Source organism: Caretta caretta, chromosome 10 (assembly GCF_965140235.1).
Source record: "Caretta caretta isolate rCarCar2 chromosome 10, rCarCar1.hap1, whole genome shotgun sequence".
Lineage (NCBI taxonomy): Eukaryota > Metazoa > Chordata > Testudines > Cheloniidae > Caretta > Caretta caretta.
In genome coordinates, this window is record NC_134215.1 from 37,234,507 (window position 1) to 37,378,141 (window position 143,635).

At 49.9% G+C, this 143,635-nt stretch overlaps 1 protein-coding gene across 1 annotated transcript; it reads left to right on the forward strand.

The window, feature by feature from the left end:
- The first annotated feature begins 24,155 nt into the window (after nucleotides 1-24,155).
- NTN3 (netrin 3) lies at nucleotides 24,156-114,000 on the forward strand. Its single transcript, XM_048868402.2, has 7 exons — nucleotides 24,156-24,719; nucleotides 46,351-47,362; nucleotides 66,399-66,587; nucleotides 78,704-78,853; nucleotides 80,171-80,224; nucleotides 104,475-104,549; nucleotides 107,633-114,000. Exons 2-7 carry the CDS (start codon nucleotides 46,396-46,398, stop codon nucleotides 107,959-107,961), a joined length of 1,764 nt encoding a protein of 587 aa, XP_048724359.2. The 5' UTR covers nucleotides 24,156-24,719; nucleotides 46,351-46,395; the 3' UTR covers nucleotides 107,962-114,000.
- The last annotated feature ends 29,635 nt before the right edge of the window (nucleotides 114,001-143,635 follow it).

A 143,635-nucleotide genomic window follows, 5' to 3' on the forward strand; every position in this document is an offset into this window, starting at 1 on the left:
GGGCTGCATTATTGAGAGCATTGCCAGAAGATCGAGGGAAGTGATTATGCCCCTCTATTCGGCATTGGTGAGGCCACACCTGGAGTATTGCATCCAGTTTTGGCCCCCCCACTGCAGAAAGGATGTGGGCAAATTGGAGAGAATCCAGCAGAGGGCAACGAAAATGATTAGGGGGCCTGAACACATGACGTATGAGGAGAGGTTGAGGGAACTGGGCTTATTTAGTCTGCAGAAGAGAAGAGTGAGGAGGGATTTGACAGCAGCCTTCAATTACCTGAAGGGGGGTTCCAAAGAGGATGGAGCTTGGCTATTCTCATTGGTGGCAGATGACAGAACAAAGTTGCAGTGGGGGAGGTTTAGGTTGGATATTAGGAAAAAAACTATTTCATTAGGAGGGTGGTGAAGCACTGGAATGGGTTACCTAGGGAGGTGGTGGAATCTCCATCCTTAGAGGTTTTTAAGACCCAGCTTGACAAAGTCCTGGCTGGGATGATTTAGTTGGGGTTGGTCCTACTTTGAGCAGAGGGTTGGACTAGATGACCTTCTGAGGTCTCTTCCAACTGTGATGGGGCAAGGCCATATGGCTATAGAAAAGTAGTGGGAGATAGATATATTAGCTCCAGGCTAAACAAATCCCTGGTACCAGGATAAGTTAAATGGCAGCTGCTCCAGGTCAGTTAAGACACCTGGGGCCAATTAAGAACTTTCCAGAAGGCAGGGAGAATGCTAAGTTGATTGGGACACCTGAAGCCAATCAGGGACTGGCTGAAACTAGTTAAAAGCTTCCCAGTTGGTCAGGTGGGTGTGGATGTCAGGAGCTGTGGGAGGAAGTTGTGCTGTTGGAGAGACTGAGCAGTACACACCATATCAGGCACAAGGAAGGAGGCCCTGAGGTAAGGGTGAAGTGGAGCCTGAGGAAGTGGGGGCTGCTGTGGGGAAGTAGCCCAGGGAATTGTATGTGTCCTGTTTCTAAAAGTTCAGCTACCATAGATGATACTATTAGGGTCCCTGGGCTGGAGCCCAGAGTAGAGGGCAGGCCTGGGCTCCCCCCTTGCCCCCTTCCTGATTAATCACTGGGACTGGGAGACAACAGAGACTGTGCAAGGGAGGATAGCTTCTCCTCACCTCCCTCACTGGCTTATGATGAAAATAGCTCAGTAGACTGTGACCCTTGTCTCTAGAGAGAGAAGGGTTACGTGGAGGGTCACAGTGAGCCTCTGAGGCTAGCGAAATCTGCCAGGAAACACGGGACCCACGGAGACAAGGACAGAGCTTTGTCACACAACCCTAATCTTCTATGATTCTATGGAGCACAGACTGAATAAACTCACAACAAGATGTTCCTCATACCAAGCAGGCCACAGCATTCTATGCTAGCCTCAACTTCTGGATGATTTGAAGAGCTAGCTCCATGAACAGAGCATTGCAGTGACAAAAGTCCTGATGGCAGTAGCTAGATCCACATCTGAAAGGAATGGTCACAACTAGCCAGGTGGTTGGAGGGGGACGGGGTTTTCCATTTTGTGGGAAATTCTGTCTTCTAAATTTTTTTCCACTCTGAAGTGGAACAAAACCAAAAAAAATGTGAAATTTCCCAGGAAATGAAATTAAGAAAAAAACCTAATTCAAACATTTCCTTTTCAATAGCATCAAACAACTTTTGTTCCAAATTTGATTTTTATAAATGTTATATTATCTCATATTTCAAAAAAAACAGAAACAAAAGTCGTTTCTAAAGGGGAAATCAAAATATTCCATTCCAAGAAAGTCGAAAGGAGATATTTCATTCTCACTGGAATGCTCTGTTCTGATTTTTTTCAAAATGAAGTTTCCCCAAAGTCAGCATATTTCTGTTAAATGTTTTGACTTTAACAAAACAGTGCTTTCCAACACCACACAAAACACATGGCCTCCTGGCCAGACATAAATAAGGAAAAAGCTGACCTGTCTGTTGCTGCTACCATAGGAGCTGGGAATCCAACCACTTCCCTAGACCAACAAGTGACAAGCACACATCCTCAGTTCAAGGGGCTGTGTGATGGTGTGTGTACAAGGGAAAGGACATTAAAGGGTTAAAAAGGGAGCAATCACCTCCCCAGCTGCAGCCTATGGATAGGCTAACAACAGCCGGGATACAAGGCCTCAGACCAAGGAGCACATGGCAGCTGCCAGAGAAACAGAGAGCCTTGGTGAAGGGGCACCAAAGGGTCAAACTGGAGAAGTTGCCTAGAGAAACCAGTGCTGTGCCAGAAGAAATAAAAGAAGATTGCCAGACAGGAGGTGAGGTACCTGCACCAAGGTAGGAGGCAGCCCAGGGAAGCAGTAGGAGATTTAAACAAGTCTCTGACTGCATCACCCAGGGTCCCTTGGCAGGGACCCAAAGAAGAGGGCAGGCCTGGGTCTCCTGTCACTCCCTGAGCAGGGCTGGCAACAATGACAGGTCTATTGGACGTCACCTTTGTGTTCCTGCTTTAACTTACTTTATTTCTGCCCTGTTGAAGGAAAAAGGAAGAAACCTGTCAAGGGGGCAGCACTGGAAAAGGGGCTTGGAGTGGCCTGGAGACGAAAGCTCAAACTCCTGGGACTATTGAGCAAAGGGCCACTAAAGGGGTGGGTAGAACTCTTTTTTTGGTATGTGGGGTGACTCCTTTCAGTCCTGAAATGGGAGAGACGCAAGTAACCTAGCTAGGGGTCTGGAGTTACACACAGAGATTGATGGATAGAAGTTCCATCCCTGAACCAGCTAAAGGAAACTGAGGCAGGCACAACAACAGGTCCATTGCAGACTGCCAGGAGATGTTACAGGGCTGAGGTGGCTCAGTTACAGACTGATATTAATCTGTCTTCTCCAGCTGCTTCCCCTACCCAGCCAACCTCTTGTCTGGCTTAAGCCTCAGCCAGCTGGCTCCCATCTGTGCTCCAGTCTCACCCAGACATTGAGTAAGCCAATAGCCAGGGCCCATTTTGGCCCAGTCAGAAGAAATGGAAGCATAAAGTTTCGTGAAGGCAGTGCAGCCCATGACTTTTCACTGACCCTCCCACAAGCTCTGTACACACACTGAACACAAGGGGGTTGGAGGAGCAGTTTACCATCACAACCCTGTAAGAATGGTCCCCCTGGAAGGAACAGAGCCTCCCAAGAACAGCCCCATCCACTCTTGTTATGATCTGCAGGCACGTCAACAGCACCTGATGATCAATGGCATGCAAAGCACTGACAGATCTAATAATACCAGCATAGACACCTGACCTTCCTCCATTCCTGAAGGAGGCTAACTGATGCTATCTCTGTCCCGTGCATGGGTCAGTACCCAGACTGAAAAGGATCAGGAAGATCTGAGACAACTGGGCCCTGTGAACTGTCTTGCCATAACCTTTTCAGTTAGCTTAACCAAGGATGGAAGATGAGACGCACGACAGCAGCTGACCAGATTGCTGACAGCAAGCAATAGTTTCCTGAGTATACTGACACCTCTGTCTCTATCAAAAAAGGACCCAATACTCCCTATTGGTCTTCACCAACCAGGAAGGATATGGGTGCTGGGCATAGGTGGTTGCATGAAATGTTCCCAACACTTCCAATATCTCAGCGAGTGACACTGGTGTCTCTGGTGTTTGTCTATGCTAGAACTTCTCCTTCACACATGGAGGCAGACAGGGCTGGGTACGTTTGACTACTTTTAGCTCACGAAAGCTTATGCTGAAATAAATTTGTTAGTCTCTAAGGTGCCACAAGTACTCCTTTTCTTTTTGTTGACTACTTTTATCTGCAAAGTAAGAAGAAAGTTCTTTCCAACAGTAGATACTCAACTCAGCAGCAGCTCTCATTTATTCCCACTCCCCATAGCACTGTACATGTACCTAGTGCAGGATCTAAAATGGCTTGAACCTGTTAGTTTGGTGTCAGTGGTTCAAGAGAGAATTCCTCAGATCCGCACAAGTGGCTCCCAGGACAAGAGACATTCTTGCTTCCATAGACATGCAAGATACTTACCTATATGTATCTCTTGTCCCAACTCATTATAGGTTCCTGTATTTTGCAGTAGGACCACACCATTCCCAGTACATATCTGCCCTTAGGCTTTGTGGCTGCCCCAAGGACTTTCACAAAGACCATGGCAGTCATAGCAGTGTGCCAGAAGGGGGATGGAATATGTGTAACTCCAAGTCTCCTATGACTGGCTAACTGGGGCACACTGATTTCAGAAGCCCAGTCTCCACTGGGAAAGTGCAGGAGACTGTTCCTTGCTCTGGGTCTGGTGATCAATGAGGAACAGAGCTCCCTTGTCCCTTCACTAGAACTCTGGCACCGATGGATATCTGCGGTTACTCCTAAGGGGCTTGACTTCCTGCCATGGAACTAGTGGCAAAGCTGGAGATACTTGGTCAAGTTTTGCTGTCAGATATACCAGTGTATGTGAAGAGTGTATCCACTGATTTCATCCAGATTTATATTGGTAGGATGTGGCCAATGGATTCTGTTTGTGCACAACCAGGAAATTATCTGATGAATGTGCTGGGTCTCATGATTTTATGCCCAGATCTGATCCCATCACCCAGCTATATGTGGGGGTTCTTCAATAATTCAGTCTCCCTCCTGCCCCCAAGGATCCAATTCAGCTTGGATGGGAAAATGCGCACCTATATATTGGTGAAGAAATCTCTGGACTGGTGGCTGTGTGGGAAAAATACTCTTAAGAACCTTCCTAGCATTCAGTTGATTAGAGACGCCAGCCTCCTAGGATGGAGAATGTGATGGGGTGATGCTCCTGTAGATCCAGTAGTAAGAAAAAGAGAGTTGATTGGCTGGATGGAATGTCAATCACCCAGAGAGACAGGGGAGGCATTTCCCTTCCCTGTAAAGGGTTCTGGGTAGGGAAGCGCTCTTATAAAATGGTCTGGCTTCTCGCTGGGAGTCAGAGTTGTGGGAGGAAGAGTCACCTGCGGGTGTTTGGAGTGATGGTATACAGGATATTCCTTGTTTTTAATTCAAAGTAAATCTTGGTATTTTTTAGTCCCCTTTCAGCTGGGTCTTGCTGTTTCATTGGACAACTTTGCTGCTGCACTCTGGCACAGGGAGGACACTTAGGGCTCAGAACAGCTCAAAATGTCTTGTCAAAAGCAGTAAGGAAACTGCAAATTGACTTGCTGGCCCCAAGAGCTTTGAAGTTAGTTCTCTGGGTCTCCAGGAACAAGCTATGTGGTCAGTTTGGAAAAGGAAATTCTACAGGCCAGCTTAACCACTGGGGACTGGGCCCTCACAGAGGGTCTTTTCCAATTGTGAGTATCTCAGCTCTCCTCAGGTTTGTTTGTCATAAGAAAGTGGTAAAATTCTGCAGCAGGTGTCTTCTTGGTTGCATGGTACTTCAGTTTAGCACGTGTCTCACCTCCTACCACTGCTGTGCAAAGCCCTAAGGAAGATAAAGGAAGACCAAGGCACAGTTGGCCTAAGTAGCTGTAGCCTGCAGTGCATGCATACATAGAGCCTGAACCAGAGCCCCTGGGAGACTCCCACTGACTTCACTGGGCTTTGGATCAAGCCCTTTTGGAGAACCTGCAGGCTCATTCCTGCTCCACAACACAAGTACCTGTTACTAGTGGTCTGACTCATGAAAGGAGCAATGAGAAGCTCTGAGGAATGTCAGGAAGACCTTGCTTTCCTACTGGAGCTTCCTCTATGGAGATGTACCAGCTGTGTAAGGCTTAGGGGTGAAGTATAGGAAAAATCACTTGAATGTGGAGCATTCCCATCCCTTAGAGTACCCCCTTTGGTTGGAAGGAAATAGGATTTGGTAGCAGGGTGGCTGGCCCTGGGGGCTGGAGCTAAGCCAGTCTGATTATGAAGTGAGGCCAATCTGGCAATTCCCTGTAGAGAGCAGAAGCAAAGGCCGGGAGCCAGGCATAAGTGGTGAGAAAGCCCAGGGGAAAGGGCTAGAGGGAGGGCTGGGCAGGAAGCTCCGAGGCTAAGGGACACTCTGCAGGCAGGAAGGCATGGGGCAGACCTTGCCTGAGCAGGAAAGAGCTGGAGAGACCCAGAGGAGAATTTGAGAGGCTGGGTAGAATTTGAGAGGCTGGGTAGGAAGTGGACCAGGGAAAACTTCAGCACAGGTTAAGGTTAACTAGCATTCAGCATCTTTCTTTGGGTTGAAAACCCAGTGACAGGAGTCCCCAGACTAGAGTCTTCCCCACCCTGCTGCTGATACAACCCTGCAATCCTCTAGTCTGAGATCAAGTATGAATTAGCTGGTGGTTGTAAAGTGCTTCAAAGCTGAAAAATGCTATGTATGGGCCATATAAGAAAATCAAATAAAAATGAGTGTTGTTAATAGATACCAGCGGATGTTCTAAAACCTCTAATTGTAAAACTAGGCTTTTACCCTCTGTTATTTTGCTGTCATGCTGACTTATCTTGGAATTCTTACCCATTGACCACAAGAAATACCATGGGCTCTGTGGGTTCTCAGTTTCTGTTGTTTTAAAGCTTTATCATGCAATGGTTTCCCTCTGCATTACTTGCTTCCCGTATTGCAATGCTGTGGGCGTGTATCCTAGCCCACACCCTTTCCCTTTGGCCCCCAGATAACTATGACAACCAGACGAGCCATCCCAATCAGTGTTTCCTCAAGAATGTGCTCTCTCTCTCTCTTTTTTTTAAACCCTGATTTTTCTAAAGTGAATTTAGTTCTGGTGAAGGATCCTGATGAGTGAGGTTCTCTATTTATCCTCAGACTAGATCCAGCAGTGGCAGGGCAAGCTTCATTGACAGCTATTGTCTCAACCCTTCTTAGTGTATGCACCACGTCTGTCAGGTGGCACGTGACCAGGATTCATCACCCAATTGACCTGGAGCAACTTGGTCTTGGGGTAGGAGGATAATTCAGACTTTGTGACAAGTCAGTCCCTAGTGTTTCTTATGAGGCTGCCAACAAAGGCGCTGTGTGAGAGGTGTGACAGGTTGGGTCACAGAAACCCCCTTGGGACTGCCAACTGATGTGTTAAGACTACCTCTAAGTCCATTTTCCCTGGCAGCTTGGGACTTCAGTACCCTGCCTAGTTGTGCCAGACACGCTAGCCTGCTACAAATACAGACCCAGGTCTGAACCACATCCCCCAAAAGCTGCAGGCTTAACTGAAAACAGCTTAAGAAGTGCTCCTGTCTCCAATACCCAGTTCCCAGGGAAACGGGCTTAGAGGTAGTCCTAGCACATCAGGTGGCAGTCCCAAGGGGGTTTCTGTGACCCAACCCATCACAGGAGGCTCAGTCTCTCCAGTCCCAGACTCAGGGACTAAGTTTCCCTCTGACTCTCCAATGGATGTGCATGCACCCACGTTTCATGTAACTTTCCCCCTTGGGGTTAGTTTAACACATGATGAGAAAGAAAACAGTTCCCTCTTCTCTCCTAGGCGTAAGCAGTTCCTTCCTTCCTTCCTTCTGCACATGGTCCTTTCTACACTGAGCTTCTACCCTGCCTCCAGGGGGTGCTGCTGAGGAGGAGAGCACAGATTCACTCTGCTCCTGCCCCAGGCCCCGGCAGGGGAGTGACTATCCACTGTGGCCTGCAGCTCCTCTTTGCTCTCCATTCCAGGGCTACTTCCGACCAGCCCTGTCAGATGCACAAGTTCCATGCCCATTGCTGCCACCAATTGACTCTCCTCAAGCTCAGCATGGCTCTCTTGGCTCTCCCTAGCTGGGCCTTCGTCTGTGCTCCCCATCCCCCGCTGCTCACAGAGCCTCATCGCATGCCTGCTGCTGCTCCTTCCCAAGTAGCTGTTCTGCAAGCTGGGGTGTGCTACCCACCCGAGATGTTCCCAATCCCTGGTCTCTCTCCTGCAGTGAGCAAGGCAATGCTTCCTATGTAGGAGCCTTTTATGGATGGCTGTCACATGACTCTTAGCCACCTGATTCAGACCCAGCCCTCGGTTGCAGTGGTGGGTGTTGCAAGGTGGACATCAGATGTGGGGGCGGGGACCATTGACAATATTTTCAGTCTTGCTGACTATGATTGGTGAAAACTTTACACAAAGCTGTCAGCCTCCTGGTGGTTTCACAGACTATTTTTGTTTCATTATTCCTGATTGCACGGTGTATCTTTTGATTGGTTACTTGGTGTCACATGGCAGTGCTATGGCTGACCCAAACTGAAATTCATTTAGTTCTGAAACAAATTGTGAAAGGAGTTTCAGGTTGTTCAGATTCTTTGCTTTGCTCATGCAAGGGTCTGTTGCTTGGCTGTTCTTGTAATGCCTGCTTGGAGTGGCTGGTCCCCCAAAGAGGCTAATGAGTCTGTTACAGCCCCAGTTTGGGAGCTTAGTGCTGTGAATAGGTTCATTTCTGCCTTTTAGATGACATCCTGGAAACAAAAACCTAAAAAAAATTGCCTAAAAGTTTTGGTTTCCAGTTCAGCTTTTGTTTTAAACCAACAAATATTTTTCAAATTGATAATTTCTAAGTGCCCTTGTTTTCACAAGAAATTTTTTAAAAATTGGCAACAAGTAATTGGTATTTTTTCACCAGCTGTGATCATCAACTCCAGTGATATATTTTCAGACAAAGTATTGAATATGTTCATGAATGCTTCCAAACAACCTTCTGTGTGAAACCCACCAAATAGCTGCTTGCATGTTCAGGCAGTGACAACAGAAGTTGGGATGAGAGTGAATGTGAGAAATGTGCCCACTCTCTCCCAGTGCAATAGCATTACTCCAGGTTTTCTCTGGTGTAACTGATCAGAATCTAGCCCACTGAGGACAGTGGCTTACTGGACTTACAGTCATTGGGACAGACCTTTCCTGGGCCCAGCCAGAGGAGTGCTCTGGGGGTATAGGTCTGGGGACACTCCAGCACAAGACAAAGGAGATCCTGGGGGTTATAGAGTCATGCTAGACCCTGTCATTTTGGGATATTTGTGAAATTTTGTTGGTTGCATCTCCCAAGATGAATCCGAATTCTACATAGTTACCTCCCCTTGCCCTTAGCATGCCTCTAACCAGCAATATTCCTCTGAACTGAAGAAGCAAAACATCCAGGGTGGCCTTTTCTTATCTGTTTATATCTTTGATTCTTGTCCTTATCAGAGAGAGAGAGTGACTGTGTGTGTGTGTGTGTGTGTTGAGTTTGTGTGTGTGTGTGTGTGAGAGAGACAAAGAGAGTGACTCAGAGTGTGTGTGTGTGTACACAGACATTTCTGGAGACCTTGGGCAGCACAGGAGACCATTCTCCAGGGCTCTCTGCGTGGTACAAAGCAGTCTACCTAACAACTGAGGGCATATTTTCCACACAAATAATCCATCTCGTGGTCCCCTCTTCATTTGTAACACAAGGGAAAATCTGACCCAGCCAACATGTGAATCATTGTCCCAAACAACATATAATGAACTAATAAAATCAAAGGCAGGGTTTGTTTCAAACCGTGCTGCCAGGGCTCCTTAGACATTGTCTGGAATGAATTTAAGTTTGTTACAAAACTCTTCCTCTTTCATGCTCTTCTTTTTGCTCACTTCCTCCTTCACTCTCCTGTTTCCTGTCCTCTCCTTTTTTTCACTGTCACCTCTCTTCTTCCTCTCCTTTGTTCATTCTCCCCTTTTCACGCTCACTTTTTTCTTTTTCTCGTCCTCTTTTCTCTTCTTCTCCCATTTCCCGCTTTTCCTTTAATCTTTGTTCCCTGCATTCTCCTTATGCGCTTTCTGTTTGCCCCTCCCCTCCCCCAGCTCTCCCATTTGTTTGAGACTGAGATTGTCCCTACGCAGAGGCTCCTCTCCAATTGGGCTCATTTCCAGGTCATATGTGAATGAACACATTTGATCTAGTTTCTGAGAGGCCTCAACTGAGGATGTACTTGGTGCCACCCTCTCTGCTGCTGCTGGGCAGTGAAATGGGCCACACCTGAAGGAGGCCAATGTGATCAAGAAGTGTTAGCTGCTAGATGGCTCTCATTCTGGTTGGAGTTAAAGCCTAGGATTTACCAGAGGACGTTAGAAGCCAAACCAAGCAACCGCCTCCATCAGCATTGGTTTGGTTTTGGAAGAGTTTGTGGTATGGACATATTGTGAGACTGGAAGACTGATGAATTCCAAATCAGGGAATGCTGTTACATGGCTGGCAAGTACATGGGTATCAAAACCGTTGGTGGCATGACAAGATTGGATATCAGCTGAATATGCAACTAGACCAATGAATGCACCTTGCTAGGGATCAGTGTAGGTGGTGTCCTTTGGGATTTGCCAGGATGTTGATGATTTACCAGAGGAGACCAAATTCAGGGGTAAGCTGCCATATTCAGTACTTTCTGTACTTTTTAGCACTGTGGGAGAGCAGTGAGAGGACCAGCTGACCCAGGGGAGCTGCACTTCCCAGTTGTGCTGCATCGCGGTGCTGTAAAATGACCTGGTGGTGGTGAGATTTTCCTTGAACAAGTGCCGGAGCAATTATGTGAGAAACATTTACATGGATACAAATGCTCTGGGATGTGGACATAAGCTTGGGCCTTGTGTTGATTTGACTTTGAGGTAACTCTGCTATCTTCAGTGGAGCTATTCCTGAGTCTCCCTGATGTAAGTGAAAGGAGGTTACAGCCTGAAGTGTCTTATCAATGTGCAGGTACTTGCAACAGCACTGATCAGCTTGGTCACGCACCCAGATTTACTTTGCCCTTTCCCAAGGATAGAGGGAGAACTTCCCCAGGTCTGCCCTGTGTTGTCCTAGTGATCTAGTTGTGCCATGTGTTCCCACTTCAAGAAAGGTGTCTAAGGGAGTTAGGCACCACAACCCATTCAAATTCAAGCAGACTGGGGCAAGTGCCTGAGGCCTCTTTGAGAACCCCTGTTGAAGTCTGTAAATATGACAGGCTGACTTGGTGTGGATCAAACAAGAGCCAAGCCAAGTCCCCACGCAGAATTTGGACCAGACCAGAACTTTGACTGGGATTTTCAAAGGAGTCTCAGGGACTCATGCAATCCACTTTGTCTGGCTGAAGCCAGTTTCCCTGCCATGCTGCCTATGGTGCATTATGCAGGCAACAACCTAATTAATCTCTCTCTTTCCAGGCAATACATGAGCCAGCAGGCTACAGGTTACTGATCCAGATCCCTCATGTGCCAGCACAGTGACACCAGTGGTGGGGGACACATAATTGAGCACTGGTTTTAGGCAACTGGGACCAGATTTTAAAGGTGTTTAGGCACCTGTCTGCATCCCCAGCCACCTGACCTCCTTTAAAAACCTGGCCTTCAGTCACATCAGCCAAATCCTTCTCAGAGCGTGCGCCCAGCTCCTCTCCCCACAAGGCTGAGCATATGTGAACCCACCTCCTCCCCTGGCCTTATGCAGTGGAGCCCCTAGCCTGACAGAACACACAAAGCATTATCCAAAAGAGGGTTTCACACTCAGGTACATGTAGCCTTGTCTGGGTCAGCAGCAATGTTCGAACTGAGGAGTCTGCAGCACAAACCTCTGTCACTTGAGCTAAAGGTGCATGCCATTGGCTGACAGCAGTACTAGGTTTTTATCCTGTAATGGATCAGCCACTAGAAGGGGTTGTGACTCACATTTTTCAGAATGTCTGCTCCAGTGGGGGGAGGGGGGGATGGAGGAGGAGGGTGTGTGTGTGAGAGAGAGAGAGAGACTGCATAGTACACTTCCTTTTACTAATTTATACAGCAGCTTCTTTGGCAGAAGTGCAAGTGTCACTTGGGGACAGTCCCCGTTACAAGTTTTCATGAATTAATAATATCAAGTGAACTGTTCCCAGAGTGAAGGAGCCCTTCCAGGCCTTGCCAGAGTTGTGAAAAGACTCCCATATCCTGCTGACTGGAGAAACCACATGTCTCAGGCTGCAATATCCAGCTGTGGAAAGATGTAGCAGAGAGATTGACAGACTACAGGGCAGCATCCCTTTTCCTTCTCTAGTGGGCTATAAGCTAGCTGGCTGTGGAGAAATAGGGCCACCTAGTGGCCATGAGTCATTTTCCAGCTCAGTAAGGGGCTGTTCCAAGGAAGATTCCCATTGATTTCAACAGGTATTGAAACAGACCCTGAGTGAGACATTGCCCATGACTTCACAATGTCTGGATAAGATACCTGGATCTCCAAACTGGGTCCTGGTACCACTATGCCACTAATGAAGACCTGGTAGGTAGTGTCCCCTTAGCGGAAGAATGACCCCAAATGTGAATGCAGAGAGCTCAGGCAAACACGTGAATGCTGCCTGGTGCAGCACCCTCTGTCAACATCCTGTACTCCCAAGAGACTGCTGGAGATACGTGATAACTCAAGATCTTGGCTGCAGTTTTGGTGTGGCAAGCTAGGGTCATGACCATACTACTGCCACTTTGAATGGGCTTTCTGCACTCCAGTATGAGTCTGCTGGGCCAGCCAGAGTTTGGGGAAGCTAGGTGAGGGGACAGAGCAGGGAAAGCACTGGAGACAAGGCCCATGGCAGATGGTTCTGTTTTTCCTTCTCAGGATGATTCTAGAGGGCACTAGGTGACTTCTCTGCCCATGGTGCTTTCATGTATGGGTTCTACTCTCTCCCCCAGCCTGTAAAATGTGCATGCAAGACCAGTATGGGCAATAGAGAAGTGGCTGGAACTGCAGTGCTCTCCATAGATTGACACTGTTGTGCATCTCCATGCTTTTTGCTAAACACAGACAATTCAGCCCCTGCTTTGTCAGGCCCTAGAGGTGGCTGGGGCTTTGGGTGACTTGATCCAAACCTGAGGGAAGTGCTGCTGGGCAGGGAGAAGCAGCTGGAAAGGTTGCCAGGAGCAGTGGTGTATGGGGTTTGTAGTGGGGTTTGTAGCCTGAGCCAAAGCTGGGTATATATAATTGTAACTTGAGGATTAACAGGTTCTTGTCCCAAGATAAGGCCCAGTAACATTATTGTAACATGATCATATAATTTGGGAACCCCGATGTGCACAGGTGCAACACTCACACAATAGGAACTTTTAATATATATTTACAAATATATGATTCATTAATAATTTAACAAAGCTATACACACACTTATACTTATAAGGCAGATAGAGATAATACAGAAAGTACATTTGGATGTCCATACTTACAACCTTTTCTTTTTTAACCTACTTAACCATTATTTTACATACTTAACCTTTATCTTTCATACTTAACCATTATTTTTCTTATCACCATCATCATCCTAATCTTCCCCAGTGGCCATCATTCTGGCCCTTCCCAAGGTCTACATCTTTTCAACCCTCTGCTGTCCCTGGGATGTTACTTTTATAGTCGGTTACGCTGACGCTGCCATGTCCAATGCATATTTAATAAAGGTCCTTATTTGTATTTCTTCCCCTTAAGGTGTTAGTTTTTTATAGGTTAGTGTATATATAATGTTACCCTATTAGCATACATGTCAATGGCACCTTTGCGGTCAGACGTTTTGTCCAGAACCTTCTGGATGCTGGTGTCAGCTATGTTCTGTGGGTGGCTAATGTCGGTATTCTAAACAAAATTCCCCCTCTTGTATGCTATTTTCAGTTTCCTATAACTTATTAGTTACTTAAATTTGTTTATGCCAAAGGTTATAGGCCTTAAGCCTTACGCCATCTGCTAAAGCCAAATCTTACAGGATAAAAGCCTGTAGGTTCCTTGCATTACTACTAAATATAATAAAGCAAAATAATAAAGCAATAAATATAATACAGGTAAACTGGCCCACTGGGCTACAGGTTCACGAACTGTGGGTGTTTCTGGGTTGTCAGCTGCTCTTAGAGTTCCCAGAGGCATCAGAGGTGAGCTGTCCCTTTGCCCATTGAACCCATTTCCCTCCGCAGTGGACTTTCCTGCAGTCACCCAGACCATGGTCACCTCCGTCTGCCCAGCGCTGTGCATGATGCCACACACGCGCTTCTCCTTGAGCAAAATGGGGCTGCCCATTAGTGGGGTTACCATAGGGCACCTTAACACCCTGGCTCCCATGAGCTTATTGGATAAGCACAAAAATCCCCGGGGTGCCCAGCAGAGGGCGAGCTAAGCTCATATAAACACCTCCTCTTCGCTGAGTCTAAGAGGAAGGATGAAGTCCTATATCTAGGTCTGTGTGCATGTTGCAGTATCCCCTCCTTCCCTGTGCCATTGCTCCATGGGCCATCTCAGCACTTAAGAACACCATCTTCTCTCCTGCTTTTCCCCAGCATCTTTCCCCTTTCACTGACCTGATTCCTTGGGATTTTTATGTCTGGGTCTCATCCCTCTTCCCGACTCTTGTAGTAGCCCTCTTCCTTCCTTTTCTTTGCTCAACTCCTCTGTCTCCTCCCTCTCCTCTAAAGCCACAGGAACCTTGTTCCAGGTTATCCCTATCTTTCCCCTCTCTGAGCTCCACCTGACTTAGGACAGGACACTGAGATGCCCGTGCAGAGGTCATTGCACCCCCTTCACAGAGGAGACCTTGCCCTGGCTTCCCTGATTCCTCTGGCCTGTTGTTGGCCCAAGCAGCTGCTCAAACCCTGCTCTGTTGGATTCCCAGGGGTAGAAGGCTGAACGTGGTGCTGGCTGAGGGAGCAATGAGAGCAGCACAGTCCAGGGTCCTCCCTCTGCAGGTCCAACTCAGCACTCCAGCAAGCTCAGCTGCCAGAAGCCCTGCCTCTCTCCCCTGACCCAGACTCGAGATGGAGCCTGCAGGGCATGTTCAAGGGCCGGGTTCTTCAAGTGGCTCCCCAAGTTGGTCAAGATCCCCAAGCCAGGTAAGTGTAGACTAACCAAGGGAAAGCTGCATGGCAGTCAGCGGAGTGTCTGCACTCACAGTAGCTAGTCCACTGACCCCCGTTTTCTGTATTGAGGGGCATGCCTATGGCACTCCTTGCCATAGCATCTGGGCACCTCAGAAATCGTACTCTGCTGCCAGCATTCCGAGCATGGGAGAGACAGGCAGTGCTTCCTGTGGCATGGCTGCAGGGCAGAAGGGAGGGGCTCAGTGGGAAAGATGACGAGAAAAGCTTGTTTCTAAACTGGGCTGTGGCTGGTTTTCCCTAACAAACAATCCCCCCACCCTTGTGCAAGCTGCATGTTGTGACAGACATGCAGCTGGGGATGTTACAGCTCATGAGCTGCCTGGCACGAGGCCCATCTGGTATTCGATATTGACTGGCAGTAGAGGTCTAAGGGCCCAGGCTTGTTACGGAGAGAATCAGACAAGTTTGTCCCTGACAGGCTCAGTGCGTGGGCCTGAACTCTCTGCTTTCCTCCATTGCTCAGCCAGACTGAGCCCAAGGCTTGCCCTGAGCCGTCCAGCATGCTCTGGTGAAGGAGAGACTTGCCTGCCCTGAGCAGTCTTGCCCTCTGTTGCCAGTTGGACTGCTCATTGTGCTGGCACTGGAGAGCAAGGTTAGAAACCAAGGGACCATAGAGCTGCTAGGCAGTGGATCTAGTTGCCAGTGTGTGGATGCCTGAAGCCAGAGGGTGCTCTCTGTCCCAACTATGGTGCTGCCTGTGGTACCACTGGCGTTAGTGTGAGGTGGGGACCGAGTGATAAGTTGGTCATGCCGTAGGAGTGCAGAGCTCTGAGGGACTCAGTGTTCCAGGAGTCGATTCCTGCAGGGTCTCCATGCTGAATCTCTGGGTCTTTATTAATGACCCTCAGGCACAGGGGTGCTGGAACAATGTGTATAGTGGGGGTGCTGAGAATCAGGGTTGGAAGGGACCTGAGGAGCTCATCTATTCCAACCCCCTGCTCAAAGCAGGACCAATCCCCAACTAAATCATCCCAGCCAGGGCTTTGTCAAGCCTGACCTTAAAAACTTCAAAGGAAGGAGATTCCACCACCTCCCTAGGTAACCCATTCCAGTGTTTCACCACCCTCCTAGTGAAAAAGGTTTTCCTAATATACAACCTAAATCTCCCCCTCTGCAACTTGAGACCATTACTCCTTGTTCTGTCATCTGCTACCACTGAGAACAACTTAGCTCCATCCTCTTTAGAACCCCCTTTCAGGTAGTTGAAAGCAGCTATCAAATCCCCCCCTCATTCTTCTTTTCTGCAGACTAAATAATCCCAGTTTCCTCAGCCTCTCCTCATAAATCATGTGCTTCAGCCCCCTAATCATGGTTGCCCTCCACGGGACTCTCCAATTTTTCCACATCCTTCTTGTAGTGTGGGGCCCAAAACTGGACACAGTACTCCAGATGAGGCCTCACCAATGCCGAATAGAGGGGAATGATCATGTCCCTCGATCTGCTGGCAATGCCCCTACTTATACAGCCCAAAATGAGAGCCATTGACCTGAACTGTAAGCCCTTTCTGTGATGGCCACCCCCTCCAGCCAGGGGGTGCGGCTGTACCCCTAGTTTCAGCACCTATGCTCAGGCCTGACAGCCCAGCTGCACCATCCAGCAGATTCCCTGAGCGTGCTGAAAACTTGCCCACGCTTGCCTGCATACTGTTCCTCTGGCGCTCACTGCCCTGCCCTGCTAATGACACGGGCAGGAAGGATGCCACCATGGTGGATCTTTGGGGCATTCTAGCCTGTCTCTCCTCAGGAGGCTGGGTAAAGGAATGGGGCTGGGAAGCGGCTAGTAACTTTCACCTAATGGCTACAACTGACCTATCTCCTGCAGTAATCTATGCTGAAGCTTTGTCTTGTTTGGTCCCCCAGTTTGTCCTCACTCGCTTTTTGTCCTTAGTCCAGAGGGGCCAGCATGACATCCAGTTCTGCTCACTCAGGTCCGAGTGCACTGTGCTGACCCAGCACCTGCACTTGCTGCTCTTAGTCCTGAGTGTAGCCGTGCCCCGTGGGCCCAGCATTCTCCCTGCTGACCCTGACACCTGAGCGCAGCCATGCCCCACAGGCCTCACATTCTCCCTGCTGACCCTGACACCTGAGCTCACTCCTGCCCCATGGGCCCAGCATTCTCCCTGCTGACTCTGACACTTGACCATGGCCATGCCCCATGTTTCGTTCCCATGTTCTCCCTGCTGACCCTGGCACCTGAGCTCACTCCTGCCCCGTGGGCCCCTTGTTCACCCTGCTGTGATGAACCTGACACCTAAGTGTAGTCATGCTCCGTGGGCCCCACGTTCTTCCTGCTGACCCTACACCTGAGTGTAGCCATGCCCCATGGACCCCATGTTTTCCATGCTAACTCTGACACCTTAGCAGAGCCTTGCGCCGTGAGCCCCACCTTCCCCTGCTGACCCTGACTCCTGAGCACAGCCGTGCCCCATGGGCCCCACATTGTTGCTGATGACCCTAACACCTGAGCGCAGGTAGGGTCTGTGGGCCCCTCGTTCTCCCTGCTGACCCTGACTGCTGACCACAGCCACGCCCCTGTGAGCCACAGGTTTTCCCTGTTGACCCTGAGACCTGAGTGGAGCCGCGGCCCGTGGGTGCCACATTCTCCCTGCCAAGCCTGACACCTGGGTGCAGCCATGCCCTGTAGGCCCCACGTTACCCCTGCTCTGCTGAGCCTGACTGCTGAGCGCAGCCGTACCCTGTGGGCCCCACATTTGCCCTGCTGTCTCTGACACCTGAACGCAGCCATTCCTTTTGGATCCCACATTGTCATACTGAGCCTGATATCTGAGTGCAGCCATGCCCCATGGACCCCACATTCTCCCTGCCAGTCCTGACACCTGAGTAACACCGTGCAGCGTGGGCCCAGTGTTCTTCCTTCTGAGCCTGACACCTCAGCACGGTCGTGCACCAAGGTCCCCACGTTCTCCCTGTTGACCCTGACTGCTGAGGAAAGCCGTGCCCCGTGGGCCCCATTTTCTCCCTGCTGACTCTGACACTTGAGCACAGCCGTGCCCGGTGGGCCCCACATTCTCTCTGCTGACCCTGCAACTGAGTGTGGCTGTTCCCTGTGGGCCCCATGTTCTCCCTGCTGACCCTGACACCTGAGCACGGCCATGACCCGTGGGCCCCACGTTCTCCTTGCTGACCCTGATACTTGAGGACAGCCATGGCCCTTGGGCTCCATGTTCTCCCTGCTGATCCTGCAACTGAGCATAATCATGCCCTTTGGGTCCCACCTTCTCCCTGCTGACTGTGACACCTGAGCACACCCATGCCCATGGGCCCCACTTTCTTGCTGCTAACCCTGACTACTGAGCACAACCAACTCCCCAAGGGCCACACGTTTTCCCTGCTGACCCTGACATCTGAGCGCAGCCGTGCCCAGTGGGCCCCACGTTCTCCCTGCTGACCCTGACACCTGAGCGCAGCCGTGCCCAATGGGCCCCACGTTCTCCCTGCTGACCCTGACTGCTGAGCACAGCCACGTCCCATGGGCCCTACTTTCTCCATGCTGACTCTACACCTGAGCGCAGCCATGCCCTGTAGGCCTCTCATTCTCCCTGCTCTGCTGACCCTGACACCTGAACGCAGCCATACCCCAGGGGTCCCACATTATCCCTGCTGACCCTGACACCTGAGTGCAGCCGTCCCCGGTGGGCTCCACGTTCTGCCTGCTGACCCTGATACTTGAGGACAGCCATGGCCCGTGGGCTCCATGTTCTCCCTGCTGACCCTGACAGCTGAGTAAAGCCTGGCCCAGTGGGCCCAATGTTTTCCTTCTGACTGTGACACCTGAGCGCAGCCGTGCCCTGTGGGCCTCTCGTTCTCCCTGCTTACCCTGACACCTGAGTGTAGCACTGCCCCATGGGCCCCACATTCCCCCTGCTGTGCTGACCCTGACACCTGAGGGCAGAAGTGCCCCGTGGGCCCCACGTTTGCCCTGCTGACTCTCACATCTGAGCGCAGCCATGCCTTGTGGACCCCACATTCTCGTGCTTAGGTTGACATCTGAGCGCAGCCATGCCCCATGGACCCCACATTCTCCTTGCTGACCCTGACACCTGATCACAGCCATGCCCTGTGAGCATCACGTTCTCCCTGATGATCCTGATACCTGAGTAAAGCCATGCCCCATTGGCCCAACTTTTTCCTCCTGACCCTGAGAGCTGAGCGCAGCCATGCCGTATGGGCCCTACGTTCTCCATGATACTCCACATCTGAGCACAGCCATGCCCCGTGGGCCCCAGTTCTCCCTGGTGACCCTGACATCTGAGCTCAGACATGCCCTATGGGCCTCACATTCTTTCTGCTCACCCTGACACCTGGACACAGCCGTGCCCTGTGGATCACACTTTCCCTATGCTGACCCTGACACATGTGTGCAGCCATACCCTGTGGGCCTCACATTCTCTCTACTGACCCTGATACCCAAATGTACCTGTGCCCTGTAGATCCCATGTTTCACTGCTGACACTGGCAGCTGAGCACAGCCATGCCCCTTGGGCCCCACGTTCTCCCTGCTGACCCTGACACTTGAGCGCAGCCATGCCCCATGGGCCCCACGATCTTCCGGCTGACTCTGAAAGCTGAGCACAACAATGCCCTGTAGGCCCCACATTCTCCCTGCTGACCCTGACACCTCAGTAAAGTTGTGCCCAGTGGGAGCAACGTTTTCCTTCTGACCATGACACCTGAGCGCAGCTGTGCCTTGTGGGACGCACATTGTCCCTGCTGACCCTGGCTCTTGAGCACAGACACGCCCTGTAGGCCCCACGTTCTCCATGCTGACTCCACATCTGAGCACAGCTGTGCCCCGTGGGCCCCATGTTCTCCCTCCTGACCCTGACACCTGAGTGGAGAAATGTCCCATGGGCCCTATGTTTTCCCTGCTGAACCTGATACCTGGGCGCAGACCTGCCCCGTGGGCCCACATTTCCCCTGCTGACTCTTATAACTGAGCGCAGCCGTGCCTTGTGTACCCCACATTGTCATGTTGAGCCTGGCATCTGAGCGCAGCCGTGCCCCGTGTGCCCCATATTCTCCCTGCCAATCCTGACTACTGAGTGCAGCCATGCCCCTGCTGACCCTGACATCTGAGTGTAGCTGTTCCGTATGGAGCCCACGTTCTCCCTGCTGTGCTCATGCTGACACCTGAGTGCACCTGTGCCCCCTTGGCCCAAGTCCTCCTTGCTGATCCTGACACCTGACCACAGCCGTGACCTAGGGGCCCCACATTCTTGCTGCTGACCATGAGACCTGAGTGCAGCTGTGCTCCCTGTGCCCCACTTTCTCTCTGTTGACTCTGACATCTGAGTGGAGAAATGTCCCATGGGCCCCACGTTCTCCCGGCTGCCCCTGACTCCTGAGTGCAGCCGTGCCCCATAGGCGCCACATTCTCTCTGCCGAGCCTGTCACCTGGGTGCAGCTGTGCCCTGTGGGCCCCACATTCTTCCTGCTGACCCTGACACCTAGTATAGCTTTGCCCCATGGGCCCCATATTCCCCCTGCTGTGCTGACCCTGACACCTGAGCACAACCGTGCCCCGTGGGCCCCACATTCTACCTGCTGACCCTGACACCTCAGCTCAGCCATGCCCTGTGGGCCGCACGTTGTCAAGCTGACCCTGACTGCTCAGTGTAGCTGTGCCCCAGGGGCTCTATGTTCTCCCTGCTGACCCTGACACATGAGCGCAGCCATGCCCTGTGGTGTCCACATTTTCCCTTCTGACCCTGACATCTGAGCGCAGCCATATCCAGTGGGTCCCACGTTCTCCCTGGTGACCCTGACACCTGAGCACAGCCATGTCCCATGGGCCCCATGTTCTCCCTGCTGACCCTGTCACCTGAGTGTAGTCATGTCCTGTTGGTCCCAGGTTTTCCCTGCTGACCCTGACACGTAAGAGTAGCTGTGGCCCTTGAGCCACATATTCTCCCTGCTGACCCTGACACCTGAGCGCAGTCGTACCCTGTGGGGCCCACTTTCTCCCTGCTGACCCTGTCTGCTGTGCAGAGCCACGCCCTGTTGGCCCTACATTCTCTGTGGTGACTCTACACCTGAGCAGTGCTGCGCCCCTTGGGCCCCACGTTCTCCCTTCTGACTCTGACACCTGAGTGCAGCTGTGCCCTGTGGACCCCACTTTGTCCCTGCTAAGCCGGACATCTGAGTGCAGTCCTGCCCCATGAGCCCCATGTTCTCTCTGCTGACCCTGAGACTTGTGCACAGCCATGACCCGTGGGCCCCACTTTCTCCCTGCTGATCCTGATACTTGAGCGCAGGTGTGCCCTGTGAGCCCCACGTTCTCCCTGCTGATCCTGACACCTGAGTGTAGCTGTGCCCCGGGGGTACTACATTCTCCCTGCTGCGCTTACCCTAAGCTGTGCTCCGTGGGCACCATGTTCTTCCTGCTGACCCTGCAACTGAGGGCAGCCATGCCTTGTGAGCCCCACGTTCCCCTTCTGTGCTGACTCTGACACCTGATTGCAGTCATGCCCCATGGGCCCCAAGTTCTTCCTGCTGACTCTGACACTTGAGCACCTTGCTACAACCCTAGTCCTGGGGGGAGAATTGCCTCCAGCTGGCCCCTGAGAATGCTCCCCATGTGGCTCTGCTTTCTCAGTGGGATCTCTGCCCCATTGTGACTACCCGTATGTCTTTGAGACTCCACTGGGGTTCCAGCCCTACCAAAAGCATTCCCACCCCCGCCCCTCGGTACACCCACACCTCTGTTGGGATCTCGGCCCCCAAGCGAGTACTGTCCTCTATCTCTGCACCTTTGTCAAGGTTGTGACTGCAAGGCAAACAGTGCCCTGTGTGTCTCTGTGATGGTCTCCACCCTTAGCTCCTGCATTTGGAGCATACTGAGCGCTTTGGCTTCACTGCCTGTATTTCACTGCATGGCTGAGATGCCTGTTCCTGCTTAGCTGGATGAAAGGCTGAGCTAGACAGGCTGCTGAGCACACACTAATTTTTAGGGGCTTATTCCCAATGCTGGTGAAAGGCTCCCTGACTTCCACCTCTTGGAACCATGGATAGACCTGGCTGGCCTGAAACAGACCAGCAAAGCTCCCAACATCCAGGGCTTTGAACCACATTTTCCCAGCTCTCAGGACTCCTCTGCCCCCTTCCACTCAGAGTTCTGCCTGTGCGTGTGTGTGACCCCACTGGGGGGATGGATGAAATGTGCCTACGGATGCAGCCCTCCAATAGCCTGTTAAATTTCCAAGCATTTCCCTGGCTGAGAAGTTCTGTCTCAGCAGAGCTGTGGGATCTATCCTCAGTCAGTACCACTGTGGCTCGATCACTGTGGATTCACTGGATGTCTGCTCCTGAAAATATCTCTTACCATGTTGGGAGGGGTGGGTTTGGAACTGCTGTGAGGTGGGTAAGCAACAGGTGATGACTGGCGCCATGAGAAGAATGGGATCTTGGAGGCTTCTGGTCATTAGAGCAGAGTATTTGTGCCCTTTGTCCCCCAGCTGGCCTCGAAGCAGGTGACTAGCAGAGCACTGGCACCTGGCATTCCCCACCTCCCACCCAGGCTTTCCAGATATGTTTCAGAGTAGCAGCCATATTAGTCTGTATCTGCACAAAAGAACAGGAGTGCTTGTGGCACCTTAGAGACTAACAAATTTATTTGAGCATGAGCTTTTGTGGGCTTATACTGGCTCATCACACAGGCCTGCATGCTGATTCCAGGGATGCAACCATTCCCTAGAATAAGAGCGGAGAAGCAGGGACTGGCAGTGGGACTTGCGATAGCTGTGAGTTCTCCCACTGAAATTAATACTAGCACCAAAAGGTTCAGTGAATGAATGATCCAGATCCAGCTTTTCCATTTGTCTCTATTTCCTCACTTACACAAATGATGATTAAATTAGTTTCATCTTTTCCTACACCGGAATTTTGGATTCATTTCACAGGTGACCTAGGGGCTGGCTGAAGGATAGGGAGATCAGGGTAAAACCTGGATGTGGATCAGCTGGAGAGACCATTTGATTTGTGAATTTTATTCCTAGACTTGAAATCCTGGAAACTCCAGTCAAACAGAATGGGAAAAATCCATCCCAGGCATAACCACACTGGCTATGTGTAGCCCAAGTCACCTGATGAAGCTTCAGGTTCTGGGAATTGGAAGTGCTCAGGGAGAGATCTGGCTTCAGGAGATAATCCTGGATCTTTTCACGTCTGGGATGTGGGCAGGATGCTAGGCATAGTTCTGCTCCCCCTTCTGCATGACATCAGCCTTTGATATACAGCCTCCTGGGCTGTTGGCTCACCAGTGCACTCCTTGCTCTGCAGAGTGGCTCAGGTGGCTTTCCCTATCAGGGTGGGTGGCTGGTCCCAGTGGGAGGCCAGGCACAGATTGGTGTAGTCCTGGCAGCTTCTCGGCCAGGCAAAACAGGGGTTACAATACTTCCAGACTGCATCTGATTGAAAAAGAAAAATCCCCTCTGCAGTTTCTGCAGGTCAGACTAGCTGATCCTGGTGGTCCCTTCTGGCCTTGGAATCTATGAACCTAGTGTCTAATGGTGGCTTTTCCTCTCCCCTTGTGTCAAAGCTCTGCACCAGTCAGGTGCATGAAGATAAAGGAGGTCATTTAGCTAGGCAGCTTATTTGCATATGCAGATGAGATCAGCCAATCTCTAGCTAAGGCTACAGTTTGCTTCTGGTGTCTGTGGATGCACCTTTGTTGATGCTGGCCTAGGCCAGCAGTGTACATCACCCAGGTCTCTGAGGCCATTTCACTGCCCCTGAAACAGCCTTAATGACTGCAGTGCCCAGGGACTGCAACCAGACTTGGGGACTCCTAGAACCTGCCAGGGCTTTCCCTGTGAGTGTCACCAGTGTAAAGTGAAAAGGCCACAGCAGCATCCTCTGGCACCATGATAGTTATGTAACAGCATTCTTCTTCCCGCCCCCGCCCCCCCCGCTCCTTTGGGAAAAGCACCCCACACAGGAGAGCTAAGAGTCCTGGACGTTGCTGACACTTTCCCCTCCAGCCCCAGTGTTTAGCTTGAGCCCAGCCTCCCCCAGGCCCGCCCCTCCTTTTTCAATTTCCTAGAACCTCCAAGAACCCAAGTGCCTGTGAAGCAGAAAGTTTCCTGTTCTCACCCTTTGCAAAGGAGCTGGAGGTGAGGCACTCTCCCACTCCCATACACCCTCCTAGCCCCTGCTCTGTTTGCTATACCCTCCCTCTTCTCAGCTGAGCTTTCCTGCTAGCATCCCCCCTCTCCTAGAGCATTCTGGCCCACTCTCCTCTGTTTCCCCTCTGCCATCCTCCTCCCCTTTCAGCTCTCTGGCCTGGCTTGGTTCCCTTCCTCTCCAAATACATTTGACATTGTTTTCCTCCTGTATTTCCTTTACATTTCCTCTCTTCCCCTCTGTCTTTTCTTGCAATGGGGATGGCTTAGGCAGCCCCTGCTCTCAATAGAGCAGAAGAGGGAGAGCAGAGGGAGGGCTGGAGAAGGAGGGAGGAGGCAAGCCACATCACACACACACACCTCCCTGCATGTGATTAAATGTCTTGAAATCTGCTTCTGATTTCCTCGGGGAGTTGACTTTTCCCTTCTTTTCAACCCCTGGATTTATTGAAACCTTTTTACTCTGCTTCAAGGCAGCAGCTGGGGCTCAGTTTTTTCCCTCTTGCCTATGTTTTCCCCTCTCTTCCCTTTTGCTCTCGTCCCTCCCAGCAGCAGTTCAGTGAGATCCAGGAGAGAGGAGGAGTGCAGCGAGCTGGGAGAACCCCGAGAAGCGGCCAAGGGATTCGAGGACCAAGCGAGGGGCTGCTGCAGACCACACCGTGCGGGGGCTGGGCTTTGCTTTACTCCCCCCTCCCCACGAGATAAATAAGCACAAATCTTACACTCGCGTCTGTGTAAAAGGGCTTTGGCGTCTGGAATTACACCCCTTCGGCTGCATCACTGCTGGGAACCGCGCGTTACCAGGAACCGTCTACCTGCCGGGCTCCCAGTAAGTTGCTTCCAGCCCTACGAGTCTATGACAGTGTTTCTCATTCTAAGGAGAGGGGAGAGATCTTGTCCCTGGGGCTGGGGGGAGGTTGTGTCCTGTCTCCCGTCCTTTCCCAATGCCTGGACGCTTGTTTGGGGGAGGGGGCCCTTTTCTTTCGCTTACTAGCGATCTGGGACGCGCACCCCCTGCTAATTCCGCCCTTTCCAAGTTAAACCCCGCTCAATGCGCTTTTCCTTTGCCCTAGATGCTTTTTCTGCTCCCTTGTTCTCCTGGGCTCCCCCCGGGTTTCCTGTGGGATCTGTTCGCGGCCCCGTCCCGCAAGCGCAGCAGAGACGGAACTTTTCACCAGTCTCCCCCCGCCCCGCTCCTTTGCTAACGCGCCGGGGCTCTGGCAGCCGGCGGTCTCCCAGGCGCTGCTTCCCCGGAGCTGGGGATCGTGTGACAGGCTCCGCTTTCCGCCCAGTTTGTGAAAGAGAGAGTCGGGGGGGCGGGGGGCAGCGAGCTCCGGGATTCGGTCCGGAGAACTGGGCCGCAGCCGGAGGCGGTGCCCGGTTCTGCCGGATGCAGACCCGCTGGAGAGCCGCCAGGGGCTGGACACGGGGCACCCCGGGCTGTGCGCGGGAGGACACGGGCTGGCCCCTGCCAGCTGGGCTGGTCTAGAGCCCCGCATTCCGGGATGGGGCGGGGGGGATGCGGGACCCCGGGCAGAGCCTGCCTGGCGAGGGACCGGCCCCGTCCTCCTACACAGCTCCTGGCTGGCGGGTCCTGCTCCGTGCGAGCAGCAGCCGCGCCGTGCTGGGACTTCCAGCGGCCCGCTGCCCCGGGGGTGAGGGCGGGGAGCACCGACTCCAGGAGCCCCTGGCAGCTCCCGGGCTGCGGTATTCGAGCTGGCTCTAAGCCGGGATGGGGAAGGGCCCGGGGCGCTGGCCTCGCTGCCTCTCCCCCGGCCCCAGCTTCGCCTTGAGCCGGGCCCGCTCCGTGGCGAGCCGCAGCCTCCCCAGCGCTCGGCCGCTTGTTCTCTTCTCGCTTCCTTTGCAAGTGCAGGGCCCGGCGGCGGGGTCCTAGCAGCGGGAGGCAGGTGCTGGGAGAGGCCCCTCGGCCTCTGACCTGAGGGCTCTTCCCCTCCCATCCTGCTGCTGCTCTCTGCGCCTTCCCCCTCCGCTACGGGCAGGCGAGGGAAAGGCCTTCGGGACAGGTGGCGTCTCCGATGGAGCCCGCTGCAGCTGGGCCGGGGGGCGGGCAAGGCAGAGATCTGGGCATTTCAGTTGTCAGAGTAAAGAAGGAAGGTGTATGTGAGAGAGAGACTGAAAGTCAGCTGATCAGGGGATGGGATGTAAATTGGGAGGAAACGTTTGGTGGGGGGCCGTTGAAGCGCTTGGTTTCTTTATATGTTTGCCTGATCCCATATCTGCTCCCTCCCCCAAGTCCCCATGGCTGGCACCCAGGGGAGATGGGACAGAAGCATCTTTCTTCTTGGGCAATAGCTTGCAGAGTGGGGTGGCCAGAGCCAGTTCCAGTGCAGCCTGCAGCTCCTGGCCCATCTGGCCCTGTGGCAGTGGCGGGTGGAATGGGTTGAGGGAGGAAGACCCAGTGCCAGACACAGGGTGGCTGCTCACCAATGAAGTATGCCAAGTAAAGTTAGATGCAAAGGAAGCCCTCTCCTCCCAGGGCAGGTTTTGTCTAGCCCCAGAACTTGCACTGCGAAGTTAAATCAGAGTAGTTAAGCTAGCGCAACTTCCATGTGCAACTCTCTTATAGCCATTTAAAACTCATTATTCCAGGCCTGGGCTACACTTAAAAGTTAGGTGGACATAGCTCACTCAGGGGTGAGAAAATCCACAGCGTTGTAGCTCTGCCGACACGATCCGGGTGGAGACGCCGCTCGCTCAGCAGAAGAACGGTATTGCCAACGCAGCTGCCATCACTCAGGAAGGCAGAGTTCCCACAAGTGACAGAAAAGCTCCTTCTGTGGTGCCCTAGCCATGCTATTGTAGTGTAGACGTGGCCTCAGGTTATCTTGTGCCTTCAAGGCCTGGCTTAAGCTTGTACCAGCATCACTATGTTGTTTGTGGGAAAGGGGGGGTGTCACTTTTATTTTACCAACATAGCTGTGCTGGTATCAACTCTAGTGTGGACGCACTTCTAACAGCGCAGGAAGAGCTTTGGCAGGAGTCACTGTCTGTTGGGGCACTCCTCTAAGCTGTCCCGGTAGAAGTGCTTGTATGCCAGTCTGAACTGCTTGAAGGGTTTGTTGTGATCTACCTGTGCGGATACAGCTATGACAGCAATACTTTTCTAGTGTGGACAAGGGCTCTGTCTCTCTTCCAGAGCCTATGGCCGCATAGCCCCCTCGTGTAGGTGCTGCCTACACCGACGGGAAGGAACACCACCTCCCTGAAGGACATTAGCTCTGCCAACAGAAGCACTCTTCTGCTGGCACAGCTGCAACTACGCTTTTTGGGGTAGCTGTGTCGCTCCGGGGGGTGGGTGTTTTCACACCTCTAAGTGATCAGTAGCTATGCCAGCATCAGTGGCCAAGCCCTGAATTTAGCAGTGCAAACTAAACTGCTTTAAGCCAGGTTTAAACTGGCCTAAGAGTGTCCACGCACAAAGCTGTACCAGTCCAACGACATCATTCCAAAATCACAACCTTTAGTTTGTCCGACTTTGGGGGGACCAGGCCTGTGTACCTGCGATGGCTGGAGGCCGACTCTGGGTTGTTGCTTTAGCTCCACTCCCTCACACACAACCTGCATGTCTGTTTGCATTCTGTGAGGGATAGGCAAGAGGGGCCTGGGATGCAGGGACAGGGGCTCCACGTAAGTGTTGAATGCAAGCGCAAAGGTAACTTTAGGGACTGCCTTTTTTCTGCAATATTCCCTTTATAAAACAGAGGGAGCTGACGTGCTTTTTTGCTTATGTTGAACAGCCCAGCTCTGTGTGGAGGTCCCAGAGACCAAGGTTTGGGCGAGGGTTGGAGCAGGGTACTATGGTCTGAGGGGAATACAGATCCCCAAGCACAACTTAAGGGGCGAGGGGGAGGTTTCTGAGCATGGGCCCAAGGGAGGGTGGGGTCCGGAATGTGAGCCCCACATACTGAGAGGAGTCCAGGTCTAGTGCTGGGCACAGGGCTGGGTTTTACAAGGCATGAAGTAGATCCAGGGCCTAAGAGATGTGTGAGTCCCAGAGCCAGGCTTGAGATGACAGAGGCCTTGGTGCAGGGAATACTGGGGTCTCAGGGGGATGCAGGTTTCACAGCTTATGGCGATACAGGCTTCCAGGCAGGGATTCTGGGACCTGAGGGGACACAGGTCTCAGAGCAGGGGGCTCAGTTTCTGGGAAGGGGTCAGGGCAGGGGTTCACAGTCATTAGAGGGTCCAGTCTTTGGGTGAGTACGGCTCTTGGAGCATTGGTGCCAGGGCCTGAGAGCAGTACAGCTGTTGGAGCGGGGCCTGTGTTCTGCATCCTAGGAGAGCTTAATATTACTACATTAGCAAGCAGCTGGTAGTACTCAGGGTTCATTCAGCACCTCATTCTCCTCTCACCTCTCCCCAAGTTCTGCACAGGGCGTTAGAGCATTTTCCATATTCCGTCTTGCCCACCATGGTAAAAATGTGAGTCCATCTATTAAATCTATTCCAAGTCTCACAGACTTGGCCTGCACTCAAGCACAATACATAGCCATGTGACACAAGGAGAGTTAAATGTCTTACCAGTAACCAAGGAGAAACATTAGATCAACCCCATGTCAGAGTGAAATGGATTTCTGGACCCGTTGTCATATGCCGCCCCATACCATACGTGAGCTATCTTTCAAAGCCAGCCAAGAGCTGTCGTCTATTAATAACATATTAAATATTCATCCAGTCTATTTTAAACATCTGTGCCCGGCATGTTATGAAAAGGCAACAAGGAACGTTATGGAAACCAGATCACTTTGTTCCCGGATGGGGGCAAAAACAATAGGAGTTCTGCAGCAGAACTGTGAGAATCCCACAGCCCCAGCAGTTGGGATTGGATCAGCAGTAATAAAGCCCTTTGCATACCAAGTGATAGTCCTGAGGGCATGTGACAGAGTGGAACAATGCGGCAGGAATGTGTGAAGGGGTTTAGGATGGCTGGGCCAGGATTAAGGTCATGTAAAGCAACAAGTTGGGCACCATTAGACGTTACTAAATGGTTTAGTGTCGGGACAGCCGCACTATCCCGGCTTTCCGTTCCTGGAAGAACAGTGGCTCCAGGTGTCTTCTTGAGCTACTGTTGGTCTTGAGTGTCGTTAGTGGGAGAAATCACATAAGTAAGCATTGGAGTGATGAGCTAGTCAGTGAATGCAACAGACTAGGTCACTCCTTAAAATAGAATCAGTTTTTCAGTGTGCGCATCTAAATCATCTCAAGCTGCCCTTCCGTGTGGTTTTTACCCTGGGGGTCCAGTGAGCAAAGCTCGAGTTGGCAGAATCTCAGGGTTAAAAGCAAGATGGCCATTGTCACCTCGCTAGTTTCCGTTCTTTTCTCTCCCTGTGGTACTAAAAACTCTGCAAAACAGCTTCCTAATGATAATGGGAATGCTTTTAAGCAACCATTCATTGGCAGCTCTCCCTGCATATTTGACAGTCTTTGTTCAGGTTTGGGCCTCTATGGATTTCTCTCCATTGTTTTTGATAACATAGGAAATCTGGTCTCTTTAGGGAAGACTTTCTCCCCTCCTCCCACCCCCATGTCAAGACTGAAATTTATGTAAGCCAAGTTCTGAGAAATTAGGCCAGATTCTGAAAAACAAATGTAAATTGGGAGTAATTCTACTCATTTGCATGCAGTTGGTTATGTCTTATTCTGGTGTAACTGAGATCAGGATCTGGCCTATGTAGTTTAAACCATAAAGTTCTGTTTGGTGTTACCTGTACTTAGTAGGGCCACTGTGGTTTCACACAGCTTGCGTAATACTGTCTCGTTAGTCTGCAACAATGCACTGTAGTGGCCAGTGCTGTGAATGCCTGTTCCAGGGAAGGCTCTCTTGGATGTTCTCCCTGCATTATAGTGAGTGCGTCCATACATGTATGCTTTGTGGAGTGAACAGCAGATGCCTCCAGACCCACTCTACTCTGAGAATCAGCAGAATGATCAGCAGACCAAATCCAAGAGCAAAAAAATTGGTGTGTCTATATATAAATATTTTGTATTGATTTCTGATATTTAAATTTAAAATGGGCCAGAGGGACAGAGCACATAAGGAAACACCAGTAGCCTCATTAGCACCATTGACATACAGCACATCATGCTATGCATGTGCCATCAGCAGCCTCCCCTGTGTACACTGATCATTCCATTAACCCTCTCCCATGGGTGTGCTGGAAATGCCATTCGCTCTGTCTCTTTCTGGTCCTCCTCAGCATATTGTTGGAGCACCTCACCAGCTTTTCTTCTAGCCACACTGTCGGTGGTGTCCCAGGCATACAGCTCCTTGGCCAGCGCCTGCTAGTTTGGTTTAACTGTTATATGCGTTGCCACCTTATGTCAAACCAGACATTGGTCCCACCACTGGCTGTGTGGAGTTTTTCCTTTCATTTTACATTTTTCTCAGTTGTGTTTTTATCCCGGCGACACATGGAATGATTTATCCGTGGCCGGAGTTGAGTTTGGTCTTGGCACATTCCGCTCGTAGATTGGGGACAGAAACATTCCACAGCTGACGCTGGGCTAAACATGCACGGGAAGCAGCACCAAAAAGGGGTTGGGAGGGCAGAGGGGCCGGTTCTGCAGTGAAGTGCACTCATGGGTGAAATAGGCTGGACCCCCATATTAGAGGGATCACCACTTAAGGGGAGCCCCGATACAATGAAGAGTTCAGAATCTGCAGATTTCTCACCAAGGGTTTCAGTGGAGCAAAGTGGGAGCAAGAGAGAAAGGACTCCCTCATTATATGGACTAGTTCCTGCATGTTCTGGTATCAGACATACCCTATTAATGGGGCATACTCCAGTAGCTGACACCCATCTATGGTCTCCAATCTAAACCAAGCAGAAGGAGCATAAGTTCAGCAGTCTTCATATGAAGGCTTGGATGGTTTATATGTCGTTCCTTATTTTTTAATTATCTTTCTGATGCTGCTGCCCTTCCATCCAGGCTCTCACATCTAAATCATTTCCACACAAGGACACCTCCTATCCCTCGCATTACAGACCCCAATCTCCCTCCTCCACCCCTCACCTGCTGCTAGCCTGCTCCCCAGGGTATCCCTTCCCTCTCCCTTCAACATCAGAACCAACTTCCCACCTGCTTCACCTGTTATTTTCTTCTTTTTAAAAACCTTCAGTCATCCAATCAGTGTGCAGAATCAATATCATGAGGCCTAGGTGACCAATCATCTCTTCTAAATAGTGGATAATTAATCCTGAATGGTCAAAGTGAACAAGCTGGCAAACAACACAGAGGTTGAAAGTCAGTTGTTGAAAATGCTTGTGAATAATATAGACAGCCCCTAGAGTTGGGATCCCTTTGGCAGGGCTCTGTAACTGCAATCAGAGTTGAAATAATAATCAATATTATTTTAAATGAATAGTTTAACCAGATCTAGTGGTGTCTATAGAGAGCTGCTTTTCTAATTGGTTGCTGGGGTCAGGTGCCGCATGGCCCATGACTGGGTGCTGGGGTGAGAGGCTGCGTGGCACAGAGGTCTGTGACTGGGTGCCAGGGAAGGGGGATGCCTGGCACTAGGGTTTGCTGGTGACAGGATGGTGCCCACACCTGTCCAGTACAGTTGGACTTTGGGAGATGGGCTCTTTCTGAATCTATTTGTTAATCTGCAATTTCTTGTTTAATCTGAATTCCCCCCCCCCCCCCCGATTCCGACATTTTTGTGACTGAGGTTTCTAGAAAGGGTCCCCTGCTCCTCGCCAATGCCACTGGACGTGTTCTTGCTGATTGTCATTGAGCATCTCCATGTTGGAGGGCATTGGGCCTGGCTGCACTGTAACAGAGCACGTACGTGCTCCTTCCTCTCCAGACAATTGTAGCTCTCCGCTGGAGCAAAGGGCAGCTTGCAAACGAGCTCATCCCTCACTGATCCTTGGAACTAATCCCCGGGGGTGTGCCAGGCAAGCAAAGGAGTACTACAGGAGGGGAGACCAGAGTTTCCATTTCCAAACTAATTCCAAATAAGGAAAAGTGTTTCCCCGGAGAGCTGCTGGAAAAGGGGGCCTGTGAAAATCCCCTGGAATGAAGCTTTATTTTCCCATTTCCCCAAGAGAAAAAAGATCCATTTTATCTGCACTGTACTCTCATTCTTGTCACTATATAAAAACGGTAGAAACTGCCCTTTGGGGAACAATCCTGGTGCGTAGAATGGCTGGTGATCTGACAGTTCTTTTCCATCTCGGAATTCTGAGACTCTGGGCTGATTTCACTAATTCAATTAGTCTTGATTAACAATCGCCCATTACCTATAAAGTAACTCTGATATGGCCACATTTTCCAAGGATGGCCCCAAACCTGCCATGTAACAGACTGGCCTGTTGTATGTCATGCCCCGCTCTAGTGGTGGGCCCACCTAGAGGATAACCATCTAGTGCTGCTGTCTGCTAATTTAGTTGCACTTTTTGCTTAACTAGGATGGTGCTGTAGGTCCTGGGCTCAAATTCTTCTGCTGACCCACAATAGGGGTTATGTACAAAGGATCTCTTTTGCACTAACCTGTTGGGTGCCCTCATAAGGTCCTTTGCAGGTCCCAATGTGGCTTGGCTTCTTTTGCTTTTTTGCTGGCTCATCCATTGCACCTGTCTTTGAAAATCTGACCCACAGGGAAAGAGCTTTAAAAACAAGTTGCTTGTCTGCGCCTGCAGTCTGTGGGCACCGTGCTGTCCGGTCAGACAATTAAGCACCATGTTGCATCCCAGTTGATTGAGCTGGTGTGCTAAAAATAGCAGTGTAGCTGGGGTAGCATGGGCAGTGGCTCGGGCTAGCTGCCTGAGTATCAGCTTGCTTGGACCCCCTGGGTACATACTCAGTTGGCTAGCCTGAGCTGCCACCTGGGTTCCCCTCGGCTACTCTGTTATTTTTAGCACACTGGCTTCCAGCTGCAGTGTAGACAAACACATAGAGCATAGCTACGGCACCACGAGCAGCAGGATGGGGCTAGCTGCCCCGAGCACAGTTCTATCCGAGATCAGAGGTACTCAGGGCAACTAGCCACTTGGGCCACTCACACCTCTACAGCTACACTTTTATTTTTAGCATGCTAGCTTGGACTAAGCTAGCGCAGAGATGTCTCCTTAAGTGGGAATTTTGCACCAGCCAGCTCTAGTGTGGACATATGGTTAGACATCTAAATGACACACATTGATCTTGCAGTTATTTATACCCCCATAACTGTGGTTGTAAAACAGAAATTCCATTTAAGGCCAGGCTGAAAATCTGGCCCCATAAATTCTCTCCCTTAAGACATGCAGGATAAGGATATCCACGTTAGTGTTTATAAAATGTTTTAAGAGGCGACGTGTTTAGGTGTTAATGGAACAGTTACTTAATTATTAAAATCACACTGATTTCTAATGTAAAAATGTAATACCTCCTTTTAAACCTTAAACCCTATCAAGGCTCCAAAAAATAAATTAGCAGGGGAAATCACTTCACTTATCACTAAAATGCAGCCACCTCAAGGGTGGATCGTGGCACCTGTTTAACAGTGTGCAGCAACACTACACGGCAGTTTAGGACAGCAAGTCAAGGAAAATATCCAGCTGGACCTGTAGTGGGAATTCAGGCCTTCAAAGGGCACTTTCGAGACATCCACTGGTGGCTTGCTCCTGGTAAAGGGTTAATGATGTGGTCTCACAGCCCTCAGAGGCTCTGACTCAGGTCTCACTCAGGCCGGCTGCAGAGCCTGTCTGCTAGCGGAGTAAAAGTGCTTGCTGGAACTGGTGGTGTTACTCACAGTGTATATTGGTATAAGTGAGATCACATTCAGGTCCTTTCTACTGTGTGTAACCTCCAGAGTCTCCATTGGACATGTTAACTGCGGGAGGGGCTGCCCTAAACTTTCTCCCCACCAAGGGCCTCCCTGGTAACTTGCCAGTAGTCTGTGGGTCATGCTGAATAGGCATCAAATGGAGCAGATTGCAGCTGCCGTGATATGCAATAGGCAGGTGAGGCCCGCAGATACCACAGTCCCCAGATCTCTTTCAGTGGTGTCCTGGGGTGAGTTCTGGGTGGTGTGTGTGTGGTCTCTGTCTATGGGATGGTGATAATGATTTCCATTCATGTGGGGGCCTCTGCAACATTGATACATTAGTCTGCAAGTGTTGGCTCATTGCTTGACACAAGTGAGAGGCAGAAGCAGCAACCAAAACTGAAGCAAATGGTTTGGCACCAAGCCTTCCAGCCCCAGTCCTGCCTCTCTCCCCCCAGCCCTTCCACTGGGTGAGTCTCAGAAGCATCTGATCCTCTGTAGGGGAGAGAAAATATTTACTCAGCATGACTCAGAAAGCCAATAAAATGAGAGAGTCGGGCAAGAAACGTTTATCTCCTGGAGAGCCATTCTGCTGCCTAAGGTCCAAGGTCAGGCCCTGGCCACAGCTCACTGCTGCTAACGGGAGCCCTGGCACAGTGCGCTTGTAGCTGGCTGCTGGGCTGAGGACAGAATGGGGGGGTGGCTCGTTGTGACCCCCCTTACATGCCAGTGTAAGGATCAGCCACAGTCTGGGCTTTTATGTTTCTGTCACTAATAGTGAGAGCTCAGGCCAGATCCTCAGCTGGGGTAGATGGGCACAGCTCCATTGAAATCAGTGGGGCTGTGTCGCACCCGCTGGGGCCCATTATTAATCGTTGTTGGTTCCTAGTGCTTATGTTTATTCTTTCAGCTCTCACTAGCGGATCCGTTTTTTTAAGTTGGGCTCTTTGACGTGCCTCTTTAGTTTGGAGTGCTGTGGAAACTGAGCCTTGGGAATGGAATCTCCCAGAGTTACTGCCAAAAGGGCTTGTCATAATACGAGTGGCGTGTCTGCCTATTGCTCCGGGAATGACTGAAAATGGCCCAGACGCTCCAGGATGGTGTGCTTCAGATGGAGAAACATTGGTGGGAGCTAATTCCATCCCAAAGGCTGCCAAAACCCATTACAAGCCAGGGACCTGATCCTGGTCTCACTCCTGTCTGACAGCAGGGTGACTTCAGTACAGCAGAGGTTGATTTACGCTGGTGTGACTGTGAGCAGAACTGGGGGATATGTTTTTATCATTGACACGGGGTTTAACAGGCTTCTGATTTTACTCTCCATAGGCTGAGGTTAGCCTGGTGTAAGTGGGGTCAGTTCCCATCAGAGTCAATGGGAGATGAGGGTGCTCAGCTCTTCCCAGATGCAGCATCATCTCAGCAGCAGATCAAGGTTTTGACTGTTCACTATGGATTCCTCCTTCTTGCCTCTCTTTCTCCTTGGCAGAGATTTTTCCAAATGGGTCACGCCCCTGGATTATATCACCACGTTAGGTTGCTTTGTGAACATGTGGACCCCATCTTCGTTGCGATGCAGAGCCATAGATATGTGGCTCAGGGATTATGCTGTTTGCACCTATGGGCTGGAGAGCAGAGGTCTGGTTTTGCACTAGTACTATAATATTTTTCCTTTCAAAAATAAACCTGATTAAAATTAAATCTGAATTTAATACAAAATATGTTAAGGCCTAAACATTTTAAAATCCCTTAAAACATTAAAATAAATATGCTGAATCCATGAACCGCTATCAAAAACTTTGCGTTAAAGGCTGCTTTTCATTATAAAGAGAGATTTTCCCTCCTGATTCTAACTTTTGAGGTCAAGCTTTATAAACAGCACAATAGATCAATTAAGGGCTTGTTTTGTTTAACCCAACTACATTTGATATGCTGTTTAAATTACTATCCTAATGCAGTCTGATACTAATCATGAGCAAAAAATTAACTGGCTGGTAAATAAGCAATATATCATTTACCATTTTCTAACACACTAACAAGGTACAATTAATAAGAATCTGAAAATATTACGCTATATACTTGCTTAAATAAATGCATATAGTTATCGTGTACCCTCATAGGTTGCCACAAGATGTACAAAATCTCATGTAAAGGCTCTATTTAGCTGTAAATCAACATAGTTTAATGGTTATATCAACCAATGAGAAAGTACCTTTCTTTAGAAAATTATCTGAAACACAAATGGAAAAGTTGATTAATGACTTAAATGGAGGCTTTCCACTTGGTGATTTAAATGGCTGACTTAAATTGCCTTGATTTTAAATCAATCCACTCTGCCAGCAGGTGATGCAGTTGTGGAATCATGAAGGTGTCTTTGCAGTAGAATGCACACTGATGTGTTTGCTGGTGGGTACTGGTTTGCAAATATTAGCAAGTTTGGGTTTTTTAAAATTATTATTATGGTAGCTCCTCACTGAGATTGGGGCCTCATTGTGCTAGGTACTGTGCAAACAAAGAGCAAGAGATGGCCCTGTCCCAAAAAGCTTACAATCTAAAGAGATGCGAGACAGCTCCTGCTGGGAGAAAGAAATGACTCTCACCTCTGTTTTACAGAACGGGAGCTGAAGTACTGAGAGGCTAAGTAACTTGCTCAAAGTCACTCAGGGATTTGAACCCACAGCTCTTGAGTTGCTAGCCAGTGCCTTAAGCACAAAACTGTTCTACCTCTCTGGTCGCTCACTGGTTTAAAGCAGTCTCCTCCTGGCTGCTCATGTTCATGTTTGCTCATGCAAGATACGTTGAGGAGCGTTAAATTTAAATTTTGATAAACTCATCTGGGAACAAATGAATTCTGCACAGGAATTTGCTATTAGAAGCTATTCCGAATGTAATAAATAACTGAAGGATAATAGGGTGAGATGTAGGAGGGCTCTCCAGGGCCTTGTAGGGTGACCTCTCTGCATTGGGGTCTTTTGGTGATGTACTGGTGGAATGCTTGTGTGTCATAAACAGACGAGGCATGTGTGGTAGTCTCTCTCCACTGAGAAAACGGGGGAGCTGGGTGTGTTGTTTGGACTCTCTGCACATAGGATAACAGTGCTAAGTGTGCTAAGTCTCTGGGTTGGGCTCTCTGCCCATGGCATAATGGGGGAGCTGTGTGTGTTAGGGTCTCTCTGCCCAGGAGAACAGGATGGGCTAAATGTATATATGCTGGAGTCTCTAGCACTGTTCCCAGATCTTACTGCACACACAGATCTTAAACCCCGCGCACATGGTGAAGCACCGTGCGCACTCTGGCTTTGGCGGCAGCTTTTATTTATTTATTTTTTTGCTTCGGCGGCGGCACGGAAGAAATTTTTTGTGTACACGGCCTGTTAAAAATTAGAGGGAACATTGGTCTCCACAGTATAACAGGGTGGGTTCTCTATCTTTGGGATAACTAGGTGTGCTGGAAAGGGAGTCTCTCCATGAGACAGGGCAAGGCACATTTGGAAAGCTCCAGCTTCTTTGGTGCTTTGTTATTTTTTAAGTAGGTTCCCCTTAGTCTGGGAATAGGTTGAACTGAACCTGGAATCGGGGCCAGGGAATGTCCAAAATCAGAGCAGGGCAGGGCATAAGAGCTCAGAGGCAATGAAAAGTATAGAAGAAACAGGAGCTTCCTTCCAGTGCTGTATCTCCTCTCCCCATAATGTTGCCCTGTCCCCAAAACAGCTGGTGTGGTGTAACTCACCCTGCAGGCAGACCAGATGCAATGGCATCCGCACACAGAGGAGCAACATGTGCAATGGCAGCAGCCTTGTTAGTTTGTAGGAAGGAAAGAAATGAATGACAAGCCCATTGCACCGAGAGCAAGGAGTCTGTAAACGCCAAGCACCCTCTTTGCACTGAGTTACCACTGGGGTTCTCTGCTGCTGGGTAGGAGGTGGAGTGAGCTGGGTTGTCCTCCGTGTATTGTCCTCTGCCAAGAGGATCTAGCTCTCCGAGCAGCTTGGAGGGAGAGGAAGAGCAGGTGGTGGTGCTTTCCAGTGTCCTCAGATCAGGATTCAGCACTGATCTCATGTGCTCTTTTGCTGGACAGTTCCCAGTGCACACTGGACAGAAGAGGAGCAGCTGCAGCATCCTGCCCCTCCTGGCAGAGCTTGGGATGGGAGATCAGCAGGGCTTCTCTCTCTCTCTCTCCCTGCAGCTTTCCTCTCCTCATTCTGTCTGGGCCTGAGCTGAGCTCTGAAATAGTGGATGCTGGCATTGGACTGGGGAGTACTGAGTCTGGGCTGCTGCTGGATTAGCCCCAAGGGGATTGAAGTCCCTGGCCAAGGTGCCAGACGATCCAGGGTGTGCTGGCCCCAACACTCAGCAGGGTGTTTAAGACTTATTAAGTGGGGGCGATTAAAGGGAGTTTGTAGGCTGGGGAAATGAGTGCTTGGCCTCAGGTGGGGGAGACTGATTGTATTGATTAGAGGTGTTGGGGGGGGGGGATGCTGAGCAGGTGTGGATTGCACACACTCACAATAATGCATCTCTCGCTCAGATCAGCCATTGCCCCTTGGGAGGCATTTGGACGAAGCAGCCGCCCTGCTATAAATCAAGGGTTCAGTCACAGATCAGCTAGCTGCTTTACTCAGAACAGCTAGCTGCTTTGCTGCGTCTGCTGGCCCTGCCAGGAGTATTTCCTACAGCCAGCATTATCCTGTTCTTTCTCTTCCAGTGTGTTTTTGCTGTATGATCCCAGCAGCGCTGCAAGTCCGGACTGTGCCCGTAAAGGGAAGGAAGCCACCAGACAGGCTAAACTGATGCTCTTGACAGAGAAACCAGTGACCATCTGCACATTTCAGTTAGGGCAGCAGCACCAGGGAGAACCTGACAAAGGGCCCAGTGAATTAGGAGAGGAGTTAGGGAGGGTGGGGGCTTGTCTGCATTAGGAAAATTTGCAATGGTGTTATAACTACATCAGCCTTATTACACTGAAACAACCACCTAATCTACCACTAGTAAGCACTTTACCAGGGAAAATCTCACTGCTGCAAACCTTGTTTTGTATTGGTGGAGCAGTTGTCTGCATTAGGGGTTTGCACCAGGGTCGTTATACTAGTGCATTGTGCGGGCAGGACACAGTGAGATAGGCATCTTGGTTCATGGTACCTGACACTAGGAGATTTAGCAGGCTGGTAATGTTTGGGAGTTTTGGGGTGTTACCCCTCCCTGCCTCCAATTATCCACAGCATTTTGCTCCATGTTAAAGGTCTCCAGCATTGCATTGGGGTGGTAACAAAGCAATGCATTTGCAGAGGAAAGAATGTCATACATTCAAACAAAAACATAATTTAGAAAGAGTTAAGGTTGGAAATGTTTTCCAGGGGAGTCCAGCTGTCACTGTCCCCAAAATGACACTTGCTCTACAAAAACGTTACAGATAAAAAAAAAACAAAATAACCAAAGGGCAAACGTTAAAAAATCTGGCAATGAATAGACAAGGGCTTGGGTTGTCTCCCCCATTATCCATCCATCATTGCTGCCTGGCTTACGCCCAAATGTCGTGTCCTTGCCTTCTTTTGATCTGTAATGGAGATGTGCTGTTGGGTGGACGCTGTGGAGTTATGGATTGTTTGTTAATGATACAGGAAAGATTTCCAAAGGAATTTGGTCTCAGGGCCCATTAGCTTAGTCAGAGTTTGATCAGTTTTCTCACAATGCCATGTCGAGCTGGAGTCAACAAATCTCTGTTCTGCAGGAGGTCAGACTAGATGACCATAAATGGTCCCTCTGGCCTTCACATCCACAGGTCTTTCCATGCCTAGTGGTGTAATGACTGGTCTGCTCTGTGTTGTGAAATGGGTTGGTTATATCATCTGCAGAAGCCTATCACAGTCTCCCTGATGTGTGAAGTTGGAGGAGGGGGAATGACACTAGACAGAAACTTCCTGGTTTGTTAGCCTCCCTGCACCCACATCCCTGCCTCCAAATCAAAGCAATGATGAAAAGATGCACCTGCCTTTTCTGCCATCAGACTGGGGATGGGATTTGTGGCACATACCCACGAGCCCCTCTCTGCCCTCCCCAAGATGGGTTATGCTGAGAAGGATGGTTCAGTGGCTAGGGCGCTAGCCTCGGGCATAAGAGACCTGGGTTCAATTTCCTGCTCTGCTACAGGCTGCCTGTATGACCCTGGGCAAGTCCCTTACCTGCTTTGTGCCTCACATTCCCAATGGGGATAATAGCTGTGTCCTACCTGCCATAGGATAAATACGCTACAGGTTGTGCGGTGCTCTGATACTAGGGGGGCATCTGAGTACTCTAGCTAGGTAGAGCAGAAGCTTGTTCTCTCTCCCATGATGGGATATCAGGGGAGGAAATTTTCCCTTCCAAGCCTGGGATATGGAGGCAGGTCTCTCCGTCCCTCTGTGACTGGACATTATGGAGACAGATTCCCTCTCATTCCGCCAGGGGGTTATTGAAGGAGGACAGTTGTGGTAAAGGAACAGGTTGGGAGTCAGAAGATCTGGCCTTTAGCTCGGGCCCTGCTCCAGATATTGTGGGTAACCTCAGGCACGTCGATAATAGCGTAATAGCACGTCGGTCATTGTTTTAAAACAGTCTCCAGTTTTGAATGCATAGATTCAAGCAGTTAGGCATCCATCTGTCCTACGCACACCGGCACTGGTACCCTCGGTTAGTTTGGGTGCAGAGTTGCATACCAAGAGGAGGCTGATCAGATTCTTGATCACTCAGTGCCTCAGTTTCCACACTTGTAGATCAGGGGTAACAACACTTAGCTGCATTCAGTAATGTTTTAAGTGCTTTGATATCCTCACAGGGATGGTCCCATAGAAGTGCCAAGTCTTATTGTATGGGAAGGCCCCAGTGTTCACACAGCAAATTGCCCCTTCTCTTCTGACATGGATTGCTGCTGAAAATAGATACCAAATAGGGGCAAGTCCAAGGATCAGTCTGTGTGGATCCCCAGTGACATGCTGGAACCACCTTTCCCTGCCACCTCTCCTCCTGTTGGCTGGAGTTGTGAGGAGTCTGGTGCCAGCTTTGCTGTTCCAAAGTAGTCAGATGCATGGCTGTGCCTGGCTGGGAGAGGAGGAGCTTCCCAACCCATTAGTGGTTTTGGCATTAGGAAAAGAGCGAGCTTCCTTCCAAAGGACTGGCTCTGTTCTTTAAAGGAAAACCTCCCAGATCATGTTAACCTGATCCTCAGCCTCTCTCCCTTCCTCAGCGGGAGCGAGTGGCTGTACAGTCAGGAGTGGTGTCCAGGAGACGGTGAAAGGTGGCGAAGTCTGAGCTTTAGCAATGTAGGGTTTGCCATATTGGATCAGAGTTTGAGCATCCAGTATGATGCCTCCAATACTTGATTCTTCAGAAGGTAGTGCAGTGGTTTACACAGGGGTGGGGGAAGGATATGGGGAAATTTCTTTTGCATCACTAATAAAATGAGAATATTTAAAAACTACAAAAAACACAAAATATGGGGAAGAAAGTGATTTAGCTTCCCCTACATGCCTGCTCCAGGACTGGTGAGTGGTAAGTGCCTGCTGCGAAGACTGTCCTGTGCTTGGTGTATCTGCAGAAAGAGAAATCCTGCAAAGTGGCAGTTTCTGCTGTTCTGAATAAATACTTTGACCTGGCTTGTGGGGTGGGGGCAGCACTGAACACTGTTGGTGTCAAGGCTGATTCCCCACTCTGGCACTTTGAGTGCAGAAGGTGGGGGCCCGCAAGGATTTTAAAAATTAACATTGGCCACTCCAGGCTTGTATTAAACTCCCAAGGTTACAGTTTCTCTCTGAGCTTGGATGGGTACATGCTGCCACCACCCAAATGCAAAAAAACCCTTTGAAACCAGAAAGGCGCACTTGGGAATTCCTTCCTGTGGGGTACCCTCTAGCCATTTCACCCGCCCCTCCCCCCAGGGGAAGAGCTGAGAAAGGAAAACAAAGGAAATTAGCTGTTGCCACCAGCTAATTTAACAACATATGCACAAACCTCTTAGGACACCAAAAACCCAATCCTGTTAAAAAAGGTAAATTTTATTAAAAACAAAAAGAAAGAAAATATATCTGGAACTTAGGCTTTTGCTAGATTTAAAAAAACGACTTACAAAATTTAAACATCAAGAATAACCTTCTCGAGGTCCAGCTTAAAAGTTACAAGCAAAACAAAAAGCATCTGGGGTTAGCACAGAGGAGTCCACTAGCCATAAGAAATAAACAGAAATAAACTAATCACGTCTTTCCAAACATTCCTGATCTACTTATACATTTGGGGTTTCCAAATAAGTAGTTCTAGGTATGATCTGATGATTTATCATCATACCTGGCTTAAAGCTTCTCATAGCATAACTGCTCCCTGTTCCCCTCTTTCCCAGAGAACCACAACAGAGACAAAGGAGAAGTTTTTTCCCATTTTGAAAAGTTCCAGCCTTTCCATTGGCTCTTTTGGTCAGGTGCCCACTCCCTTTCCTTTACCTGGGGGACTCTGTTAACCCTTTACAGGTAAAGCGAGCAGAGAACAACCACCAAGAGGGATTCCATAGCCAACTGGCTGGCTGGGTGTCCACAAAAGGAAGCTATCCCCCCTCTCATTTATCACAGCTGGTATCTCTGTTTTCCTAAAACTCCTTTTAAGAGGAAAGTGCCCAAGTTTGGCAGGAGCAAACACCAGCTCCCCGAGGCAGCACTGTCTTTCCAGAGCTGGGGATGTGACATGGTTGCTTGTCCTGCTATTTCAAAAGACAGTCCCAGTTTTGGCAGGGCCATTGAAAGTTTAAATGCCTCTTGCTGCATCTTCAAAGCCAATAGCACATCAGCACATCTTCAAGCCGTAACAGGGGGATGTTGCAATGTCATAGTGGAGTGATACAAAGTCAAGATGTCTTGTTACATGGTTATTCTAGGATGCGGGGTGGAAGAATCCATCTCCGAGGATTGAGATTTCTCTCTCTCTCATTTCATTTCTACTTAGACCAGATGCTGATCTCAGCTGTCTGGATGTAAATCCAGAATAACTCCATTAAACTAGTGGAGTTACTGTAGATCTGCACTGGTATAATCAAGAGTAGAATTTGGCCTGTTAATCATACTCTTCTTTTAGAAGAAGGAACGTTTGATTCCAGTTGATTTTTTGTCCTTTTCAATTTGGCAAACACTTTTGTTGGCTTTTTTTCATCCACTCTCCCCTCCCAGCTTCATCTGCCACCTCTGACCCTGCCCAGGAACCTCAGGGTAACAGAAAATGTTCTGTTGGTTCTGGACAGCAGCCACAGGGACTTTGAAGTAACAGGGAATGCAGCGGGGGCCTTAGGCAGACGCAGCAGCAGGAATGGCAGGGCATTGGTTAGTATGCACTGGGCATAACGTCTATGAAGTATCACTGCACCACAGCCCTGTTTGTCATGCCCTGTTGCACTGTTTTGTCAGGTCACTGTTAGCACTATTATATATTGCTTATATTGAGGTAGCTTCCAAAAGCCTTCATCAGGCTCAGCGTCCCATAGCGCTAGGTGCTGCATGTTTGTACACAGACAGACGTGGCTCTTGCATGGAAGAAATTAAACCTAGAGTGAAACAAGATGAACATGCTAAACAAAAGATGGGAAGTGGGGAAGGAGATTGAGGATGAAGAAGGTAAGATCCAGTGGTTACATAGATTAGCTACATGCACTACTCCATGGTTCCTGGTTAATCCAACTTATCTGAAATGTAAAATAAACCAAATCACCTGTCCTGAACTGCTGGCCAATCTAGCCATCAATGGTTTCCTGTAGAAGTAGATCTTAGAGTGGGCAAGCTCACCCTTTAGATGCATTGAACGTTTCTCTTTCATGGGCCTCCTGTACAATAGAAAATTTCTGCTTAAATCTCTCAGCATTGCTTCCCCTGGTTCAGCTTGCCCACTGATGGCAAAGGTGAGAGCTAGACGGGCATGCGTGTCATTTCTGTGACATCACATAAAACATTTTCACTATCCTGCTCACCCAAGCATGGGATTTAATTTTCTACATGCTCATGGGCAGACTTACACACAATGATATTGCCGGTTGTTACATGTCAAGCACATTCATGAATGTCACAATTTGCATGACTCTTCTGTCCCGCACCCTGCCATGTTCACTGATATTTTCCTCCCCTTCATGCTTTCTCAAAGCCAGAATATCTGCACAGCTATTTTTAACCCCACAGCCTGAGCCCGCAAGCCCAAGTCAATTGATCCAGGCTCTGAGACTCAGTGCTGGGCATTTTTCTTTGCAGTGTAGGTATATCCATAGGACTTAAAACACAGACAGAGGCTAGCAGCCCTGTCTACACTAGGGCTCCCACCATTGCTAACATGGGACTGCCCCAGGGTTAGCACCGGTGGGAGAATGTTTCCAAGCCTAGAGTCAACCCGCCACACTAAAAACAAGCCCAGCGCGTGGCTGAACACAGCTTGACTGTGACAGAGAAAGGCACCCTGGCATTAGTGTCACATGGTGTGAGGGGTCAGTGCATCAGAAGCTGGGCTGCCCCTGCTGTAGTGGGTTCTCCCCACTCTGTGCTCCTCACAGTCACTGCTTCACTAAGGCCTCGTGTATAGTCCCTACCTCACCGCGTGGCTGTTGAGGAGAAATACAGTATGATGCTGAGGCACTCAGCTCACTGCAGTGATGGGGCCAGATAGATAGATATGGAGGGCACCGAAGAGCCAAAGGCAAATAGAAAAGGTTTGCCAGGGTAGCTATACCAGCAAACCCTCCTAATGGAGGCGTAGCTTCTACGGGCACAACTGAGCTTTTGCCAGCACAGCTTCTACTAGGTCCCCAGTGAGATAAGCTAGCCCAGCAAACACACTCTCTTCTGGACTAACTGCATGGAGGTCTTGTAGAAAAGGCTTTTACTAGTATAAAAATGCCCCACCCTGTCACCCCCTCATCGACGTTCCATTATATTCACACAGGGTTCTCCTGGAGATCCAGCCTGAGGATGGGTGACTATCAGGAGAGCCAAAGGCAGGGTGAGGGAAGAGGGAAGGAAATGGCTTGATTAACTTCCCACTCAGAGAATAAACTCTGGCCCTGGCTTTGCAGTGGGTGGGATATGCCCTGTTCTCTCAGAGAATGGCTGCCCAGCAGGCTCTGCTCAGTTCTGGTGTGTTCACACCTCCCCCTCTGACTTTGATGTGGGACACAGAGTTTGGAAGCTGGCTGGCTCCCCTCCTGGGGGCATTAGGAGCTAATTAAATCCCTGCATTCTCACCCTGCCTGAGGCAGGAGCACATTGTCCGGGGCCAGGGGGAGAGAAGGACATCAGAAGTTCTGGAGTAATTGAAAGATTGACACTGGTGCTGGAGGGAAAGGGAGCAGAGCAGTGTGAATGGACAGTGAGAAAATGCTAGGGGAGCATTGAATTGGGGTCAGGAAAGCAACCTAGGCTGATGCAGCCCACCGGAATCTAGATACTGCAGTGTAGCATCAGCTGCTTCCTCACTGGGAATTCTTAGTGCAATTCAAACTGGTTTTGTTGGCTGGCTGAACAAGTGTGGCGAAAACACAGAATGACAGAATCTCTGTGTGTTGTCAGAGGCGCTTAGTGTACTTTGCAGGTGCTCAGACACGACAGTGGTGAAGGTAACAACAGAGTGATTAATAATAATCAGGCTTAGCTCTTATGAACTGCTTTTCACACATAGCTCTCAAAATGCCTTAAAGGAAGGCAGTATCCTTACCCCAATTTTACAGATGGAGAAGCTGAGGCCAGGAGCGGGGTAAATGGTTGGCCAAGGTCTGACAGCAGGTCAGTGGCAGAATTGGGAATAGAATCCAGGTTGCCAGGTGCCAGTCCCCAGTTAGTGAGAGCCCCTTCCTACAGCACTATGGCCAAGCGTCTCAAAAGTGTTTAAGCACCTAACTCCCATTGAGCTAGGCACCAAATCCCTTTGAGGACCTGGGCCTGTGCTCCTACCTTTAGCAGCTCTGAATGTGTGATTATCTTCAGTGTTAATGACTTTACCGGTATGACGCAGTGTACATGTGTCGCCAAAGTTAACATATCGAGTAGCGCTGGCAGTTACTCACTGTCTTCTTCTCTTAATGATACTTTGCAATTTTTTTGCACCTTCTAGAGGAGGCTATCAAAGTGCCTTAGAAACACCAGTCTCCCTGTGCCACCAGGAAGGAGGGGAATATTCTGACTTCCATTTTACCAGTGGGAGCCTAGGCATGGAAAGGTTATGTGACTTGGCCGAGGAGACAGAGCTAGTTTCTAACAGAGCCAGGAAAATAACCAGAGTGGTCTGACTCCCAGCCCATTGTCTGCACCATAAGGCCACCCTTCCTCCCTTAACCCACAGACCCGTATGCTATCTATCCAGCTGTCTGTGAAGCTATTTTATGGAGCAGGGAGATAATCATAAATGACGTGTTACTGAGAACCCTGCCCCCCCCCAATCTAAATGAGATCTGGCTGCTTTCCGTGGTTACAATCTGGGTGAAAGGCACCCAAAGGAGAGATGTCATCAGACTCAGACCTCTGCATGCTCGCCAGCACTGACAATAGCCAATCAATCAGCTCTGGCTATTCTCTGCCATCTGACACCAGCATAACCCCCAGCCAGCCTCCAAACACTGGTTTGGCCTCTGCGCTTCTACCTGCTGAAAGGGAGCTCAGACCTTGGGGGTTGGAATGTGTGATTCACTGCTCCTTTGCTTTATGTTTAGGGAGGATTTGGCTTGTGTGTCTTGGAGAGAGCTTATCCGGCGAGGATGGATCTCTTGCACCTCTTACGGCTGCTGCTTAGTGCCTGTGTGTTCGGCCTGTCCCAGACAATCAACCCCTTTGTGGTGCAGCAAACTGCATCTGACCCTTGCTACGATGAGAACAGCGCCCCCCGGCGCTGCATCCCCGAGTTTGTCAATGCCGCCTTTGGGAAGGAAGTGCAGGCCTCCAGCACGTGTGGGAAGCCTCCCACTCGCCACTGCGATGCCTCAGACCCCCGCAAAGCCCACCCGGCATCTTACCTCACCGACCTCAACACTGCCGCCAACATGACGTGCTGGCGCTCCGAGAGCCTGCACCTTTCCCCTCAAAACGTCACGCTCACCCTCTCCCTGGCCAAGAAGTTTGAGGTGATTTACGTCAGCCTGCAGTTCTGCTCGCCCCGGCCTGAGTCAGCGGCCATTTTAAAATCTATGGATTATGGTAAGACCTGGGTGCCTTACCAGTACTACTCCTCCCAGTGCCGGAAGATCTACGGCAAGCCCAACAAAGCCACCGTCACCAAGCAAAATGAGCAGGAGGCGCTCTGCACTGATGGCCACACAGATCTGTACCCACTCACTGGGGGCCTCATTGCCTTCAGCACGCTGGACGGACGGCCCTCCGCCCAAGATTTTGATAACAGCCCAGTGCTCCAGGACTGGGTGACAGCTACGGACATCCGGGTCATTTTCAGCCGCCCCCATTTGTTCCGAGAGCTGGGGGGCCGGGACAATGAGGAGGAGGATGGCGGGACCGGCTTGTCTTCATACTACTATGCCGTGGGTGAGTTCCAGGTCGGGGGGCGGTGCAAGTGCAATGGGCACGCCTCCCGCTGCGTGAAGGACAAGGAGGGCAAGCTGGTGTGCGACTGCAAGCACAACACTGAGGGCCCCGAGTGTGACCGCTGCAAACCCTTCCATTATGACCGCCCGTGGCAGAGGGCCAACGCCAGGGAGGCCAACGAGTGTCTAGGTAAGAGATTGATCCTCTTCCTCGCCCACCACAATCAGATCTGGGAGCATGTGCAGAGAAGCAGGGGCAGATTCACTCAGACAGCATTCTGTTTATATCGCACTCGTCGACATGGTATCTCCAGAATGATCAACGGAGCAATGCCAGGGATGAGTGCTCAGTATTTTCTATCTGTCTGTGGGTATGTCTACACTGTAGCACATACAGACAGACCTGAGCTAGCATTGATCTAGCTAGCGTGGGTACTAACGGTAGGGAAGCTGAGGCAGCAAGGGCTGCACAAGGCCGGCTGGGACTTTGGGTATGTACTCAAGCGGCCGCTTTATTGCCCAGGGCTTCACTGCTATTGTTATTCGAGCCAGCTAGATCAAAGCCAGCTCAGGTATGTTTGCATGTGCTGCAGTCACACATCTGATTGCAGTGTAGCTATCCCCTGTCTCACATTCAGTAACAGTGCCTCTCCAGAGTGGTCAGTGGAGTTACACCAGGAACAACTTTGGCCCAGTGTTCTGCTTCTCAGAGCAATTACTCCCTCACTGAGCACAGCACTTGGGTTCTCCTAAAGAGCAGCTGCTTTGGGCTGGATAGATTAAAAATTCCCTCTGCCATCACATCTATTAGAGCCGCACCTAAAATTCATAACAAACCTCAACCTTTTTAGAGGTTTGGAAAAGCTCAAGTAACTCATTCCCCCCTCTTGTATTATGCTTCATTCTCATAGGTGTCTTTGCATCTTCCATGAATCAGCCAGATGCAAAAGCACCAAAGTACCCTGGGAAGTTATTGTTACGATTTATTACTTGAATGATGCCATAAATGTCAAACACAGCACTTTACAACACAATTAAAAATTGATCAGGGCCTGATGCTGCTCTCGCTTACACTGGGTGTAAATGACGAGTTACTCAGTGTAACAAATTGGATTACTTCAGTGTAACTCTGGTGTAAGTGAAATCAGAATTGAAACCTGAGTCTCATAGGGGAACCAGAGAGAAAGGAGGAAGGAGAAAACCATATGATTATGCAGCCACTTGAGAGGCTAATGAATGTGTCTAGAGGACACTGGAGAAGCTTGTTAGGTTCTTTTATATTTAATGTATTGTTTATATGCGCTAGAACCCAACTTCCTGTTCAAAACAATCTTGCAAGAGTACTTTTATAATGGCTTGTGGGTCAGTGTCTAAAGCTGGGCTCCCAAGAACAGAGTTAGTTGCTGTTTTGAAAATGTATAGGCCAGTGTGTTCCCCCCAACCCCTCAGTCTCAAAACTGGTTGAATCAGTTTTGCTCAAACAAGCAAGCAGACCCCAAAAGAAGCCAAATCTGGTAAATTCTGGACCGAACAGTGAAACTTTAGGAAAATCATGAACTGAAAAGAGAATACTAAATGGGAATAACTGGGCAAGCTTAAGAATAGCTTCTGCTAGTCGCCCTGGCTGTAGCAATCCATTCTATCTAGTATATGTCCAGACTAACTCCACTGGAGTCAGTATAAAGTGGATTGATAAGCTAGAGGAGACTCGGGGGCTGAGGGATTCAGACCAGGGCCTGGGTTTTGAGGATGTTTTCCAAACCCAACCTCTGAACCTCATGAGGTTCACCTCCCACCCCACCTCACCCCACCCCCCACCCCCACCTCTGGGTTCTGATTGCATCACTGAACTGCGTGGCTGGTCCTTGACCATCCATGTCCATGCTTGAGACAGCAGAGTATCCTCTGACCTCCCCAGGAGAGAGGAGGCTGAAAAAGTCCCTCACAGGCAGGTAATGTTCGCCATCCCTTCCAGAAATATACAAGGAGATTGCTCCTTCTTTCCCACCCCCACCACCATTGGGGTCAGTCCTTTGGCAGATGGAACTGAAAAGATAGAGAAAAGAAAATCTGGGAGGAGGAGGGAGAGAAGCGCTGGCCCTTTAAGATGTCCATGACAAGCCCACCACACACACAAAGGCGGCTTAGCAGAGCTGCCGTGTGAAAGTTTTTCCTGTGGTCTCCATCTCCTCTGCATCCCTTTCCCCTCTCAGGCTTTGTGCCCTCTGTGAAGGACCCTGAAAGAACTCCTCCATCACACGCCTCCGAAGGGTTTAGCGGCTGAAAGCCGGATTAGCTCCTCAAGTCTTCCCCTCTGTGCCTTTCAACAATGACATCTTGCTAGCCAGCCCGAACAGATGCAGCAATTAGCACCAATTAAAGGGAGAGGGCCTGCCTGGCCATTCGCTTCACACAGTCTTGGCATTTCCTCACTGCCACCCCTGCGAATCCCCCTGCAGCCCCCGTTCTAGGGGCCCTGCACCTCTGGAGCTGGCTCCACCTTGGCGTGGGGCTCGGCTGGGCCTGAGCCTCGGTAGCTGGGCAAAGGCAGCCTAAACAGAAGGTGCTGTCATGATGGAAGGTTGGATGAAGCCAACGTGGAGGGCGTGAGTCTTGGTAGCTGGACTCCGGCCCTGATCCAGGCAGGCAGGACCAGGGGTGATCTGCAGAGTGCCTTATTCCAGGACCTGCTCCGGATGACAAACCAGTGGAGTTTACAAATACATTTTTCTTAATGTTCCCATTGGGGCTGTCACCGCTTGTCTCAGCTTGCTGTCATTGCCAAAGGGAAAGATCCAGCCCTGAGGTAGCTCAGAATCTGCCCCTGGTGGGAGACTGGAATGCCCATGATGTTCTCCTTGGCTGACACCACATGGGAGAAAGATAACATGAAATGATTTGTAATGGGGACAATTACACATTTCTGACTAAGTGAAGCCAGGCACAAGTGGGGCTCAGAAACCGTCTTTGTGGCTGCCTGGATAGGTTCTTTCCTCCTTCTGTAGCGTCACTTGCATGGCAGCAATACTGTAGCCGTGTCTCCTGTGGCCTCCACACTCAAGTCCTGAGATTCTGGAGGCAATCCTGAGAGCTGGACACCCCCTGCCCCCCCTCAGGCGTGCATTTCGGGCTGTGATTTCATGGGAGGTGCCGGAGTGAAACTAAGAGTTCATTTGGCCCACAGTGAAGAAGCAGAAAATGGGGAAAGCACTGAGGGATTCTTTGGGCTCCACTGACTTTGCTGAAGTTCTGTGAGTTGAGTCCTGGCAAAGAGAACTCCCATTAGATTCACAGAACAACCTGGTCTCAGCTCACAGCCAGATATTTGTTATGATGATTTGGGTGTTTCCAGTCGCAGCTGAATCATAGAAATGCAGCGGTGGAAACAAACCCACAAAGAAACGTGAATTGAATGTTGTTTTTGCGGACCTCAAAAAAGACATGGGTTTGAGTTTCAGGAGGAAGCCTGGGTCGGTTCTTCTTTTGGAACTGCCTGTTGCTGTCTGTTTCAAAGCGCTGGTGTAAGGTGCCCACTTAGCAATGTTAGCTCCTGGAACCAAAGAGTCACCTGATGCCGTGTGTTGCTGGGTTGTATCATGGCAAGGTACCAGTGCAATGCTGCAGGGCAAATGCAGTTTCATAGAATCATAGAAGATTAGGATTGGAAGAGACCTCAGGAGGTCATCTAGTCCAACCCTCTGCTCAAAGCAGACCAACACAAACTAAATCATCGCAGCCAGGGCTTTGTCAAGCCGGGCCTTAGAAACCTCTAAGGATGGAGATTCCAGCATCTCCCTAAGTAACCCATTCCAGTGCTTCACCACCCTCCTAGTGAAATAGTGTTTCCCAATATCCAGCCTAGACTGCCCCCACTGCAACTTGAGACCATTACTCCTTGTTCTGTCATCTCCCACCACTGAGAACAGCCGAGCTCCATCCTCTTTGGACTCCCCCCTTCAGGTAATTGAAGGCTGCTATCAAATCCCGCCTCACTCTTCTCTTCTGCAGACTAAACAAGCCAAGTTCCCTCAGCCTCTCCTTGTAAGTCATGTGCCCCAGCCCCTCATCATTTTTGTTGCCCTACGCTGGACTCTCTCCAATTTGTCCACATCCCTTCTGTAGTGTGGGGACCAAAACTGGATGCAGTACTCCAGGTGTGGCCTCACCAATGACGAATAGAGGGGAATAATCACTTCCCTCGATCTGCTGACGCTGCTCCTAGTAATACAGCCCAGTGTGCCGTTAGCCTTCTTGGCATCTAGGGCACGCTGCTCACTCATATCCAGCTTCTCATCCACTGTAATCTCCAGGTCCTTTTCTGCAGAATTGCTGCCTAGCCAGTGCAATATGGTGACAAGGCACGTACTGGCAGAGTCATTAAGTCCTTTGCAGCTGTGTAGGCCTCCCGGGTCAATAACACCGCGAGCTGGTCTGCCCGTTGTTGGAGAGGGGGTTTCACATTGCCCCTCAGAGTCTGCAGTGTGGTGCTGCCGCTGGGCTGCCGGGAAGGGAGAGTGGCCCAGCACAGGTAATGTAAACCATGGCGTAAAGACGGGGAACTCGTGGTGTCATGTCATGCCACTGGGGCACAAATGGCCCCAGTATACAACACAGCCCCCTGGCGGGACATGAAAGGTCATGGGATGCTGCAGCATTAGCCCCGGGGATAGCTCCAGATGGTTTTGATGTGCTGCAAGGCCTGGCTGGCAGAAAGGGAGAGCACGCTGTCACATTCAGGCCTTCCCTTGGCACTCACCATTTTGCCTCTCTCCTAACTGGAAGGAAGTTGAGAGGGTATTTCACTCTCCAAGGCTCCTTGGCTTCTGTTGGGAGGAGCCAGAGGGGAACGGGCCATGGTGCCGCAGTGCTTGCTTTTGAGCTGGGGATATTGAAGTGGGAGCCGCCAGCTTCTTTCATGCCACTGAACAGCCAACTGCTGGTAACAAGTTTTGCCCATATTGGCCTGAGTCAGATGGGAAGGCTCCGGATCTGACTGCCAATGTCCTGAGCAGCGGGTCCCTTGCGGGACAAACATTCATGGCCGTACCTTGCCCCCAAAGAGGGGGTGCTTATGTCAAAATGATCAACAGGAAAATAGTGAACAATATTGATATTTAGCTTGCCTTCATTAGGCTTCCGAATCAAGCCCCACTTGAGATGAATGGGGGTAGATCACACCCCCTTTCAGCACTGCTGTTTCACGCTGTCTGCAGACTCTGGCAGGCAGGTCACATTCAGAGGGTTTTCTTAATTTGCAGTGAGCTGGGCTAGATAATTGATTTTGAAAATATAAAAGCAAAAGCTTAACTTCTGCCAAAGCCTAAGGAAACTGCAGAGAACCACTCCCACCGGGCCGCAGGTCAGTCTACTCCCACCCGAGCCACCCTGTTCATCTCTGCCACCCCTCCATGCCAGCTCAATCCATCCCCTGCCACCCAACACCCTGCCGTCTTTCCAGCACATGCAGCCCAGCCCAGCCTTTGTGCAGATGTAACCCACACACTTCCTGGGTGCCGTGCTCTGCCCCGAGATGGACCACTTAGAGGGAGATTGAGTCTGCTCTATAGCCTTAGCTAACAGCCATATGGCTTTTAGCTCATGCAGTAGCGGCTCATATACTAAGCTCCAGAGACCCCAGGTTTGATCCTGCCCCCTAACGACAGGCATCTGTCAGAGTTACACAGTCACTGCCCCTCTTTCCTGCAAGTGTGGACCTTGCTCAGCAGTAAGGTTTGTTAATTTCTTGTAAGAATTGGGAAGAGAAGCTGTGAGATGGGGGCTGTGCCCAAGACTCTGCTTTGGCATGATTCAAAGAAATCTCTTGCAGATTAAAACTGTCTGCTGCGGGGCGGAGGGGGGGAGATCCCTCCTTCCCTCCCTCCCACTTCCTGATGGGCATCGCCTGCCAGCCACCCACCTGGGTGGATCCCAGATGGGGGAGAATTGCCAAGAGAGAAGGAAGCCCCTCTGATAACCCTGGAGGCTGAAAAATTGCAGTCAGGTCTCTAGGCTCAAGAGACTCCCATGGTGATCCGTTGGCTTCATTTTCATAGGCTTGGGGCTTTTGTTTTCTTTTTAACAGCCCACGAGGGGGGGAGTCAAAGGGGTGTGAATGTGTGCACAGGCTCCTCCTAGTGATTGTGTTATAATAAGTGCGAATTATTCTTGCTGGGCTTTCCCTGCCCACCCCACATTTAATTGTTAGCGTGCATAAGAGATGCAGCATTCCTCGGGCTCCTGCTCTTGGAATTAGACCTGTCATTAGGGCTTCTGCGGACACCAAGGGCTGCGTGGGGGGGGATTAGCAGGATGCAGCCACTGGAAGTAATTGATCCACTCTCTGGTAATTCTTGAGCTCTTGTTCCCATTGTCGCCACCACGGCTGGAGCACTTTTCTGAATGGAGTACAGAAGGGAAACCTTGCTCCGGTGATTGGAATCCGTTCCGTTTGTAGAGGAGCAAGAGGGAAATAATAGCTGAGGGAAGCTTTGATCCCAGCACTCGCCAGGGAAATGGTAAATTCTCCTGGAAGAGCCAAGCTGGCTGGGCTGAGCTGGGAAGCCGAAGGCCTAATGAATTTGTAACACCAGTGTCTGTGAACAATTCCTGGCGTCACAACCCTTTGCCTTAGCCATCTCCTCTCTCAGCTCCATCCTGTGCCCATTTCTCTCTCTGTCCTCTCAGGGCACCTGTCTATAGGTGGGAAACTATCTCAGAAATTCAAACTGGTTTTAAAACTGGTTGGAGTCATAAAGTAAACCTGGTTCCAGGTGGCCTGGAGCCTTTACAGTGGCTTTGTCCCCCTTCAGAAAAAACAGGCCAAGCTGCCTGGAGCCTGCTCTATGTTGTCTGCAGCAACTTGGAACAGAAGAACTGGGTTTAAAGCCGGTTAGAATTTTTGAAGCAATTTTCCCAACGCGGAGGCTCACAGCTGCCTCCATCACCGCAGCAGCGAAGCTGTTGGAGACCCTCCACGAGAGAGCAGCATTAAGCCAGGCACATCAGCAGACAGGCATTATGAGAGCTGGGTCGGCAGCTTATCCAAATAGAAGGCAAGCCTGGTGTGAGCAGGCTTTCTTTCCTAGCTCTGGCTGAGCCAGCTGAGGAACTGCCTTTCCTGCAGCGTTCTTTCCTGCAGGGCTGTAACGATGTTTTGGGCCAGCCCCAGTCACATGCCTCCAGCATGCTCAGTACCTAATCCTGCTAGGGATGAGAGAGATGCTCACCTGGACTCCAGGAATGCAGGGCAATGGAACGACACTGGTGAGCAAGGGCTCGGGTCAGTTCCTCTCTGACTGGGAGCGTCTCTCTCTTCTCTAGCAGGATTAGGTACTGAGCGTGCTGGAGGCATGAGGGGCTCTGGCCTGTGACTGGGGCTGGCCCAAAACATCCTTACAGCCTCAGAAGGTTAATGAGCCTCTCAGTCACTCCTTCGGCCCCTTTGCAAGCCTCGTTTCAGAGGATGCAAGATGGTTGCCCCGGGTGGGGCAAGGAAACACAATCAGCATAGCGAGGATTTGCCTCTAGTCTGGTGCGCCAAAAGAAGCTTTGTGTCTGGGGCTCCTTCAGTCAGGTCAGACTTCCCCGGAGCTGGGGAAAACCCTCAGTCTCATTCTCTGGTTCCTCCACATCTTCACAGAATAAGTTATTGCAGGACTGAGAGCATGAGAACTGCCCTCCCCCCAAATTCTTGATGGATCCCTGTCTGTGCACCCTTCCTCAGGTCTGGTTAGGATGCTGCACTGGGTGTCAGTTGGACCTGGCTTCCCTTCCAACCTCTGCTACTGACTTTGGGCAAAGTCACAGTACCTCTCTCTGTGCCTCAGTTTACTTATCTCTACAGTGGGGATTGTGACACTGCCGTCCTTTATAAAGTGCTTGGAGCTCTGTGGCACAAATTCCCTAGAAAAGTGTTATTGGGGGTTTTATTTCACAGGCCTGCGCTTGTTGCAATTGCTAGACGGCCTGAGGTCATGGCTCCAGCCCCAGGCCGCGCTGAATGTTGCTGGCTATGTCTGGGAGGTAGCACAACAAGGCCTGGCTCGTAGCCTGAAGCCCCTGCCTCCTCTCCCCTGCCCTGGAAGATAAATCCGACCTGGCCAGAGGAGGGAGCACAGCCAGACAATGGCAGGGGATCCAAGTCGGGGGGCCGCCTGTATTGTATGCAGCTCTCCAGCCAGGCTGGACTCCATCATCACCTGAGCGAGGGATCCCTCTACCCATCCCGGAGGATTAGTAGTAGCAAGAGGTCTCAGAAAATCTGAGAGAAGGCAGAGGCGGCTGCTGCCCACTCCATCTCCAGAGCTACTGTAGCACAGAGAACAAGCTCCCTGGAGGCTGGGGTGAAGAGTGGGATGAGGGAGAAATGCCAAGAGCGTCTAGCTCTAATGTTCGGTCTTATATGTTAGTCGCCATGTCTCTCTCTGCTCTCTGGCCTGGGTCATAACTGCTGCTGACGGCTGCGAGGGGATGCTCTGGGAAAGGCTCAGGTCAGTTAAAAGAGCCCCCTTTGAGGTCTGTGCTGGGCCTGTCCATGTGACTGGAGATGACTGGGATCCAGGTGGTGGCTGAATGCAAGGGGAGGCTGAGTTTACCTGTGGAGCAGGGGCGGCCCCACCCCTTCTGACAGGAAGGAGGAGCCATGCTGTTTTGGAATGGACAGTCGCCACCGGCATAGGCCAAATGCAAATGACTGTGGTGCAGCATGTAGCACCACCAAGAGCTGCTCAGGTGGAGCTCAGCAGAGGGAGACGGTTACTAGCCAGCGGGGCACTGGCTAATGATGGCTGAACCTCAGACTGTTGGCACTGAGCCTCCACATGCTCAGCTGCTTTTCCAACCTCTTGCTCCTGCCAAACAGGGTTGAAAAATCTCCGAGAAGCAGCTTTCCTTGGGGGATTCTGACAGCGGGTTTGGTCCCCGTTGTTCCCAAAGTCACACAAAATTGGAAGAGCAGGGAAAAATGAGCCGGGCTTTGCCGAACCTCAGGGAGTCTGTGTGAATTTAGAGAGGTTTGTGGCAGTTCTTCTGGCGTGCTTGTATACAAACCTGCAGGGGACTGCAAGAATAGCTGGCGTGCTCGCATGAGACCAATGTAAGCTGCATAGTGCTCTCAGCCATGGCGGTAGACTTTTCTTCATAAGGCACAATGTATTTCTTTAGGGTGGGAGGTGAAGGGGGTGTTTGGGTCTAGATTCCCCCTCCCACAGGCTAGCAGTAGCAACCGTGCCTTGCAAGCATCCCGGCTGGGCAATCCTCCAGCAAAAGCAGGGGCGTAGTTCGAATCCATTGTGGGTTTGGCAGGACTGGCCATTCTAGGGTTTCGCTGAGACTGTTCCGTTAAATAATTATTCCCAGTGAATTCCCAGACTCAGGGAGCTCTCTCTCCTCTGCTCGCCAGCCTGGACTCCATCATCACCTGAGCGAGGGATCCCTCTACCCATCCCTCGCCAGCCTGAGCTCCATCATCCCCTGAGTGAGGGATCCCTCTACTCATCCCTCACCAGCCTGGGTTCCATCATGCCCCGAGCGAGGGATCCCTCTACCCATTCCTCGCCAGCCTGGGCTCTATCATCCCCTGTGCGAGGGATCACTTTACCCATCCCTCGCCAGCCTAGGCTCCATCATCCCCTGAATGAGGTATCCCTCTACCCATCTCACACAAGCCTGGGCTGCATTGTCCTCTGAGTGAGGGATCCCTCTACCCATTTCTCGCCAGCCTGGGCTCCATCATCCCCTGAACGAGGGATCATAAGAACTTAAGAATGGCCATATTGGGTCAGACCAAAGGTTCATCCAGCCCAGTATCCTGTCTACCGACAGTGGCCAATACCAGGTGCCCCAGAGGGAGTGAACCTAACAGGTAGTGATCTAGTGATCTCTCTCCTGCCATCCATCTCCACCCTCTGACAAACAGAGGCTAGGGACACCATTCCTTACCATCCTGGCTAATAGCCATTAATGGACTTAACCTCCATGAATTTATCTAGTTCTCTTTTAAACCCTGTTATAGTCCTAGCCTTCACAACCTCCTCAGGCAAGGAGTTCCACAGGTTGACTGTGTGCTGTGTGAAGAAGAACTTCCTTTTATTTGTTTTAAACCTGCTGCCCATTAATTTCATTTGGTGGCCCCTAGTTCTTATATTATGGGAACAAGTAAATAACTTTTTCTTATTCACTTTCTCCACACCACTCATGATTTTATATACCTCTATCATATCCCCCCTTAGTCTTCTCTTTTCCAAGCCGAAAAGTCCTAGTCTCTTTAATCTCTCCTCAGATGGGACCTGTTCCAAACCCCTAATCATTTTAGTTGCCCTTCTCTGAACCTTTTCTAGTGTCAGTATATCTTTTTTGAGATAAGGAGACCACATCTGTATGCAGTCTTCAAGCTGTGGGCGTACCATGGATTTATATAAGGGCAATAAGATATTCTCTGTCTTCTTCTCTGTCCCTTTTTTAATGATTCCTAACATCCTGTTTGCTTTTTTGACGGGTGCTGCACACTGCGTGGATGTCTTCAGAGAACTATCCACAATGACTCTAAGATCTCTTTCATGATTAGTTGTAGCTAAATTAGCCCCATCATATTGTGTGTATAGTTGGGGTTATTTATTCCAATGTGCATTACTTTACATTTATCCACATTAAATTTCATTTGCCATTTTGTTGCCCAACCATTTAGTTTTGTGGGATCTTTTTGAAGTTCTTCACAGTCTGCTTTGGTCTTAACTATCTTGAGCAGTTTAGTATCATCTGCAAACTTTGCCACCTTACTGTTTACCCCTTTCTCCAGATCATTTATGAATAGGTTGAATAGGATTGGTCCTAGGTCTGACTGTTGGGGAACACCACTAGTTACCCCTCTCCATTCTGAACTTTTACCATTTATTCCTACCCATTGTTCCCTGCCTTTTAACCAGTTCTCAGTCCATGAAAGGATCTTCCCTCTTATCCCATGACAACTTAATTTATGTAAGAGCCTTTGGTGAGGGACCTTGTCAAAGGCTTTCTGGAAATCTAAGTATACTATGTCCACTGGATCCTCCTTGTCCACATGTTTGTTGACCCCTTCAAAGAACTCTAATAGATTAGTAAGACATGATCTCCCTTTACAGAAACCATGTTGACTTTTGCACAACAATTTATGTTCTTCTATGTGTCTGACAATTTTATTCTTTACTATTGTTTCAACTAATTTGCCCAGTACTGATATTAAATCCCTCTACCCATCTCTCGCCAGCCTGGACTCCATCATCCTATGAATCAGGGATCCCTGTACCCATTCCTCACCAGCCAGGGCTCCATCATCCCCTGAGTGAGGGATCCCTCAACCCATCCCTCGCCAGCCCGGGCTCCATCATCCTCTGGGTGAGGGATCCCTCTACGAATCCCTCATCAGCGTGGGCACCATCATCCCCTGAGTGAGGGATCCCTCTACCCATCTCTCGCCAGCCTGGACTCCATCATCCTATGAATCAGGGATCCCTGTACCCATTCCTCACCAGCCAGGGCTCTATCATCCCCTGAGTGAGGGATCCCTCAACCCATCCCTCGCCAGCCCGGGCTCCATCATCCTCTGGGTGAGGGATCCCTCTACGAATCCCTCATCAGCGTGGGCACCATCATCCCCTGAGCGAGGGATCCCTCTACCCATCCCTCGCCAGCCTAGGCTCCATCATCCCCTGAGCGAGGGATCCCTCTACCCATCCCTCACCAGCCTGAACTCCATCATCCCCTGAGTGAGGGATCCCTCTACCCATCCCTCGCCAGCCTGGACTCCATCGTCCCCTGAACGAGGGATCGCTCTACCCATCCCTCACCAGCCTGGGTCCCACATCCCCTGAGTGAGGGATCCCTCTACCCATCCCTCACCAGCCTGGACTCCATCATCCCGTGAGTCAGGGATCTCTCTACCCATCCATCACCAGCCTGGGCTCCATCATCCCCTGAGTGAGGGATCCCTCTACTCATCCCTCGCCAGCCTGGGCTCCATCATCCCCTGAGTGAGGGATCCCTCTACACATCCCTCGCCAGCCTGGGCTCCATCATCCCCGAGTGAGGGATCCCTCTACCCATCCCTCGCCAGCCTGGGCTCCATCATCCTCTCTTCTTGCCCAGTTGTCCCCAGTGTCAGCTGCACGACCAGAAACACTTCACCTCCCACCCTTGTTGTTTGTGCTCACTTGTTGCCAGTCTGTACTGGAAGGAGAAGGCATCTCCTCGGGGAGAGCAGGAGGTGGCTGCTGTTAGTGATTGTCTCCCTGGGACTGCCCGGGCTACATTCCCTGCCATGGCACAGGGAGCAGCAGAGTGTTGGTGCAAAGGAGTTTCCAGCTAGATCAGGGAAGGCTAAAGTGTCCCCAAGACACTTGAAAGGAGGACAGAAGTTGCCCCATTGCAGAGGGTTTAAGTTGAATTAGGCTATTATTGCAAATGAGTTGATCATGGGATTGTTTATTTCATCCTGTGATTGTTTAATGGGGCGTACTGTCTAAGGAAGGAAGCAAGGCACCATGTAATTAGCTCCAAACTGTGCAATTAAATTCTTATTAATACCCAAACAGCAGGGAAGGTTCAAGCCTTTAATTAGTGATTAATGCGAGACAGACAGCTAGCTGCACCAGCCCAGCTCTTAGTCACAGCACACGTCCCAGGGAAACTTGTTTGCTTAGCACTAGAAGATGTGGATGGCTGGGCCTGAGAACAGAAGGAGCGCGCTTTGCAAGCTTTGCCCCTCCTCTCTTCCCCAGTTGGATCCGTGCACCCCTGGCTAATGAGGCATTCCTGTCTCTTAGCACAACCACCGTCCTGTGGAACTCGGGTTCTCCAGATGGACCGCATGCCACCTTCAAACCTGGCCTCCCAAGCTGGATTTCCACTGGTCTCTAGGGGCCAGATTTATAACGCTGTTTAGGCGCCTATCTGTATCTTTAGGCACCTAAATACCTTTATGAATGTGGCCCTCTGCGCCTTGTCCTTGCCAGACACTCTTCCCTAGAATTTCGCACTGTGGCTAGCAGCTGTGCAACTCCACCAGCAGCATCAGAGGTTGAGGGAATAGAGTAGCCAAGGTGCTGGGCTGGCAGCTGCTCCCCATGGGTGAGATTGTCAGGTGCTCCTCATTGGTCTATCTCAGCTGCCACTGATGCTACAGAGCGTTTTCCCAGTGATGCCTGTGGGAAGAGCTCCAGGCCAACACTGTAACCCCACTTCGTGTCGCCTAATCCTGAGTGGTTCAAATACTCTTGCCCTGACTTCACTCTCTCTCCCAGGATTGCTACCATCGAAGCTGCACCAGTGACGAAGTGGTGGGGGACGAAGGGATGGAAGTAGAACGTTACCATCTCTTTGTTCTAAGAGTACAAGCTAGTCATTTCCTGGGGGAGGAGTACCCTGGACAGATTCCAGGCCTATGGCACAGCCCAGGGAGCAGCTCTCCCCAAAGAACCCCTCCCAGGTGCCACAGGAGATCCATCGCAAGCCAGCAGGACAGGCGTGTGGGAGTCTGTTGGTCCGGAGCACTGGTAGTTGGGTTCAGTAAAGTCAATGGTTCTTTCCATTGCTATTGAGACCCCTGGTTCCCAGCATTCTGCATGGGACCTCTCGGGGTTGAGGCCGTGTCAGAAATGGGCTCAGGAGCTCCTGCAGGGCCAGGACTTGGCCAGTGGGATGCAGTTGGGGTGACAATCCGATCACTTGCTGGGCTACCTGGGCTGCTCCCCGGCACTTTTTTCTCCCTCCTTTGCAACAGGCCCCTCGCCAGTTACTCTCTCACTCATTAAACTGGAGGCAGAGAGCGAAATGGGACAAGACTGGCCAATTATTTACCTGACCTTTCCCCTCGTCTGTGCCACACTTCCACCCCAGCCCAGCCCCCATCCGCCTCCAGGGGAATACTGCAATGGGGCTTCCTTTTGCGAGGAGCAAGGTGGAAGTGGGGCACTTGCACTTGGCATTGCTGAACCAGCTGCAGCCCCACCACAGCTCAGATTTATAGTGTGAGCAACCGGCAGCGTGATGGGAGCTGCCCTCGGTTCGTAGCTGTAATGGTGAGCAGCGTCTCTAGCCCTCCATCACCGCCTGGGTTGGGTGGTTGTGATGTCCTATCCCTGCAAGGTCATACAAGGCCTGAAACCCTGCTTGGCCAGCGGTGGCAGAGCGTCAGTGGAGATGATGCCGCGTCAGGAAGCAATGGTGGGCTATGCAATCTCCCAGTTAGGCTGAAGATGGGGGGCAGCATTGCAGCTGCTCCCTGATTTCGGCTGGTCATCGCATGTGATGGGAGCCTCCTCCCAGAGCGTTCCTGGCTGGTTTGTTATGTTCACAAACCCTGTTGTGGGGACATGTGGATGGCACGAGGGGATGGATTGCTTGTTCAACAGCAGTGCTGGACCTCAGCCTGAGTCAGATGTTCAGTTCAGAGAAGCCTCCAGAGCCTTCAGAGCCCAGTTCTCCTTTCATACTGATTTGCCACTGCTGCAACTTGCTGACTTCCACAGCGTCCCTCCCATTTACTGGCTTGACCCAAAACTCCTTGCAGTCAATGAGAGGCCTCCTGCTGACTGCAGCGGGCTTTGGATCAGGCCTGGACAACGGTGGGCGGGAGGAAGAGAAGAATCAGGCCCTTCTGAGGCTGAAGAATCAGGACCTGCACCTGTAGCCCCTGGGTGCAGTCTCATTAATGTTAATGGATTTCCTCCCCGCTTGCCAGAAACTGAGAGGTGCTGTGCACCCTCCTAACACCTATTGCTTAACTAGCTCTGTCCAGCCACAGAGCTCAGAGCACTTGGCAAAGGACGCAAGGATCAGTGTCCCTATTTCTCAGACAAGATGCTGGGACTCACTGAGCAGCTGAGCCAGAAAAGAAGCAAGGTTTGCTGAGCCCCAATGCAGTGCCCTGTCTGCTAGGCCACAGGCCTAACCCTAGTCATCCTTGCCTCCAAGTGAGTTGGGAGCACTCAGTGCCCCGCAGAATCAAGACCGGTGTGGAAGTGCTGGAGGAAGGAGCCCTCACGTGGGACTAAGCCCCTGAGAGCCTCTTTCTCTTGAGAGTCCCATTAGGTTGGAATGCTATAAGAACAGCTTTGTTCCCTCTTCCGCCACTTCTCTCCTGGTCCAGGCCGGAAGGTGGAAATGCAAAAGCCCAGCAGATGCACAAAGGAAAAATCACAGCAGTATCTCCCACTCGCGTGATGTCATCACAAAGCTCACCATTTTCGATGCTTTTCTTAAAGCTCCAGCTCCTGAAGTCATGTGCTTATGTGAGAATCTCAGCTTTGGTTTAAAACAAAAGTAAGTTTCTGTCCCTCATGGTTGTGGAGCAAATATGAGCTCTCATGGCTCAAAACCAAAGAGGCAACTAAAAGAAACCCAAAAGGTAGGATTTTTAAACCAATCTCATGATTTTTGGGGGTGCTGACTTGTGATTTTTTAACATTTGGGATTGGCAAATACTGCAACCGGGGGCAGAAAAATGTCGCTGAGCTTTTTCCCACCTCCAGAAAGGCTCTTGGTGTACAGAAGTCTGGTTTGGGGAGAAGGCACAGGGTGGTTCGGAACCCCATTTCCCACCCCTACCATTCAACAGTGTCTCCCCACCTCTGAGGCTGGGCCTGAAAGCAGCAGACAGGGGAGAGGGGCCTTGACAATAGGCAGCAGGCAGCAGGCAGCTGTTTGACCTTGAGGAGTTAACCCTCCCCAGCTTTCTTCTGTCGGCTTCTGCAAAGGGTTGAAGCTGGGAGCTGATGGGGAGGGGGCTGGGAGAGGAAATTTCACACAATGACAAGCAGGCCCAGCAGTTAAATCTTGGGCTGACATGTTAATGAATTTCACAGTATGCCTGGAAAAACTCTCACCCAGCCTCAAGTTCCCAGAGAAGCGGGGGAGGGAGAGGGTGCTGGGCTTCGCCGAAGGAAATCTTGTTCCCATTATCTTTTTGCGAGAGTGTTAAACAGGAACTGGCAGCGCTTTTTCCTTTTTATCTCACACACGTGGATTTGGAATCCCCCCCCCCCTCCCCTTTGGGTTCCTGCGGCTAATAAAAAATAAAGGGTATGTGTGTGGTGTGGGGGGGGGAGATCTGAAATAAAACGAGTTTAGCAGCTCTCTCCTCTGCTGCTTCTGGCTAGCAGATTGGAGACCAGGCCCTTCCTCTCCACCACAGCACCCTGGCCACAGCTGGCACTGTTCATGCTCCCTAATGGGCCTGGCACTGCACAACAACAGAAGGAGCTTTGCCGTTCCACCCCGCAACCCAGTGCAAAGCGGGTGGTCCTTTTAAAGGGCCAGACTGGGGGCTGTTGGGGAAGAGGGCTGTGGGGACAGGCCAGGAAACAACAAACATAACTCTCCTTGCACCTCAGGGGCCCAATCCTGCCCCCATGACAGTAATAGCACAACCTCTATTGCCTTTAATAGGGCAGAGCCTAAGGGAGTGGGGCGCTTCCGTGGCTTTTTTTCACATAAAAGGATCTTCTGGACTTGCGGTGACACAGATCTGGTAGCCTGGCGAGGATCGTGTGTGCAGCCCAGAATGAATCCCACCCTGCCTGTGCCCCCGGGAGAGGCAGGGGGGAAGGCTTACAGCTCATGGCCACGGGGCAGACAGGCTGGTCAGAAAGGTGGGGCATGCCTCCCAAAGTGAAAGCTACCAGGCAAGGCTGCGGTTAGGCAGTAAAACCTGGTCTCCATTCTCTGACACTGACATACTGGGTGGCCTTGGGTAAGTCACTTGGGAGTTAGGAGCCTAAATACCTTTGAGGCTCTGGGCTTTAGCCTCTCCGTGCCACAGTTTCCTCATCTCTAAAATGGGGATAATAATAATGACCTCCTGGGGAGTTATGAGTCTCAAGTAATCAGCAAGGAGTACCTAGCAATACAGGTCTGTGTGTAGCCTTCTATAACAGGCAGGTTGGAGCCACGAGCCATGTGAGCAGGGGACGCACAGGTGGCATGGCAAGTGGCTCAGTGCCAGGGCCCGGTTCTCCCAATCTTTCCCAGAAGCATACTATGTGCTGCCACGGGGGGGCTGGGTGCGAAGCAGATTCAACCTTATGTTCCGGGTAGCTCTGTGCCAGGGGCAGCTGCCATCTGTTGGCAGCAAGGGGGGAGATGCCGTGGCAGCAGGATGGCAGGTGCTCAGCTGGCCTTTCCGCTGGGTGTCTCATTCTAACCATCCACTTTGCACTTGTCTATGATTTAAGGCAGAACTGGCCTCCCACCTTCCCCTTCCACATGCCCCAGGTCCTCAGCAGCGACCTCCCCAGCACCCAGCCCAACGGGGCACAGAGGATATTACACATCTGGAGAACACATGGAGGCAAGCTGCTCGTTCCCCTTCCCCGTCTCCTCAGCCATCCTGCCAGCAGCGAAGCCATAAGCCAGTCGATGGGCAATGAGACAATCACGGCTCCTCGGAGGGAACTACACTAGACAACAGGCGCTGGGCAGCTGTCTTCTTCTGAACCCTCCTCCCCTCTGCCTGCTGCATGGTCCTTTGTCTGCCAGCACCGCCCTGCCCTCCCCTAGCTCCTCAGAGGCCCTCTGGGTTGATTGTTTACTCCTCCCCTCTCCCTTCTCTCCTTCCCCCCTCCCCCCACAGTGGAGACAAGTTCCTGTGGGGAGCCTGTTTATGGGGTGCGATAAAGGTCGGCACCTGCTCCTTCCACCCCATGGAGGGGACTTGGGCGAGATCTGGCAGCCGCCAGGGAGGGGTTCCTCCCTCTCTCTTCTCTCTGGCTTCAAGCTCCATTAGCCCAGGTTCTGCGCCTCATTGGAGAAAGGCGTGGGGGTGTGTGTGTGAAGGGTGAGGGGAGGCTGGGAAGAGTTAGCCTGGTATGGGGTGCTGGAGGTTTTGAGATTTTGGCTGGATCTCCAGGGTGGTGGTTGTTATTTGAATTGTGGTAACACCCTGGAGCCCTAGTTTGGACCAGGCTCCCTTGTACTAGGCACCGAACAAACGCAGGACACAAAGACAGTCCCTGCCTTGTATAAGAAGAAGTACACCAAACTCTCAGAGGAAAGTCTAAGGCAGTCTAGACTGGTGTAGCCTGCAGTGCCTCCTGCCCCTCAGCATGGGTGTTGCACCAACCTAGATGCCCTCCCGGCTCCCTGAGACCTCCTCTGTCCTTAGCCTCAGATCTTGATCCTGCTCCGGCTGAAGTCCATGGCAAAGCTCCCAATGACATTTGTGGTGCACACAAAGTCGCTCCCTCACCCCATACCACCCAGTGTGCCGCTTCCCTTCTCTTTTCCCGTCACTCCTGCGCTTGGCCCACTGTGCCTAAGCAAGTCTCAGCCGATGGAGCTCAGATACACTGGATGGAAGACCTGGAGCAACAAAAACAACTAAGGGGAGGGTAGATGAATATCTGGATACTCCCGGCTGTAATTTACACCTCCTGATTTCTAGGTGTGTAAATTACATTGATTTAGACTCCCTGACACTGTGGTGAGTGGGTATACAATACGTCCAGGGAGTCTGCGCGTGACTTACAACACCTTACCTGCAATCCCCTCTGAGTGTGGATCTGTTCTCTGCAGCGATGGGCCAAAGCCAAAGGTTCAGCACCTCTCTCAGGTTTGCAAAATGGGAGGGAGGTCTCATGAGAACAGGCCTTTTCGTGGGATTTCTGGCTTCTCCAGCTTCTGTTCACAGATGTGGCCTGCAAGGGCACAAACAAGAGCAAAAGGAAAAATAGCATGTGAGTGCGAGTGAACTAGCAGAAGTTTCCGAATGTTTGTTTCCAAGTTAGGGGTGAAGGCTCAGGTTGATTTGATCTGAACTAGTTGTCCCAACCTTACTCACTGATCTGTAGCCAATCAACCTCCTACCATTCTGCTCCTGCCTGCACTGCACACGCAGAATGCCTAGGAGGTGCAGTAGCCGTGCTTTGGGCTCTTTGGCCCATTCAGTCCTTGACCTCTCAGCTAACATTGACCCCACTTACCTCGCTGGGGGATTGCACCACCTGAGTACAAGAGCTTGAATCGGGCCTCCCTTTCGAGGCGTCTATGGACGTTCTGTGTTGGGTGGCTCACTCCGACCTCCTCTGGCTTAGTGCCTTGAGTTGAAGTTTTGCTAGTGGCTCTGAGTCTGCATCCTGGCCAGGGCAATCCTCTGAGTGGGTCTGGCCCTGGGGTTGGAGGCTGCGTGAGGGGACTCTTCTCTGGTCCCTGAGCCCTTTTTTCACCTGCTCATCCTCTTCTCCCCCCTCCTCCTGCAGCCTGCAACTGTAACCTGCATGCCCGGCGCTGCCGCTTCAATATGGAGCTGTACAAACTCTCAGGCAGGAAGAGCGGAGGTGTCTGCCTCAACTGTCGCCACAACACAGCCGGCCGGCACTGCCATTACTGCAAAGAGGGGTTCTACCGGGACATGAGCAAATCCATCACCGACCGCAAGGCCTGCAAAGGTAAGGGGAGCTGTCAGCAAGGGGGATCCGCCCCCTTCGGCCTTCCTCTCCCCCTAGACCCCATCTCCCAGCCCTTTCCTCCTCTGTTGGCTGCACCATTGCCCTCTCTAAGGGGGCACACCTCCTTTTCTCTACTTAATTCCTTCTGAATGCAGCTGTTTGTCCTATATAGCCCCGTAAGTCCTGCTGCCCCTGCCAGGTTCTAAACTCCACTCACCAGGGCAGTCATCTCCCTCTGGCTGCAGGCTGAGGTCCCTGCTGCTTTCCCAATGAGCTGATGGAGCATGAGGGAGAGCAGAAGGGAGACAAATAACAGGTTGGGCTTGTCTTCCTCCCACAGAGAATCCCAGCATTCTACTGATGGGAGTGTGTGAGTTTCAGCTGCCCAGGCAATAAGGATGGAATCCATCTGTCCATCAGCTTAGTCTGTCTTTCTGATGTCTAATGCACCCATCCTTCATCTCGAAGAGGCGATGCATAGACACACATAGATATCTAAAGCCTTGTCTATATTAGAAAACATGCACCAAGGTAACTAAATTCATTTAATATTGATCTAGTTACACCAGGGCAAACCGTTAATGTAGACGCACTTAAAAGGATGGAAATTACTTTCGACCTGATTTAGATTAATGCGGTCAATTATTACATTGGTTTAAATGCAACTGGAACTGATTTGGGTGTGTCTATTGTAGGGGGTTGCACTGGTGTAACTAGATCCACTTTAGTTCCCCTGGTGCAAGTTTTCTAATGTAGATTGACTTCTAGGACCTGGTGCTTGAGGGGGGCTGTGCCCCACAGCTCCTGTTAACTGCCATTGGAGTGCTCAGCACCACTGAAAATTGGATCAGATCTGCACTGGATTCTGCCCACTGTTGGACTTATCCTCTCCCTGGTTTTTGCTCTGCCTTAGGCAGATCCCTACAGCCAGCTGTTCTCATTCAACCCCCCCTCACAGCACACTTCCTCTGTGATGCAGCATGACCACAGTCTCCCCAAGGAAAGGAGCGCTTCAGATAACAGAGCGAGTGACAGTTGGCATCACCTAGGCCATCGCTGGGAAAGCTATTTACCTGGGATGAAATACTGCCCCCTCTGATGTCAACACAAGTTTGGCCATTGACTTCAATGGAGCCAGGATTTCTCCCCTGGACTGTGTCTAATGGAGATTGTCAGTTTCTTCAAGAAGGGAGTGGGGCTGCCTTGCTGGCATCAAGAAGACATCTGCACAAGCCGGAGAGGCTGCTGGGAACACACAGGCCTTGTCTTGTCTTTCTTTTCTACTCTAGAACACTCTTCCACCCACCACAGTGCGAGACAGTGGCCAGTATGCACTTGGCAGCTGGCTTTAGGGATCTCTCAGCTTCTGGTCATGCCGGTGGGAGCCTTTCCATTGTCTTGTTTGGGGCTGGGTTGGGCCCAGGGAACGGGTGGGTAAAATAAGTCTCTCTTTACTCCAACAAGTTTGTGCACCAATCTAGAACCAACCTCTCCTTCCCCCTGACAAGAACGGATCCTTTTTGAGGTCTGAGAAAACAGGCCGCTCATTATGGTTCATATTGGTCCTCTGCCACCCTCCTTACGGGTTCTGGAAGCAGACACGCCCAGATACAGAGCCACAAACCAGGCTGGTCACTCAGGATCTCAAGCCTGGTTTCCCATATGCAAGAGGTGCAGCATATTTAGAAAAGCTTTGGATAGGCATCGAAGCCAGCGCAGCTCCAGCGGTCTGAGGTTCACCCTACACAAACTAGTAGTTCCCAGGCTGGAGAGAGGGAGCTGGGAGAAGCCAGTTCACCACCTCAAAGGACTCCAATCTGGGAGGTTGGGAGCTTCTCTTCTTCTCCAACCTTGATGCCTGTGTCAGACTGTGGTGGGTGACCATCCATACTGGGAGGGACTTCAGCCCTGACCCAGTCACATGGTGGGAGCATGCTGATGGGCCAGGCAGCCTTGGAGAGGGGATGCAGTGGATCGTTTTTCTTGTGGGTGTTGCAGAGTCGAAGGAGTGCCAGACCACAAAACGTTGCTTTTACGTAGGCCTTACATATAAACAGTGACTGCTAAAGATTTTGGGGAGGAGGGGGCAGTTTTGCAGCAGTAGGATAGGTTTAGAACGTTGACGTTTGGCCCCTGTTCTTTGGCAGATTAGAACAATTTGAAGGTAGGGAGCTAAGCATGTTGCTTTGTGCTGGGCAAGTTGGTAGCCTCTTCATCAGCCCTAGTGCATGACGTACACAAGTCCCACCCCGCCTTCGGGGAGTGGCGCGGATGCGAATGCGAGGAGGAGGAGGGAAAAGTCCCCGTTTTAACGAGCGTCTCATACAGTGAAAAGCAGCAGTGGCAGAAGGCGCGACTGCGTCTGGCGCTGGTACAGACAGCTGAGACCTGCCTTGCCGCCAGGGCATCAGGAACTGAGAACAAATCGTTTTTAATAAGTGGAGCCTCTGAGTTGGCAGGCCCCCCGTGCGTGTGTGCCTCACCTCGGCAACCAGCTCTCCCGTGGCTGGGGGATTTTACATTTGCTTCAGACACCATTGGCCTTTCGGTGACTCGGCTTGGAAATGCTCCCCCCCCACCCCCCCAGCTTGATGTGGGAGCCAAGTGGGGTGTGGTTTATGTCGAGCACCTTGTGCCAGAAGGGAGCTGAGTGTCCTACTGTGGCAAAGGGAGGGAACGTGGCTCGTCGGAGCAGGAGCAGTGCTCCAGTGGCTTGTGGTGCACCCCCACCCTGTGATGCTGCCAAGGGGAAATTTTCTTCCTCTGGGAGTACTGCAAGGGACAGAGAGCTCTGCAGAACAGCTGAGTGGCTAACCCTGGTCTGATGCTCTCAGGCCATCAATGCCCCGCTATCCCAAGAGATGTGGTGTTGCCCAAGCCGGCTGCAGAATCAGGCTGTAGCTCTGAATCCAAGCATGGGGCTGAAGGTGCAGGAGACTTGTCACTCTTTGCATCCGATGAAGTGAGCTGTAGCTCACGAAAGCTTATGCTCTAATAAATTGGGTAGTCTCTAAGGTGCCACAAGTCCTCCTTTTCTTTCTTTGGGGGTGGGTCTCAATACCCACTTGGGATGACACCTTTTGTAAAATGGGAACCCCTATGTCTGCTTTGTGGGGGATGGGAAATATCCCCTTCTGCTGCGCCATTTTCCATTTCCCTCCTCCATCTGAGGGCCTTAGGGAAGAGGGGATGGTTAGATCTCTGCTTTAGGGGCCTTGGCTCCCTGCTGCTCCCCTTCTGCCAACCCCTCTTTATATGGGTGGGGCAAGGGTCAGTCTTGGCTTGGAACATGCTAACAGCAGTTGCATCTGATGGAGAGACTTGGGATGGAGCAGTGAGGGATGCAAAGGAGGAAAATGTTATCGGCAGAAAAGAAAGAGGAGGAATAAGGGAGGAGGGCAACGTGGACTATCTGGAAGCTGCACATTTCCAACCTCTATACATACAGCCAGTGTCACATGCCAGGGCCCTGCTGCCAGAGGTCACCCCCTGTGATGAGTGTGTGCATAGGATATACACGCCAGGGCACTGGTGCAGGATTCAAAGGCTGGTACTGTGAGTGGTAATGCCCGCGTCTGGATCTTGCTGCATGAGAGCTGGAATGAAAGGGAGCCAGTGTCTCTTCCTCACAGATTTTCATTCCAGCGTCTCCAGTTTCGGGATCTATACCCAGGTTGCATTGTCACTGTGGGAGCATTCTTGCCATCTCCAGACACTGCTCATCCTGCCTCTGGGCTTGCTGCCCTGTTGGTCAGGCCATATGGTTTCCCAGGAAACAGCTCTGAGTGCAAAGTATTCCCTAAATATTGCAACCCAGCACAAATGCAGAAGGGCAGGCAGCAGACTTGTCAGCCTGTGGTTTCTCCAAAAAGCCCTGAGTCATTTCCTCTGGGGGGTAGGGAGGGGATCTGCAGGAACCGTTGCTGCAACGCAATCTCCCCGGCTCCCTATGCCACTATTCTCTCCCCCTCCTCTCTCTCACACACCTGCCCTGTGAAAGTTTTGGTGGTGGCAGTTTGCTGAGGCAGTGCTTTATTTCTGCCTTTGTTTCATCTCTTTACACACCTGCCCTTGATCTGCTCAGTCAGTACCCATGCCACTGCTGCTATGCTTCTGACCAGCTCCAGCCAATGCTGTGTGTGACTCCCACAGTGGCCGACATTTTGCTGGTTGGCTGTTCAGTTCTGCAGAGGCTAGAAAGCGATGCCCTCAGCCTGCCAAGCCCTCCAGAATGTGGCTTCAAGCTCTCTCTCTCTCTCTGCCTGGCTTCTTCAGGCTTCTCTTGCCAGTACAGCAGCTCCCCATGCATGGAGGAGCCGTTGTGTCAGCCACGTGGTGCTCCCTCTATAGAACTCCTTGCCCAGTGCTGTCCTGGATGCTGTCCACTGCTGACACTGCAGACTTGGGCAATGTTAGCTCAGCACCGCAGATACTGGGCCGGATTCTGATCTCTCTTACTCCAGATTTGCACTGTTGTGAATCCACTAGGAGGAGAATCAGGCCTTCTCTTGCCTTAATTACAGCATGTCTTTTATAAATAACTCTTCCTTTCTTATGGGTCAGAGGCTTCTCCCGACTTCTTTGTTACAAGCTAGGCTGGAAGTCTTCTGAGTTCCAGCTCTATCTGAGCCACTTAGGCCCTCCAAAAGACCTCTGTCACTTCTGCAGCTGGTCCCAGCCCAAACCAGCAAGAGCAGAGGGAACACTACATTGGAAAAGGTGGAAGCGAGTTAGCCAACTATTTCCAATCTCCGCAGTTCAGTCTGAGTCTTGCACAGAGATTTGTGTGAGCTCTGATCTTCTCTGAACCTGTTTGTCCACCCTGGTTGGAGATGGTTGGGCATCGTCATAACCCGGCACTGTGAAAGCAGAAACTGTTGTTACCCTGTCTGTGTTCTTTGCTGGGGATTTTTAGGTGCCTTCCTTGCAGATGTCCTATTTACCCTATGCACCACCCGTGTGTGCACACAGACAAGTTGCTGTGGAAGCCTGTCAGACAGACAGGAAGACACTAGACAGTGTGTGTATGAGTGAGTATGAGTATTCAAAGGACCAGGCAGATTTATTTCCACACTGAGTCGTGGGAGGAACTCTGAGCATTTCCTCCCCTGGCTGTCTTTCAGGCTTCTTTATTTTTGGAGATGAGGGCAGGGTAGCATAAGAGGCCCTGGTCTCCTCCAATGAAGTGTGCCACAGTTCTGACTGCCTAATCCATATGGCAAAAGCAGCAGCTTGAAGTCTGTTGGGACAGTCCCACTCTGATATCCTCACAGAATGTAATTGCAGAGTATTAGGCTGATGGAAAGTATCCATTCAGAGGCAATTCTGCTGTGATTTTATAGCCAAGCTGCAGCCTGTGATGCACAAAGGAAGCCTGCTTGCTTACCCTGTTGCTCCTCGGGACAGATCCTGCAGGGCTGTTGTGCTGCTGCTGAGGGCCTACAAGCCAGGCAGAAGAGGGGCAGAGATGGCCCTCTTCCCAGGGGCTTTTGACATTCCCATGTTCCTAGATCCTAGACAGGGATTCCGCTCGCTAATTCAGACTTACCGGGAACACCAGGAGTCCCGGCTAGGTGAGGAAGTGATAGGAATCTCTAAACACAGCTTGCCTGCTGGCAAGGAAGGCTACATAGTTCTAGGAAGAGGGAGGGGACTGAGAGGAAAGAGCTCCAGCATGCAGTTCACCAGGAGAGCTCTGCACAATGACTCTGCACACTCAGCTGAATCTTTAGCAGCTCTCTCCTGGGAGGCAAGCACCCCCGGTATGCACTGCAAGCAAAAGGCAGGTGTTTTGCCAGCTACATTTTTGGGTGCGTTTTCCTGGAGAGCCGGCCGAATTTGCAAACACCCCCAGAATGTCACAAAGTTCGACAAAACCAGGGGAACGCTTGCACTGGGTCATCCCCTGCTGCATTGTCTGTGTTGAGCGGGAGGCTAGTCTTGTGGTAAAGGCACTCTGCTGTGACCCAGGTGAGCCTGGTCCCGTTCCTCTACCACAGACACCATGGGCAAGTCACTTCATCATTCGGCATCTATCAAATAGGGATCATCCTATTGTCTTTCTCCCATGGTTCTCTATCTTGTCAATTTGAATGGTAAGCTCTTTGTAATCAGGATGATCTATGTGGTTATATGGTGCTCAGCACAATGGAAGGGCCCTCGAGATGTGATCATAATACATATAATACGGAGCAACATTTCCACCATATGGGAACTGTAACATCTCTGCCACACCAGCTGCCTACTAATTCTCATGCAGAGCAGCACAGCTCCAGCTCAGCCTTGCACTGAAACGGACATGAGAGCAGGAGTACCTGGGATCCTACCAGGGTCCATTTTGCTTAGTGCACTAGCAAGGCTGTTTATAAATCACACCCTGTGCGTGGCTAGGGGAAGGTTTCCAAGTGTCAGGAGGCAGGAGTGACCACTGGGCTAGAATTCCTGATTCGCTGCCATTTCCAATTGCAAGCCAAGCTTTAGGTATGAGTGAAATGAGTCAACTTGATGCACTGCAAGAGGTGTCTATATATTCATTTCAACAACTAGCAGTTAAGAAAGCCCAAAATATTCATCAGAATAGGACTACGAGCTATTCTAGCAGGCAAAACTAGCTCTGTACTAGATGTGGATGAGAACATGATGACCTCCTGAGGTCCCTTCCAACCCTGATATTCTATGATTCTATGATCCAAGAAATTGCCCATAAAAGCAACAGGAAAGATGATTTTTCAAAGGCTTGTCAAATAGCTAAAGCCCAGAGTGCTCAAATACTTGCAGAAAAGCAAGGCAATCTCCTTGTAGGTACAACATCTGCAGCAGAGCAAACTGCTTCAGACTGGCAAATGCAGTCAAATGGCAATGGCAGAACTGTAGCTTTTCAGTTGAGATACTGGAGCACAACTAGAGTTATTCCAGGGAAAATATAGAACAAGCTCACGAAGGAAACTGTACAGGTGTCCGAAGCAAAGACATGGAGAACTACTTTCTAGACCGACGGCTGAGCAGCCAGTGCCCCAGCAACACTCGATACTTGCCGCAAGTTAAAGAACTATGGATTGAATAAGGTGGATAGAAAGCTGGCTAGATCGTCGGGCTCAACGGGTAGTGATCAACGACTCAATGTCTAGTTGACAGCTGGTATCAAGCGGAGCCCCAGGGGTCAGTTCTGGGGCCGGTTTTGTTCAACATCTTCATTAATGATCTGGATGATTGGGTGGATTGCACCCTCAGCAAGTTTGCGGATGACACTAAGCTGCGGGGATAGGTAGATACGCTGGAGGGTAGGGATAGGGTCCAGAGTGATACGCTGGAGGGTAGGGATAGGGTCCAGAGTGACCTAGACAAATTGGAGGATTGGGCCAAAAGAAATCTGATGAGGTTCAACAAGGACAAGTGCAGAGTCCTGCATTTAGGATGAAAGAATCCCATGCACTGCTACAGTCTGAGGGCTTACTGGCTAAGCGGCAGTTCTTCAGAAAAGGACCTGGGGATTACAGTGGATGAGAAGCTGGATATGAGTCAACAGTGTGCCCTAGTTGCCAAGAAGGCTAACGGTATATTGGGCTGCATTATTAGGAGCATTGCCAGCATATCGAGGGAAGTGATTATTCCCCTCTATTCGGCACTGGTGAGGCTACATCTGGAGTATCGCGTCCAGTTTTGGTCTGCCCACTACAGAAAGGATGTGGACAAATTGGAGAGAGTCCAGCAGAGGTCAATGAAAATGATTAGGGGGCTGGGGCACATGATTTATGAGGAGATGATGAGAGAACTGGGCAGAAGAGAAGAATGAGGGGGGATTTGATAGCAGCCTTCAACTACCTGAAGGGGGGTTCCAAAGAGGATGGAGCTAGGCTGTTCTCAGTGGTGACAGATGACAGAACAAGGAGTAATGGTCTCAAGTTGCAGTGAGGGAGGTTTAGGTTGGATATTAGGAAAAACTATTTCAGTAGGAGGTTGGTGAAGCACTTGAATGGGTTACCTAGGGAGGTGGTGGAATCTCCATCCTTAGAGGTTTTTAAGGTCAGGCTTGACAAAGCCCTGGCTGGGATGATTTAGTTGGGGTTGGTCCTGCTTTGAGCGGGAGGTGAGACTAGACGACCTCCTGAGGTCTCTTCCAACCCTATGATACCCCTGCAGCACAGTCACAGTCATGTATTGTACCAACAGGCAGAGATGCCAGAGGAATCATCAAAGTTGTTTAAAATGCCTGAGCCATCCCAGGCATCTGTCGAGAAAGGAGATGAAAGTGCCCATTGCTCTAGTCGAGAGAAAGGCAAAGTAGTATTACTATTAAGAGTCAATAGCAGTGGGGTTGGCATGATGAGTTATACAGTTTGTTGCTCTCTGGCATCACTTCTGTAGTTGTTGACATCACTCAAGCCCCTAGATTGAGAGATGGCTGATAAATAACCACCTGCATCATGTCAATGAGATGTTAACATCCCTGCATCTCAGTCTTGCTGCGTGAGACCCCTCTGCCCATCTGGAGGGGCATTTCCCAGCACTCTGTTGGCGTGGAGGGTGGCTGAGTCTTGGTGGGAGTTTCCGTAGTTCTGCCCTCGAGAGCGAGCATGTCACTGTTGTGGCTACCCTGTGAGAAGTCTGGAGCAGAGCCGAGGCCTTGGAAAGGGAGACAGGATGAAGCAGTGAGAGGGATGGACTCAGTCCAGTGAGGTTCAGGGGAAGGTGCTGGGTTGGGTTCACTGCAAATTGAAGCCCCATGTTAAAGAAGCTGTGTGGACAGGGGCTAGCCAGAGCCATAGAGCTGGGTGAGAGCTAATGTGACTGGCTCCAGGGAGCAACTGGCTCTGGGTTACCCCACAGTCCAGTCCAGGGACCTGGGCAATGTCACGCTGCAGAGCAGCTCCAGGGGCCCACACAGGATCCCCCTAGGACATGGCCCCAAGGGTCTTCTTAGGGTTTCTGCTGACTACTTCGTGTTTCCAGGAGAGCTAGTGAAGCCGTGGATTGCTAAGTGAGGCGTTACAGGCCCCCACAGTCCTGGCACCAAAGCATGCTGGGGCTGAAGAAAGGTCCCGTGTTTCTGAAGGTCCCATGCCATGCCAGGACTCCCTCATCTGCTGCCATTTGTTATCACAGCTGAGCCCCCAAATACCCTTGCCAGAAACACGTCCGTTTCCAATCCCAGCCAAGATCTGATAAGGACCAAGGCATCTGTTCCACATTAGACACTGCATGCTCTCATTTCTTGCTGAGCATGAGAAGGCCTGGTGAGCAGGGATGCTGTGCTCCAATGAGATCCCATCTGGTGAAAATTAGGGAAATGATAACATCTTTGGGGGGGGCACAAGGGGAGTTGTTTTTGTTTGGCTTTGGAGTCACGTTTGACTATTACACTGATGGAAACCAAGATACCTTTCCCAGTTCTTAAACAGCCCCAGTCCTAAGCTGGCTGATGAGACAGTCATCTCCTGGTTTAGCAGCTTTTCTCTCTCCTGTGACTCTCCCATCAAGCACTCACTACAGAATGAGTAAACCGTGTGGCTGTAGGGCTGGGGCACAGGAATGAGCCAGATTGAGTCCTCCCCATGGAGCTGGAGATCAGATGTGCTGGGAATCACCAAGAAGACTCACTTCAGATTCATCCCATGGCTCTAGAGCCAGAGAGGAAGATGCGAAAGCAAGAACCATGAATAACTTCACTTCCATCCCCTGCGTATAGCTCCTGCGATGAGGGAGTGAAAGGGAAAGACCCACTGTGAGTCTTTCCAATGAAGACAGGAGACTCAGATTGACTCTAGCTTAGCTGTGTCCTCTGATGAGGGGAGATTGGACTATGGAAGTGTGTGTGTGTGCATGTGCGTGCCTGTAAGGAGGGAACTGTATTCCAGTCCCAGTTCTAGCACTCATCCCATCTGAGAGAGAATCACCCCATCGCTATGGAAGAATGAGAAGATGGGTCTCGTTGCTAAGCATGGCTGTGATACAAGCAGTGTTACTGGAGTGAAGCTTTCATCCCAGTCCCTCAGCTTCCTCCTTGAGGGTGTCAATGGTTTGGTTCAGCAAATTCCTGCTGCATCAGCAAAAGTGTTGCAACCTCACGGGTGTTCCATTCATTGCAGTACCTTTCATCCCGTGAGATTGAGGCACTGCTCCAGGCTCCAAGACCTCCTCTCTTGCCTCTGTAGACGGAGAGAGGGAGATAGCATAGAGGCCAGGAGTAGCTGGAAGGCAGGAGGGAGAAGTCCAGACCATTGAGCCTAGGAGCAGCACAGCTGTGGTTGCTTACAAGACACTGAGCGACTGGTATGGTTGGATCACAAGCGATGACACAGGTGTTGCCTCTCCTCTCCCCCGCTCTGCCCTGGCCATGGCACTGCACCAGGCAGATCCCAGCTCACTGCCCCCTTTGCCAGTATGCTGGGCTCGCCAGCCATGGCACGCACACTCCTCACCTTGCCAACAATAAAAACGAGCAGAGCATTGTAAATGGTTCTCCCTTTTTCTGACAGAAACCAGGATTGGTTTTTACACATTTTTTCCAAAGTTAAAAATCCCCTGCTGGAACCCAACTTTTTTATTTCTCTCTCTCTCTCCTCCTTTTTCACTCCCTCCCCTTTTTCACAAGGCTGCAATTAGTTACCTTTAATGAGCCTTAACACTCTCTTTCACCCTGGGCCCCCCCAGCCTGCTCAGGATTGGCTAATTGATGGGGCCAGCTGGCAGGAGAGCCCCTGGAAATTCCTCCCAGGTTCCACAAGGTCCTCTGAAGCAGCTGCAGCTGTGTTCGCCCTAAGGTAGGGAAGGGGGTGGGAGAAATTGGCTGTTCTGATGTCCGAAGCTCGAAGGATGGCAGACAGCTGTAAGTGCCAATTCAAACACTCTGAGCTCTAGGGACTGAACCTGAGGAGGCCTAACTGAGAAGAGGTCATGCCCTGCTCCAAGCCCTTTATAAAAAGAAACACACAGTAGGAGCATCCTCTGGCCAGATCCCTGCGCTTGGAATGAGATGGGAATTCCAGCTGTATGCTTCTCTGATCCTGGAGGCTGCTTCTCCAGTTGACCCCCATCCCTGACTGAGGGGGAACTACCTTCTCCCATGGGTGAGAAGAGAATTAATTCTCCATATTCCAGTCCTGGACCATCCCACTCTTGTCTGTTTCACCCTGCCTTGAGTCCCATGATGTCACTTGCATTGCTCAAGGCTCTTTCCTTTCAGGAGAATCCTCTGGGGAGTTTCGAAACTCGGTCTCCTTTACATTTTGTCACCGAAGCTAATGTGTTTATCCAAGCAATAGGCTGTTAGTTGTAGCTGGTGCTAGATATAGTGCAGGCAGGTGTTCTGCAAACTGTTCCTACCTAGTTTTGTCAAGGCACTTCAGTCGTGACTGGCAGCAGCCCCTGCTATTTCAGTTCCGCGCCCCACTCAGCTTTGCCAATGCCCTGTAGTCCTACCTTTATATTCATTATGCAGTCAATTAGTATGTGTGCAAACAGCCTGTGCAGCACTTACATCACACGCATGCCCTCACCTACACAAATGGGCTCCTGATGTTTGGAGGGGGGTTGTTCTTCATACAAATACCTTTAGAGACAATCACTGCCATTTTTCATTAGTCACTGGTCACCATTCATTATTTTTCTGCGTAAAAACTTCAGTCATCCAATCAGGGATTAGCAACAATACCATGTTTCCGAGTAGCAGCCGTGTTAGTCTGTATCTGCAAAAAGAACAGGAGGACTTGTGGCACCTTAGAGACTAGCAAATTTATTTGAGCATGAGCTTTCATGAGCTACAGCTCACTTCATCATGTGATTCAGGTGACCAGTCACATGCCACGAATACCAGATCATGAATAGCCAGTTGTGAGCAGCCCTTCGGTTTAAAATTGTTTATCTGAAAGGTTCAGTGAATTCATCAAACCCATACACAGAAAATCAGGCTTGGTTAATGAACAGAAAAGAAGGGTCTAAATGAGCTAAGTAATACCCCCAGCCAGATTTATGGTGTTTTAAAAATATTTTGTTAATTTTCAGTCTGTGTGCAATGGCTGTTATCAGAGACATGTCCTGTTCAGCACAGAGGACTGTGTGTGAAATACATCTATTGACTTCCTTTTCGCAGCATTTCTCTTTTTCTCTTGTTTTCTCAGCTTGTGACTGCCACCCTGTTGGTGCAGCTGGTAAAACCTGCAACCAGACCACCGGGCAGTGCCCATGCAAAGATGGTGTGACAGGGCTCACCTGCAATCGCTGTGCCAAGGGTTACCAGCAGAGCCGGTCACCTGTGGCTCCATGCATCAGTGAGTAACGCTGTCAGCAATGCCTAGTTCCAGCAGTCCTGTGTTCTAGAGACCCAGTTCCTCCTTCGCCATCTTTACAAGTGCAAGATCTTACAGCCATTTTTTTACCTGGGGCTGCGAAGTGCTGTCCTGCCGCCAGGGACTGTGCTGCTGGAGAACATCTTTTGAATGACCCTGCAGCCATGTGGGAACTCTGCACAAGAGGTTTTCTCTACTCACTTCCTTCTCTTCCATCTCGCTTTCTGCACTGGCAGCCCGGCCAGTGTCCCAGCTCCCACAGCTGAACTGGAAGCCTTGGGGAGGTTGTAAAAGTCTTTCCATGCTCCTTGCCCCAGGGAGGCCAGGGGTGGGAAGAGATTAAAGGTGGCAGCTGCGTTGTGCCAATGGGAATAGGATGCTCCTAGTTCGGCTCCCTTGCAGGAGCACAAGGGAGCAGAGTGGGGGCCCCATAGTGCACAGAGTCAGCTAACTGGCATCTCTCTCCACCCACTGATCGCAGTGCTGCAGGGAGCACAGCAATGGCTCTCGGGGCCAAGATAGGCAGCTCTGGTGGTTTCTCTAAAGGTCTCCTGGAAACCTCCAGTTCCTCTTTATCTCTGCATCAGCAACAGCAGAGCTGTCCCAGCAGGGTCAGCGTATGCCTGGCCTGGCTCTCTTGTCCAGAGAGCAGCACTGGCTGGGAAGAGGAGGAGATATCTGAGCAGAGAACATCTCTTCCAGAGATTGGCTGGTGCCAGGGCGGAGGCAGGGAGACAGTGCTGCTGCACAGAGAACATGAGACAGCACACACTGGCCTTGTCCCTCACTGCCACTTATCTGCCATGGCTCCCAGCAGTCACCGCTCTGCCTGAACTGTATATAGTGGGACAAATTCCCTCCTGGTGTTAACTACATTGAAATCATCAGAGTTATGCCGGTCTTGGCCCGTTGACTTCAATGGAGTTATTCTAGATTCACCCTGAAAACAGAACCAGCGGCCACCATGAATGAAGCTTGTTAATCCTCTATATGACTCCTTTGGGGTGTGTTTTTTCTGGGCTTATCCCTAGGGAACCCTACGACTCCCAGGGCTCCCTCTAGCCTGACTGGCAGAGTCAACAAGGGGGATGTGTTGTGATGCACCCCCTCTTAGTACCCCACATGTCCCAATGGCAGCAGCAAAGGAAACCAGCAGGGGGAGCTGCTTTGTCCTTTCTTGCTGCTAACAATGGACTCTCTCTTCACCAGCAGAAACGGGGGAGAAGGTATAGGTTTGGACAAACCCAGCAGTTGGAAAGCAAGCACACTTCCTTAAGAATCTCACCCTTTCTTTTCCAGAGATTCCTGCCATCAACCCAACCTCCGTGGTCACCAGCACAGAAGAGCCAGCAGGTGAGTGCTCTAAATTCCGGTTTACAAAAGACATAAGAAGAACACTATCTGGGCACCTTGCAGCTATCCCTGTCTAATTGTATTTTCCCCTTGCCATTCCTGGAGGACTCCCCACTCTCCCCTTATTTAATCATGTGCTGGCATTGAGCACTGAATAGTCTCCTCATGCCCAGCTTGGTTGCAGAGAGCAAGCAGGTAGGTCTCCTCCAACGAAAAATAAAATGTGCAAATGAGGTTTTAAATCCTATTTATTTTTGGAAACCAACCAAAGAAACTTGACAGGAGTCCTAGCAGCCTGCATGCACTCTGGCCAAGAGCAGCCCACCCCTTTGGCGGAGGGGACCTAGTGCTTTCTCACACTGGGATTCAAGGGGAGTTTGTTTCTTTAATCTCCTCCAAACACAAGAGATTTCCCCTGAGTGCTCTTTGCTGCAGCATCAGCTCCCTCTGGGGAACGTGTGGTTTCGAAATCTGCTGTTCTTGTTCCAAGGCTCTCAGGCCATGGCATCTGTCCCACAGCTGTGCCATCCAGTGGCAGGTTGAGAAATGGATCAGCTCGCACCACTGGGACACATGTTGAGTTCTCTTTTCAGAGCCAGATGGGGCCTGGTCCTCGGGTGGGTGCATCCCCCCATCCTTGCACTCCCACACAAGGGCCTGGCATAGTTGCTGTCTTGGCATTCTCCTGAGAGCGGGGAGCTCCTGGCCTGCCTAAGCAGACAGCAACATTGCTGGCTACAGCTGATTTCTGAGATTAGATGAACAGCCATGGTTCCAAATGGAAGACTGGCCTCCTGTTGCTAGCTCCTCCGACGGCTTCCCTCCACCTATCTGCATCGCCTCCTTCCTCCCAGACTGGGCTTGAGCCAGCTGTTTTCTGAGAGGCTAGGACAGCAGGGTGATGGTGCACACTTGATGGGAAGGGGAGAGAGAAGCCAAGTGTCAGCTGCATAGCGATGGCATGGTAAGCCCATAATGTCTCGCAGCTTCCACAGGAGGCACATATCTGAGTTAAGCAGATCTAAGAGGCAACAGGATTGATAACTATGGGAAACCTAGGAGCATGCTTTGACAAGGAGAAACAGCTGTCCGTCATAGTCCCAGGAGCTATCTAAGAGGAAGGAGCAGGACTGTTTTAATGGAACTCCACCCACCCCTGCTAGATCCTGTGGGCAGGTTAGTGGCACCTCATGGTCCACAAGCCAAAGACTGATGATAGCAAGAGCAAGGCCTTCTGTCCTCAGGCTTCATGACATCATCCATCAATATGATGGACCCTATCTCCATTGAAGGCCCAGATCTTAAATCTAGGCCTGGAAAGGGTCTCAGATATTGCACCAGAGGAGATGCTGCTGGAGGGGACCCATCCGCACTGAAGTAGAGGGATTAGAGATAGAATGGCATTGACAACATTGCTAGCATGGAGGGATGGTGACCTGAGCAAAGACCTGACCTGGTAAATTGTCTCTCAAAGGGGAAGTATCGACAGTCTTTCTCATTAGACATCCAGACACTTCCACTGCTTTGCACTGCCCCAGAGAGGCACAGGTCTGATTTCCAGTTGGTGGCTTGGACTTCCTCAAACTCTTTCAGAAATTGTGCCTCTGAGATGTGCCAGTACTCAGTCGGGCCAGGCTCCCAGATACCTTAGTAATGATTGTGGGATGGAGGGATTAATAGATAGAGGTGGTGAATCTTTTACATAAAGCATGCTGCTATCGACTTTCAGTGCTACCATGTTTGTGCCTGAGTCCAGATAAAGAGTCCAGAAAGATATAGCAGCCAGCCGACAGTCTTCTGACTAGCTCTACTGCTGGCTGTGACCTGCCATATGCAGTGGTGGAAAAGTAAAGCAATCTCTTTCCTTCCCTCATCACTGTGGTAGAGGAGCCACTGTTTTTTAGGTCACATTTTCCTTCCCATCCCCATGTAATCCTTCCATCTAATCTGTCTGTCGCCTGTATTTCTGAGGTGTTTATTGCCATAGTAATAGTCTCACAAGCAACCTCCAACTCACTCTGTATCCATCTGTAGTGTTCCTTATTAGCTAGTCAAAGAGCAGGGGAGGAAGGGAGTGTAAGGGTCTCTGACACTTTTTTCTTCCGCCCATCATACTACTCTCCTCAAGGTCTTGGTCTTCTCATACACCTCAGCATGAAAATAGCAGACACCCTACCCAGTTTCCGCTCCTGGTCGATAGCACACATGGGGATTCTGGTGCTAAGAGGACAACAAATGCATGTTCTTGCTGCTGAGCACCTCCTCAGGGTCAACGAGCCACCTTCTCGAGAGCTTCCCCAATAGCTGGCTGAGATCAGGAGACTCCTTGTAATGATCATGTGTTTGGACAAGTCCCTGACAGGGTGGAATAGCATGGGCTTTCTGTATCATAACGCCTCCATGTTGTCAAGATGCCAGGTTATCTCATGCCACTTCTGCTTTCCTAGTGTGAATGGGCTCCTATGGACAGGTCATTGCCCCCAGGTACATATGGAGGATGCAGCTGCAACAACATGAAGTCTAGAGGTGTAGAACAAAGGGGATCCTTAGTGACCTCCTCCCAGCCTCAACCCCTCGTGCCTTACCCAAACTGGGCATACAGTGACCCCCCACAGCATATCCCCCCAGCCATTTGTGGAGTTAGTAATCTCTGTTCCCCCACCCCCCGGCACATCTGTGCAGTTGCTCTTTAGTGCTAGGAGTTCTGTGGGAATGTTGTTGCACGTCTCCCTCTGACTTAGGCTCGTGGCTGTTGGAGTTCTTGCAAGCCCTTCTCCCAGCCTGGCTCAAGGGTGGACCCTTCAACAACAGTATGTCAGTGCTTTGGGCCATTTTCTGAGTCCCATGAATCTGTGGGGCCCCCACCTGGCCCACTTTTTAAAAAAATATTCAGATATTGACTGTGTTGGTTGCTTTATTTTTCCAAGGAAAGTCACTTCAGTGTGAGCTGGAGTTGGCTGCATGTTTTATAGACTAGTGAAGATACTTTCCTGGGCCAGACTCCCGGCTGGTGTGAACTGGCCTGGCTCCATTGACAGTAATGGAGCTATGCCGATAGCTGGGGCTTTGACCCACTGTCTCCAATGGAGCTGCAGTGATTTACCCCAGAAGAAGAGCTGGCTCAGAGTATATCAACATAATGTCAAACTGGAGTGACATTTATATTTTTGTAGCCTAGTCTATAGTGTCTATAAACTACGCTTCATTTCATGCGACAAGCATGGCATAGGGACAGTTCTCTGCAAGTCAAGTGACTTGTGCAGTATAATTGGACAAATAATAGGGGCTGTGATGCATTCTCGACAGTGTTTCCTGGCTGGGGAGACTGACAATAGACCAACATGCCCTGTGCTCCTACATTGTTCCCTAAAGCACCTCCTGCTGGAGGAGACTGGGACTCCGACAGCCACCTACCCCCACCTCTTCTACACATCATTCCTGACAGTACCTTCAAGTGGGGGCAGCTAGGATTGGAGTTCCACAAAGCAGCACTCCTGCCCCATTCCCTCCAGTCTGAAATGGGATAAGGAGCTGTGAGATCCCCCAGCAGGAGTCCTTTGTCCAATCCCTCCTGCTGGGATAGTTGAGAATTGGTAGAACTGTAACCAACATATCCACTGTTACCTAGCAACTCCTGCTTGAGAGGCTGAGCTTGGTACCACAAGATGCGCCCTGATGCAGTCCACTCTGCCATTCAGGGGCTCCATTTTTCATCCCTACCTCTGGTGAGAAGAAGGTGGGGAATCTGAAATAATTTCTTTGGTCTTCGTTGTTGGGCAGGAAAGATTGCAGGGAATAAATTCAAGACAACTTCCCAGGTCACTTGGAAATAGAAGCTTTTTGCTTTTGGACATTAAAAGTCCTAATCAGGAACATCAAAGAATGGACACTTTGGAAAGGGAACAAATGTTTTTTTCCGTAAGTGTTGATCCCAAGACTTGAGTTACACTTTGAGAGGAGTTAATCGATGTACCCCACCCACAGTGCTTTACAAATAGGATGGTCTTAGAAACAGATCCTAATATTTTCAGCCGAATAAAAATAAATGACACTTGATGGAGACCTTAGTGTTTATTTTGCTTTAGTGGAGTGGGCCCGTGTTAAGCTGCTTGTAGTTTTATCCGCGGGGTTGTATTTTTAGGATTTTCGGCTTCTAACTCAAGTATCTTCAGTGCAAAATCCACTCCAGGAGGGCACAGAAATCCAGTTCAGGTCCCTCTTTCTCTTAGATACACAGATTTTTAAAACCAGAAGAAGGGACCATTATGATCATGTTGTCTGACCTCCTACGTAACAGACCAGAGAACCCAGCTACATCAAGCCCATAACTACTGGTGGAGCGAGAGTACAGGACAGCCCATGAACTGGGTTTGGGGTCTGCTTCTCCCTGGAGCTGTACCCATGGGCCATTCCAGGAGGGCACAGGAATCCAGTTCAGGTTCATAGCTGGTCATAAAATTTTCACTGCAATGCAGTTTTGATGAAATAAGTAAAAATCCAGTACTATTCTTGTTCTGCCCTGCTCTACTCAGGTTCCTCTTCCCCCTGTGTCAATGTCTCTCAAGTCTGTATGCATTCATCCCCTTGGGGTTGTCCTCCTCTCTGCAACTCCTCCAGGCTGGCATGCTATGTCCACCTCAGACTTCTCTTTCCGAGGTTGGGTCTCAAAGGGAAACATGCTCTTGTGTAGGTTATCAATCCTGGATCCCCCCAACAGCTGCTGAAAGGGAAAGGAGGGGGAGGGGAAAGCAGGTACAGAAGCTAGAGGACCAGACTGGCAGACCTGGTCACTAGGGAGCCTGGTTCCCTTGTGCCCATTCCCTCCCCTCCATGCTCCCAGTCTGCGCCTGGGGGAGAAGGTGAGTGGCTTTTTGGGGAATGGATGGCAACTGCTGGGCGATGCTGGCTGCCTTTGTTCGTGAGAGGTGTCAAAGATTGGGGTGCAGGAGGGGGTATGGTCTCTCGACTGGGGGTGCAGGGTCTGGCGTGGGGCCAGGGATGAGGGGTTTGGGGTGCAGGAGGGGGCTTCGGGTTTGGGTGGGCTCAAGGCTGGGGCACGGAGTTGGGGCTCGGGGTTGGAGTGTGGGCTTACCTTTGGTGGCTCCCGGTCAGCGGCACAGCAGGACTAAGGCAGGCTCCCTGTCTGTCCCGGCTCCATGCTGTGCCCCAGAAGTGGCCAGCAGGTCCGGCTCCTAGGTGGGGGGCCCCAGGAGGCTCGACGTGCTGTGCTCCCAGCTCCCATTGGCTGTGGTTCTCGGCCAGTGGGCATGCAGAGCCGGTGCTTGGAGCGGGGGCAGCACATGGAGCCCCATGGCCCCCCCACCTAGGAGCCGGACCTGCTGGCCGCTTCCGGGGCACAGCACAATGTCAGGGGACAGGCCTTAGTCCTGCAGCACCGCCAACCGGACTTTTAACGGCTTGGTTGGTGGTGCTGACCACAGTCGCTAGGGTCCCCTTTCAACCAAGCGTTCGGGTCGAAAACCAGATACCTGGCAACCCTACCAGCTGGTCCTGTTCCTATGGCAATCTAGCAAAGCCGCTTCCTGTTGCCTTCCATCATTAGGCCTTGCTCACCTGCTGGGGCATGCTTATCTGCTTCATCCCTTCCTGGTGGTGGGAAAGCAGACTTGAATCTGTCTCTGATTTTTATTGCTCTTGTTATTGGGAGAATTTTGCCCTGATGAAAAGGGAGGGATAGTGCCACAGTTGAGAGCTGGGCAGGTGCTGGGCAGGCTTGGCCCTCACGGTCCATGCCCCACCCCCGAGCTCAAGTGGGGGCTGACATTAATGCTGAACACAGCAATGATTTTATGATCTCTACCAGGACTGAAATCACAACACTCACTGGGCCATATTCATTCTGGTTTCTTAAGGAGCTTGATCGATTTAGCCTAAGAAAGTGAAGGGGCATGAGATTCCAGGCTAGAAGTGCCTATGTGAGGATCAAACATCTGCTAATCATAGAATCATAGAATCATAGAATATCAGGGTTGGAAGGGACCTCAGGAGGTCATCTAGTCCAACCCCCTGCTCAAAGCAGGACCAATCCCCAATTAAATCATCCCAGCCAGGGCTTTGTCAAGCCTGACCTTGAAAACCTCAAAGGAAGGAGATTCTTCCACCTCCCTAGGTAACGCATTCCAGTGTTTCACCACCCTCCTAGTGAAAAAGCTTTTCCTAATATCCAACCTAAACCTCCCCCACTGCAACTTGAGACCATTACTCCTTGTCCTGTCCTCTTCTACCACTGAGAATAGTCTAGAACCATCCTCTCTGGAACCACCTCTCAGGTAGTTGAAAGCAGCTATCAAATCCCCCCTCATTCTTCTCTTCTGCAGACTAAACATCCCAGTTCCCTCAGCCTCTCCTCATAAGTCATGTGTTCCAGACCCCTAATCATTTTTGTTGCCCTTCGCTGGACTCTCTCCAATTTATCCACATCCTTCTTGTAGTGTGGGGCCCAAAACTGGACACAGTACTCCAGATGAGGCCTCACCAATATCGAATAGAGGGGGACGATCACGTCCCTCGGTCTGCTCGCTATGCCCCTACTTATACATCCCAAAATGCCATTGGCCTTCTTGGCAACAAGGGCACACTGCTGACTCATATCCAGCTTCTCGTCCACTGTCACCCCTAGGTCCTTTTCCTCAGAACTGCTGCCTAGCCATTCGGTCCCTAGTCTGTAGCGGTGCATTGGGTTCTTCCGTCCTAAGTGCAGGACCCTGCACTTATCCTTATTGAACCTCATCAGATTTCTTTTGGCCCAATCCTCCAATTTGTCTAGGTCCCTCTGTATCCTATCCCTGCCCTCCAGCATATCTACCACTCCTCCCAGTTTAGTATCATCCGCAAATTTGCTGAGAGTGCAAACCACACCATCCTCCAGATCATTTATGAAGATATTGAACAAAACCGGCCCCAGGACCGACCCCTGGGGCATTCCACTTGACACCGGCTGCCAACTAGACATGGAGCCATTGATCACTACCCGTTGAGCCCGACAATCTAGCCAACTTTCTACCCACCTTATAGTGCATTCATCCAGCCCATACTTCTTTAACTTGCTGACAAGAATACTGTGGGAGACCGTGTCAAAAGCTTTGCTAAAGTCAAGAAACAATACATCCACTGCTTTCCCTTCATCCCCAGAACCAGTAATCTCATCATAGAAGGCGATTAGATTAGTCAGGCATGACCTTCCCTTGGTGAATCCATGCTGACTGTTCCTGATCACTTTCCTCTCATGTAAGTGCTTCAGGATTGATTCTTTGAGGACCTGCTCCATGATTTTTCCGGGGACTGAGGTGAGGCTGACTGGCCTGTAGTTCCCAGGATCCTCCTTCTTCCCTTTTTTGAAGATTGGCACTACATTAGCCTTTTTCCAGTCATCTGGGACTTCCCCCGTTTGCCACGAGTTTTCAAAGATAATGGCCAATGGCTCTGCAATCACAGCCGCCAATTCCTTTAGCACTCTGGGATGCAACTCATCCGGCCCCATGGACTTGTGCACGTCCAGCTTTTCTAAGTAGTGCCTAACCACCTCTTTCTCCACAGAGGGCTGGCCATCTATTCCCCATGTTGTGATGCCCAGCGCAGCAGTCTGGGAGCTGACCTTGTTCGTGAAGACAGAGGCAAAAAAAGCATTGAGTACAGTCTCAGTCTAGCAGACAAAAGTCTAACAAAATCCAATGGGTGGAATTTGAAACTAGACAAATTCAGACTGAGAATAAGGTGAAAATTTTTAATGGTGAGAGTAACTGACCGTGGAAATGACTTACTGAGGATCATGGAGGAGTCTCCGTCAGTGGCAATTTGTAAATTGAGACTGGCTGTTTTGCTAAAAGCTCTGCTTCAGGAATTGTTTGGGGCAGGTCTCTGGTCTGCATGATACAGGAGGTCAGCCTAGCTGATCACAATGGTCCCATCTGGCCTTGGACTCTGTAAACCCCTGCTGTCTGTGGGAGCAGCTGCCATGACATCTCAGGCGCAATGATGTGAGGTATACAGGTGATGTGGGGGGGAGGGTAATTCTTCCCTAAGGTACACTGATGTAAATAAGCTGTAGTATCACTGAAGTCAGTGGAGGTTCCCTGGTGTTGACAGGGTGTAGGTGAGAGGAGGGACAGGTCCAGCCAGGTCCCAGGTCCTGTCTCCATGGGAGGAGAATAAGGTTAAAGTCAGTCAGACAGCAGGAGTCAGTGACTGGAAGTGGTAGAGCAGGCTACCTGACACCCATGTGCATTCAATGGGTGGGCAACGTACCCCCTCCTTTATCTTACACCTTCCTGTTACTTTTCCTGTTACTTCTTTGCCACGCCTCCCCCCTTCCATGCCCCGCAGGCCCAACTCTGTCCCCACTGTACGGTTTCAGAGTAACAGCCATGTTAGTCTGTATTCGCAAAAAGAAAAGGAGTACTTGTGGCACCTTAGAGACTAACCAATTTATTTGAGCATGAGCTTTCGTGAGCTACAGCTCACTTCATCGGATGCATACTGTGGAAATTGCAGAAGACATTATATACACAGAGACCATGAAACAATACCTCCTCCCACCCCACTCTCCTGCTGGTAATAGCTTATCTAAAGTGTTCATCAAGTTGTGCCATTTCCAGCACAAATACAGGTTTTCTCACCCTCCGCCCCCCCCACACAAACTCACTCTCCTTCTGGTAATAGCCCATCCAAAGTGACCACTCTCTTTAAAATGTGTATGATAATCAAGGTGGGCCATTTCTAGCACAAATCCAGGTTTTCTCACCCCCTCATCCCCCTCCAAAAACCACACACACAAACTCACTCTCCTGCTGGTAATAGCTCATCCAAAGCGACCACTCTCCCTACAATGTGCATGATAATCAAGGTGGGCCATTTCCAGCACAAATACAGGTTTTCTCACCCCCCCCCACCCCCATACACACACAAACTCACTTGATAATCAAGGTGGGCCATTTCCAGCACAAATACAGGTTTTCTCACCCCTCCCCCCCTCCCCCCCCCCACACACACACAAACTCACTCTCCTGCTGGCAATAGCTCATCCAAACTGACCACTCTCCTTACAATGTGCATGATAATCAAGGTGGGCCATTTCCAGCATAAATCCAAGTTTAACCAGAACGTTGGGGGGGGGGGGTAGAAAAAAACAAGGGGAAATAGGCTACCTTGCATAATGACTTAGCCACTCCCAGTCTCTATTTAAGCCTAAATTAATAGTATCCAATTTGCAAATGAATTCCAATTCAGCAGTTTCTCGCTGGAGTCTGGATTTGAAGTTTTTTTGTTGTAAGATAGCGACCTTCATGTCTGGGATTGCGTGACCAGAGAGATTGAAGTGTTCTCCGACTGGTTTATGAATGTTATAATTCTTGACATCTGATTTGTGTCCATTTATTCTTTTACGTAGAGATTGTCCAGTTTGACCAATGTACAAGGCAGAGGGGCATTGCTGGCACATGATGGCATATATCACATTGGTGGATGTGCAGGTGAACGAGCCTCTGATAGTGTGGCTGATGTTATTAGGCCCTGTGATGGTGTCCCCTGAATAGATATGTGGGCACAATTGGCAACGGGCTTTGTTGAAGTCTTACAGTGACATATGATCCTGTCTGTAGGCAAGGACTCGCCTGTCTCCCAAGATTTGTGGGAGTGTTGGGTCATCCTTCAGGATAGGTTGTAGATCCTTAATAATGCGTTGGAGGGGTTTTAGTTGGGGGCTGAAGGTGACGGCTAGTGGTGTTCTGTTATTTTCTTTGTTAGGCCTGTCCTGTAGTAGGTGACTTTTGGGAACTCTTCTGACTCTATCAATCTGTTTCTTCACTTCCGCAGGTGGGTATTGTAGTTGTAAGAATGCTTGATAGAGATCTTGTAGGTGTTTGTCTCTGTCTGAGGGGTTGGAGCAAATGCGGTTGTATCGCAGAGCTTGGCTGTAGACGGTGGATCGTGTGGTGTGGTCAGGGTGAAAGCTGGAGGCATGTAGGTAGGAATAGCGGTCAGTAGGTTTCCGGTATAGGGTGGTGTTTATGTGATCATTGTTTATTAGCACTGTAGTGTCCAGGAAGTGGATCTCTTGTGTGGACTGGACCAGGCTGAGGTTGATGGTGGGATGGAAATTGTTGAAATCATGGTGGAATTCCTCAAGGGCTTCTTTTCCATGGGTCCAGATGATGAAGATGTCATCAATATAGCGCAAGTAGAGTAGGGGCGTTAGGGGACGAGAGCTGAGGAAGCGTTGTTCTAAGTCAGCCATAAAAATGTTGGCATACTGTGGGGCCATGCGGGTACCCATAGCAGTGCCACTGATCTGAAGGTATACATTGTCCCCAAATGTAAAATAGTTATGGGTAAGGACAAAGTCACAAAGTTCAGCCACCAGGTTAGCCGTGACATTATCGGGGATAGTGTTCTTGACGGCTTGTAGTCCATCTTTGTGTGGAATGTTGGTGTAGAGGGCTTCTACATCCATAGTGGCCAAGATGGTGTTATCAGGAAGATCACCAATGGATTGTAGTTTCCTCAGGAAGTCAGCGGTGTCTCGAAGGTAGCTGGGAGTGCTGGTAGCGTAGGGCCTGAGGAGGGAGTCTACATAGCCAGACAATCCTGCTGTCAGGGTGCCAATGCCTGAGATGATGGGGCGCCCAGGATTTCCAGGTTTATGGATCTTGGGTAGTAGATAGAATATCCCAGGTCGGGGTTCCAGGGGTGTGTCTGTGCGGATTTGAACCACTGTACGGGTTCACCTCGCAAACACTCATGTAGCTGAGCACTTTGGCAAGCCCTTGGTGGCCTGATTTACCACTAATTTTTACCACTTTTCCACTGGTTCTTCTGTCAGTTCTTCTATCTATTCCCCCTCAAATGCCCCTTTGCTCTCTCCCTGAGCCAGTGCCAGCAAACCTACCGGGTTTCCCCTGTGCAGCCATTCACCCAAGGCCCCCCATTCATTTACTTTCAAACTGAAGATCCACTGCTTGGGGCCAGCATCCCGCTACAATAAAACCCAGTGCAGGCGTGTGCAGGGATCCCACAACTACCTCAGAGCAGTGATGATTTACACACAACATTGGTGAGTCCCCAAATACCCCACATGCACCCTCCCTCCCCCGTTCATTTCATCTCCAAAGGCTTGCAGAGTTCACAGCAGGTGTGTCACATTCTTTGAGGCGTCTGCTAACAGTGTTTCATTGTTTCAAGCCTCCTGCTTTTCAGGTGTTTGGCTCCCCTCCCCTTTCCTCCCCCACTCAGGTCTCTGGCTGAGCCCTGGCCTCTAAGATCTCCATTTGCCCAGCTGGCGTCTCCTAGTCCCCAAATGTCTCCAGCAACCCAGGCTTCTGCTCCTGAGCCCCGATTCCATCTAAGTGTCAGGCTAGCTTTGGAACAAAGTGTTCTGGGCCCTCTTTTTATTATTACTATTTTTAAAAAAATTCTGCTCAGTGCTTGTTCCCCATTAGAATTAGCAAAAACTGGCGGAGTGCGTCTTAGGGCTTTAAAGGAATTCAAAGTCAGCAGTAAAAGATTTGCAGCCGTAACACCTAATTAAGTTACATCTCTCTTAAAACAAAATATGCCGTCTTTTTTTAAAGCAGGGAGAAGTAAACCAGATGTGCAAACTCACTCGCACACTCACACACGCGTACAGCCAAATGCAGTTTGTGTAACTGCCCTCCAAGTCAATGGGAATAACACCTCGTTGTGCCAGGGCTGGGTTTAGTCCCCTTTCTCTCTCTCTTTCACACACACACACACACTATCTCTCTCACTCTTCATCTGTTTCCCGTATACTCACTCATTGTCTCATGCACTCCTTCGTATTCCCATACTACTGTCACTCACAGAAATACATACAATACACAGACACAAATTCTGGCTGGCTGGCTAATGGCCTCTCTTTGTCACTCACACACAGAGTACATGTATGCTTTACCCTCATACACACCCATATATTTTCCCATACACAGAGCCTGTTTCTTCTCTCATTTACACCGGTGTATATCCAGGGTCAATACACTGACATGAGTGGAATTACTTTAGTCTAAGGCCCACAATGCATGTGCGTGCGCGCACACACACACACACACACACACACACACACAATGTAGCCATACAGTCTCATATACACAGTATGTACACAGACACACCCAATACACACTCACATACATTCACTCTGTCTCTGTCTCACACACACACACTCAACTATAATCTCTATCATGCACACACCCATGCACTCTCTCTCTCTCCTGTCCACGCTCACACAAATGGCAGCTATTTCCTTTCTTTGCCCACCTGGATTCGTGCCACAGTACCGGGTCCCCCTGCTGAGCATGATGCATTCAGATCATTCCTAGTGGTGTTGAAAGTTCCAAGCTGAGCTACGGAGACTTGGTTAAGTGGAAAAAGAAGTTTCGGGGCAATGGAGGAGGGATGGGAAGGAGGGAGGGGACGGAGGGTATGTGCTTTGGATTAGAGAGGCTGACCTGGGGAATGTGTCTATGGAGGAGAGGAGAGGCAGGAGGAGGAAAGGCAGTTTATTGACGTCTGTTTTTAATCTGATATTCCCCTTGTGTTTCAGTAAAGCTTTTTGTTGTGATACAGGTGAGTGCCCCAGACTAACAGCCCAACTGAAAGTTAAAGAGCTCCGCCCGACTCGTTCTTCCTGTAGGGGAGAAATGAACTGTTCGGTGGTGGTGTTAGCTAAGTGTTAGAGAAACCTAAGCGGAGTCGAGTACCCCACTGCCAATGCAGGGACTCCTTCACAATACCACTTAGCACTTACATAGCTCTGTGCGGGCCAGATTCTGCTCAGCCACTCCAGCCTCCATCTGCAGTCACTTCAGTGTACATGAGTGCAGTGAAAGAAGAGTCTGGCTCAGGGGCCTCAAAACACTGTAGTCAGTGACTCAACATCACAGCACACCTGCAAGGTAGGCTGCTGTTGTTATCCCTGCTGTACAGAGAAGGAAATTGAGGCACAGAAAGTGAAGTCTGGTGGCCCAGGATCTCACATCAAGTGAGTGGCATGGCCAGAATTAGAATTTGGGACTTTACAGCTCTCACCCTGTTCTCATGCCTTCACCACACACAGCCTCCTTTACCAAGCGCTATGGCCAGGTCCCAGAGGAAGTGGTGGCAGGATTTGGGGGTGGGCGAATGTGACGTTCCCCTCTGGTGTTGTCTGGATGGGTGATCTGCTAGGTCACTCCAATCCTTGACTGTGGGAGCCAGCCTTACCCTGCTCTGCTGTGAGAAGCCCCTCTCCTGGGCTGTTCACGCACAGCCTCTGGCATGTAAGCTGCTCTTTGGATTGTGCAACCGAATGACACTAGCCAATATCTCCAGTCCCAGGCACAATTCTAGGAACCTCCATCTTTCAGTGGCCAGTTATGCCTGCTGGACGCTGCAAACGTATATGAGTTCGTCAATTTAACAAAAAAATTGATATGTACCAGGCTTGTTATCCCAAGGGGAGTCTCTGACATGCTTCAAACCAAACACACTGCTTCAGGTAGAATAAACACATTTTTAACTATGAAAGATAGATTTTAAGTGATTATAAGTCAAAGCATAACAAGTCAGATTTGGTCAAATGAAATAAAAGCAAAACGCATTCTAAGCTGATCTTAACTCTTTCAATGCCCTTACAAACTTAGATGCTTCTCACCACAGGCTAGCTGGTTGTGCTTCAGCCAGGCTCTCCGCTTTGATCAGCGCTTCAGTCACTTGGTGTGGTGTCTATAGATGTAGGTGAAAGAGAGAGAGAGAGCATGGCAAATGTTTCTCCCTTTTATCATGTTCTTTCTTCACTCTTGGCTCTGCCAACCCCTTCCCCCTTAGAGTCAGGGAAGCATTACCTCATTGTAGTCCCATACGGACCAAAGGAAGGGGGGTGATTCCCTCAAGAGTCCAACAGATTCTTTTGTTGCTGCCTAGGCCAACGTTCTTTGTGACTGTGAAGCTGGGCTGGGTTTGTCCCATAGCTGCCCTGATGAGGTGTGAACTGCCTTTCTGCTCTTGCAGAGTTTTTGCCTGGGCTTATTTTAAGCCATGTGGATTTTCAGCCTCATAACTACATACATGAAATTATAACCTATAACCTTACTATAACATTACTGTAACAATTACTATAACATTACACTAACAACAATGCTCAGGGCATCATGAGCCTTCCGAAGACACCCGACATGACAAACTTCGCATTGGATACCACACAATCATTTTATAAAGATGAACATGGGGGTATAGGGTTTTCCCCCGAGGTAGAGAGCGTCATAGCGAGTGTTAGTGGTCTAGTGGTATGATCATTTGGGGCTATCTCACAAAATGTATTTCCTGCCCTGCAGGGGCCTTGAACACTGGTAGCACCTCAGTCCCTCCTGATCTCTGCCTGTGGCACAAGATAGTTTAGTTTCCAGAGCTGGAATACTTTAGTCTAAGCTAGGTTATTGGATGTACTAAAAGGGTGATTTGGTTTAGTGCCCTGGGCTGTGTGGGAGGTCAGACTCCATGAGCCCCTTCTGGCCTTAAATTCTAGGACATGTAAGAAAACTCCACACTGACGGGTGGGTGAGTGGGTGCAAACTCCACTGGCATCACCTCTTACTCCACAGCTGCTTGGGACATCCCCATCCCTGCCAATGCACTTGTGGTACCACTGCCCAGCTTTTGCCAGCCCCGGCAATGGCACGTGATCTGCCCGCCCTGTGCCTGGTTCTCCCCAGCACTGGGAGTCTCTCATTTGCAGGGAACCTGTAAAGAAAAAGCTCGCTCTTGTGCAAACAGACCAGGCAGAAGCTTTAAGCAGAACCCAATGAGAGCTTATCCCCATTTCAAAGGACTTTGGCACAGGATTCTAGAGATTTGCAGTGGTGAGAGATGTGTCCAGCTGTGGTACTTGTAAGATAGTGGCAGCTATCCAACTGTGTCCTGGGGCTCGGGCTCAGGGGGCTGCGGTTGTGTCTCAGTGGTGGGGATTCCAGGGCCTGATATATAACAGAAGTGATCCAAGTGTCTCAGTGCTAGAGCTTCTGGAGTGCTGTAGTGTGGTTAGGTCTCAGTGCTGGAGGTTTCCTGTGGGCCATGCTATAGTTCAGTGCATGTCATGGCTTACTGCCAGCGGCAGCTGGGTGCTGTCCTGTCGGGGAGTGGATCCAGTAGTGTGTTAGTGTGGAAAGTCCCCAGGTGCTATGCCATAACAGAGGGAAAATTGCTGGCTGGCTCACTACAAAAGCAATTTTCCCTTTCTTGGTATTGACACCTCCTCATCAATTATTGGGAGTGGACCACATCCACCCTTACTGAATTGGCCTTGTCAACACTGGTTCTTCACTTGTAAGGTAACTCCCTTCTCTTCATGTGCCAGTATGTTTATGCCTATATCTGTAATTTTCACTCTATGCATCTGAAAAAGTGGGTTTTTTACTCATGAAAGCTTATGCCCAAATAAATCTGTTAGTCTTTAAGGTGCCACTGGACTTCTCGTTTTTTGTAGTCCAAGTGATGACATTATGACATTGTGTCTCAATGCTGGGATTCCCAGGTGCTATGACACAGCAGAAATTATGCAGCCATGTCTTAAGGCCAGATTTACAATGGTATTTGGAGCCTAAAATGTTGATAGGGCCTAGGGGAAATTACAGAAGTGCCTAGGTGAGTTAGGTGCCCAACTCCCCTGTACCTTCAATGGGCCTGTTTCCTAAGGGCAGCTTTACATATGGCTGAGGCTGCTACTCAAAGGTTGTCCTGAGACCTGCAATTTAAGGGCCAGATGTCAAAGGAATTACACTGATGTACCAGTGGATGACTTGGCCCAACAGTTTACCAATAGTTGAGTGCTATAAAATAGCTGCTGTGAGTCACCCCAGAGGTGGCTGCATGTCATGGGTGGGCGATGTCATTCCTGCTGTGTTTGCAGTTTGTGCGTTGAAATTCTCAGAGATGGATGGTTCTATGTGAATATCATATGTTATTTATTATTAACAGTCAGGCAATTTCTGCCCTATGCTGCTGCTTCCCATGCAGAGTAGCGTGTCTTGGAGTTTCCTTGCGTGTGAAGAGGTTTGCTCCCATGGATGAGGTCGGAGATTCAGGAAATCCATTGGACAGCCTTGTGAGGACCTCTTGTCTCTGCCCTGCAGCCTGGCTGCCTTCCTCTGCTGGTCAACATGGGTCCTGCAGTAACTTTGCTACCAAAAGCATCCCTCATGACTGGGGCAGGGGCTGCTTACACCTTGTAGGCTGTCTGCAGTGACTTACACTGCAGTGCCCCATGCAATAGGGGGAAGTATCCACTAGAGACCAGCTGGCCCCATGCCCCCTACCACCCTCCAGACCTCGGTCCATGAGGGGTTGGGATCTAGCAGGGAGCATGCCATGGAAACAGCATTCCCTCTTCTGCATGCAAAGACACACCCTCACCCACAGCCACAGCCGGGATCCCCTCCATTCACCCTCACCCACAGCCACAGCTGGGATCCCCTCCATTCACCCTCACCCACAGCCACAGTCAGGATCCCCTCCATTCAGCCTCACCCACAGCTATAGCCAGGATTCCCTCCATTCACCTTCACCCACAGCCACAGCCGGGATCCCCTCCATTCACCCTCACCTCCACCAGAGCTCCCCTGGCAGTTCTGTCCCAGCCAGTGCTGGTGGCTTAGCCACACTGGAGCAGGGCTGCATGCTGTACCCTGGGAACATAGATGGATTTGCACTGGGCCCATTTATACCTCACCCAGTGGAGAAAGAGGAAACATCAGCTGTGGATTGGCTTTGGCTGCGGTCCCTTTGCTTTGATTTCCCTTTCCACATGGAATGTTTCATTCTGAGTGGTGCCAACACAGTAGGCAATGGGATTGTGCCCCCCAGGACTCCCTCATACCACCCCCTCCCCAAACGTCAACTCTCCCCCCATCACACACTTGTGTACACCTGTTCTTCAGCTCTGGCAACAGCTGACTCTGTGGATGGTCCCCCAGCTCCCAGATGTCCTCTTCATCCTGGAGGGAACCCCGAGCTCAGAGCTACATGTACTTTTTCTGGTGGGGAGGGTGGTTATTACAGGGGGAGGCAGATGGGTGGGTGTCTGTTCCACCTGGATGATATCTGGGGAGCCAGTCAGACTTAAACTGATCTTCTTTCTAAATCCCCTTAGCGTGTATAACACCATGTCCGGGAAGTTTCAAAGGAGCTGGGAAGAGGAAAAAATGCTCTGGCAGCTGGCAAGTGAGAGAGGTGCTTGTGAAACATTTCCTCTGATGGCTGTCCAACTTCTCTTGACACTTTTATAGGGTTACCCTTCAGGATTGATATAAAGGGTGTAGCACAGCCCTGGCTCATGGGGCCAGAAATCCACTTGATTTGAGGCTTTTCTTTGCTTTGCCTTTGGAACAGATTTGCTGCACCCTGCACTCTTTTCTCAACTCTTCTGTCCCTTCCCTTCTGTGTCTTTTGTTTCTCTTGCTCCGCTCACAGGTCAGCATCACAGCATCCCGGAGCGGTGTCTCCACCATGCCCAGCGCAATGAGTAACCCCAGAAAGAGACAAGCCCAGGCCTGACTCTCCTGTCCGTATAACTCCAGTTAACACAGTGGAGTCACTCCTGATTTACAGCAATGCCCGTGAGAGGAAAATCACTTCCTTGTCTTGTCTGAACTATGAGCCCACGTTGCTGGTCAGGTCTATGCTACAACCTTTTGCCGACGTAGTTGTGTCAGTCGGGGTGGGGTTTGTGCCTACATAGCTGTACTGGCAAAATCCTGGGGCCTGGAAGAGTGAAGCTGCCACAACACAAGCCCTAGCAAAATTACCCCTTTGCCAACAGCGCTTATTCCAGCTCCACTCGAGCAAAATAAGTGACACTGGTAAAAGCTAGCTCCAGTATGTCAGCTTGGACTGCAGTCACACCCAGCCATACCCTCCCATGTGGGGCATGAGTCTTACTTCCACTGTGGCTCTGTTACACTGCTCTGGTAGTGCAAAGTATATGTACTCCCACTTCAAGGCCACGTTCCATGACCAGAACAGTATCAAATGGTTTGAATTTAGCTGAGACTCAGGGCCATGTGGTAGAATGGGGGAGGAGAGAAGGGGAGATAAATAATGAGGGTTTCTTGGTTTTTTTTAAGTTTCTTACATAAATTGAAGTAGAAATTAATTTTATATTCTAGGAATGTTCCTCGGCACAAAACAGAGGTTAAAAAAAGCCTAAATTATTAATTCCAAACACTGTTTCCGTTCTTTCATAATCACATTTGTATTATATTAATCATGACTATAAATCCAGAGCAGTTTTTTTTTTCTTCAAAACCCAGGACTGAGTGGGGAGGCTGCAGGGAGAGTGAAGATGTCACCTGTGTGCTTCGTGTCTGGTGTATTTTCTTGTTTTTATCTCCCACCCGTCACACCAGGTCTCTGGCTGCCCCCCAAACTCAGCTTCATGCCTCTCTCTCCTCAGTCATCCTTCCCACTCTGTTCCATCTTTCAATTCCTCTGTCTGCATTTCATCCCCAATTCTTCCTGCCTTGTTACCCTTGGGAATAGGACCCAGGCAACTCTTGGAGATCAGCAGTCCATGTGTATGCACCAGTGCTGCCTCCTACCTGTAGGCAAAGAGAAGCTAACCAGGTTCCATCCCTGTTTCAAGTGCAGCTCACCCTTGCTTACACTTCAGGAGCACTGACAACCCCAGAGCAGGAGGGCTGAATGCTGGCTGCCTGTGACTGAATCAGGGTTTTCACCAGAGCAGACAGGCTCTCATCTCTCCAGCCTCCTGTTCCCTTACTCCTCCTCCTTCTATCTTGGGACACTGGGGAAAATCTTCAACAGCCCAAGTCCCATTTTCAAAAATGCCCATAGACTTGGGCTTCCAAGTGCCTGAGTCCCTTCTGATAACGGGAGATGGGATCCTAAATCACTTGGAGCCAGATTCTTAAAGGTATTTTGGTGCCTAAAGATGCAGGTGGGAGTCAAATGGGATTCCAAGGGAGTTTGGCACCCTCAGTGCTTTTGAAAATACAATTAGAAAATACATCTTTAGGTACTGAAATACCTTTAAAAATCTGTCACTTTTGAAAACTTTATCCACTGTCTCCCGCACCCACTTCCCACATCATTTTTCATTCCTCCAACTTGCCAACTTCTCTCCCCGGCCTCCGCATCTCATGCTGCCCTCAGCCCTCTGTGTTATGTTCCTGCTTAATCTTCTGCTGATGAGCTTCTAGCAGCATTGTGCGGGGGGGACTGGGACAGAATGGTGGGGTGGCACAGTGAAGGGGGAATGATCTTTTGGAAATCTTTATAGCTTTTACAAATAATGGTGCTAATAATAATTTCTAGTCTTTGTAAAGAACTTCGCTGTTTCCTCTGAAACCCTCCTGGTTTCTTCAAGAGAAATCGTTCAATTCCCTAGAAACATGTTTTTCTAACTAAGTAGATTAGTTTACATCTTGTGGCACTTAAAAACATTATTATTATACCAAAAAAAAAAAGGCTCAGATTTATGGCTCTTTCTCAGGCCAGATCTCCCTGGCAGTGGTCGCTGGCTTAAACTTCAGTTTCTTCAAAGCTTTTCAGCTGCCAGGGTTGCTCTGTCTCTCCTTCTCTTCCCATCCGCTCTGCACATCTCATGAACCTCTTCTCCACAACCCAGGGCTTTGCCCCAGGACTATAATCTACTGGCTTACTGCAGGGAGAGGTGTTAGCAAATTGTCACTCATCACAGTCTCTCGTATACCCCGTGTGTGCCACAATTACAACCCAGTTAGAGGATTGGTTATAACACAGTTGTCACTTGACCCCGTTCCAACATCGATAAAGTGTAGATGGAACCTAGTCAGGTCTCTGTAATCAGACTAACACTAGGCTATGTATGGCCATTTAGCACTCCTCCTTCTTTTGCATCCCCTCTCCTTTCAGCTTTCTGAACAACTTCCCATCCCGTGGCTGGATGTGGTTCGGTGCTATGCTATTGCCACCAGCCCCAGTGCCATCTGCCCCAGTCTGGTGCTGCTCTCTGATACTTACTGCTGTGAATTCTCTCCCACGGAGAGTTAGTCTGCATGCAGATACAGCCAGTGCTTGGCCCAGTGAGGCGCTGGTTCTGACAGGGCCCTTAGTGCCCCACTGCATTAGTGATACAGCATTAGGGATACAGGTCTGATGAAGGCATGAGAGCAGAGACTGGCACGAGGTCTTGCAGTGGGATTCTTGACTCACCCTGAATCCTCTTCTGGACAAACCTGCACTTTGTGGGTTCCTTGAATGCTGCATTTGAAGCCTAAGGACAGACGTCAAACACCAAGGCTATGGTTACACTGCCCAGTTAACCTGGGTGATCAGTACCTGGGTCTGAGCACCCAGGTTAGCCTAGCCTACTTGTGAGCATCTCCACAGCAACATCTACAAGCTGCCCTCCTTGCCTCAGCCATGCTCCCCGCCATGACAGGAGGGATGGGGGAAGAGGGGGTGCTATATACCTATGCTGGGTGAGTTTCCCAGGATTCAATAGACAGACTTTAAAGCAGAATGGTACAAAGCAGCCTTAACACACCAGAGAAGCTGGGGCAGTTGCTAAATCACAGTATCTTAAATTGGGGCATTTCACATGTGCCCTATAAACTGGAGCTGGGTGAAAACTTTTCATCAAAACAATTTGCTGTTGAGACATGCCATCATGATGAAAATAGTTTTTTTGCAAAATCGTATCGATTTTGATGAAAGTTCATTTTGGGAAAAACATTTCAAAAATGTCAAAACTTCCAGATGTTTTGTTTTGAAATTTACTTTATTTTATATGAAAACATTTAAAATAATAATAAGTGGTCAAAGTTAAAACAAAATGTTTTGGTTGACCGGGGGGGTGGGGGGGGATGCGAATTTTGTTCTGTGAAAATTTGTGAAATTTTGGCTTTTCCTCTTCATTTGGGATGAAAAAGAAATTTCAAGTTCTCCAAAGATTCTGTGGAATGGAAAATCCATTTTCGGGGGGGAGGGAGGGGCTCTACCATAAACACAACCAAACTGAGGGGATGAAATCTGCTTGTCACGGCTGGAGCACTTGGGCCTGAAATAACTCCTGTATAGGAGCCAAGACTTTCCAACTGATTAGCTTGAACAACTAGCTCACAAAAGAGTCCAAATATAGCCATTTACACCAATTAAGGATCTGACCCGTAGAGTTTCTTAAACTACTATGGAGAAGTTCCTGTATTTTTAATCTGCCCATTGTTCCTTTCCCATTTAGTCTTCAGATTTTTAGGTAGACCTGTTACTTCAAGTTATGTTGTTGTGTTTAGTTTTGCTACCATTATTTAAAAAAATAGCAATGACATTATGGGCTTCCTTCTGGTTTTTCAAACCCTGGTGTAAATCAGGAGCAACTCAGGTGAGATCAGCCAGTCAAATTCTCACCTATTTCCATTGATGTAAATCTACAGTAATGGCTGTGTAAACCAGCTGAGTTGGATTAGATTTGTAGTGGTTTCACCAAGAGCAGATTTGAGCCCACTGGAATAATTCAGGGCAGGTAAAGCCAGTATCAGCGAGATCAGAAGCAGCACTGAGCAGTTCTCCAAAAACAGTTAAAAATAATGTGAAGTTCACTCCTTGCACAAGATCTCAAAAGTCCACTAAAGCCCTGAAAATAGGCTCTGCACAGGGGTGAATTTTCCCCATAAGGCGTAAACATAATAAAGTTCTGACCCTTGTCAGAAAGTCAGCCCCATCTGGCAGCAGCTCCATGGCCTGTGTGGAATGAGCTGGCCATCTCAGACTATTTCCCAGGGGAGAAAGGTCCATGTCCAAAAACCACCATTGCCAAGGTCACTCGGGCTGCCCACTCAGCAGAGAAGCTGAGGACTGAATGGGTCATGGAGAACGAACTGTGTTCTCTCCCTAGAGCCATGCCTTGGAGTCATGGTTCAGATCCATTGGTGGCAGTGGATGTGCAGGAAGCTTGCACTGCTGCTGCCCATACTGTACTTGTTCTGTTAACAAAGAAAGGGATTCAGGCCCCAGGATGGGCAGTGGAGCATCCTCTGTCAGCGCTAGATTCATTCAAAAAGGGAAGGGAGAGAAATGGAAAAACCTAGCATAAATGTCTTTGTCATAAAAGCTGGCAGAGTGTGGCTCTGTGCTTCCCTAAATAAAAAGGGAGAGGAGAACAAAGTGAAGCAGGAAAAGACCGGTGCCCCCTGGGCACCGTGAGCCCAGCTGAGGTGGGCAGGGCAAGCTGGGGTAGAGGACAGCACTCACTCCCCTTTGCTGGGGAATTAGCTTCGTGCTGAGCTGCTTTTATCAGTGACAAATTTGGAGCCAGCAGCACAAAGGCCAGAATAAAAGGGAGCAGGGCGGAAAGGGAGAGAGCAGCAGAATCCAGGGTCCGTTTGTGTTTCTGGTTTTCTTCCTTCTTTCTTGTGGAAGTTGGCACGGGGAGGTTGGTGTTTTGTTTTGTTTCTTTCTCTCCGATCCCTCTGGCAACCAACAGACAAAGAGAGCTTCATTGACTGCTTGCTCTGTCCCAGGGGAAATGGAGCCAAGCTGGATAGAGAATCTGCAAGAGGGGAAGAAAGGAAGAAAGATGGGCTCAGAAAAACACAACCTAAGCAAAATGTGCAGAGAGAGACAAATTGAGCTGTTCAAAGGACGGTGGCAGGAGAAAGGAATGAAGAGGGGGCTGCTTTGGGAAATCCTTGGGATCAAAGACATTGGGGAGAAAGGTTCCAGAACTGCTCTGCTCTCCATGCAAAGCTGGGGCTTCCAGTAATAGGCATAAAAAGGCTGGCCTATGGCATGAGCCCAGCCCCAGGGAACGTGGCCAGATCATGGAGCGCAACGCCCTGTGCTGTGCCAAAGACCTGGAATGATGCTGCATATCCACAAAGAACACTTCCCCGGCCACGTCCCAGCAGCGCAATGCCCCTCACGGGTGGAAGGTGGAGTGTGTTCAGGTTATTCAGGGAAACACCTCCTGCAGCAGAGCAGCCTCCTACACTGCCGGTGTGCTGTGGGATAGGGAGATGGAACGTGTTCAAACGTACCTATCTGTTGCTGGACTCTGTTGTTTCCTGTTGTCTCCATACCCGTAGCCTTGATGTTACCCTGGACTCCAATTTCCTTCTCCTCCTACATCCCTCAGATCTGCAGCACACCTCCTGCGTGATCCTGCCGTGATTTCACCACCTTTCCCCTTGCAGCTCCTCTCCCTTGGATTCCTGCAACTCCCTTCTCTGCAGCTCTGTTTCCCAGAGCTCCAGGGCCTGGCATGTGCAGAACTGCATTGCTCCTGCCTCCTCACACCTATGAGGAAGCTTGAGCCCAACCCATGCCACAGACAGTTCCGCTGACTTCCTGTCTGCATCAGAATACAGGTCAAAAGGATTCTACATGGTCCAAGTTCATCCCTGGAGTAACACCCTCAACTTCAGTGGAATTACATGAGTTTGGCAAAATGTGTTCTAACTCCCTCTTTGGAACTTTCTCCAGCCCATCCTAAGGGACATGGGGCCAGAATCTCAGCTGATGTAAATCAGTGTAGTTTTGTTGGCTTTGATGGAGCTATGCTGATTTACATCAGCTGAAGATCTGGCCTCTCTGGGCCTCTCTCCCAGCTCCTTTATTTAGCTAGCATCAGCCTCATTCTCACAATCTGGCTATTGGTGGTGCAAGAACCTTCTCCTTTGCTGCTCCTACCACCCGGGACACCTTGCCTCTAATACTCCACTGTCCATCTCAAATCTAAACTGAGGACACATTTTCTCCCTTGCCCATGGTTATTATTATTTAATATTCTCATTATGTTATCCCAAAAGACCCAGTAAGAATCCATTATGCTAGAAGCTGTGCAAACACATACAAAGACAGTCCCTGTCTGAAGAGCTTAAAATCTGTGCCTCTCGATTTCTCTCGGCCACCGCTGTTATTTATTATTAGCTCTATAGTTTTATTATCCACAGCTGCTGTAAATCAGCAGAGCTCAGCTGAAGTCAGAGGAGCTCCATCAACTGAGGATCTGGCTCAAAAGCTCTAGAGAGTTTGAGGATTCAGTCTCTCTGAAATCTGCTGTATGAAATGATATTGCCTTTTATTGGTCTTTGCCCCAAGTGGGTGATTCACTGTTAATACCAGCGTACAGTGTTGCAGGTGAGAGATGCAAACTTCCCCTAGCCTCTCCTTCCCCCCGGTTGTGATGGTTTTGCTTGTACGGGGTTTGTTTGAAACTACTCAGCTCTTAGTTTGCTCTGTTCCTTCTCTGCAGACTGTGATTCGTACTGCAAGCCAGCCAAAGGCAACTACAAGATTAATATGAAAAAATACTGCAAGAAGGATTATGGTAAGCTGCTCTTCCTTCCTGAAGTCAACTTCGCAGGGAAGAAGAGTGAGGAAATGGGCCAGCGGACACCTGCTGCCACGCCTTGGATGGGCAAACCCAGTCCTGGGATGGGAACACAATTCTGTCCCACCCTGATCTGTCGGAGCATCTCACCCTGCCCTAGGCGGGTCGTGCTCTTCTGGACTGAGAGGGGAATTCAGTTTGTGTTCACTTCATCCAAGCTTCCCCCACCCTCTGTTCCTCTCCTATTGGGCCTCAATCTAGCCAGAGATCCAGCTGCTTACAGAGAGGCATCCAAGGTCAGCGGTGACCAAAAGTCATTGCCATCTGGTGGTAGTTCGATGGCGCATGGTGGTCTCTGGCCAATGGTGGACTGGTGTCCACATCCCCTATCTTTCCTCAGCTGACCCTCACCCTCACTGTAAGAGATGGCAATCAGCACCCTAGTTGGTAGAGATGCTAAAAATTAAAGGCTATCTTGTTCAATGGCTTGAATATGCATTTGCAGGCAGGAATCTGAGAATTTGGTGTTTTAATTATCTGATTTGCAACTGCAGTCAGGAATTCTGGGCTTCAATTACTCAGATTTAATTTAATTTAATGGAGGGGGCCAATTTTCCAGACACTTCAAGGGAAGCCATCTTCCCCAAATTCACCCCGAATATACATGGAGTATAGGTGACCCTCTCACTCCTTGAGGCCGTCTGTCTAGAACACTGCTGAAGTGCACCGATGAGGGGGTGCTGGAAGCTAGTGCTGCCACTGCCCATCTGGTACCTGCCGTGGAGGCAAAGTGACACCTTCAGTGTCTGGTGCTGTCAGTCTGGCCCTTTCCACCAGCATGACATTCATTAAAGCAAACCTGTTAAACCATTCCATGCCCTCTCCCCCTCCATCCCTCCCTGCCTGCCAGATACCTTACAAAGAACATTTTCTCCATACTCTTGTTGTCTGAGGGGTCTTGGGAGAAAGCTGATGTGAATCACTACTGTGAGGCCAGGCTGGGCGGATGCTGACTGCACGTTGTTAATCACTGTGACACAGGGCCATTCACACTCGGGCGTGGAGGGAGGTTCGCTAGAGAGAGCTGGTTGATTGATCTTCCACAGGAACCCTTGGCTCCAGCCGAAAAGATGGTTTTGGCAAGGTGGAGAGCAATAGAAATGGCTGTCAGATGGCGCTGAGTCATGGGGTGAGGGAGGAGGCTGGAGTGAATGTGAGCTTGGAGAGAGAAGAGCTCACCAGAACTAGTCCTTCCATTCAGCTAGACTTTCTTGCAACTTTAACCCATTTACGTTTCTCAGGACTTTCAGTGGAAGGGTTCCAAGTAGCCACCTGTGCCATATGTGCCCGTAATAGACTCATGGGAGCTTGTAGATCCCCCATAAAAGGAATTCTAAGTGTGGGTCATTTCAGTGTCGAAAAATTCAACATTGTGTTTGCCGGCAAATATCTATTGAGCCACAAAACTCTAATTTCCAGGTACTTTCCAACTATTTCTTTTAGGGTGACCCCTGATTTTCCTCTTCAGTCCCCTGATTTAGTTGGGGATTGGTCCTGCTTAGAGCAGGGGGTTGGACTAGATGACCTCCTGAAGTCCCTTCCAAACCTGATATTCTATGATTCTATGATCCCTGAGCTGCTCTTTGTACCTATGGACCACATATGAGCACCTCACAGATAGGCATGACTTTATCCTCACAACACTCCTGAGAGGCAGGGAAACATCATTCTCGCCATGGAGAACTGAGGCACAGAGAGATTGTAAGTGACTGGCTCCAGGTCACCTAAGGACTCAGTGACAGAGCTAGAAACTGAGTGCACATCTCCTGAGTGACAGGCTACAAACACCCAGTACTACCCGTAGCCCAGCCAGCCAGGCAGCTGCTACAACTGCTTGTCAGGAGTCCCGTCACTGGGTCGTGGTTGGGGAGGTCTGAGGCGTTCCAAGTTAATGTGGCCTCGTTCTGAAACCTGACACAGGTTTTAACCCAGCATAACTCTATTGACCTCAGTAAAATTAACCCCAATTAACACCAGTGTCAGTGAAGGGAGAATCAGGCCTTCCAACTCTTTTTGCTGCCCTGTGTCTTCCAGGGCCAAATCACTGCCTTTCCACTTTGGTTTCCCAGCATCCTGCCCCTTCCTCATGTACCTGGCCTGAGATGAAATCATGTTTGGCCAGCAAAACTCAGAACCATATGACAGTCCCAAAGCAGGGTGAATGTCACTGACTAGCAATGTGTGTCTGAAAAGGAAAATTAAGCAACATCTTGTCCTCCAGCAGTGCAGGTAGAATTTGGAGGCTCAGTAGGCTCCTGAAGGCTGCCTTTTCTGAGCACTCAGCAGTCTCAATCATCCTCTGGACCACAGAAGCTGTGCCCTGGGGGCTTGTTGCTTTAAGAAGCATGGGGATAGCTGTTCTGAGTAAGGCTGGTCAAAAAACGCTAATTACTTTTCGCTGGCAATTTTGGAAAATTGGTATGAGGTTGGGGGGCGTTAAATTTTCCAGTTTTTCATAAAAAAACAAAAACAAAAAAAGTTGGTGATTTTTTTTTCATTTTTTGTGGGAAATTTTACCAAAACCAGAAATTTTTTACTGAAAAATTTATTGTGAGCATTTTTGTTTTCATCACAAAGCCATTTCTCATCCCCAAAAACTGTTTTGAAGGAAAAATTCCAAGCATCTCTAGTGCCAAGGAACTGAGTGTTGTGGCAAGAAGATGTAACTAGATCTTGTGGAATTGGTCCGTCGAGAAGCTGCATGAAACAGGACAGAGTGTTTTCTTAAAGGGTGGGTGGTTCCCCTGTCAGAGCAGAAACAATCCCACAAAGATTGAGCCATGCAAATGTGCCTGTTGCCAGAACAAGGGGGTGGGAGGTGGGGTGGAAGAAGAGTATAGGCTGACCAAATAGCAAGTGTGAAAAATCGGGACGGGGGTGGGGGGTAATAGGAGCCTATATAAGAAAAAAAACCAAATATCAGGACTGTTCCTATAAAATTGGGACATCTGGTCACCCTAAAAGAGTATCATCACTGACTCTTGCTCCACTCTGAACATCTCTCTTTGTCTCTCCCCCAGTTGTCCAAGTGAATGTCTTAGACATGGAGACAGTGGCCAACTGGGCTAAGTTCACCGTCAACGTCCTCTCGGTCTACAAGTGCCGCGACGAGCGCGTGAAGCGTGGTGATAACTTCCTGTGGATCCACATGAAAGACCTGGCCTGCAAGTGCCCCAAGATCCAAATCAGCAGAAAATACCTTGTCATGGGGATCAGCGAAAACCCCACTGACCGTCCAGGACTAATGGCAGACAAGAACAGCCTGGTTATCCAGTGGCGGGATGCCTGGACCCGGCGCCTGCGGAAACTGCAGCGGCGAGAGAAGAAGGGGAAGTGTTTGAAACCATGATGGGTTTTGTGTCTGTCCCTTACTAAAGTCCCCGCCCTATGCGCACTCTTCAGACTGTTCCCCAGAGACTCTGTATATATATATAGCGAGAACAGACTCTCCTGTCTATAGTGTATATTTGCGATGGGTTCCTTTGTGTGCGTGAAGGCCCGGGTGTGCCTGGGGGGGGGGGGGGTGTCCTTAATGTTGATTAAAAGTAACACAGTAAGGACAAGCCTTTAAAGAGGAGTGAAGTGCAGGATGAGCCGAGTGTTACTAGGTCTGAAGTTGCTCAGAAGATATAAGCAAAAGACCTCTCTGTCTGGGCCCCTCTCCTGTGGGTGTCTCTCAATGTTTCTGATCTCTCTTCCCTTTTGGTGATGAGCTCCATGCCCTGCTTGCTCCCAGTGTCCAAGCACAAGTCCTCAACTCTTCACTTGGCCACAGTACACCTGGGTGTGGAGAAGTCTAAGCTCTTCAGTCCCCTTCCCATCCATAGCAACTGAGACTGACCTGGTGTCAGTTCATGGATTATGAGGCAAGAAGAGACCACTGTGATCATCTCGTTTGCCCTCCTGAATAGCACAGGCCAGAGAATTTCCCTGACGTACCTTCCCCCATTCCCATCTTCTACCCTATTTCAGGTCTCCCTGAAGGGAAAGCAAAAGCATTGGACATAGAGGGTCAGATTCTTCTGTCATATGTACTGGTATAGATAAGGAATAAGTGCATGGCTTGTTAATGGATTTCCATATGCATCCAGTATGAGAGGAGATTCCAGCCCTGGAGTTCCATGAAAAACCAAAGGGTCTGATTTGCCAGTTACACCATGTTAATGCTGATATACCACCACTGATTTCACTGGCATGACACTGACGTGACACAGTGAGAATCAGGCCTTTTGGGTTTATTCAGCGACTGCTGCCATGGACCAGCCCCCACCTACAGACTGGTCTTAGCCAAGGTCACTGCCAAAGGCCCTCTTATATCCTCTCAGAAAATGTGTATGTTTGTGGGGGAAGATCCTCAGCTGGGTGAAAATCAGCCAATTTGTATCAGCTGAGGATCTGGCTCGACATGCATAAATCAGCTGTGGGCCTGATTCTGCCCTGCTTTTCACCTGGTGTAGTTATTTTCATCTGGGCCAAAGGACTGTGAAATGCTGCCATTTGGACTTGGACAGTGTTTTGCAGAGGTGTAAATGAGGGCAGAAGGTGAAATCCCAGGAAGACTGAGTCCTCGGAGTGTTTTTGTGCTTCCCCAGCCCTCTGAGTCTCAAGGGGTAGGATTGATAAAGCAAAGTTAATGCACTGGTGGTTATGGTGAGAAGCTCTAGTTCACCAGGGCAAGGGAATTGTAGTCCCTTAACACAGGCACATTCCAAATGGGCACAGAGTGGGCCTGGGTGGCTGTTGGATTGGATCTACTCAGAGGGCAGGAAATGGTGCAGCAAGATAATGGAGCAGCCTGGAAACAGAGTGTGGCGGGATAATCCTTGTAAACCAATTGCCGTGGGCACCTGTGGCTCAGGGAGGCATTATGCTGCAGAGCAGTTTAAGACTGAGGCTCATTGGCAGAGCTGTGTGAGGGCCCAGGTCTAGCACAGGGACCATTGCAGGTTAAGATACTGGCAGAATTGTGTAGTAGCTCAGGAATGGAAGAGTGTGTTGTGAGGCCAGACTGAGGTGATCTGCATAGTGATGCAGGACTGAACACCAGGAGGTGCTTTGGGGCATGGTTAAGGTACATTAGCAGAGCTGGCTGAAGGCCCAGAATTGGCTTAGCAAAGCTCTTTGAGGTCAGGACTGTCATGCACTGAAGGCCCATGAATGCTGGCAGAACAAGGGGTTGCTGAAAATCAAAGTTCCATAGCTGTGGGAGGACCAGAGACAGACTAGCAAATGGTCACATGAGGTGTGCTAGCTGGACTAGTTTGCCCAGCGGCTGCCTTTGCTGTTCTCACAGCAGACAGCACTAGCAGGTGCACCCTTGTGTTTGCATTAGTACATGGAGCAGAGTGGAAATGCACATTCCTGACACCTAGTCACTACTCATGTTATTTACATTCAGCCTCCATCATGGGATGGTCATTGAATCACAATCCAGTCCGTCCGTCTCCCCCCCCCCCCCCCCCCGGCCAGGCCCCAGAAGGTAATGTCACCTGGGACCATACATGTGAGGCCATGTTTTCTTACAATGCCAAAACCTGGCTAATTATTGAAATCAATTGCAAAAAAAACCCACCCTTTTCTCCAGGGGGCCTGTGAGTTCACACTGCAGCCTGATTCTCCTCTCATACCAATTTTACACCAGTGCAACTTGCTTGATTTGAGTGCAGTTACTCCTCATTTACCCTGGTGTAAGTGTGATCAGGACCAGACCCACAGTGTGCTGTGTCACACATATTTTGCACACCCACTGAACACCAAAGCCCTGACGCTGATCTCATTTACACCCATGTAATTCCAGAGCAACACCATTAAAGGCACCTGAGCTACCCTGGCTTTACATTGATGTAACTGACCTCTGGAGTTGACCCCCCCCCTCAAAAAAAAAACCCCACAAGCCATTGCTGTGCTAGGAATTGTCATTTCCTAACCAATTTACACCATGGGGCAAACTCAGGCCTGGTGTAAGAAGCTGCAATGCCATTTTTGACTATGCTTAGGGAAGAAGCTGTACAATGGTTTATTATTGTAGGGTTACAAATAAAGCCCATTTTGTTTGTGGCCCTACTAATGTATTCTAGCAGAACAACACTCTAGCAACCTTCAGGGCTCATTTTTGGCTTCTGAGCCGTACCAATGCCCCCTCCATCCCGTGTCAATCCCCTTACCTACTGCTGACACATGCAAAGGGGCACCTAGAGCCTGACTGCAGCATAAGCTAGCGTGGCAGCTGCCTAGCCTACTCCAATGAGGGGTGGAAGGCTGAGACCTGTCTCCCAGAACGTGGCTCATGGGACACGGGAATACTGGCTAGAGCGTGGCGGAGCGGCGCGAATGCCCAACACCTGTGGGCCGGCAATGAGATGGGGGGCAGGGCTTCCAGAGTTGCGCTGAATATAGTAATTGACATAATGGCCACAGGCGCCTTGACAAGTAACAGACTCGTGTGTCACTAACACAGGTGTGACGCGGGCCCATTTGTAGCATAGTAACTGCTCGTCCCTCGGGTCACCTGCGTTGGTGTAGTTGCTTGGCAGGGCTTTGAGCGAACTCGCTCGCTCCTGGCGTTAAATGTTACAGGTACTTTTTGTTTAAAATGTTCCTGTGAATTACAGCCGCACAGTGAGAGCAAACGTCATGTCCCCTCCCGCTCCACGTGCAGCCCCTGTGCTCTCAGGAGCGGGGGGGAAGGGCCCAGGTAGCACAAGGCTGGTGCACAATCTGTTCAGGTGCCAGCTGATGGGGAAAATGCACAGAGCACCCATGCCCTGCTTTAGCCTAATGTGACTCTACCTTCCCGCCCCTCCGGTGCCTGTGAGCCACAGGACCTGGTCCACCCCCGCCTTACCCTGTGTGCAGTCCGTTAACACTAGTGCAACGTGGTCATGCAACCTGTTACCAAGTAATGGGCCAGACCCTCAGCTGCTGCAGCCTGTCATAACTCCACGGAGGGCAACAGAAGCACTTCTTACACCAGCTGAGGAGCTGGCCCAGGAGTGGGAGTGCTTGACACCCCCTTGCAGCACACAGGGTGCAGGGTAGGGGAGAATCAGGCCCACAGGCCTCTGCAGCGGTGTGATGGGCTCCGGTCAACTCCCACTGAAGCCTAAAGAGGCTTGTTCTGCTGGCTTCTATGGGCACAGTCGCCATCACTTTCGCTGTCCCTAGTTTCTGGGGGGTAGGGGAGACGGGGTGTGTGTGTGTGTGTGTGTGTGTGTCCGTGTGTGCGTGCATGTGTGCTGCTGTTCCTGTTCTGCAACAAAGACCCTCTCAAAGTGACCAGGAAAGTGTGCAACTGTCACAGTAACTGCTTAACTCCCAAGCTGCTAGGCACAAACCAAGAGAAGGGTGGTTTTTTTGTGGAGGGGTTTTGCATGGTCGCTGAGAACGGCTGCTCCTGGGTGAATATGCTGTGGAGAATTTCTCACTTTCTCACGCACTAAATGCCACTTGGGCTGCACCTTTTGGGGGAGGAAACTCACCCCACATAGAGTTGCAGCACAAGTGCATCTTAAATCACACCTACACCCTGAGTGGGGCTGCAGGGGCGCTGAAGCTGCCTGCTGACCATCTGTACAAGGGGTAGACTTCACTGCTGTAGCTTATGAACCTTGGGTGCCCAGACTGCAGCCTGAGGGTCAAATCCAACCCAGCCCAGCCTAAAACAAAGCTCACTGCTGCTCTCTCTGTGTCAGGTGAGGACAAAACTGTCGGGTTTGACAGCTGGTGAACTCAGACCACAAGGCATTTCACGTCATATTCCTTTACTGAGCAGGTAAATGCTATGGTTGACATTTGCAAAGCTGGCTAGGGGAGTTAGATGCTGCTCTAATTAAAGAGGCACATCTACAGCCCCTAGGCTGCTTGGAGACTCTCAGCCTGTGCCTGTGTGCCTTTACTTTGTATTTAAACATACAACCATATAAGGGCAGATTCAGGATAGTTTTTGGTGTTTTGGCAAGTTGCCCTTGAACGTTGCAACGTTTGGGCACCCAGAATGGTAGGTATGACATGGGCCAAGCCTGCTGCAGGAAACACCATCTCCCTGACCCTCTCCTCAGGCCAGCTTTGGACCTCTAGGTTATAACATGTATGTCTTGTCAATAGTTTCCAATATGCAACAGAGCAAAAGAATTGGAGGGAGGCTGTGGACCAGGACATCTCCATGAAATAATGTTGAATATGTAAAAAAAAAATAACAACCAATGTTATGGAACATAGTGTAACATATATAAGATATGTACTTTTTCTTTTTTATTATTATTGTTTTTAATAACACGAGTCTAATGTGTATTGCCTGCCTAAATCGGTGTTTTCTTTCCCTGAGACTGCAGTTTGCATTTGGCTTTTGATGCTAAACTGCTGATGACACCTCATCCCCCACCCCGGACATGGGTTCAGTTGCTTCTTAATTGCACCAGTAAGGCCCACTTGGAAGCATGCCTCGCGCAGAGCACAAGGCAAGTGCTCAGCATAGCAGGGGTAAATGTGCTTATTTACACCAGCTGAAGATCTGTGAGTTTGGGGGGTGGGACTGAGACCCAGACTGGATTCCAAAGGAGGAGGTTCAAGGGATCCCATCAAGATCAAAAGCAAGGACCCTGATTCTGAGCTCACTTAGAATGAAATTCAGCCCTGTGCATGCAGCCCTGGGCCTGTGCACGCTGATTACATTCCACTTGCTGTGAGTAGTGCCTCGACTTCGGGCTGGTGTTTTGCACAGGGGTGAAGGTCACTCTTACCCCCATTTTACTCTGGTGCAACCCCATTTGCTTCAGTAACTGGACATGGGGGTCCGAGTGAAACCAAAATCAGGCACTGGGGCCAACTCTGCTGGCAACGATTGGTGCAGCTCCATGGCAATCATGGGACTTGGGGCAGTTTGCACCAGTAGAAAATGTGCCTCCATGGTTTTAAAATTGCCTGTAGCTTTGTTACTAGCGCCACCTTTGCTGATGAAATATGCCTCCTCAGCTGGTGTAGATCAGCACGGCTGCAGGGGTTACAGCGGCACGCCACAGCGGAGGTGCTGCCTCGGCCCTCTGAAAGGGGTAGAGCAAAAAGCCCACTTCTCTTCACTTGGTGGAGCGTAAAGAAAGGCTGGCCAGTAACCACACAGAAAACGGCCACCGAGGCGAGCCGATGATACGAGTAGGGGATGGTGCATGCACACGCTTACTGGTCACGCTTATGTTAAGGGTCCACTTACAAATAGTTTCTATAAGGTGGATAAATAATTAACAGATGCTATAAGCATGTGACAGCTATGAGTGGTCTGTGTGACAGCAGGTTATGAACAAATCAGGAGGCAGTGTTACAGATGATTATATGTAATCTATTGATCTGTTGGATTGTATAACAATCTGTAATAAATGATGGACTATTTATTAAACCATCTGTTAACATTTTATTAACCCTTTATAAGCTATTTAGAAATGGACTCTGAAAATAGAGGGTGCCACTGACTAGCAGGCATGTTAACCTCAATAATTTAGCTTCCCTGAGCAAATTTTCTCACTTTTGTCACTTCCTGACCCTTCTTCCAGTCCATATTAAATGCCATTTCTTCCATACTAAGCCCTGGCACACCTCGCCTCTGGCTGCTGAGAACTGCCATTTACTGCTAGCTCTGAAGATGGTTTTAATCCATGACAGACTTTGCCTCTAACTCTGGAGTTACCAGGTTTCCTTAATAGCCTCGTGAGGATTTAATCAAAAATTCAACCCTGAAATTCTAAGTGCATCACATCCCCTCTTCTCCTGGTTCTAAAGGGCTGGGGAGCAGTCAGGCGTGGTTTGTTACATGCAGCCCGATGATTGAGTATTTTTTGGTTAATCTAAACCTAATCACATCGATATGTGTCTTACTTTTAAGCCCTGAAGCAGAGCTCTGTGGAGCTGGAAAGCTTGTCTCTCTCGCCAACAGAAGTTGGTCCAATGAAAAATATCACCTCTCCCACCTGGCTGCTCTAATAGCCAGGGCCAACACAGCTACAACAAACACTGCAAACATACTTTTAGTCTAATCTGTCCGTCTGTCTATCCTCACCAGCATTTTTAATGCGCCTCTCATAATGTCTTGGCACCAGAGCTACAGTTAAGGATTTCCCTGAAATTCATAGAGTTTAAGGCCAAAGGGCCCACCGGCTCATTCAGTCTGACCTCCTGTTTGTCACAGGCCACCAACACAACCCAGTCACCTGCCCACTAAAGTCAACAATCAAAATAAGACCAAAGTATTACAGCCCTCAGGAGACGAGGCTGTTCTGTGCCACAGGCAGAGAACAAAAGGGACTGAGGTGCGCCAGTGCCTGAGGCCCAGCAGGGCAGATGTACCCAGATAATCCCAGCAAGTGACCTGCATAAATGGCTCTGTGCTCTTTCGGTCTTTAACTTCAGTCACTGTTAGAACTGAGATAAGGTCTTCCTTCTGCTTTTCCCTGACCCTCACTGTCTCCTGCCCACCGGAAGTGAAACCGATGGTTCCTTCTGGGGGAAAGCAGCTCTTGCATTTTGCTCCATAACCAGGCATAGGGCTTATTCTGATACCTTCTGGGCCTTTGTTCCACATCTGGAGCCATCTGACCAAGAACACTGTGCCCTGTTCCCAGAGAAGCCTTGCTCTGGCTGCGGACAGGATGAGACAGTATATCCGGGTGTGCCATTGTCACCACACCCATTGCTTACTTAGCTGCCCACTGATCACTGTGCCCCACAGCTCCAGGCACAGGAAAGCCAGAGATGCTGTTGGAGAGTGAGCCAGCCTGACCCTCCCTGACATCTTGAAGGAAGTTAGTTAACTAAGGCTAGGATTTCCAAAAGAGACTAAGGGAGTTAGGCACCCAATTCCCATTGGAATTCAGTAAGATCTGGGTGCTTAACTCCTTTGAAATCCCAGTCTGTGCTCATAACACTTACTGTATACCATGGCACCCTCTAGCCCTCCATGCATTGGCAGCAACAAAAGACTGTTATCCTAATTGTGGGAGTAGCCACTAGAGGGTGATGCAACAGGCACAATGCAAGTGTGTTATACATGAACATCATTGTATAAAGTGTGCTGGAGACAATGTATTTGCTTTGCTTGCAGCGTTGCTGGGGGGGGAGGGGGGTTTTGTCAGGTTTTTCAATTAATGTTGCATCTTCCCAATGAAGGTGTAACTCTCTTCAGGCAGTTCTATGGCCACCTAACCTCTCCTCCTGCCCCAGATCCCTTTGGCTTGGTCAAGTCACACACAGCAAGGGAAGGCGAGGTGGCAAAAGGAGGGAGGTTTCCTGCATCAGGCCAAGTGTACAGGGAACATAAGGAAACCATTAATTGATTGGCTGACCTGCCCTGTGTTTTTGTAAGGAACAGTTAAAGACAGGGAATGGTTGGGGTCAGAGGGGTGGCCATCTGGTGAAACCCATTGGCTTCCTTCGGTGCAGGTTTTCCCACTGCTGAGTTAAAAGAATGAGTTAAAAGAACAAAAGAAAGAAACTGAGATGCCAGAATATCCACCATCTCAAGCTGGGACTCTACCTCATGGCCCAGCTCTGACCCTGGCCACTCCCAGGCTAGCTGCTACTTCCTGCTCTTGGCTAGGACCTGGGGAGAGCATCTGTCTGTAAATATCACTGCTGACTTTCCGAGCGGGGCAGTGCAGGGATGCTCTGCTCTGGGAGACAGGGATGAGATCACAGGGGGGTGTAGACATAGCCAGGAATTTCCTGTGATGGCTACAGGAAAGGAGGTGTTGGCTGTGGCCAGTATTAGGTTGGGCACCATGCTCTTGGAGTTCACTTGGATAGATTCAGTAACGCTAGAACTCTCCTCCCCCACAACCCCCCATGTGTTGTTGTTTATTATTTGTATTACTGTATTGCCAGGAGCCCCAGTCATGGACAGGCCCCATTGTGGTAGGTGCTGGGATCCTCCAGAAGCTTGCTGGGAAATGGGTTTTCAAATCCTGCAAATATTTCTGAGAATTCAACCTCTTTCTCCTTCTCAAATCAGAACGAAAAGTCCAAATCTTGAAAATATCCAGGAGCTGAAACACTGATTTATTTCTTTTGTTTCAGGGAATCAAAATGTTTCCTTTTCATCCCAACCTGCTGTAGATCCAACCCCTAGCTGGCGTTGAGACAGTGAACTGGGTTCAATTATTGAATCTGCCAAAGATTCCTTCTGTGACTGTGGGCAAATTCACTTAGTGTCTCTCTGCTTCAGTTCCCATTTGTACAATGGTGTCAATAATTTTGTCTTGTCGGTTAGACTGTAAACTCTTTGGGACAGAGACTGTCTCGTCCTCTGCCTATGTACAGCCAGCACCATGAGGCCCTGACCTCAAGCAAGGTGTCACAGTAGTTCAAATAGTAAATCTGGTGGAATTAGCTGACATCCAAACTGCAGATAATATTTGATCCAGGAACCTCAAAGTGCTTTACAAGTTTTAATTCATTAAGCCTTACAGCACTACTTATGAGGTATGTTATTACTACTAGCTTAAAATGGAGAGATGGGCATCAATTTGGGAACCTGAGGTTCCTAACATTATAAAAGAAGCTGGCAATAGAACCCAAGAAAATGTCTAATCACCAGGACCCACCAGCTGCCTGAACTGGCTAGCACTAGGACATTCACCCAGGTTAGACACATTATGTTACCAGGTTGTTTTAGATGGAAGCGGACCGCTGGAGGGTGGAGAGGATAGTGATCTCCCTGTTTATTCCATCCTGAATTTCCCTACCAAAGGCCCATTCCTGACTGGAGTAAGAGGGGAAATCAAGTCCTTATGTTCATTTTCTCCCCTGGGACTGATTTTTAAGAGTCTGATTCTGAAAGCTATTGAGCACTTTGGGGAGCTGCAAAGTCACTTAGCATCTCTCTCTGAAGCCCTTAGCATTATGCAGGATCAGGCCCTAATGGAGTAACAAACCACAAAGCATTTGTAAAAGTAAGCCCTCTGTTTATACAACAAACGGTCCATACACGACATTAAAATAAATGCTTTTGCTTCCATCTCAGACAAATCCCATTTCCCAGAAATGCCAAAGAGCAGAACTTTCTGTTGTCATAATAAATACTGCCCACTCCATTCCCCTGTCTCAGGAGCCCACGCAATGTGAAATGAAATGGCTAGGGTTTATTAGGAGTACAGCACATTGGGCAGAAGGTTCATAGACACAGCACTTGGACAAAGACACGTCGTCATCTATGAAAAACAAGAGACGAAGACAGAGTTGATCATAAAAAATGGTTACCTATCTTTTCCTAACTGTTGTTCTTTGAGATGTGTTGCTCATGTCCATTCCATGCTAGGCGTGTTTGCCCCCCCCCCCCCCCCCATGCACTGTTATTGGAGATTTTTGCCTTAGCAGTATCTGTTGGATCAGCTGTGGTGCCCCCTTGAGGGCCACACTCATGCATTGGTATGTTAGGCACTGCCAATCCTACACCATCTCAATTCCTTCTAGGAGGGTGGGTCATGGCAGAACAGGGTGGAACAGGGTCCCTGACATGCAGGTAGAGGGGCTTGAGGCCCTTGAGGAACCTGGCAGTCATATCCTGGGCAAAAACCGACCTGCTCTAGAGTGGCAGTTGGAAGGCTGAAATAGCGGCCAAGTGGACCTTGATAGATGAAAGGGACAGGCTTTGGAGCTTGAGATGCAGAAGGTAATCCAGGATCAACTTCACTGAGGCCCATTCAGGCCAAATACCTTTATCCAAGGTCCAACAAGCACTTCCATTTGGCCAGGTAGGTTGCTCTGGTGGAGGGCTTTCTGCTGCCCAACAGGACCTGCTGGGCCACAACTGAGCACTCCTGCTCCTCCACATTTAACCAAGCAGCAGCCAAGCCGTCAGGTGCAGTGCTGCCAGGCTTGGATGCAAAAGACTGCCATGGTTTGGGGACAGCAAGTCCAGCCTGAGCAGCAGCTGTAACAGAGCAGCCAACAAGAGGTCTGAATCAGTGATGGTGCAGCCACCCCAGCACTATGATCACCTTCGCCCTGTCCTGCTCGATTTTCATGAGGACTCTGTGAATTAGCAGCACTGGAGGGAAGGAGTACAACAGAGCCCCTGACCACGGGAGCTGAAAAGTGTCTGACAGGGAGCCTCTGTCGATCCCCGAACTGAGCAGAAAACATGGCATTTCCAGTTCTGCCTGGACGCGAACAGGTCCACCTGGGTAGTTCTCCACCTCTGGAAGATGAAGCTGACCACTTCCAGATGCAGGGACCACTCATAGCGAGACGAGAAGGTCCTGCTGAGGTGATCTGCCAAAGTGTTCCTTGCCCCGGGGAGGTGAGTGGCTATGAGATGGATGCCGTGTTGTATGTAGTAGGTCCAGAGCCTGAGGGCTTCCCGGCAAAGGGCAGAGAATCTGGCCCAGCTTGTTGGTAGAGAACATAGCTGCTGTATTGTCCATCAGGACCTGAACAGAGCCGTGAAGGGGACTCCCTCCAACACCGATGCAGGATTCTGCCACCAGATTAGTGACGATAGTACATGATCCAGGACCCTGACCACATGGTCCATGCTGTGTCTGTTGGGGATGCAGACCGACACCAGCCACACATGCAGGGGCCTGAGGTGGAGCCATGAATGACGGACCACATAAGTGCAGGCCGCCATGTGGCCCAACAATTGTAGGCACGTGGGAGCGGTGGTAAGAGAGCGGGCTTGCATGCATGAGATGAGTTCTGCCATGGCTTGGAACTGAGTATCAGGGAAGAAGGCTTTGGCCCGAGTAGAGTCGAGGACCGCTCCAATGAACTCTATGCATTGTACCAGGATTAAGGTAGACTTTTGCTCATTTATTAACAGCCCCAGGTCGCAAGAGGTGGAACAAACCAGATCAAGATTCATAAATATTAAGGTCAGAAGGGACCATTATGATCATCTAGTCTGACCTCCTGCACAATGCAGGCCACAGAATCTCACCCACCCACTCCTGCAATAAACCTCTCACCTATGTCTGAGCTATTGAAGTCTTTAAACCATGATTTGAGGACTTCAAGGAGCAGAGAATCCTCCAGCAAGTGACCCGTACCCCATGCTACAGAGGAAGGCAAAAAACCTCTAGGGCCTCTTCCAATCTGCCTTGGAGGAAAATTCCTTCCCGACCCCAAATATGGCGATCAGCTAAACCCTGAGCATATGGGCAAGATTCACCAACCAGATACCCAGGAAAGAATTCTCTGTAGTAACTCAGATCCCAAACCCCATCTAACATCCCATCACAGGCCATTGGGCCTATTTACCATGAATAGTTAAAGATCAATTAATTGCCAAAATCATGTTATCCCATCATACCATCTCCTCCATAAACTTATCAAGTTTAATCTTAAAGCCAGATAGGTCTTTTGCCCCCGCTGCTTCCCTTGGAAGCTTCCCTTGTTCCAGAACTTCACTCCTCTGATGGTGAGAAACCTTTGTCTAATTTCAAGTCCAAACTTCCCGATGACCAGTTTATATCCATTTGTTCTTGTGTCAGCATTGGTACTGAGCTTAAATAATTCCTCTTCTGCTCCGGTATTTATCCCTCTGATATATTTATAGAGAGCAATCATATCTCCCCTCAACCTTCTTTTGGTTAGGCTAAACAAGCCAAGCCCCTTGAGTCTCCTTTCATAAGACATGTTTTCCATTCCTCGGATCATCCTAGTAGCCCTCCTCTGTACTTGTTCCAGTTTGAATTCATCCTCCTTAAACATGGGAGATCAGAACTGCACACAGTATTCCAGATGAGGTCTCACTAGTGCCTTGTATAACAGTACTAAAACCTCCTTATCTCTACTGGAAATACCTCGCCTGATGCATCCCAAGACCGCATTAGCTTTTTTCACGGCCATATCACATTGGCGACTCATAGTCATCCTATGATCAACCAATACTCCAAGGTCCTTCTCCTCATCCATTACTTCTAATTGATGCGTCCCCAGCTTATAACTAAAATTCTTGTTATTAATCCCTAAATGCATGACCTTACACTTCTCACTATTAAATTTCATCCTATTACTATTACTCCAGTTTACAAGGTCATCCAAATCTTCCTGTATGATATCCCGGTCTCTCTCTAAATTGGCAATACCTCCCAGCTTTGTATCATCCGCAAACTTTATTAGCACACTCCTACTTTTTGTGCCGAGGTCAGTAATAAAAAGATTAAATAAGATTGGTCCCAAAACCGATCCCTGAGGAACTCCACTGGTAACCTCCCTCCAGCCTGACAGTTCACCTTTCAGTAGGACCCGCTGTAGTCTCCCTGTTAACCAATTCCTAATCCACCTTTCAATTTTCATATTGATCCCCATCTTTTCCAATTTAACTAATAATTCCCCATGTGGCACGGTATCAAACGCCTTACTGAAATCTAGGTAAATTAGATCCACTGTGTTTCCTTTGTCTAAAAAATCTGTTACTTTCTCAAAGAAGGAGATCAGGTTGGTTTGGCACAATCTACCTTTTGTAAAACCATGCTGTATTTTGTCCCATTTACCATTGACCTCAAAGTCCTTAACTACTTTCTCCCTCAACATTTTTTCCAAGACCTTGCATACTACAGATGTCAAACTAACAGGCCTGTAGTTACCCAGATCACTTTTTTTCCCTTTCTTAAAAATAGGAACTATGTTAGCAATTCTCCAATCATACGGTACAACCCCTGAGTTTACAGAGTGATTAAAAATTCTTGCTAATGGGCTTGCAATTTCATGTGCCAATTCCTCTAATATTCTTGGATGAAGATTATCTGGGCCCCCCGATTTAGTCCCATTAAGCTGTTTGAGTTTCGCTTCTACCTCAGATATGGTAATATCTACCTCCATATCCTCATTCCCATTTGTCATGCAACCATTATCCCTAAGATCCTCTTTAGCCTTATTAAAGACTGAGGCAAAGTATTTGTTTAGATATTGGGCCATGCCTAGATTATCCTTAACCTCCACTCCATCCTCAGTGTTCAGCGGTCCCACTTGTTTCTTTGTTTTCTTCTTATTTATATGTCTATCGAACCTTTTACTATTGGTTTTAATACCCTTTGCAAGGTCCAACTCTACATGGCTTTTGGCTTTTCTCACTTTATCCCTACATGTTCTGACCTCAATAAGGTAGCTTTCCTTGCTGATCCCTCCCACCTTCCACTCCCTGTATGCTTTCTGCTTTTTCTTAATCACCTCTCTGAGATGCTTGCTCATCCAACTTGGTCTACAACTCCTACCTATGAATTTTTTCCCCTTTCTTGGGATGCAGGCTTCCGATAGCTTCTGCAGCTTTGATTTAAAGTAATCCCAGGCCTCCTCTGCCTTTAGATCCCTAAGTTCTTCAGTCCAATCCACTTCCCTAACTAATCTCCTTAATTTTGGAAAGTCAGCCCTTTTGAAATCAAAAACCCTTGTTGCAGATTTATTTTTGTTAATCCTTCCGTTCAGTTTGAACTGAATTAGCTCATGATCCCTTGAACCAAGATTGTCCCCTACAACCATTTCTTCTATGAGGTCCTCACTACTCACCAAAACCAAATCTAAAATGGCATCCCCTCTAGTCGGTTCAGCAACTACTTGATGAAGGAATCCATCAGCTATCGCATCTAGGAAAATCTGAGCCCTAATATTATTACTAGCACTCGTTCTCCAGTCTATATCTGGGAAGTTAAGGTCTCCCATGATCACGCAGTTTCCATTAGAATTTACTTCATTAAAAACATTAAAGAGGGCTCTATCCATATCCAAATTAGATCCTGGTGGTCTATAGCACACCCCAAGCACTATCCCAGGGGAAGCTCTAGTAGTTTTCTTCCCCAATGTGATTTTTGCCCAGACGGACTCTGTCTTATCCATTCCACCGCTTCTTATTTCTTTACATTCTATCTCATCATTGATATACAATGCTACTCCACCACCTTTACCTTTGTTTGTCTTTCCTAAACAGCACATACCCTTCAATACCAGTAGTCCAGTCATGACTACTATTCCACCACGTTTCTGTTATCCCTATAATATCTGGTTTCACGTCCTGCACCAGTAGCTCTAGTTCCTCCATTTTGTTACCTACGCTCCTCGCATTGGTGTACAAACATCTTAATTTTTGCTGTTTGGCCTCACTCACATTCTGTACCCGATTAGGCACGGTCATTTTACAGCCAGTATAACCTATTAGACTGGTATCCACACTGCCCTTCCTCCTTATGTCCATTCTCCTACCCACAGCTGTATCCTTTCTTACTTTGTTTTCTTCCCTCTCAATGCTAAAATCCGGCGTGGAGATTACCTGGACATCTCCCAACCATCTCCCCCAAATTCCTAGTTTAAAGCTCTCTTAATCAGTTGTGCCAGCCTCCATTCTAGAAGTCTATTTCCTTCCCTACTCAGATGAAGTCCATCCCAAGAGAATTGTTCTCTGTCCATGAACGCCTCCCAGTGGCCATACATCCCAAAGCCATCCTTATAGCACCACTGCCTAAGCCATCTGTTGATAGTGATAATCTTGTCACACTTTTGTTGCCCTTCTCTAGGAACAGGCAGAATCCCACTAAAGATCACCTGAGCCTCGATTTCCTTAAGTGTCTTCCCCAGCCTAGCATAGTCTCCCTTGATACGTTCCAGCGAGAATCTACTGGTATCATTTGTTCCCACATGAAGGATAATTAGGGGATTCTTTCCCGCTCCTTTTAGGATCCTTTTCAACCTCAGGTCTACATCCCGTATCTTAGCACCTGGAAGACAGCACACCCTTCTATTCTCTGGATCAGCTCTGGTTACAGACCTGTCTATTCTTCTCAGTAAAGAGTCCCCGAACACATAGACCTGCCTTTTTCTGGTGACTGTGCTATTCTCCAGACTATCCCCTGTTCCCTCTGGCTGCAAGTTCTTTCTATTCCTATTCTCCCTTGTAATCCTCTTCAACCCATCCTGTATCCTCCTGGGACTCATATAAGGGGTAGTCTCCATTGACTCTTCCCCTTTTCCTATAGGACTAGCTTCTCTTCTCTTCTTCCTTGCCCTTCCACCTTCAGTGACCACCTGCTGAGCCCCTTCTTCGTTTTCCAACTCTGCAAACCTATTCTTGAGCTCTATTTCTCCTTCACTAGCCAGTCTTTTCCTCTGCCTGGTTCTCTTAGTCACATGCTTCCACTGTCCACTTTCCTCACCCAGCTGTCTCCCCTCAGAATTCTTCAGTCCTGCTTCTATCTGCAAGTCTGAGCTTTTCCCTTCAGCTGCCTCATGTCTTTGCTCTATAATCCGCTTGAACCCCTTTCTAAACTCAACCAGACTTTCCACCTGCGTCTCCAATCCTCTGATCTTTTCCTCCATCAGCTCTATTAGACGGCATTTCATATAGACAAAACTCTTACCAGGTGGCCCCTCCAGGATCATGTACATACCACAGCTTCCACATCCAGTCATCTTCATTGTGTCTTCCACTACACGGGTCACTCCCACTGCTGCCTCTGCGTCTGTCATAGCCTTCTCACCTAAATCCTGTTAATCTGGGGAACACAAACCACACCAAACCACCACCACCCACAGCAAAAACAAACCCCAAACAAGCACCGCAATACAAAATCCCACTGAAACTCCCCTGTTTACAGCTCTGTTTGCTGGCTCCTGAGCCACTGCAGCTGCCGCACTCGATCCCGGGACCGACCTTGTATTAGCCAGTTGTCAAGGTTCAGGTACCTTTGAACACCCCAGTGCCTCAGGTAAGTGGCCACTAGCACTATGCACTGTGTGAACACTTGTGGGGCTGATGAGAGACCAAATGGCATCGCTGTGAATTGGAAATGGCAATGTAAAACGAAGGAAGCGCCTGTGCCCTGGGAAAATGGAAACATGGAACTACGCATTCTTCAAGTTAAGGGCGGCGTACTAGTCTCCTGAATCCAGGGAGGAGATGATGGAGGCCAGGGAGACCATGTGAAACTTCAACTTCTTGAGAGACTTGTTGAGGCAACACAGGTCCAAAATGGGTCTGAGGCCCCGTTTTGCTTTTGGGATTAGGAAGTAGTGGGAGTAGAACCTTTGGCAATCTTAAGGACCCCTGGATGGATGGGCAGTGCAACCCGGGCCGGGGTGGAGAAGGATATAACATTAAAGGGGTCATTGCACTCCTTCGCGACCCCCTCAATTTTTAAAGTCGATTTGGTAGCCACCCTTTTATGGAGGGTGTGGTGTTCCTTGAAGTGGTCAGGGGGACTGACCTTTTGGGAGGGACCTGCCACCGTTTTGTCCAGAGACAACGACGACAAATGCACCACCTGGGGCGTGGTGGGTTCCCCTTCCATCTCCGGGGATGGCTCTCTAGGTGCTGGAGTCCAATGTGCTGCTCCCACATAGGATTCAGTACCGTGTTCTGACTCCAGTGCCAGCAATGCTGGGGGCAGTTTGTCCAAGGTGGCCAGGGAGGACTGGCGGGAATATGGGATTGGCATAACAGGCACTCCCCACGGGTTCCAGTACAGCCATTGAGCGTGCCACTGTCCCTGTTACCATGCCATTGCTGCAGGCGCCGTGCCAGTTTCATGGGTCGGCTGCAAATCACCCCTCCTTGGCAAGGGCTGAACTCCCGGTCAAACTTGGATCATTGTCCTTCCAGCAACCAGGGTGCAGCCGTTGAGGTCTGAGTCTGTTGACTGACCCTGGTCGGTGACTGGTGAGGCGAGGGCCAGGATCGGTGCCTGCTGGACAAGCGGTACCGTGGGGCTGGTGACTGGGGGCACGACAGGGAGCGATCCCACCCTGGTGGGAACGGACGTCTGGGAGACCATCTAGGCGAGGGTGACCTGCGCCGGGGTGATCTTTGGTGGGAAGCTCACCGTACCGGTGGTACGGGGACCAGTGCCTCAACTCAGGTGTCACGTCTCACCAAAACTGCTGCTGACTTTAATGGGATTTTTAGCACACACAACAGGACCCAAAGTCCACTCTGTCACAGCCTCCTTCTCTCCTTACATCCTACATGGATGTGAAAATGCTAAACGTGTAACAGCACAACTTTTCTAACCAACAGCCCATGCTGCTGCATCATGCACACTGGGGCTAAGTGAGCCATCAGCGGAGTGGTCCCATTTGCGCCCACAGCAAGGCTCCGGGCTCTTTGTGAAGAACATCTAGGGTTCAATTCCACCAATCCCTGGTGGATGTTGGTGCAGATCAGGCATCAAAACATCTGAAATGATGGCAAAGGGAATGCAGACGCTGGCTGGTTTGCTGCTTTGTATAGCAATCTTTCCTTTGTTCCGGTGGAAAAGTCCACCGCCTTTAAGAGAAAGCTCTTTCCAATAGCCTACCCAGCTTACATTAGGAAACTTCCAGTCTTGTCTGTTTCACAAAATTAACTTGCAGGGAGTGTGAGATGAAATCACAGGTCTTTGTCTTCTGAGGGCTCTTTCAGACTTTTCACTGGCATCCTCTGCACCAGCCATAAATCTCTGCTATTGCCTTCAAGTCGAACATGTCCTCTGAGCCCCATTATGAATATTCTGAAAGATCCTATAACACCCCAGATGGAAAAAAATAGAGAGAGATTTTCACATGTGCCATAAAATGCACTGCCCATCTATTTCAAATGGATGTGGCAATATATAAAACATACTTGAGGAATGAGCCAGTTTTCATGGTATTTAAAATAGGTGGCATGATGTAATTGGAATTTACAATAGTGGAGCAGATTTAAACTGGGGCTGGATCACATACCATATATCTCAAATCTCATGAACATTTGGCTGGTTCTACAATACTAAATGTCTTTTGTACCTTGTCTCCTACATTTTAAATAGATGAATGGCTTCTGTGAAATATAACCATATGAAAATGCGTATTTTCCGTCCAAGTATTAAAAGGCCTCTCAGGAGAGATGAAATTTACATTGCCTCCACTTCAGCTATATAGACAGAGCATAGAACCAACAGGCTACTAAATAATTCAGTGCTCACACTTTCACTGCCAGATCTCAGAGCTGCCTGGTTACCCCCAGTTTAATGGTGCGGTGATGCAGCTACCATGTGCAGGTGGTGCAGTCGCACCAAGGCCTACACCATTGTGGGAGGCTGGGACAGGGCACACCACTAACCGCTTGTCTGGCGCCTCCTCCTGGTCACTCTGGGGATTAGCTCTCAAGCTCAACACCCCTTCCTGCAGTCGCACACCATCACACCATCTGTCTCAGGTCTGCAGCGTCCTCTTCACGTCTCAGTCCTCCAACAGGTCACTCAGTTTTCCCCCTTCCGGGGTACATCAAAGTCTTTCCTCTAAGAGCCCTAGGCAGTCTTCCCATTCACTGCCTCAGGTGCCCCTCCTTCAGTGGCTGGTAGGAGAACCAGGCCCGCAGGACCGGTGGAACCACTAGGCGAACTAGGCGGCTGCCTAGGGCGCCAAGATTTGGGGGCGCCAAAAAGCAGTGCCCCCCAATTTTTTTTTTACACTATTGCTCCCGATGGGGGGATGCCTTGGCTGGCAGTGGCAGGGGAAACAGTGCAGCTGACAGTGCCTCCCCCTGCTCCCTGGGGGCTGCCAGCCAGGGTGACACAGCCAGACACACAACAACACCTTCCTGCCTCCCGGAGAGCCTGACACCATCTGGCGCTGCGGCTCCTGCTTTGAGCCAGCCTCTCCCTCCCTGCTCTCCAGCCCTCTCCACCCCTGGTGGTTCCTCCTCCCTCGCCCCGCACAGCGCCCAGCCCGGGACTCACCGCTCTCTGTCTCCACCCAGGCTCGGAGTAGCCCCCGCTCCAGCCATGCCCTGTGCAGGGAAAGCAGCCTGCTGGTAGTGCTCCCCCTGCCATGGGGGTGCCAGCCTCTCTGCCCCTCGCCTTGCCGTCAGGGGGGACTTTTGAGCGATGAGATGGCCGAGTCGCCAGCTGGCTTTGTCTCTCTTGGGTATCCTGTGGATCACTGCTCTCCTCGTCTTCTTGGGGGTGAGGAGGAGACTGGAGGTGGCAGGACCCGAAGGGGAGACGCCAAAGGTAACGAGCACCTGCTTCTCTTCAGGGACTGGTGGCTGGGGTGCAGCCTGGATCGGCGCGAGGGGGCTTTGCAGGAGCAGTGTGGTGTGCTCAGCTGTCCCACAGGCTAGAGCCCCTGCAAGTGGTCATGGGGAAATGCCCCGAGCACACGTGCAGCTTTGAGAACAGTCACATGTGGGAGAACCGCTTGGTTCAGTGCCCTCCCTCCCCCTGTGCTCATGCTGTACGCCAGGCTTGGGGAGCTGGGTGCCAACTTCTTTGCAACAGTTTCCCAGTGAAGTCCTTTAGGCTCTTACTTCCCTTAGAGAAGGCAACCAGACCATGGCACGATGCATCATCACCAGTTGCTTACATTTGTCCATTAAATCCCTGCCACCATCTCTTCCTGCCCCCCCCCCCGCCAAAAAGGGGCTGGAGGAGCGAATAGGATTGCACGGCAGCCTCGCGATAGCCCAAAGGCAAGCAGCGTTTGCTGTGATAGGACTGGAGATTAGCTCGCTGGGTTCCTTGCAATCTGCGGGAGTTTTGCCTGAGTAAGACCTGAAGTGCTCAGCATCTCTCAAAATCAGGCCCAGAATGACACTCACACCTCTGCCCTGGGCCAGACGCTCTGAGTAAGGGGCTTCAGCAGCGATTGGCGGGGGGCAGAGTAAAGCAACCAGGACGGCCATGACGGAGGCTGGAACTCTGTCCTTGCCTCACACCTGTGGGGAAGACAGGCCTTCAGACACCCCTCCTGCCTGCATTGCACTTTCCAGCCCAGGAGCAAGGAACCGTTTCACAACTTAGCGCTGGGGGGAGCTGAAGCCCAGAACGGGGAAGTAACTTGCCTGAAGTCATCCAGTGAGTTGGTGCCAGGGTGGAGAATAGAAGCCAGATCCCGACTCCCAGCTCTGTGGTCTGATCCCCAAAACAGCCCTTTCCACATCTATGGGGGGGGGTGGGGGGGTGCAGGAGGGACTCTAGCCATGTGCAAGAGACCCAAGGCCATTTATTTTCATTAAATATGTAGACTAAATAATTAAATTAATAAATTTTCAAGCCGAACATGTATTAATTCTAATGAACAATGCCACATTATGCAGTATTCATTTTCGAAAGTTTATAATAAGCGATGTTCCAGGGGGAGGGGCGGAGGGGCGCACAAGGTGGAAGCCTAGGGCGCATAATATCCTTGCACCGGCCCGCCCTATACTCTGGGTCCAGTCCCAGAATCCTCCACCCAGCAGTTCTGGGCTTCCTCCCCCATCCCTCACTGCTCCTTTCCTGGACTGCTTCCTGCCACTCCTGGTTCCCCTCCTTATCCTGGGAGTAACAGCTCCAAACCCTCCTCCTTCTTCCCAGGGAGTAACTACTGCCTACGTCTGGTGCCAGCTTCCTGGCTTTATAGCAGCTAAGCCTGCTTGCCAGCAATTCCCTGCTCCCTGGCTCTCCCCCCAGGTGCAGCTTGTGGAGTTAATAGGCCTACCTGCCCCTTAAACCCTTCCAGTCCTGGGTGGGGTGGACACCCTGTCACAGGGGCCCAACCAAAACAGAGCTGTGCTCCAGCACTTCACCTGGCACAGGGGGCCACCATGTCTCGGAGGGTTTGCAGAGCTTGGAGCGGTGCCACTCCCCTCCCTCCGGTCGCAGGCCAGCACCTCCAGCTGGCGGGAAGAGGAAGGCTCCACTCTCTCACCACCCATCCCTGGCCATTTGCTTGCAGAGGGGAGGGGAGAAATCATAACAGACTCAGAGCCAAGCAAACCCCCACTTGGCTGACACAGCACAGGCTAGGCCTTAGAAACATGCCCACAGATCAGTGGCAGAGTAAGGAGGAGAGACCAGCCCCTCCCAGTGCTGTGTTCTTCCCACTAGGCCACAGCAGCCCCGTGGTGCTTAGTGTTTGCATTACTAATGGTGCCTCACAAGCTCAGATGAGGGGCACTTCAAGGCAGAAAAGGGCCAGCTACAGCCACCCCCATCCTCCTGCCTCTCCACCCCCCACCCCGCCCGCTGACAGCCCAAGTGAGCAACGCTCAAAGGTGGCCAGCTCTGGCACCGCCCACCCCATCAGGAGCAAAGCCCCAGCTCTTGCCCAGCAGTAACACAAACGACATCTCTCGCTCATTCCCTGCAAGGAGAAGAGAGTGACACTGTAAGGACTGACTGGCATGTTACACAGCACAGCAAGGAGTTGGGGGCAGCCAGGCAAGTCGGATCTCGTCTGCACCTGCTCATCAGTGTGGGTGGGGGCAGCTGCTCCCAGCCCCCACCCCCACAGGTAACCCAGGAGGGGCAGAACACCATAGGAGGGGAGAGAAAAGCAAATGGCTCCCTTTATTCATTCTGGTCCCTATTGCAAATGTACGTCCCAGGTAGCTCCTTGAAGGATGCCGAACTTTCCTCGCTGCTCCTAATGCACCCAGCTCACACGGACCGGTGTTATGATGTCTGTGGACAGATCACCTGTGGGCTCTGAACCTGGAGCCTCATACTCTCAATCCATGAGCTAAAGAAGCAAGTCCCACTGCTCTTAGGAGCAGTGGAGCCATCGACTGCTGGATGTGGTCCAGCCATTAGAGGGAGACAAAGAGCCGAACTCCACCCACCCAGGTTATGCGCCTTACAGTCCCAAGCTCTATTTCTCTGCTGGCCCAGCACCCAGTTCAGTTACAAGAGCATGTACAATTAACCACTTTGGAAACAACCCCCCCTCCCCCTGCAGTCCTGTCCCCAGCCTGTGGCATTGGTTAATGGGTCCAGGAGAAGACAGAAGCAGAAATCCAGGGCCCTGCCCCATTATTAGGGACATTCCTGACAAAGCCAGCAGTTCTAGCCCCGGTGCAGGTTTTTTCTGTCCCAGCTCACTGCGTTCTGCTGCTGAAGGCAGACAGGAAATAGCTGCTATCTGGGGCACAAGCATTCGAATCTCCTCCAGCAAAGCTTCTTTCAAAAGAGGTTCATAAACTTGCTACACTAGTGCCCTGGCCCACCGAGGTGCCCTCAGCTCCCACTAGAGTCCAGGCACAAATGCACCATGCTCACCAATGGTGCTGAGTCTCTTTGGCACTGGACTCTGCTGATCTGTGTGAAGCCCTGGTATTTCCGGCACTCATGAGCCTTTCAGGAAACAACTCCTCTGCCCAACTCAGGTTAGTTTAGGAATAGTTGTAACATGGAATGTCTGGCAGGTGAAAAACATTTGCTACAATCTATGTTGCTATTCAGCCCCCTCACTGTATATCTGAGAGCATCACCGATATGCCTAACCTTATCCTTGCTGCACCACTGTGTCTCATTTTACTGAGGGGAACTGAGCACAGAGGGAGGCCACAATGTTCCGAGGGACTAGTGATTCTGGGGGCCCAGCTGCAGACCTGGATGCTGAGCACTGCACTGTGCCTGAAGATGAACACCAAAAAATGGAGCCACTCAGAATTACTAGTCACTTTTGAAAATCCTGGTCTAGGGCCCAGCCCCTCCAGGGCAATGATTTCAATGGAGAATACGAGCCTAAACACCTTTGAGGATCTGGGCCTACATGACTTGCTCAAGGTCATACAGGGAGGCTGTGGGAGACATGAATGCATGGCTCTTGATTCACAGGCCATTGCCTTATCCACAAGCCTTCCTGCTATGTCAGCTAAGCGTTAAATAGCTGACCCCAAAGCTGCATCACTTCATATTGTCTACAGTGCAATAATTTCAGCAAGGATTAAATCCCCAACACAAATAGGGGCTGGCTAGAGCCACTCTGCATCTGCTGCCTCGCTCCAGGGCTGGGGATGATGCTTTCTGCAGTAAGGGTCCCATTGGGAAGTCTTTCTGCATTAGAGCAATCCAGCCTCAGACCCCGAAGCTCCTATCGGCTGATGGAGGAGTATGGCGGATGTTAACAGAGACAGTCTGGTCTAGTGCTCAGAGGGAGGGAGTCAGGCTTCCTGGTGTAGTCCAGTGGATAGAGACAATCTAGGAGCCAGGCTTGCTGGTATCTATTCCAACTTCCAGCACTAAATCACTATACAGGAACTCCTCACTTAATGTTGTAGTTATGTTCCTGAAAAATGCAACTTTAAGTGAAACGATGTTAAGCGAATCCAATTTCCCCATAAGACTTAATGTAAATGAAGGGGTTAGGTTCCAAGGAAATTTTTTTCACCAGACAAAAGATTATATATATATATATATATATATATATATACACACACACACACAGCATAAATTTTAAACAAACAATTTAATACTGGTACACTGTGATGATGATTGTGAAGCTTGGTTCAGGTGGTGGAGTCAGAGGGTGGGATATTTCCCAGGGAATGCCTTACTGCTAAATGATGAACTAGCACTTGGCTGAGCCCTCAAAGGTTAACTCTCACACTCTACAAGTCAGCAGAAAAGGAGGGAGGGCAGACAGAGACAGAGACACACACCCTGTGTGTGTTTGAGAGATAGAGATTCGCATTTCCCCTTTAAGTATGAAGAGTGGGGTCAGAAGTACACTGCCCTGTTAATTAGATCAGCAAGCTGAGACCTGACAGAAGCTGCAGCTACTGCCTAAGGCAGCAGCTCCCTCCCTCCATGTGTCCCCCTGCTCTATGGAAGATGGGGTAAGTGGGGTGCAGGAGCAGGGGGGGGGAGGTCACCCTGACATTAGCCCCCCTCTTCTTCCCCTCCCCCCCCACACAGCAAGCAGGAGTCTCCGGGGGCAGCTCCAAGGCAGAGGGCAGGAGCAGCACATGGCAGTGGCGGGAGGGATAGCTGAACTGCAGTCTGCTGAGCAGCTGCTGCACAGGGAACATAGGGAAGCGGGGAGCAGATAGTGGGGCTGCTGGTCCACCCTGGTTCCAACCACCCACCAGCTCGCTGCAACAGGCTGCTGTTCCTGCAAGCAGTGGACAAAGCTGGCAGCTGCCAAACGACGTTAGAAGGGAGCATTGCACAACTTTAAACTAGCATGTTCCCTAATTGATCAGCAACGTAACAACATTAACCGGGACAACTTTAACTGAGGAGTTCCTGTACTCTAGCTCAGAGGTGGGCAAACCGCAGCCCACAGGCCACATCCGGCCTGCGGGACCGTCCTGCCCAGTCCTTGAGCTCCCGGCCCCTCCCGTGCAGCCTCAGCTTGCCGTGCCACCAGCACTCTGGGCAGCGGGGCTGTGAGTGCCTGCTGGGCTGCGTGGCTGCAAGAGCCGCAGGTGTAGTGTACTAAATTACTCCCCGTAGGAATGTGCTACTTATGGTGTACTACTTATGGCTGCCAGTCCTGGTGCTCTGAGTGGCATGGTAAAGGGGTGAGGAGCAGGGGGGTTGGATAAGGGGCAGGAGGTTCCGGGGGGCAGTCAGGGGACAGGGAGCAGGGGGTGGTTGGATAGGCGTGGGAATCCTGGGGGGCCTGTCAGGGGGTGGGGGTGTGGATAGGGGTCAGGGGACAGGAAGCAGGGGAGGTTGGATAGGGGGTGGGATCCCGGGGCGGTGGTTGGGGCAGGGGGTCCCAGGAGGGAGCGGTCAAGGGACAAGGAGCAGGGGGGTTGGATGGGTCGGGAGTTCAGGGGCAGTCGGGGGCAGGAAGTGGGAGGAGGCAGATAGGGGGTGGGGCCAGGCTGCTTGGGGAGGCACAGCCTTCCCTACCTCGTCCTCCATACAGTTTCGGAACCCGATGTGGCCCAAAATGTTTGCCCACCCTGCTCTAGCTGGAACCCAGCTTCAATTGAGATCCTCTAGAGTGCCTCCTACCGGCAGAGTGTAAAACAAGCGTATCTGTGAGCTTTTCCCCCCACCAGCCAGCCCCTCTTGCTGGGACAGGCCAGGACCGAAGCTGTGCACTTCCCACAGCCAGCGCAGGGCATCCTGAATAGAGAGGAGAAATGTCCACAGGCTGAGCCCATGCTATTTCTTGCACCAGCATAGCTGATGGGGCTTTTAGAAATACAGGCCTTAGCCAGGGATGGCGGAATTTCTAAGCCTCTTCCAGAAACATGCCCTGGGTTCCTCAGCTGTCCCTGGGCTGTGAATAATGCTTTCTGTGTTTCCTGCCCCTCTTGCTACCTACCACAAGCAAACAAGAGGGAGGAAAGAAAATCTTTCCACCCAGAGCCCGCTGCCAGGAAGGAAGGTAACAGGAGCCTGATGACACACAGCAGCACTACCAGGGCAGCAGTGGGCGTGTCAGATCAGGGAAGTTCTGCCGGCTGGAAAGAGTTTGCAATGGTTGCATGCTAAAGCAAAACTCCTCCTGGCTCAGTGAGCAAATGCTCACTGGGAACTCTGTTATTGTGTCACCAGCACGGTGTGTGCCTCTGCCGGATAACTCCCTGCTGCCGTTTGCACTCATAGAATCATAGAAATGCTGGGCTGGAAGTGATCTCGAGAGGTCATCTAATCCAGTCCCCTGCACTGAGGCAGGACTAAGTATTACCTAGACCATCCCTGACAGGTGTTTGCCTAACCTGTTCTTAAAAACCACCAATAAAGAAGATTCCACAACCTCCCTGGGTAATTTGTTCCAGTGCTTAACTACCCTGACAGTTAGGATGTTTTTCCCAATGTCCAACCTAAACAACCCTTGCTGCAATTTAAGCCCATTGCTTCTTGTCCTATCCTCAGCGGACATCGGGGGCACTGGGCCAAAAGGCTGTTATGCTGCAGCAGACTGGCCACTAGCTTGCCACACACATTTTGCAGATGTGTTAGGTGGCTGGAGCAACAGGTACCAGCAACTCCAGTGTCTGTCCCTGGATTCGCAGGCACCTAGCCCAGTGAAATGCAACACAGCTGAGTCGGGCCAGACCATGAGCTGTAGGGAACTGGGCATTCATGAGCTACCGGTTGATGAGGGCATATTGGTGGATGGCTAGCCCCACACTCAAGTCATCAAAAGTATACAGGGTAAGAACAGAATTCTGCTCTGTTAAACCAGAGTAAATCAGGAGTAGCTTCATTGTGGTCCATCTGACTAAAGTAAAATCAATGGGAATGGGGGTAGAATCAGGCCCTATATGTTTGTATTGCTTCAGTGTAAAGACCTGGCCGGGTTACTCTTGTTTAGGACAATGTGTGCTGTGTATCATGGTTAATATGGTGGATTTGCACCAACATTATCAGTGACACTGTAACAACCACGAGTGTCAGAAGAAATCGCTCATGTTGCGATGTAGCAATGTGCGGTTTTCATTTACATTCATGTCAGTCGTTTTGCTGACACTAGCCCCACCACCCTGATCCAGTCCCTTCCCAGATAGAGCCATCTCCTTTGTACCTGTGACGGGTTCGGTCACAGAGACCCCCTTGGGACTGTCACCTGAGGTGCTGAAACTACCTCTGAGCCCATTTTCCCTGCCAGCTTGGGCCTCCAGAACCCTGCCTTGTTGAGCCAGACACGCTAGTCTACTACAAACACGGTCCCAGGGTCTGGTCCACGCCCCCAAAGCTGCAGGCTTTAACTGAAAACCACTCAGTGGGTATTTCTGTCTCCAGTATCCAGACACCCAGCTCCTAGTGGGATCCAAACCGCAAATAAATCCATAGAAAAAGTAGGATTTAAGTGGTTTCAAGTAATAAAGTAAGTTACCAAGCAAAATAAAACAAAACACGCAAGTCTAAGCCTAATACATTTAAGAAACTGAATACAGGTAAATCTCACCCTCAGAGACGTTCCAATAAGCTTCTTTAAAAGACTAAACTCCTTCCTAGTTTGGGCCCAACCCTTTTCCCTGGTACAGACCTTGTTCCAGCTCAGGTGGTAACTAGGTAGATACACTGGAGGGTAGGGATAGGACAGAGGGCCCTAGACAAATTAGAGGATTGGGCCAAAAGAAATCTGATGAGGTTCAACAAGGACAAGTACAGAGTCCTGCACTTAGGACGGAAGAATCCCATGCACCGCTACAGACTACGGATCGAATGGCTCAGCAGCAGTTCTGCAGAAAAGGACCTAGGGGTTACAGTGGATGAGAAGCTGGATATGAGTCAACAGTGTGCCCTTGTTGCCAAGAAGGTCAATGGCATTTTGGGCTGTATAAGTAGGGGCATTGCCAGCAGATCGAGGGATGTGATCGTTCTCCTCTATTCGACATTGGTGAGGCCTCATCTGGAGTACTGTATCCAGTTTTGGACCCCACACTACAAGAAGGATGTGGAAAAATTCAAAAGCATCCAGCGGGAGGGCAACAAAAGTGATTAGGGGGCTGTAGCACATGACTTATGAGGAGAGGCTGAGGGAACTGGGATTATTTAGTCTGCAGAAAAGAAGAATGAGGGGGGATTTGATAGCTGCTTTCAACTACCTGAAAGGGGGTTCCAAAGAGGATGGATCTAGACTGTTCTCAGTGGTAGCTGATGACAGAACAAGGAGTAATGGTCTCAAGTTGCAGTGGGGGAGGTTTAGGTTGGATATTAGGAAAAACTTTTTCACTAGGAGGGTGGTGAAACACTGGAATGTGTTACCTAGGGAGGTGGTGGAATCTCCTTCCTTAAAAGTTTTTAAGGTCAGGCTTGACAAAGCCCTGGCTGGGATGATTTAGTTGAGGATTGGTCCTGCTTTGAGCAGGGGGTTGCACTAGATGACCTCCTGAGGTCCCTTCCAACCCTGATATTCTATGATTCTATGATTCATATTCTATGATTCATGACTGCAGCCCCCTTTGTTCTGTTCCACCCCATTTTATAGCTTTGGCACAAGGCAGGAATCCCTACCCCTCCTTCTAAATGGAAAAATACCAGGTTTAAGATGGATTCCAGTTCAGGTGACATGATCATATGTCACTGTAAGACTTCAACAAAGCCCGTTGCCAATTGTGCCCACATATCTATTCAGGGGACACCATCACAGGGCCTAATAACATCAGCCACACTATCAGAGGCTCGTTCACCTGCACATCCACCAATGTGATATATGCCATCATGTGCCAGCAATGCCCCTCTGCCATGTACATTGGTCAAACTGGACAGTCTCTACGTAAAAGAATAAATGGACACAAATCAGATGTCAAGAATTATAACATTCATAAACCAGTCGGAGAACACTTCAATCTCTCTGGTCACGCAATCACAGACATGAAGGTCGCTATCTTAAAACAAAAAGAAAAGGAGGACTTGTGGCACCTTAGAGACTAACCAATTTATTTGAGCATGAGCTTTCGTGAGCTACAGCTCACTTCATCAGATGCATACCGTGGAAACTGCAGCAGACTTTATATACACACAGAGAATATGAAACAATACCTCCTCCCACCCCACTGTCCTGCTGATAATAGCTTATCTAAAGTGATCAACAGGTGGGCCATTTCCAGCACAAATCCAGGTTTTCTCACCCTCCACCCCCCCACACAAATTCACTCTCCTGCTGGTGCTAGCCCATCCAAAGTGACAACTCTTTACATAATCAAGTCGGGCTATTTCCTGCATAGATCCAGGTTTTCTCACATCCCCCCCACCCCCATACACACACAAACTCACTCTCCTGCTGATAATAGGCCATCTAAACTGACCACTCTCCAAGTCTAAATCCAAGTTAAACCAGAACATCTGGGGGGGGGGGGGGTAGGAAAAAACAAGAGGAAACAGGCTACCTTGCATAATTTTCCTACCCCCCCCCCCCAGATGTTCTGGTTTAACTTGGATTTAGACTTGGAGAGTGGTCAGTTTAGATGGCCTATTATCAGCAGGAGAGTGAGTTTGTGTGTGTATGGGGGTGGGGGGGATGTGAGAAAACCTGGATCTATGCAGGAAATAGCCCGACTTGATTATGTAAAGAGTTGTCACTTTGGATGGGCTAGCACCAGCAGGAGAGTGAATTTGTGTGGGGGGGTGGAGGGTGAGAAAACCTGGATTTGTGCTGGAAATGGCCCACCTGATGATCACTTTAGATAAGCTATTACCAGCAGGACAGTGGGGTGGGAGGAGGTATTGTTTCATATTCTCTGTGTATATATAAAGTCTGCTGCAGTTTCCACGGTATGCATCTGATGAAGTGAGCTGTAGCTCACGAAAGCTCATGCTCAAATAAATTGGTTAGTCTCTAAGGTGCCACAAGTACTCCTTTTCTTTTTGCGAATACAGACTAACACGGCTGTTACTCTGAAACCTGTAAGACTTCAGTACCCACTCGCTGGCACACATGAATGCAGGAAGGCTTACAAGTAAACAGCCATCTACAACCAATTGTCCTAGTTAATGGGAGCCATCAAGATTCCAAACCACCATTAATGGCCCACAGTTTGAATAACTACAATAGGACCACAGAATTATATTTCATATTCCTAATTTCACATACAAGAATGCTACATTCATACAAATAGGATGAACACACTCAGTAGATTATACACTTTGTAATGATACCTTACAAGAGACCTTTTTCACAGAACATATTCCAGTTACATAATATTTACGCTTATAAAGATATTTCCATAAACATTTGGAGTGCAAGGTCACAGTAACACTCGTTTGTTTGCTCTCTGATTGCCCTTCTCCCATGCCCTCTTCTCTATCTTCTTTCTTAAACCCTCCTGTGTCTGGAGCTGCATGCATCGATTCCAAGGCCAGAAGTGGCTACTGTGATCATCCAGTTGACCGCCTGTATAACAGAGACCACCGGACTTCCCCAAAACAAGTCCTAGAGCAGAGCTTTTAGCAAAACATCCATCTTGATTTAAAATTGCCAATGATGGAGATTGCACCATCAACCTTGGTCAGTTGCCCCAAAGGCTAGTTATCCTCATCATTAAAAATGTACGCCTTATTTCCAGGCTGAATTTGTCAAGCTTCAGCTTCCAGCTGGATCTTGTTACACCTTTGTCCACTGGATTGACTAGCACATTAGCAAATGTTTGTTCCCCACGTAGGTACCTATAAACTGTGATCCAGTCACCCCTTCACCTTCTCTTTGTTATGCTAAATAGACTGAGCTCCTTGAGTCTCTCACTAGAAGGCAGGTTTTCTAATCCTTGACTCATTCTCATTGTACTTCGCTGAACCCTCTCCAATTTATCACCCTCCTTCTTTAATTGTGGACCCCAGAAATGAACCCAGGATTCCAGCAGTGATTGCAACAGCGCCAAATACAGAGGTAAAATAACCTTTCTGCTCCTACTCAAGATTCTTGCGTTTATGCATCCCAGGACCACATTAGCTCTTTTGTCCCCTATCCTGTAAGCATGGCCTACATTCTTTGCTCCTAGATGAACACATTCACATTGAGCCATATTAAAACATATCTTGTTTGCTTGTGCCCAGCTTACCAAGTGATCCAGATTGCTCTCAGTCAGTGACCCATTCTTGTCCTTATTCACCACTGCGAAGGCAATCCAGTAGGTCCTGGTGCTGAGGCGCCAGGCAATGAGCTGGATCTGAATGGGCAAGCTGGTTCCATATAGACAAATCAGCATTTTCCAATGGAAGACCGTTCCAACCATCTCAGGTTCTGGCTCTCTCTGGTCCCGTGACTTGGTGGAGCTGGCACCAGAAGCTCTTCAATCTATGTTGATTTGGAAGAGGAACCGTTGTTGCTGGGGTTCCAGTTGCATGAAGTATTTCTTACAGAATGGTATGAGCTGGGCTTCTGTTGGGTTTGGCCCGATTTGGCAGAGTGGGCTGTTACAGTAGTACCCCAGACTTCACTCCCATAAATGGAAGGGGTTAAGTTATTCTGCTGACCCAGAATTTTATTGGTGAACTGTATTTGTGGTTTTGTTATAGCACAGAAGGCCCTCACATCTTTCTCCCAGGATGCTTTTATAACCAGTCTGAAGCTCTCTGAATCATAGCATCATAGAATATCAGGGTTAGAAGGGAGCTCAGGAGGTCATCTAGTGCAACCCCCTGCTCAAAGTAGGACCAACTAAATCATCTCAGCCAGGGCTTTGTCAAGCCCGACCTTAAATACCTCAAAGGAAGGAGATTCCACAACCTCCCTAGGTTACCCATTCCAGTGCTTCACCACCCGCCTAATGAAAAAGTTTTTCCTAATATCCAACCTAAACCTCCCCCACTGCAACTTGAGACCATTACTCCTCGTTCTGTCATCAGCTACCACTGAGAACAGTCTAGATCCATCCTCTAGTAAGTATGGCAGGCGACCAGCTTGGCTTAACGGTGAAATCCTAGCAGATCTTAAGCATAAAAAAGAAGCTTACAAGAAGTGGAAGGTTGGACATATGACCAGGGAAGAGTATAAAAATATTGCTCGGGCATGTAGGAATGAAATTAGGAGGGCCAAATCGCACCTGGAGCTGCAGCTAGCGAGAGATGTTAAGAGTAACAAGAAGGGTTTCTTCAGGTATGTTGGCAACAAGAAGAAAGCCAAGGAAAGTGTGGGCCCCTTAATGAATGAGGGAGGCAACCTAGTGACGGAGGATGTGGAAAAAGCTAATGTACTCAATGCTTTTTTTGCCTCTGTCTTCACGAACAAGGTCAGCTCCCAGACTGCTGTGCTGGGAATCACAACATGGGGAATAGATGGCCAGCCCTCTGTGGAGAAAGAGGTGGTTAGGGACTATTTAGAAAAACTGGACGTGCACAAGTCCATGGGGCCGGATGAGTTGCATCCGAGAGTACTAAAGGAACTGGCGGCTGTGATTGCAGAGCCATTGGCCATTATCTTTGAAAACTCGTGGCGAAAGGGGGAAGTCCCGGATGACTGGAAAAAGGCTAATGTAGTGCCAATCTTTAAAAAAGGGAAGAAGGAGGATCCTGGGAAGCCTACACTACAGTAAGCCTCACTTCAGACCCTGGAAAAATCATGGAGCAGGTCCTCAAAGAATCAATCCTGAAGCACTTACATGAGAGGAAAGTGATCAGGAACAGTCAGCATGGATTCACCAAGGGAAGGTCATGCCTGACTAATCTAATCGCCTTCTATGATGAGATTACTGGTTCTGTGGATGAAGGGAAAGCAGTGGATGTATTGTATCTTGACTTTAGCAAAGCTTTTGACACGGTCTCCCACAGTATTCTTGTCAGCAAGTTAAGGAAGTATGGGCTGGATGAATGCACTATAAGGTGGGTAGAAAGTTGGCTAGATTGTCGGGCTCAACAGGTAGTGATCAATGGCTCCATGTCTAGTTGGCAGCCGGTGTCAAGTGGAGTGCCCCAGGGGTCGGTCCTGGGGCCAGTTTTGTTCAATATCTTCATAAATGATCTGGAGGATGGTGTGGATTGCACTCTCAGCAAATTTGCGGATGATACTAAACTGGGAGGAGTGGTAGATACGCTGGAGGGCAGGGATAGGATACAGAGGGACCTAGACAAATTGGAGGATTGGGCCAAAAGAAATCTGATGAGGTTCAATAAGGATAAGTGCAGGGTCCTGCACTTAGGACGGAAGAACCCAATGCACAGCTACAGACTAGGGACCGAATGGCTAGGCAGCAGTTCTGCGGAAAAGGACCTAGGGGTTACAGTGGACGAGAAGCTGGATATGAGCCAGCAGTGTGTCCTTGTTGCCAAGAAGGCCAATGGCATTTTGGGATGTATAAGTAGGGGCATAGCGAGCAGATCGAGGGACGTGATCGTCCCCCTCTATTCGACATTGGTGAGGCCTCATCTGGAGTACTGTGTCCAATTTTGGGCCCCACACTACAAGAAGGATGTGGATAAATTGGAGAGAGTCCAGCGAAGGGCAACAAAAATGATCAGGGGTCTGGAACACATGAGTTATGAGGAGAGGCTGAGGGAACTGGGATTGTTTAGTCTGCAGAAGAGAAGAATGAGGGGGGATTTGATAGCTACTTTCAACTACCTGAGAGGTAGTTCCAGAGAGGATGGTTCTAGACTATTCTCAGTGGTGGAAGAGGACAGGACAAGGAGTAATGGTCTCAAGTTGCAGTGGGGGAGGTTTAGGTTGGATATTAGGAAAAACTTTTTCACTAGGAGGGTGGTGAAACACTGGAATGCGTTGCTAGGGAGGTGCTGGAATCTCCTTCCTTAGAAGTTTTTAAGGTCAGGCTTGACAAAGCCCTGGCTGGGATGATTTAATTGGGTATGGGTCCTGCTTTTGAGCAGGGGGTTGGACTAGATGACCTCCTGAGGTCCCTTCCAACCCTGATATTCTATGATTCTATGATTCTATGATTGATTCTTTGGAACCCCCATTTCAGGTGGTTGAAAGCAGCTATCAAATCCTCCCTCATTCTTCTCTTCTGCAGACTAAATAATCCCAGTTCCCTCAGCCTCTCCTCATAAGTCATGTGCTCCAGCCCCCTAATCATTTTTGTTGCCCTTCGCTGGACTCTCTCCAATTTATCCACATCCTTCTTGTAGTGTGGGGCCCAAAACTGGACACAGTACTCCAGATGAGGCCTCATCAATGCCGAATAGAGGGGAATGATCACGTCCCTCGATCTGCTGGTAGTGCTCCTACTTATTCAGCCCAAAATGCTGTTAGCCTTTTTGGCAACAAGGGCACACTGTTGACTCATATCCAGCTTCTCATCCACTGTAACCCCTAGGTGCTTTTCTGCAGAACTGCTGCCTAGCCACTCGGTCCCTAGTCTGTAGCAGGGCATGGGATTCTTCCGTCCTAAGTGCAGGACTCTGCACTTGTCCTTGTTGAACCTCATCAGATTTTTTTTGGCCCAATCCTCTAATTTGTCTAGGTCCCTCTGTATCCTATCCCTACCCTCCTGCATATCTACCACTTCTCCCAGTTTAGTGTCATTTGCAAACTTGCTGAGGGTGCAATCCACACCATCCTCCAGATCATTAATGAAGATATTGAACAAAACCGGACCCAGGACCGACCCTTGGGGCACTCCACTTGATACCGGCTGCCAACTGGACATGGAGCCATTGATCACTACCCGTTGAGCCCGATGATCTAGCCAGCTTTCTAGCCACCTTATAGTCCATTCATCCAGCCCATACTTCTTTCACTTGCTGGCAAGAATACTGTGGGAGACCGTATCAAAAGTTTTGCTAAAGTCAAGGAATAACACGTCCACTGCTTTCCCCTCATCCACAGAGCCAATTATCTCGTCATAGAAAGCAATCAGGTTGGTCAGGCATGACTTGCCCTTGGTGAATCCATGCTGACTGTTCGTGATCACTTTCCTCTCCTTGAAGTGCTTCAAAATTGATTCCTCGAGGACCTGCTCCATGCTCAGTACCCACATAGGCCTTTATCAAGGCCTCAGTCTGGGGAGTTGCCAGGCTAGATCTCCCCAACTCCTCTTGCAGTTCTCCAGCACAGCTCTGATTCAGGTCCCAGTCTTTATTAAATTAGGCTTGAATAAAGACTGGGAGTGAATGGGTCATTACACAAAATTAAAACTATTTCCCCATGCTAATTTTCTCCCTACTGTTACTCACACCTTCTTGTCAACTGTTTGAAATGGGTCCTCCTTATTATCACTACAAAAGTTTTTTTTCTCCTGCTGATAATAGCCCACCTTAATTGATTAGTCTTGTTAGAGTTTGTATGGCAACACCCATTTTTCATGTTCTCTGTACATATGTATCTTCCTACTGTATTTTACATTGCGTGCATCTGATGAAGTGGACTTTAGCCCATGAAATCTTATGCCCAAATAAATTTGTTAGTCTCTAAGGTACCACAAGTACTCGTCATTCTTTTCACTTGAAAATGTGGGCCCTGGTTTTTCCAGATTGGCCTGTACAGCTGAAGGATTGCAGCATGTTTCTAGTAGGTGTAAGTCTCTTGGGAGGCCATCTTGCACAGGTGATAGTTCGCCCAGGTTCTCAGCATTCATAAGAACATAAGTATGGCCATACTGGGTCAGACCAAAGGTCCATCCCTGTCCAGTACCCTGTCTACCCAGGTGGCCCAGAGGGAGTGAACCTAACAGGTAATGATCAAATGATCTCTCTCCTGCCATCCATTTCCACCCTCTGACAAACAGACGCTAGGGACACCATTCCTTACCCATCCTGGCTAATAGCCATTAATGGACTTAAACTCAATGAATTTATCTAGTTCTCTGAGCACTTCCTGGAGTTGTTTGGTGAATTGCTCCAGAAGGCCTGGTAGGTCACTGATTTAGGGCAAGTAACTTAGAGCTGGATTCTCCTACCCTAACACACTTTGAATAGTTCCTTACTCTGAGATTCGTTCCATTGGTTCACACAGGTCCTGCACAAAATAAGTAA

What these genes read in the sequence shown, in the direction of transcription:
- NTN3 (XM_048868402.2), top strand. Translation starts at nt 46,396, where the DNA reads ATGGATCTCTTGCACCTCTTACGGCTGCTGCTTAGTGCCTGTGTGTTC. An exon ending in CGACCGCAAGGCCTGCAAAG is followed by an intron (nt 66,588 to 78,703) that starts GTAAGGGGAGCT and finishes TTGTTTTCTCAG; the next exon opens with CTTGTGACTGCCACCCTGTT. An exon ending in ATACTGCAAGAAGGATTATG is followed by an intron (nt 104,550 to 107,632) that starts GTAAGCTGCTCT and finishes TCTCTCCCCCAG; the next exon opens with TTGTCCAAGTGAATGTCTTA.